Here is a 144,179-nt window from a genome sequence, read left to right as displayed (position 1 = left end):
ATACATAACAATTAAGTCATAAATTGAGATTATATCTCTAAATTAGAAGCAGAAATCTATGGGCAAATCCTACAGGGCTTAACAATGACACATAGGACTCCATTAACCAGATGTCGATATAATAACTGACGCTCTAATTCAGTCTGTAGGGAGCATTAATTCACATGAGCTGTGTTACAAAGCACATTAATCCAGCACTTTGCCCATTTGAAGATGCCAGTGTGACATATCAGAAGGAAGCACATACTGTGACTGCAGTGACCTGAATATATGACGACACGATGATGATGATGATGCCGAGCGGCACGAAAGTGTCACAGTCCATATTGCTTCAATAATATTCAGAACCAGTGGTTATTTTTCTAACTTTGTCAGTAGTTGTGCGAGTAAAAAAAGAGAGGGGGGAAAAAAAATCATAATTGAAAACTTTTGACTGGAAGTGTGCCTTCAAATCATCTTGACATCCAACAGCAGAGTCAATACGCAGTCAATACCGAGGCTGGAGACGTTTCATCAATACAGACAGCTCGTCTGCTGATAGCTTCTCTAACTATCATAACAGGATAATTCAATGCATTCATATGCTGCCGCGTGATTGATATTATATAACCAAAGGTCCGTGAATGTAGAAGTTAAACATATTCCCACTGACATTAATGGGAAAAAAAAAAAAAACTATTTATGTACACACACACTACTGGGAGTCGAATGTGTGCTGCCAACTCAGTGTACACTAGTACGAGTCTCAGACTCAATATTTGGTTGAAAGGTCTGAAAACTTTGCAAGTTGTTTTCAAGACCTCAACAACAACCACAGTAAAGAAAAAACATTTTTAAAACTGCATTAGGACACCATACAATACACGGGGAACCAATAGACTATGATCTGCTTTTATAGACTGACCCGGGTCAATGGAAGGTAAACCGCTTCTTAACGCCTACATGCTTGTAATGGAACTTTTAGCTGTGAATTTATCGGTAAACATTTGCCAGTTTAGCGATCCAGTTACACAAGAATGTAATAGCACTCATAGTTGTGTCCCTATCCAGCTAAAAATGATCAACTTACAAACCCAAGCGACATGACGATGACGCACTGAAACACTGCAATGCAAACAAAAGCAAAAAGCACATTCCTCAGACTATTACACCAAATTCTGACCATCTCATCCCACCATTTCATTAGAGATCCAGACTCACTCTCTGATTTCTTCCCTCTATATATTTAAATCGATCATTAATTCATATGTATCAACCCATTGTCCAATTTAAGACTTTATTATTTTGTATTATTACTACATTATTGTGGCTAAAAACTCTCTCCCTAAAGATTTTAAAGATTTCCCACTAAAACTTTGAGTTATATTGTATAATGTCTCCACTTGAATAATCTTAGTTTTTGTTGTGTTACTATGTTTATAAACCATTTTCTGGTCATTTTCCTCTGAATTCCAGGAAACATCTTTGCCCAGAGCCTCACTGCTCTCTGGATATATTTTTGGACCTTCTCTGTAAACCCCTGAGATGCTTGTGCTTGAAAATCCCAGTAGATTTGCAGTCTCCATCCTGTCTGCCACCGCGAGACACATCCTCCACAATACACCAAAATAATCTTTCTTACTTATGCTGACACTCGGTTTGAACCTCCTGATAAGCCGGCTGGATATTTTTGTGTTTTGTGAGCAGTTGAACTTGTTTATATAGTAAAACAAATGTGACATTCACTTTCTATTCTGCTCTTGTTGAAAAAGAGTCACTTTGCTAACTTTGAGTGCCAACTAAACTAAACAAAATGGGCTTGCCCTGGTTTCTTAGATTTTTGAAGGTACCATTGATATTTTTAGCTTTTGGCCCCTTTTGCACATTTTTACATGAAAAATAAAAACTCTCATTGCATTTAGGGGGTCTATTTACACGACAACGGCGCTCGGAGCCGATGAAAACACAACTTTTTGAAAATGGCTTTCAGAGTGGCCTTTTTTGAAAATGCTCCGACTCTGTCTCCATGGAAACAGGGGAAAACACAACTTATTGAATACGCTCCGTCTCCGCACAGACGGGGGGGAAACGTAACTTTTTTGAAGCGCTGTAATGTCATGACTCCCAGTCCATATTCTCCCGGGACTTCTAATTTCAGAATAGTTTTTAGTTGAGGTGTACAGACTGTTCAACCCTTCATGACGGTGGCTGCTGCTTTTCAAAAATTTAACAATCAGGGTGACGTTTGGTGGAGGGATATACAGTATTCTCCACATGATCTACGTTTTCCCACAGGAAGGCATACATTTAATCTGTTCTGCAGAAATAAAAGCCACTTCACCAAGAGTAATGTTACTTAAGTAATGTTAAATGTATTTCAAAATCTCAGTGCGGTTGAGCTCTCTCCTTTGTTTATGTGATTATCTCAAAACCCACAATTTGCATCATGTAAAAGTAGAATTTTGTTCATTTTGCAATTTCTTACTGTGGGGTATCATTTCATTTTAAGCAACTAATTAGTACGGAAAGATGCTTTTTTACCTTGCGGACATTTTTTAACTGCACCTGCAGTCTTCCCCAGAGCGTCATCTGACCTGAGATGACATCATGCAAAGTAGTACATTTTTTCGCTTTTTCTCGAGGTCCTGCATTTTCAAAATAAGACATCATTGTCAAATTCAGATCTGGAGGCAATGAATGATATTTGACAGATGCTAGTTTGTGGCTTTCACTTAAAATGAGTTCTGCACCTGAACTACAGTTGTATTTGTTTTACATCAGGGTTTACGCAAAACTGTTGTACGGATCTACAGCATTTGTCAAGTTTTTTTACAGGCTCATGCGCCACTTAACCAAAATGGCAGCCCTCGTAGTGGTATGACTCGTGGCCCATATTCTAGTTTTATAATCCATATCATTAGTTTTATAATTTGTCGGGTTCTCTTGATTTTGTTCACGTTTATAGCATATTGTTCTCTGCACACACGTCTGTGTGGTTTCATTACAAAAATCAGGCGACAGCGCCCTCCGGTGGCCCGGCATACTAACTACATCGTCAGTGTGTCCGCTGTTGCAGTGTTAACACAACACCTTTTTCTTTACGGATTAGGTGTTGTCACATGAAACGTTGTCCTGCAAACAGGACCTACAGTTAAGGGTTATTATGGCACTATTTTGCTGCTCCAGCACACTCGAGATGAAATTAGGCTGTATGCAGAGCTCCGATTGAAATGTTTGACGCCTCCATTTTACAAAATTTAAATTCACAAAATAAAGATGTAAAGCTTCAACTCATTATATTTAAGTCTGCTTATTGCATTTCTTTTAAATGGCTCCTTCAGGTTTACAACACTATTTTACACAGCCTGCTGCACCAGCGTTTTCGATGGCTGCTGTGATACCGCCGATATTGTGTACTGCCTGTTTTTTCTTTCTTTGTTTTACCTCGTCCGTTCTTCCTGTCCTTGCTTCTCTCTGTTCCCCTTCTCTTCCCGATTGTAGCACTCTCCCGCAGCTCCCCGCTGACAGCTGGATTACCATGTATCAATGCAGTGCCAGAAACTGGCTGCCAGACAAAATCATGTTTTGTCTCATCCTTGGCTACTGCAGTGTGATGAGGGCCAACAGTGTATGACATTGGGAACAGGAGAGAGAAAGCCAGGTGTGACCGCAGACAAAGGTGACTGGAGGTTTACATTTCCATATGCATGCTAATATACAGCCGTATGTGCATATCAACATCATATATCCGTGCTCGTCTGCGTGAAATTTCACAATGCACTGAAGGGAAATCAACAGTCACAAGTGACTGGGGATAGACAGTCAAAGCAAAGCGTGACTCAGTGTGAATACCGCATCAATTATGTATGTGCGGATGTACATATTCAGCATATCGCTGTCTGCGTGTCCGTGGAGATGTCTGTATGTGGCTGTGTGTGATGTCTGCTTGAAGGTTATAAACGCTTATTGTCCCAGAGACCATCGTGGAAATTGCAGCGCAATGAGAAAAGATTCTCACTGCCTTGCAGGTTGAATATTGGATTTTCCAAAAAGTCAATAAAGGGCTTGATCATTAAAGTGAATAAATATTCTCTCTCCTCAAAGCTATTTCAAGATTTGCAGTTTTCTATCACTACTGTGGCTCTTTCATTATTTACTGTATTGTGCTGACACACACCCTGACTGCATGTAGTATCTTATATCAAACTGAAAAGAATCTGCAACAGAGAGAAAGTTGCCAATAATACAGAGACAGCTCTATTAAAATGGATTGCCTTTTCCCTCCCGTTCTCACTCTTACTCTGCGCTCCCCAAAAGGTAATGTATACAATCTCTGTCAGTCTCTGCTATGGATTGACTTTTTTGTACAATATCAGTTTTCCCAGAGGGACGGCAGAGCTTGTTTTTGAGGCCTTCGCTAGATTTAGAGGGAGCGATCTGCTGAAGAAGTAAAAACAGAATCACAGGTAGACTGTACTGTGCTGCGGTCATTATGTGTGAACCGTATAGTTGATTCAATCTGTGACTGTTTACAGCTGCAATATTTTGCATCAGGTACACAATCATGTGGAATTATAAATTTAAGCAGTACAGTTCACTGTGAGGAGGACTTTTATGTGAGGAAACAATTTGACAGTGTAACTTCATTGTCGATTCATCATTTGTTCAAATTTTAAAGCTTTTAACAACTTAATGTCTCCAAAAATCTGTTTAGCAGAAAAAGGGGGGGGGGGGGGGGGGGAGCATTTGCTTTCTCTTTCTTTTTAATCCTTGACTCTTTGGGTAAAAACTGCATGAATAAATAATTTCCTAATAAATTGCTGCATATAATTTGTTGTCCAGGGCACTCTGATGATCCTCTGGATGAGCAGGAGGCAAAAAACTTAATTTTTATTCAGTAGTACATAATCATTAAAAAGCGAAGCCGTTGCAGGTTATTTACTTTAATAATTGTTGACTTATTAGTCTGGAATCCTCTGCGCTTTTCAATGAGACGGGAGGGTGCAGTCTTGTGAGTGGCTGCATACGTTTGTATGTAGACAAAGTGAGCTGGGTGCTGACAACGGAATGCACATGCACCTCAAAAACAATGACAACATGCCGATGTAAGACGTGAATGGCTTTAGCTTAGCATGTCAGCATTCAAAGATGTTTAATTTGCTGTAAAAAAAAAACAAAAAAAAAACAATAATGACACTCTTCTCAAGGTGGTTGTCATTGTTTGGTGTGATCAAACAAAATATCCCAGCAGATCGAAGTCGGCAAGTAAGTTATTAGACATAAACATACCCAGGGTGCAAACTGTGATGAAAGCAGAGTCTTATTATACCTTCTCACTTCAAAGTAACAACCTCAAGCTGTCACCCTCAACAAATGCCACTTATTACTGCTGGATCAATGAGTTGCAAATAATTTCTTTTATTTGGAAGACATCTGATGCGTGCATGCATGTGTGACTTTAGAGCAGGGGTGTCAAACGTAAGACCCGCAAGAGGCTTTAATCCAACCTGCCAAACCACCAAGCAAATAGCATTAAACAAATGTCTTAAGAGTAGCAGACACAACACAACGCTGAGACCCGAGCTGAGATAACAGAGATGCTGCCATGAAAGCCTCATTGCAAAAAAAAAAAAAAAAAAGAAACTAGCATTTGCCTCAAAGCCATGCTGTCAGGATGAGTTAAAAACACGCATAATGCAACAGCTTTTCGGTGAAATTGTTTGGACATTCCACCAGAAGGTTTCGTTAAAACTGGTTTTATGTTGAGATTGTAGTCCTTTCTGGTAGTAATTGTTAGTTTTTTTTGGAAAATATAGACATTTTCTAATCATGGAAATCTGCACTACAGCAAAAGAAAAAAGGTAAAATTTTAAAGTTGTTATGGCACTATTTTGCTGGTCCGGCCCACTCAAGATGAAATTGGGACATTTGTGGCCCCTGAATGTGTTTGACACCCCGGGTTTACACTGAATATCATGAGTTTCACTCTGGGTGCAGGAGGAGACGACTGTGCACTCCTGAAATTTGAAAATTGGTCTTGCTGCTGAAGTGGCTTTAATCAGTATACAAATGAGAGAAATGTTATTATTCCCTTTTTATAAAAATGATTCAGCAGAAATGCAAAAAAAAAATAAAAAAAGAAGAATATAATGGCTGCTTTAACCTCTCGGAACATATATGGCTGTCAAAAGACTTGCATTGAAAACGACAGGGATCATCAAAGGCTTTAGGATTCTTTCTCTCGGGATCCCGAGTGTCTGTTTAAAATTTCACACCAATCCATTTCCCCGTTTTCAGCCTGGAACAAAGTGACAGAGCAGCAGACGGATATTGCCCCCTTTGAGGGCGACGACACAAAAAAAAAGAAAAAAGAGAAAGAAATTGCTGAAGCCTTACTGATGAAATTACAACTTTTGTTTATCTTTTTCTCTTAATTCTAAAAAAAAAAACTTTCCAGGCTGGGTCCTTAATGGTCGTCAGTTTAGAGATTCATGCGAGGACAGATAATAATTGTATAAAATCCTTCATCTTAGGAAAAAAAAACAGCCTGTTCCCTGTGGTTGAGGAAGGATTTTAAGCACATCATCTTCCCACTGATGACTAATGGTGTCATGAGAGAGCTGCCCAACTGTTCATCTCCCCATCCGCTGCGTCTCTGTGATGTCTCCTCCTCTATTTGCTCACACATTGTATCTAGTTATTTACCGAGCTGCAATCCCTTTAAACCCAGACAGACAGGAGAGGGGCTGATTTGTATTCATCTGGACTTCCAGACAACGTGACGGCGTGGAAGGGAAGGAAGAGTGAGTGGGTAAGAATGGGCGGCTGTATGTGCGTTTGGGATAAATATCTCTGAGTCCATGTCCATGTCTAGGTGAGTGCATCCTCGTGGATATTTGTATGTGTGTGGGGAAGCTCACTTGTCCTCCCCGCATCCAGCACTGTCCCGGCCAAGTCAATTAGTTTATTTATGAGGGAGGCGAGCTGCAGCAGGAAGCAAATGAAGACTTGCTATTGTTACTTATCCTAACAGAGCACGATAGAGGAGAGATTAACTACGTGGGTTCAACAGCCCAGCTCATGTGGATTGATGACTCCAGAGCAGGCGGGAGACAGGCTCGACAATTCTTGATACTAACGGGCGACTCGCGGGGAGCAAAGCGCCTCCCACAAGTGACCTCTTCACGGAATCCACTGCGAGTCATTTCAATAGGTTTATGCCAATATTGGAGGAACTGTGGGGGAGAGACTGGCCTTTTAACGCACAGTGCTCAAGCACAAAAGTCATGTTTCACTCAGCCACTGAATGTAGAGTCATTCTGGTGTAAGTTCATATCTCACATACAGCCCAGGAAATAAGTAAGAGTCACCGTTAAGATGAAGGTAGAATTGTCTGGAAATTTGAGATATAGCCGATTATGCAAACATGGATAGAATAGCGAGGCTGGTTATTGAATAAGAAAATTCTAAATACTCTGCATGATGCACATAAGTGTGTGCTTTTCTTTATAGGGGACTCAAGAAGTATAAAGACCAATAACATAATAATGGCCACAATAACTGTCAATAATTTAATCAAATATTATACTCAAAAAATGAATATGACAAGTTATTTTTTCAAATGTATATTAAGTAAATACATATTATTTATATAGTACTTTTCACAAATACACATTGCAAAGTGCTTCACCATAAGAGATAATTCTACTTTTTACAATTATGTAATAACTTTATATAACTTGACGTAGCATGATAAATAAAGGATCAAAGATCTTGATATAGTTATTGAATTATGGCAGAAGCCTGCAGCTCAGGAGCCACATGAGTCTCCTTGGCCCTTTTGTAGTGGTACCCTGAAGCTTTCAGTAAATTACACCTAAATAAACATTTGATCTTATTTCTATTGTATTCACACACCAGAGCCTTTTTCGAAATTACTTATCTCTTGGATAAAAATATGCTTTACAAAAATTGGAGAAAAAAAATATGCTAAAATTACTAAAAAGCTTAAAAATGGGAGAAAAAACAAACAAAACTGCTTAGAACATAGATAAAATTGTCTAACTTGATAAAATGTCCTTCCTTCCTGTGACCATTACGTGGCTCTTTTGGTCATTAAGGTGTCAGACCCCTGCATTTTGGGTTTTATTACACTAAAAAAGGCCAAAACCATTCTGTTATTGGTAGAAAATATGTTATTGGTCACTGGCCAGTTCCAAAAAAATCAACTGGCAGGTGATAAAGCTCCCTCAGGCTTTATGACCACAGCCACAGAGGATCCACCAACAAGTAAACAGTAAACACACAAATAAACAGAGCAAAAAGTCATTAGCACAAACAGCTGGTAACAGCTATCAGGATTGACGGAATAAATCCACCTCCATCAAAAATAATCAAAAGAGAAATGTGTGCGGAGTAAACAGAAAGGCTTGTGACTCAAAGCACGTTACTCCATCTTTTAAGCTTCTTGTTATTTTCTGTTATGGCATGTGCGAGTACCCTCGCCAATGAAAATGGCACTTTGGCATTTCTTAATATTTACTACTGTGCTGATGTAAGAAAAAAGGATGAACGGCAAAGGTGTACAGGAGTGTCTGCACTCTTATTAAATACAACCGAGACCGAGGTATGAACAGTGAAGAAATGTGAGGAAGCTCGGTCAAGTGTAGGAACGATAATTGTGGCGGCGAAACTTTGTACATTCTTTGCCATCTTTAAGAGCGCATTTTCTCTACAAACCTTAGCTGAAATCAAAACCTCAGACTAACATACATCACAACTCCACATACTATATAAAGAAACACAGAATATTACGTTTTTTATTCTGCATGGAACATTACTGAGTTATAGCAATTATCAGTTAGGTGGACAAGAGGATGCAATTAATTAATTCAACTGCTACGTCCGGCTTATAGGTGTAGTTTGTGTAGTTTAAGGTTTAGATATTGCGGATCCTTGGTCTTAAACCAGAATTAAACCATGACAAATTTCAAATTGTTCAAATAGCTGATTAAATCCCTTTCTCACCTTGTTTTTGGTGGTTTTATTTGACACATTGTGCTGTAATATCTTTGTGCTTAGTTGATTTCTTTTAAGGGCATGACTGTATTTCCGTTACTATAGTTCTCTCGTGATTTTCAACAAATTATCAGCGAACTGCATTCCTTGACCTAAATTGGTCCTACGGATTTCATCGGCGAATAATTAGCGTCGTTATTATAAAGTCCTAGTTTCTGACATCCATGTAAAATCCAAAGTGCATGCGCTCAAGCCTCCACCACATTGATCAGACATCTTCACCGAGTCTGACAGCCCTCCTGTCATTAGTTTAAGCCACACTGACTTTTAAAGTGCTTCAGAAGAGCGATACTGCATTGCAAATTACCGAACACTATTTTTCTTTATCATTCAGCCTCTTCATCCCTCATCTACTCTGTCATGTCCCCCGTTGTGGGATGCTATTTGCTTGCTGAATCGAGAGAAGCAAAAAAAAAAAAAAAGACAAAAATTTGCAAGCAGCAGAGCATTTTACTCCCAAGTTGCTCATCTCATCCACCAAATCTTGTCGCAATTATATGCCAGTGGAACCCCCCCCCCCCCAAATCCAGAATCAAGCACATCCATTCTCATTTTATGACCGACTCTGCTGCTGTTGAGTTTGGGGTTTAATTTAGACAGAATTTATATGAAAACCTACCTTTGGGAACCGAGTGAGGGATGTGTTGTAGTAGCCTTGATTTGATTTTCCAATTGCTGTGCTTACTGTGCTATTGTTTTATGCTGCTGCATACTAATCACTTCATTTTTGGGGGGTTTTGTTTGTGCGGATAAATAAAAACCAGGTAGAGGCCGTCGCTCTAAAGCCCGTTGAGGCATGCTTTTCGAAAAGGGCATATTTTCAAGCGGAATGAAATTTGGTGCCCATGTAGATGAATATGCGTGTTAACTTCGGGAGCAAGAACGAATCTATCAAATAAAACATACATATTTAAACACCTATTCAAGCTCTGACAGTGAAAATGTCCTGCTGGGGTGAAAAATAAATCATTCTTTTTGAAAAATACCACAGACACGCTGTGATTATCTCGTCATGAAGCCCATAGCTTTAAAAAGATTTTTAAAAAGGGCGAAACTCTTCAAATTGGCACCATTAAAACTACTGTGAATGATGTACAATAAAATAGTTACTGTTTCTATTCAAACATATGTTTTTTTAATATATAAATAGCTGAGTCAACATTTAATTGATTTACATCACGAAAATACAACATTAAAAGTATATTATTTATCGATTTTTTTTTTTAAATTACCGTTTACAATTTTCAAATCACTTTGAGAATATGGTCATATTTGACGTAAACATGGTGAGTGCACAAGCGAAAGCTCGTGAAGTGACGGCGGCACGTCAGGCTAAAGAGAAAGATGAATCAGTTAAGAGGGAAGAAAAGAAAAGCTGATGAGCTGAATGCATCTTTTGGTGGTGAAGAGCAGGTGAATAAACGTCTGGTGGTTCTGTGCAGCTTCAGCTTGGTGTTTCAAACACCATGAGATGGTGAGTAAACCCAAATAGTTTATCCTCCTGGGAAACACTGATTTAGAGGACGCTACCCTGGAGATCACATATGCCTTCTGGAAGGAGATGCAAACTACTTCAACCTCAATTAAACAAATTCAAAATCAGGATCAAGCCAAGAATAAAATAAAAACACCCTATTATCAGACATCTATCTCTAATCCCTTGTATGCATGTTATTTTAAGCACTTGCACCACCAGAGTTCGACAATGATCATAAATACTTATTCTACTTATTGTTTGACCCTGAGATGTGATACTTCGCCACTTTTAAAAAAAATATGCATGCCATGTCTTTCAGTTCACATTTAGCTGAGTTCAGTCTGTGACGCAGACCACCGTGTTTGACACTAATTGCCATGAATAAATAATCTAAATTGCCTCCATAATTTGTGAGGTACAGCCACTGCTGCAGCTCCGAAGCCTAAATAAACACAACTCAGAATAAGGAACCGCACATTGTAAGTAAAACACTGGCCAGTGTAAAGCAACGTATTTTATTAGAGTCTAGACAGCCTTAGATAGCAGGCCTATGTAGAATTCATTGTTTGGCGGTACTTATTTCCTAATCTAAAAGTAGAATACACCAAATATTATGTTGGATCAACGTGGCTATTTGGTACACAGAGGCAGTTTGCCTGGTGCAGGCTATTGCATGTTATTATCTTTACATTATAGGAATATGATGCTTAATAAATGACGTTGTTTCGACTATAATGGTGACAGTCCTCCCATAATCTTTGCTCTTTTTGTCATATATGTTTTAAAATAGGTAACCGCAGTTTTTTGTTGCTTTTTTTTTCTGTGGTAAACAACTTTTCAGTGCTTTGAATGACCTGCATTTTTTTGTTGTTGTTTTTTTTTTTTCACTCCCTCAGAGGCTACTGAATTTCTAACCTTGACATAGACTAATACTCGGTATATTGGACAGTTTGTCTATCGTGCCCCCAAACGGCACTTCCTCCCTACGATGGATGGGCACCGAACCAGACTCAACACTGATAGGAGCAGCTGTAGCCTGAGTGAAGTATTCCCCTCTTCTTTTTCTTTTTTTTTTTGAGTAGTCACCGGCACTGTATTGAACTTAATGCTGTTAAATAATTATGCACCCTGGTGAGCAGACTCGATAGCAACTGCCACGGTTTGCATTCAGATCGTTTGCCAACCAATTACTCATTTTGCAAGGGCTTTAAGCAGAGGAGCACTGGGTGAAATGATCAATCAATTTTGTCCTTGCTAAGCACTGAGATCCAGCTTGCTAAACTAACAATGCACTGGATACTTTTAAAAACAAGCTCGGAAAAGGCCTTTTGTTCAGACATCTTAGTTCTCTCAACGCAGCGGTAAATGTTCCGCCGTTGAGCTGCGGGAATAGCGAGTGGCGTCATTCGGCACTCGCTATATCCATAATAGACCATCTGTATTCAGGCTGTACACACATGCACGAACACGGGCATGCACACACACACACACACACAATGCTCGGCTCTGAAGAGTGACACAAACTCTTCAATATTCTGAGCCACTGTCAGAGGCCTGACTAAAACACCTTTGCCACAAATTACTTCATAGTGAAGATAGACTTTGAGAGTATAGTTATCCACCCACTCCCTGCTGTAATGGCTTCTGATGCTTGATACATAGGAGCAAGGTAATGACATGCAAAATGTGGAGGCAAAGGTAATGGATAAAAATCTATTTTCTTGTTTTATACTTGCCAATTTGGAGTTGCAGGAGTGAGCTCGTTCAGCTGGAACCGTCCGTGGTTGGTGGAACTGACAGTAATAAGAACATCAATAAGAAAGCCAAGATCTGCCCCCTCAGCCCTCTTGTCCTGCCTCCCTGATGGATTGACTTCCCAAAGACACTCACGTGTGCACCATTTTATGGCTATTATATAGCTTCTTTTTTTTTTTTTTTTTTTCCCGGCTCAATACTACTGAATGGTGCTTCAACGAAAGAAGAAATGAAAACGGCATGCTGGCTTTGTGAACCGAGACGGGTTTTCCGATGTCTGACTGTGATCACAACAGAAATGTAGAGGCTCTTAATGGCAAAATTTGAGTGATCCCTCAAGAAATATTGTTTTGACATTTCTCTTATTAAAGAAGAGAAAAAAGTGGCTTATTTCCTTTCTTGCCATGAGTCGAATGAGAAAAAATTGCTTGCAAGGGTTTTAGAAATTACAAAGCTACAGGCAACAGTTGCTTAACTTAGCTTGGCATTGAGAGTGGAAATGAGGTGGGGAGGAGAAATTCTGCCTGGTTCTGTCCACAGGTGAAACTAAATCTACAGTAAAGCACTGAAGGTCACCGGGTAATGACATAATGAGTTAATTAGATATCTGTAAATGCTGAAAATGATTCCTTTGATTCCAAAAGAATCCTTTGTGAGAGACACCATGCGGCACATTATGTTGATGACAGGCTGGCACATGGAGCACATTCGGGGCTATAAGCAGAAATGTTTCAATTCTATGCGGTCACACACTGGCCATAAATGTCTGATCACAGTTGAGGGTGTAAAATAGGCTGCCTGTCACGTTTCACACATTCGTAGCAGCTTTACCTACCTGACAGGAGTAGTCAGCATGAGGACAAAGGTACGGACTGACTGTGCAGATGCACAACCTGAACTATGCAAATATCATGAGAATGTGACATTTCAGTCTCAAATTGGATGCCAACAGAGCCATAAAGGCAATAAAGTCATCGCTATAATGAAATCTGGAGGAGAGGATTTTTTATTTTTTTTGGAGGCCATATGTTCAACTATGTGCGAAACTCATGCACACAGGCCCACTGCGGACGCATCTGAGTGAAATTAATACAGAATCTAAACCCAGAGAAGCCTCCAGTGGGTTCCGGCTGAGTCGGTGTCATTCGGAGAGGCGAACGCAATCAGGCAGACTGTAAAAAGTGACATTTCACTTAAGCTCGCCACTGTGCAGCCATGATAATGCATGCGTGCACATCAGATGGCACCTGTCACAGCATTCGTCGGGAAGAAATACCACAGGTTCAGCTGCGCTCCAATGACTGGATCAGTTCGCACACCAGCGAGGTGTCCACTACTGCGGCTTTACCCGGGGTTTCACCAGGTTTGCAGAGCCACGGCGAAACCCTCCAGATGCTCCCCTTCTGACAGATTGTGAAATGATTACATGGAGGTCTGATTATCAAACGTTAAAAATACTCCATATGATTAGTCTTCCTGCCTTCCAGTAAAAAGACTTCAAAAAGAGATCGTACTATGGGTTCCTCCTTCCTCCCATGTCAGCCTTATAAGAGTCAGTTTTGAACTGCTCAATTTCCCCGCAACACTTGGTTGGATACAGCAATAATACAAAATGGATCCAAGGGTGAGCAAATGCTTCATTATCTGGAATGAGTATGAGTTTGAGTTTTGCTTTGCAGATCAGTAAGCTGATTAAGTACTCTTTGTTCTCTGAACTGAAGTTAGCACACAATATATTTACTGTGATTGAAGCTCCTTGTCTACAGGTGACATCCAGCGTCAGTTATCATCTCTGGTCTGCTATGCAAATGAGAAACTTATCTTTCAGTTGTCCCCAGTTTAATAATGATCCCAATTAGGCATTCAGGTCGGGTAGGTGATTGAGCTGTTGTTATCTACATTGAGTAAACAAGGTTTCTTTCTTCTCATCCCTTGGCTTCATTAGCAAGCATAACACATGGCTGCATCCTGGCGCCTACAAAGACATAAATCTATAGCTGGGAGTGGACTACTGCACACACACACAGATATAGTCATGCACAAACACAGGCTGCTGTTTAAGAGAAGACGTTAAAGCAGCAATTTTCCAGCGGAGATGGTTGATTTACATCTGCAACAAGCGTCTTTATCTACCTCCGTCTACTTTAACTAAAGTAAATTCTAATTTAAAGGATTTCTTCAGTGTGACTTGTTGCAGTCAGGACAATGCTGTGAAACCCTTTTTTCTTTTCTTTTCTTTTTTTTGTGGGAATGGAAAACAACAGGATGCATGTTTGCTTGGAAAGTTGCTTGTGGTATACAAGGTCACTTAGCTGTGCTATCTGATTTCCCTCCCACTGGCTACTTCACAAAAGAGAACGGTCATGTGGCTCACAATGAAAGAACAGTGCGTGTGCAGAGCAAAGCCGCACAAGTGAGTGCTTATAGATCTCGCATGCAAGGAGAAAATAAATGCACAGGGCCGTTGCCGATGGCGATTACAAAGACAGTCAAAAAGTGAACAAACATTAAAAGTAACATGAAGATTCTTAGTATAATTAATTAGTCACCATGACAATAAAAATCCTTTTCAAAAACATGAGCAAACAGGATTTGTCAGGATACCTACCCCCTCCTCATACCTCTATCCATTCATCTTTTTCACCTGGAGGATGGAGCTCATCGTCGGGGAAGGGAAGGTACAAGCAGGGCATGAAGAATTCCACACGGAAACTTCCCTGAGACTTTAACCAGGGGTTTTCACAGAGTGCTTCTCCCTATACCACTGTGCAGCCCCCGCTGATTTCCCGCTCTCTCTATTTCTATAAACTTGGGGTGTTGTTCACGCCTCATTAAGGCCAGCAGTGAGTTTCCATTCTAATCCATTACTTTGTAAAGCTCTGCGATACACAGTGGTGATGATGTTCTCATAACCTCATTTAGGATTTCATTGCTGCCAAAATGAGCTTTGGTGTAATTCACAAGTAACAATGACATTTGAACCAGTGTCGATACTATTCCGTGATGCGTTTCTCCGGGTGAACGCAACAGGAACGCTTCAACAAAGGCCATTCAGCGGCACCGCTGTTAATTCTGCATAAAAACAGCACCATAAGACAATGCTCATACAGCACGCTGCTCATCTAGAGCTGCAGAATGTGACTCGTAAAAAGCAGCACGAACGCCCAGAAAGCAGCAGATATAATACATCCAATCACTCGCTGGCGCAGACGACATGAAGTCCATTTCGAGGCTGGACGGACCTCCTGGCTCCCTTCTGGTAGAGCTTGCAGGGGAGATAGTCAAAACATTTATTAACACTGATAAACCTCATACCTGTACATTCCTGTTCCCTTTACCTCTTAATAAGCTCAGTTCATCTGAATTCCATTTGGACACAATCAGCCATGGCGATTTCTCTCTTTCCCTCCCTGCACCCTCTCTCGCTCTCAAGGCTAAATTACGCCTCGTACATCATCATTTCCTCGAGCTTTAGCAGATGCTCAGAGCAGAATGAGGTTGTGAAGGGTGCATCGAATTAATCTAAATAATTGCTCTTAGCTTGTTTGAGCGAGCTCTCGCGCTGATCAGCGCAATGGAGTTGCGACCTCCCCTAAGATGAGGCTGGCCGGCGGGCTCACGTTTAGCACGTGTCAAGAGAGTAGTTAAGTCGTTATAGCCGAGGTGAGAAGAGATGTGATGGCAGCGTATCCCTGACCCCGGCACTCATAAATCATAAACTCTGTGTTGTCACCCTAATCATGATAACACCTCCAGAGCCAGGGCTGGTGAATTATTCATATTTCACTAATAGATGTATTTAAAGATATACTAAGTTACATTACATGTACATAATGTGTGCACTTACTCTATTAGAAGCAATGGCTCCTGGGATGTGTATAAACAAGCGTTAGCAGACATTAGACTCTACTTTTCCTCTGAAACTAGAGAGAAAACAAAGGCTGTTGTCAGGGGAGAACAACATGATGCTAAACATACACATGTTATGGTGTATACACATGTGTTTACTGATTACAAATGCCAAATAGCTTTCAAAAACTAATTTATCATAAATTTCTGAATCAAAGAGAGTATCCACTGTTATTTCTGAGTTTTACTGAGTGGTTATTTCCCTGCATGATGTCATGAAGGGAAAATCTCTGAATCGCCTGTATGATAAAAAGTGGAGCAAATAAATGAGGTAGATGACAGACTTTCTTTATTCCTGGGGCCGCATACACGGGCTACGGGGACACATATTGCTGTTAGAAAACCATTACAAAGTGGATTTTGCATAATATGGGTCATTTGAAAGTAACCTGTGGTTCAACATCCACACACAATTAAACTTGACTGTTTAATACAACGGCCCAGTGTTGCTGGACGTCTGTGTGAATTGGACCAAATGACACCAAAGTGTGAGCCATATGCATCGGGGGGGGGGGGGGGGGGGGGGGCTCTGCTTCCAGAGCTCATTTCCCCGCACTCCCACACTGTTTCCTGCTAAATTACCAACTACTGCATGGACTGCAGTTTCCTTCCTCAGTTTGTACTTGAGGTACGCAGTGTGAGCCGAGTGGGCAATCTGTCATTCATTATGTCATAATGCATATGGAAGTCTTGGAAAAAGCTGCACACAGGCTCACTAAACAGCAAGTGCACTTTAGTATCTTTCCACAAGGCAACAAGATTAATTGGTCACTAGGCAAGACTCAAACCTGTAACACAGGGGCTTCTAACTCATTTTAGATCAGGGGCAACAGTGTGATTCCAACAGAGTCAAAAGACAGCTTAATAACCTATAAACAAGTCCAGCTTCTGTTAGAATTCTTTACCTTCAAGTGATTTTAAAATCTGGAGAATACATCAGAGTAGCTTATATATTATGTCAACTGCAGAAATTTCATATACCTTTTTTGCTTTCGTTTTAATCTAAGTTTGATAATACAGCTCCTACTGACCCTGTAATTCAGTCACAGCTACAATGATACACATGTGTTTTATATATAAAATGTTCAATCTCTGTAATAGTACATTTTATAGCTTTGCTGGCAAGAGGCATCATTAGACATACGCTCTATGTTTCTACCAACACTATATAAGTGAGAACAAATGTGTTTCCCTCGTTGATAATTGGCAAATTCATTCGAGAAAGTACGATGTCAAATAAAGCAGGTCTTCTATTAATTGCCACTCTGTGTCCCCTCCTGAGGGCACAGGAGACCCAAATCCAGTTTTGAGTGGGATCATGCTGCACTCACATGAAACCAAACGTAATCAAAGTGGCCTAATGACATAAATAAATCTTTTTCTAAAAGAGCTACATTGTGTTATTTTCTGTGGCCTCTGAACCTCATGGTAACTTGGGTATCAGAATAAATCCACGGTTAAGAGGAGTGTGATTGAAAGTGCACATAAAAAAAAGGCATTACGGGACTACTCTGCAGCAGAATTAAGGGGCAATAATACACAGTGTCTGCGTAAATCTATGGATTGGCCGTTTCATTGTCATAGTTAAATACAGCTCCGGTTCAAAACTGGCACATCATATATACCTTACAGCACTTATCGAGCACGCTGTGTATGTAACATTTTATGTTATCTACCTGGAACTATGAGCTAACCCCTTGAATTAATCATAGTTTTGATCTTATACAATGACTTTTTACCAGGTTGTGAGCCAGAACTCTTTACCTGGGCTGTATTTTAGTTTGGGAATCGGGTTTAATGCAGATTGTTTCAAGCTGGAAAACAAGACTCTCCCCTTTTTGTTTGGATCTATGTCAGAAATGAAACTCCAGCCTGAGTAGAGTTTTTTGTGTTGTTCTTTAGGTCTCCGAGCGGCTTTGATGAAGTGTATATGAAGCAGTGATTGATATGGAAAGGCTGAAGTGGAGGGAGAGGTGAGGACAAACTCGAATGATCAAAGTGATGTGGAGTGGGGAGAGGAAATGGGGCCCGACGCAGGATGCTTCCCTTTAACTAGCTTTTATAAACAAGACTTTGAATTTCCCTGAACCTTTTGTCATTGCCCCCCCCCACCTCCCTCCCCTTCTGTGCTCCTATATAGTATTCATGTAATAATGAAAAACACAATATGAGCCCATTTCATAATTTCTTTTCACCAGAGTGCATTTGTGTACACTGTACTCGGGCTGAATGCACTTTTCTAACAGACACAGGAGCATGCGTGCACACACAAGCAGGATGGAGAGGATGCATAGATTTGTCCTGGGTTTGTTCATTCTCATTGACATATGCACACACAACAGTATAGCAACAGCGGCTCTAAATGAGGCCACTGAATGGAACATACTCGATATTTTATTTTTTTTTACGACTACTGCCCTTTTTTCATGTAGGGTGCAGTGTATAGGTACAAATGGATGAAACTTTTTTCTTTCAGCAGGAGCACAGACGCACGCGGAGTGTTACCGTGATGTGTTATGACAGCCATGGCCCAGCATTTAAAGCACAAAGTAAGCTCTGTCCATTTGTTTGTGTTGGCATGTGCTTTGAGGGAGTGTGTGTACAAGGCGGGATGAATGCAGAGGAGTGTGTGCATTTCCCAGTCAGGTGGAATCAGACAGTGTCTTTCTTTAAATGACAGATGAGCTCCGAGACCATCTACATACATCATGTTTTGCTAGACTGATCAGGAGAAAGACTGGTGTGCGAGGCAGAGAAATCCCAACAGGATTTTGGACTTAATAATTTCATGAGAGGCTGAACACTGTGAGAATTACGCCAGACAGGCAGGAGAACCTGTTTATTTTCAGCAGTGCTTGGGTGGTATTTTTGTTCCCCGACTGCTTCTTCTGTTGAAATGCATCACTAGCTCAGACTCATGTGACAAGGCGGTTCATTTGTGGTCAAGGTAGTAAAAACAAAATTAAATGAGCAATACGTACAAAAAGTTGAATGTCATTTTCAAAAAAAAAAAAAAGGTATTTTTGCAATACAAAAAGCAAATTGAGAAATGTATGACTCATTTACATTATTTGAATTATGTATGGCCGCACGGTGTAGCAGTGGATAGTGCTCTTACCTCACAGTGAGAAGGTCATGAGCTCAAAGAGTGGCCGGGCCTTTCTGCGTGGAGTTTGCATGTTCTCCCCGTGTGTGCGCGTGCGAGTTTCCTCCGGGTAATCCAGTTCACTTCCACAGTCCCAAAACATGCATGGGAGGTAATTGGTGACCCTAAGACGGAAGATGGAAGAATGATGAGTTACTGGGCAACTTAGGCTTGATTGGTTTCTCAGAGATCATAACTTAGAAAACTGCATTGGGGAAAAAATAAACGTTGTGGATTTTCCACAAATCAAACATTCAGACAACAATGGCTCAGGGATGTTACCTGGCAACTTCTCTTTCCACTTAACAAAAATGTGTTCAGTCTAAGAAGAGAAAATGGCCCAAAACCTAGGTATTCAGTATTAACTTTGTAAAGCTTTTACCTTCAGAAAAAGAGGAAGGGAAGCAGATCCTGCAAGGGCATTGTTGTGATGAGCGCCATTATCTTCTCAGACTCGGCGGGATCGCAGCATCACCAGATAAACAATCCGAAATAGGACTGAGTGTGGTTAGCGCCACTTGAATCAGCACTGTCATTCCATGCAGCTTTAATATCCAAATGCTCAAGTTGAATGTGGTTACACGTTGTTCCAGTAAAGTGATTATTGGCCATTTTTCTCTGAGATTGTCTCTATGCTACTGTGTTTTCATTTTCTAGTTGAGAAGGGCTCAAAGTGTGTCCTTGTTCATGAATAAAACCCTAATTATATTTCTGGTGTCGGGTGAGCAGCTGGACATTTAATCATTTAGCCGAGTAATCACACAAATGCCTAACATGGATGTGTCTAATGAAGCTGTTCCTGTGATAGCTCTCTGTGTGTAAACATGAATATTCAAAAAGTAATGGACTTGCGATGCACATTTCACCACACTAGTAGACTCACTGGTGCTTGGCCTCCGCTGAGACCACCTTGGGATTCAATGTTCATGCACAGGGTGATATGGGGTAATCCCAACCTTTGGATTGTAAAATACTCTACCTTCATACACACAAGCAACGCCGCACCTGAGCTGTATATTAGTGATTGAAATGGCAGAAGACAACCATCAAATCATGCAGAGTTCTCGACGGGAATACCCATTATTTCCCTCTTTGCGTGAGCGGAAAACTAAGTAACTGTTTCTCCAGTATTGAATTAACCTGTTCGGAGTGTATTCACATCGAAAGGGAGTTATGTCAAAATGTTGTGACAATTATAAAATAAAACAGTTGTCTGAGACTGGGAATTTGATGTTATGAATCAGGGGTGAACCAAAAGGCAGGTCACAGAGAATCGAAATGGTCAGTACACAAAGAAACAGTAAGAAAAATGCTGGGTGTCTGGACATAAAGGTACAAAAACAATCTGGTAACAGGAACACAAGGGGAGAGTTTATATACGCGAGGGAAGGGGAGACACAGGTGAATCCCATTAAGGAGGAGTCAAAAAAAAAAAATAATAAGTCACAGTGAGGGAAGGCAGACAAGAACAGGGAGACAAGTTACTTGGAACAGACAGTCCTCACAGTTATTGACATTCATATTCAAAAAAGGTATAACTCTTCTTTTGAAACACAGAACAGAGACAAACATTTATCTCAGGTGCAATTTGAAGTCACACAAGATTCCAGTATTGGTATTACTGGATCAGAGGCTGCATTTACACAAGTCTTGATGGTCAGATCGGATTTGCTGCCGAAATCCAATTTTTTAACATGTATTTTTTTCAAGTGGCCCATCGCTTATTCTCGCTATTGCACTTGCCTACAATGTCTGAAACATTGCGCATGCATACTTGCAGCGTTTACTAAACATCAGGTCACTTCTGTTCCAACGGTAACTGTGAAGCCATGAATGGTGTTCACTATTTATGGGACCAAAATAAGATGGCTGCAAATTTGATGACGTTAGAGATGCAATGTAAATAAAATCCCATCAGTCTGTTTACACAGCGGCCGCATTGGTACATATCAGATAGATACATTTATTTCCACATGTGAATGAGGCCTGTATCCAATATCAAAATGCTCGCATCTTTATTCTGCTTACACTTCTTAAAGACATATCCCATCCGTGCTCCATGAGAGCAAAAAATGGGAATTGTCTCACGTCACACTGACCTTAGAGCAGGGGTGTCCAAACTCGGTCCTGGGGGGCCGGCGTCCTGCAGGGTTTAGCTCTCTCCCAGTTGCAGCACACCTGATAGCAATGAAGGGCTCGTTATTGGGCTTTATCACAACCTTGGTGATGACATCATCATTAGATTCAGGTATGCTGAAGCAGGGAGAGAGCTAAAACAATGATGTTTCTTGAAAACATCATTTTTTCCTGTTGCTGCCGTTAAAAGGTCTCTGTGCTATGTTGCTGTGAAGGTACTTCACCACTTCTGTTTTCATGCCTCGTGTTTTCATCAATGCAGAGATCACAGTGTGCGCACATGTAGTCATGTGTCATTCTTAGATAACATGTAGTAGTGTCAGAATGTGACCTGATATCATTTTATTTTCATGTTGTGTTATTGTCATGTAAATTGTAGGCTGATTCCAATAAAGGTGGAACGGTGCCACACGAACATCTGTATTTAGACCTCATTCTATTTCATTTCATTGCTAAATCAAATAATTAATTTCACCCTCAGAGGACCAAATCTGCTTTAAGCATTACAAATACATTGGCCCTCTCATATTGGCAGACCCTTATCTCGTTAATGCTTTGGTCGGACTTTCATCTGTTATCCATGGGAGTAATGTCCCAAACTAATGGTTCACAAAACCACGTCACATCTTTAAATCAAACCAAATAGTGACAATCACTAATCAATATTTTTCTCGCTATTGTGGCAAAAGATCGACACATTCGTGAGAAAAAGCCGTCGTCAGCGTACTCAGAACCACAAAGAGTGACAATTTCACAAGGAGAGATAATGACCAATCACAGTCCATCTGTAAGTCACCCTGATGAGGCTGCTCCTGGTGAGGGAGCGAAACCACAATCGCACACAAAGACGACATCCATACACATACAAGGCAAAGCCTGACAATATACAATGTTGAAATTCAACCGTCATCTATCATCTACACTGCTTTTTCAAGCTGAGGGTTAAAGAGGCTGGCGCGGATCCCGGCTGGCTGTATACAAAGGCAACATACAATCCATTACAGTAGAATAAAACTGAATAAAATGAATGAGTTATTAAAAAAAAAAACAGGATATTATTTGAAACTGTAAAAGAAATTGTGTTGCAAAATGAGAAATACCCAACTCAATTAAAAATAGGCAGTTTAAACTAATGGCTTTGTAGCATGTTTTTAAATAGATTTATGATCTGGGCAGCTCCTATTTGATATGGGAGGCCATTATAAAGCTGGGAGATATCAAGGATGTAGAGCAAAAAGTCCAAAGGAATACATTTGTCACTAACTTTCTACTGAGAAATATTGTCTGACAGTTTAATCTGTTCGTTGCAAATATATAAGTTACCCTCAAATATGGCGTAATGGGCATAATGAGCCTACATTTGAAACCTGACATACTCTCACACTAGTGTTTTATGTGCAGTGATGAAATATGGCATCACCCAGTTTCAGGCTTCTATAAATACTGCACTACACAATCAGCACAAGTACTTGTTCATGTATCGTGTAACTGTCAATAAATTCCTCTTGTTACATTGGTAGAAAGAGGACTACACATAAATATTGCCTGGTAGAAAAGTTAAAAATATCCAATCAGAACTTACTTGAAGAATCATTCTATAAGGCATGTACATAGAAATTATTGGGTGTTAAAACACTGACAAGAAACTGCATCTTGAGTATTTTGGTGGTGTTTTCTTGATAGGAAACGAAATAAATTCAGTTCATTCTGACTTCTGGTAGTTTACTGTCTGGCAGACTTGTGGCCGTCAACTGTTAAAACTTGAGAAATAACTTAAGATGGTCTCTAAACAGTTGTGTCGATTGATAGCTTGGACAAATCTATAGCACCTTCCAGTCTGAAGCAATCTGTATCAACAAAAGGTCACTGCAGGATTACAAAAATGTACAATTTCCAAAACTATATATTGCAAGAGCGTGTGGATAAGTACCTGAAGCCCACAGAAAACCTTTACAACTACCCCAAGGCCAGATATCCTCCTGGTCTTCAGGACCACCAAGAACATCATCTAAGTGGAAGTGAGTGGTGCAGGAGGCTCACATGAGGAAGCGCATGAGAGGAAGAATGTAAAGAAATGCTCATCAACTGCCAGAAGCAAAGCTGGAAGGAATGATGCATGCCCATCTAGGTTATCCAGATAGATGTTATGAGGTTATCACACCATAAAGCCCATAGCCAACTTGATGTAGCTGGGCAGAGCTGCCACGAACATCACACGGGCTACTTGTAGGATATCGGAGGCGAAAAGGCCCAAAGGCAAAGGCAAAGTCTACCTGAATACGTCTACTACACGTGGGAGACTGTGCTGATGAAACAAGCAAAAGAACATCTGATAACCACGAGCTACATAATGCATGAAGGAACATCTTCATAGCACCATTCTGCCTCTGCCTTTTCTGAAATTCACATTTACTCATCCTGTCTTCTCAAATGCTGGGTTTGAATCATCAACGTTTTTCCCAATGAAAAAAAAAACCAAAACACCGTCATAAAGGGAATCCAGCTTGGTTCCGATTGTGTGAATTGGAGATTCCTCAGCCGTCCTATCTCTAGCGGCATTGGCCATGTCCGCGGCTCTGAGAACCATTTGTTATGCAGGTTCATGAGATCAAGTGGGTGTTTGTCATTCCCAAGCACACTCCTTCACAGTGGTTGCTTTGCCTGTCTTGCTGCGATACCGCAGTGAGGAGAAAACAGCATGACACAGGGCCACGCTCGTCTGCCTCGCAGGACAGGAATGTACAGAAGCCACTTCTCATATGTTGCTCTGATTTGCTTCAATGTTACATTGATTTGCCAGCACGATGGTCAGGCAGACGCTTTTTGCTACAGCGACTCGAATCCGCTGTCAGTCTTGCGGCAGCTGCTCTTGCTCCATCGCAGATAAGAGAGATGCACATTGAAAAACCACACTTTTTCCTCTCTCGCACACCCAGACATCAACAGTCACAGCAGGCGTAGCAGGAGAGTGACCCAACAAATAGTGATGAGGTCATTACAGCCGACGCAGCCCGGGACGGAGCCTGGAGACCGTGGGCTGTGCGGCAGTAAAACAGAGAAGGGAGTACGGCGTGTTCCTCGGAAAGGCCACAGGTCAGGACGCAGCAGTCCCCAGGCTTGTCCTCAGCAGTGGATACAGAGGACAAGGAGTCGGTGACATCACACAAGGCCACTCGCAGTGACTCAGAGACACTAATTATGGTTTCAACCTCCTGCTCTCGCTCAGTTTGACTCCTCTCCACCTCGCCGCTGACATTTCCACCCGCGACATTTTGACAATCTCTCTCAAATCTCTCCTTCCAGCTCGCTTGAACTTTTTCTCTCACCCTTCACTGCCTGTGTGTCTCGCTTAATCTTGCACGCACACACATGCACACACACACACACTTTCTGCATGCAACAATTAGACACTGAAAACTACTCGGGAGCCAGAGAAAAGCAAAGACAAATACATTTCCATTCGTCCTATGCTAATTTTGCCAAGAAAATTGACAGGGACTGTCTTTGTTTTAGTCTTAACTTATGTAAAACAACAACAAACTGGGAGTCAGTCATAATTGACACGGAATTAATCCAAAATCCTGACATTTGTTTGGATTGGATTGTCTAGTTTGACACTGAGGTTCACAAAACTTAAAAGTTAAAACTTGCTTTATAATCACATCCTCGAAAATCATTCAATTTTACTTTCATTGTGCTGACATTTGGGGCTCCAGGAAAGAGTATTTAAGTGCAGATTCAAATTTTTCAACAAAAACCATCTGGCTGCACAGAGTTTTAGAAGTTGCAGGTCATCAGTTTTCCCATCTCAATGCACATTTGGCAGAGAAATCAACTCATGAAGGACTGCAAAAAGTGCAGAATATCAACAGAACAAAACATCAACAGATTTTCTTATTACTCTAAACTGAAATGCTAAGTATGCTCATGTGTACACTTATTGTTTACTCTGACATGCCGTGCAAATAAAAACTTCTGGCACAGTGTTTCCAAAGTGCAGGAAAACATTTCTATATGGGGTGATTACAGAGGCAAAATGACTTGTGCATGCATCTGGAGAATTGTAGGGGTCTATGCCGATTTGTGTATGCACATTGATAATGTGTGTCCGTGTGTTTCTAAAAATCCAGCCAACCTAAAGGACTGCGGTGTGGACGGACAAGTTAACAGGTCTCAGCATCTCGAGTATAACTGCCCCTGAATTTTCAAGAAACTGCGTTTAATTTAGAAAAAAAAAAAGCAAACTCAATTTTCTTTGAGGCTTAAAGGGAGTTTCTGGGGAAATCAATTCGATTTGAGTATTACTTTCAGTCTCAATTCACTGTAGTTGAATTTTAAATGAGAAATGTAAATTCAGATGGAGCAATCTCATTCCCCCTGATCAATTTCAGCCCTTCCAGAGTGAACTGAATATAAAGGTTTAAACAGGCTTAAAAAGCGTGAAAACAAATTGACTGGCTTTTGTTGCTTACATTACTTTTAATGCATATGTTGTTAAGGACGATGGCTATCTTTGAAACTGCATCTTTTTTTTTTTTTGGAATCTCCTGCAAGAGCAAAGACACAATTTTCGGCCCTCCTTCCTCACTCAAGAGTGAAGCTCCGTGCTCGAGTAAATCAAGGTCTTTCATGTGTGTCGGTATCCTGTTAAGACTTGATTCATTCCATGACCACTCCAAGAGGAGAGTTGGACCTGCAATACAGTGAATGGGAAGAGGCAATGTAACAAATAAACTTTGTCGATAAGGGGGTTTTTGTATGGAGGGGGAAGAAGTAATGGAGAGGGTCGGTTTTGCAGCTGCGGCGGTGGGCGGGTTGGGTTTCTCCTGTTTGTGCTCCCGGTTACCTCTCAGCTGGCTGATACGAGGGCGCCTTGGCGAAGCAGCCAGCCAGCAGCCAGCACACCTGAGGAGTAAACATGACAGATGCTGATAGACCCTGACAGAGACTGATAAGCACTCTGCCACAATCCCCCAGTGCGGTCCATGGTGGTGCAGAAACCTTATCGCGCCATGCACCGTGCCACGCCTGCACTTGCATCGCCACCGTGGTGGCCATCAAGCTGGCCATCAAGCTGGCCACCCTGATAGACGGGCTCCTCCGGGTTCTCCTTCCCAGAGCGCGGCGCACGGACCGCGCTAGCGCGGCCGGCCGGGGCTGGAAATTATACTTGACTCCTGCGATTATTCATCTCATCTTGGTAGCCGGCATATTTTATTAACATCCCGAGGCTTGATTGAGTACCACTCCAAATCCAAGTGTAATGATATAGAGCAGGCCATCATGGACAGAGAAAATGAATGATGAGACGCCAACGTTAAACTAGTTCTATGTAAATCAACTAATAAAAATTTCTCTTGGGGAATGAGAAATAATCCAATTAAACATGCTAGCTAGTTACTATAACGTATCCTATACAGAGAGAAATGCGATTAGCATTTTTTTTTTAAAAATTGCGTTTACATGGCAGTGTTTTGAAAATCATGTCCGTTTACACTGAAAACTGTGTCGTTAACTTGTTGGGCCAAGAGTTGGCACTGTCGTTTGTTATTGTAATGAAACCACACACACATGCACGCCGAGAACAATACGCTGTAAACATTAACACGCACATTCGCAGTTGGATTGCTGATCCGGGGGACTCTCAACTATAGAACTACCACATCCCAGAAGAGTATGGACTGAGAGTCATGACACTCTGGAGGAAACGTTGCTGTTATTGTCCATCTACTTACACATGTGCAGAAGAACTAATTACTATGGCAGTGGTGCACATGCACAGTAGAAGCATTTCAGAAAAGTTGCATTTCTTTTTAGTAGTTTAACAATTATTAATGTAACTTAATCACATATTTGTTGACTTCTGCAGTGTCACTATAAATGAGTGTTTGTGTCAGACAGTTTTGACAATGTACAGACTAGCAAGTAGAGTAGTAGTTTAATTGTAAGGAATAAAAGTCTCTGGTGTCCCTCAGGGCTCTGTCCGAGGCCCAATCTTCTTCATCATTTACCTCCTCCCCCTTTGCCATATTTTCCGGCAATATAATTTTCAATTTCACTGTTGTGCGGATGACACCCAGCTCTACCTTTGCCACAAATGCCTGAGTGTATTTTTTAATGCTACTAATATGTTTTCTCCATGTTTTTAACAGGCATATTATACATTGACCTTGGGCGTCTTAAAAGGCGCTAGTAAATAAATGCATTATTATTGTGCATAGACTGACCAACATGTTGCTAACAGCCTTTGACGATATTAAATAAACATAGATATGAGCATACTAATAGAAATGCGGTCGACTACATTTGACTTCAACTGCAGTAATTCCAGAACTTCCAAAGAAATAACCAGCGACCATTATAATGAGCAGATTTCTCGTTCCCTTTGCCGAATTAGGCACCACTGTAAGGCGGCATTTGTAGGAGTAGCACAGCAAAGACACAAGTTCAATTTATTAAGCCACATATTGAAGTACACTTGTTAACTTGAGAGACAGAACTTATTCAAAGTCTGTGTGATGCATTACTGCTTCCTTTGAAACACTGCAGAGAGCAGTGCATTGTTTGTTTTATGACTTGTTCATTACCAACAGATACTGTAAGCAAGGTAAAATGTTTTTATTTCAGGTGGGAAAAAGACCTTGTAAAGATACTGTACTATATATACTGAAAAATGATCTACCATTCAGTCCATACATTTGAAGAAAAAAAAGAATATGCTGCTCAGTAGGAATAAATTACAAAACGTAGGCATCCTGGTGTCCTAACATTCTTTTATTGAACTTCATCACCTTCTCATAACAAACCTCATTGCGATGGAACAAATATTATACTGATGATGTAATTCTAAAAACTCTAAATTCCGAGCTCTGTTTACAAATGTTGCAAATCATCATGTATTTTATTGCCCATCATAATAAATCATCTACATCTGAAACAACAGTGGTTGAAATGCAATTGTACAAAGGTTCTAAATCACTCGACATAAAAAGTTGCTCAAGTGAGGCCAACCAAGAGTAATAGTCAGCCTTGAGTGTTTTACAAGAACATAAAGGACTTCTTCGGATTGATTTTGCTCAGAGTTGCTCAGTGTTGATACAGAACTGCACTGAGTGACAGAAAGAGAAACAAGGCAGAGAGAAAAGGACCATTCACATGCAATCACAGGATTGGCAGCAGTCCATCAAAGAGAGGTCTCTTAGATTGGAAGATGCAGTATTTTTGTCCTTCTGTCTTACTTTCTTACTCTATGGTTTTTTTTGTGGTTTTTTGGGGGGTGGGGGGTTACATTCAGTACCAAAATTTTACCAAATATCTAAATTTGTCGGTCTGTAAACCTTTCTGTTCGGAGGCTACATATTCTCCCTCCAGCTTCCTCCCACAGTCCAAAAACGTGAGTTTCACAAGAATTGTTACATATCTACTGTATATTGCACATAGTTGTGAATGTGGGTGTGACATTCTCTATATTTGGGATATATATGGGAAAATCTCATCGAAGATGAATGAATGAATGACTGACTATGAGGCTGCATACTCAGCAGGGTTACTGTTCTGCAAATAGCTCCCATATTCTTCATCTTCAGTATTCTTTCAACTGTCAAGAACTAATGTGTTGCCTAATTGGTTTATCCTTTGCATTAAAAAAAATAAAAAATTGCAGAACTGTGATGTTTACTACTTTTTCCCTGTTACCAGAGGAGACAACGTGGAGAACGAGGAGGTCACTGTGGTGTTATTCATAAAAGCTCAAGTTTGGCCTTGGCAGGAATCCTCAGCACCTCCCCTCTTCTGGTGTCGCTCGCTGGTTCTCATTCAAATGCTTATAATTTCTATTGACCCGACTCCATTGATCCCTTTATCTGTTTATACACACACCCCTAATCAATTACAACCTGGCTCTAACTGATCCCTATCACTCTCAATTACTGGAATCAGAGTTTGGACCGCTGATAGCCGCTGGCTTCTAAATATGTGGACTCTGCATCGCGTTGACTGGTATCGAATACTCTGGTGGGTGGACAAGCTGGAATCGATATTTCCAGAGAAGGATCCCAGTAAAGTAGCGGCAGCATAGAGCCGGGGTGGGCAGGTCATTGTGCTGCAAGGGAGCCGACGACGTGTCTTCAGGAAGAGACATACACAAGCACAAAGCCGCAATGCACTAAGCGCTTGTGTGACTTGTTAATCCCGCACTTGTCAGTGCTATACGCGACAAAAGGCCTCGCTTTGACTGGGGATTTGTGGAAAGCACGTGCTGTATTTTACAGAATGTGGAATAATGCACGACCAAAGTTCACCTCACCTGCAATCTTATTATGGGCTTTTTCACAGGAAGATGTCAATAATATTAGATTGGCTGCATTGGAAAGGTAAGGAGTAAATGCTGGAAAGGGAATAGGTAGAGAGAGACTTTCGCTTCAAAATACATAATCGGCCATGAGTGCAGAAAGGATAAAAAAAAAAAAGGCTGATCACGCAGAGACAGTATGTGGTGGTCATCATCGCACAACCAACACTTGCTTGTTGATGAAAATACAGGTTAGAGTGGTGACGAACTGTGCCAGTCCAAAAGAAGAAGAAGAAATAAAAAAAGTTCAACCACAGGATGTAGGTGATCGCCCTCATAAAAGCACAATTCTTCCCTTGTGTCTGCATCTTGGAAAGTAGTCGTTTGTTTTGGGTTGTTTTTCCCCTTTCCTAAAAGCAGGTGGATGACAGTGAAAGTTACATGACTCAAGAGCTGCATTAGGCCTGTTTGTCAAAAAATATCCGCTCTGCACTGTCCTCCATTTCACTCAAGAGGAAAATGGCCCTCTCTGCAAAGATGTCATAAGGACTGTGTGTCATATCTAATGCCAGTCATTTTCTGACATGTTGGTCGGCCTGCAGAGATCTTGTGTGTAATAGCCAGAGGCATAATGGTTACGGTAGGAGTGGGGTTAATAAAAAAAATCAGCAAGAATGGCTGGAGCGGGGAGCGAGCAGGAAAAGTCAGCTCTCTCTGCCTCGTTCCCGAGCTGATGCTTTTTTTGTTTGTGTCCTCAACACTTTTTTTTTAACTCTGATCCTCACGGGCTGCATCATTTTTCTATTCATCTTGAAAAACAGCCGCGTCTGTCACATTGTCACTCAGTGACTCGCCCTGCGTCTGAATTACCTCCTTCAAATATTTCAAATGTGGCGAGAGGGGCAAAGAAAGAGGCGGTGGCGGTGGAGGTGGTGATGTGTTAGGATGAGAAAAAAAACTCCTATTACTCTGAACCCCCCACCCCCCCCCCCCCCCCCCCCCCCCCCCCCACCCCGCTGGTGGAGGTGTTGTCACGGAAACCGGCAGCCACTTTTAACAATCAAACATGCGTGACAGTTCATTTTCTCTCCTGGATTAGAAGTGCTGGCATTGACGTGTGAGCGGAGAGACAGCGAGGCCGAGGTGCGAGCAGAGTGTGACAACTGGATGGCAAAAGATGCAGACGTTTCACAACTGGAGGCAAACTGGGAAGAATTAGCAACTACTAATAGGATCAGTGGGTGGCAGCTGTTCTCTCATCATCCTCAACATCTGCTCGTCATATCACACAATTCAGGAATTCCCCCGGATTTGGACAAAGCACAACCTGAAGCCACGCGAACACATGTTTACACGTGGCAAACCGTGAACGTTGTAATCAAATAGTGTACCTTCCTTCTGTTACGGCATCGGGGCGCATGCTGGAGATGCCCTACTTCCTCAATATGCACTTCACAATAACGTTCATGCAAATCATGTTAAATATTCAACTCCACGCAATCTGTCTCAGAGATTCATGAATGTGGATAATGAAAAATGTTAGCACGGGTCATATTCAGGCCAGGTATTGTGAATCCAAAGGTTAACATCCAAATGAGTGCACGGGAGAGATTGACAGAGCTGGTTACGCGTGGGTGTTTCCACTTGGCATCAGGAGTGATGGTTATGTCTTGTGTCTTCGAATCGTGGAACGTGGAAACAACTTTTATTCGTATATGTGCACGACCATAATGGGGATTATAGCAGGAGACCATCCAGTAAAATAAAGTGTATGGTATGATTGCCCAGCCATGACCTGTGTGGGAAATAAATTACAATACTGACAGAACATCACATCCTCCTAGCCTGAGGAGAGCTGAGAGACGAGGTCCTCTGTGACACCGTTTCGCTGCAGACTGTTAAATGCCACTATTTGATCTTTTCCATTTATGAGTAATATTTTTTTTCCTGCTGCCCCAAAGCAGCGCGCTCAGCTAAGCTACGTAAGGCAAGTCGGTCAAACGCTGTAACCGCTGCTGACCTCCACCATTGCGGCAGGTTTCTTGCGAGCCTCCAGAGTGCAGTTTGAAGTTGTTTAACCTGTGTTTTCTTAAAGCTGCAACCAAACAGCTTCACTGAGGATTGGCGCTCCCACTCATTCATCTGCCTTCACCTTTCATTTAGTCTCCAAGCTGTGCTCAATGACACATTTACAGCTTCTCCTTGTTCCCACACGCTTGCACCCCACCACAAACAGCACATGCATGAACACATTGCGAGAAGTTAAGGATGAGTGCGACCCGGGCTTTCTTTAAACATCTCATGTTTACTCTTCGATTTTTCACTTTTTTTGTTTGTTAGGCGGAAGCTGATCCCCTGCTGCGCCTGCTCCACTCTGCCATCTCTTTTCTGCTCCTGCTGCACTCTCCACTTCAAATGGCATGGTGTATTCAATTGGATACCCTGCGTGCTGACAGTCTGATCAAGGTTTCTTCTAAACATTCTGCATCTCCTTGTCTTTTTTTTTATTTATTTATTTTTTTTCAACGCCAACCGTGACTGGAGAGCTCCTCCCCGGAGAGCAACACAGCACCTCCTGTCACCTCACCTCCCACTGCTCCTTTTCTCCCTGCTCGGCCATTCCCAGTTTTCAGCTGTGGTGCAACACTGCCCCCACAGGTTCACAAGCATTTCACAGGCATCTCCTTTTTTTCCTAAATGCAGGGGAGCAGACAGTGATTTATTGACTACATAATTCAACTTGTGTGGGGTTGGTGTCTTACATGATACGTGCACAATGTTGAATCTCATCAGTTTTGGGCATTGTCCGATACACGGAGAAGGAAACAATAGTTGGGCTGGCAGGACTATTTTCCCGAAGGTCAAATGCTACATGGGTCTTTTCATTTAATAATGAACTCATTTGTGTTTGCACAAGTGGAGGCTCCAAAGAACAGGAACTACCAGGACCTTCACGGTGGATCGGCCTTGCACAGATTTTTTGGGATGGATTCTGCTGCATGCTCTGTGCAATTCATTAGATTTAGGAGGGTGGCAAACAATGTACTGCATGCAGAATATCAACAAGCATTTTGTAGACATTCAGTTTTTTTCTTGTAAACAAGTCATTTTTCATTTATGGCTCTGCTATACATCTGCACGGTGACTTTGAAGTGGAATTGTAGATCATCTACCGAAATTTGCAGAGAGGTGAGATATTTCATATTCTGCAGTCATCCACAAGGCCGTGCCTATTAATATTCAGGGTGTCAATTTTATGTTTATACAATACAGCCTTGTGAGCTTCATGGGTCGATACACTGCTCTCTGGTCTGTTAACTCTAAAGGCGAGCGCGGAGGGAGCTAATTGGGATGCACAGCCCTTCTTGTTTCACGTTTTCTATAACTTGTATTACAACTGCATAATTAAGGTGTATCTAGTTATTTTTCCATAATTGACTATGTGTTTTTGTTTTTTTTTGTTTTCATATTTTCTTTGAAAATCCAGCCAGTTTTTTTCAGTACAGGCAATTTGGATTATGCCAACTATAAAGAACTAGGTTGGCTATTCTCAGGCTATATGAATAGAGGTAAAGATGCACAGCGGCATAGTGGTTAACCGTCTCACCTAATTGCAAGAATCAATAGATTCAGTCTTTCATTTCTATATGGAGTTTGCATGTTCTCACTGTGAATAACACATTCTAAAAACGTTCATTTGAAGGTCAATTACTCCAACTGGATAATAGAGATCGGCTCCGGCACGACACGAGGATGAGTTGGATGAAGCACTATCGAAGGACGAGCCCAGCTCCTGTCAAAGCATGAGAATTATGGTGATATCTAATAGCTGGGCGGCTCATTTCAGGAGCATTGTTGAGAGGCGAAGAATATCCATGGTAAATCCATGATTTTATCTCACACTCTTCACCAATCACATTTGACCATATAGACTGTATTTCCATACCTTTACTATAAATGTGCTTGGCACAGATTCCTCTAATAAGCCAGAGGTATTACTTTTCTCACATTCTACTTTATCCCTTTTTCTATCTGGAGCCAATCCCATCTGAATATGTGCGAAGATTCGGACAGGTCACCACTTCATCACAGGTCAAACCCAGACGAGACAGCTGCGCTGAGAATATACAGACATCAGCCAATCTCAAATGCATGTTTTTGGACTGTGGGATTAAACCGAAGTGCACACTTGAAGGTACAGGAAGAACATACAAACTCCACACAAGGTCTGAGAGCACAACCTAGACTTGAATCAGGGTCCGGCTCTAATGTCAGTTTTAACTACTATACATAGAGCATTCCTCCAGTTTAATATCAAATGTATATGTTATTGAGATATATGAAATGCTAGATGTATTCTTTGGAAAGGGGGTACATATAATAATGGCGTCTACAAATATTACATCAGTGACAAAACCTAAAGGTTTGAAGGGCGAGTGTGTCGGGGATTGTGCTATCTGAGGAACAGACACATCTCGGAGGTGCCTTACTTTCTTTCTGTATTTGGAGTTGTGAAGTATTGATTGCGATATATTGACAAACATTAGGATTTGTGCATGAACAATGCATTATATTGTTCTATCAGTGACCTTTTACAATCAAAATCAAACCAGGAAGTATTAATGTTCCAACCAAAATCCAAGTGTGACAATTTTGTTCAGTTGACTGTGACGACCAATACGTAACCACCGGTAGAATTTATCTCCTCCTTCACATGCAACAGGTTATTTAAGGCTGACAATAGTCAAAACCCTATTTTGTTGTGCTGATGCCTTTCAAGGCAGGCGTTGTATACATTTTACAGTCAGACATGCTGTCACATTTTTTACCACAATGAAAATGTCAAAAGACCCTACCCCGGGAATTTTCCCGGTTCAATTCACAGCTGGAAATAACTCAGTTATTCTGAGTGAGAATAATTCAAAAATTGTCAGGAATGTGAATACATCCATAAATGTTCCCGTTTCAAGAATTATGAAGGAAAATATTTTGTAATATTTTCAATTCAGGTTTGTTTTTTTTCCCCTTGCGTAATATCATCTTGTGAAAAATTCACAGGCAAGAGCCAGTGAGCCTTTTTAGCATTGCATGTATGAGCTGCCACAGCAGAAGCGCAAGTATTAGTAAAAACAATATTAATTGCTCTGTTCTGTGTGACAGCAAGGCATGACAGTGTGAAAGCAGGGGTGTAGTGAGGAGTACGGACAGACTCCTAATCAGCAAATCATTTCATCTCGGTATGAAAAGCAGAGCGGAAAGGTGAAAGCATCATTCCACGGGGTCAGTTCATTCTTTTATTCATTTGGTGTCATGTTTGAGGAGGAAGTGAATTGAAGGTGAGCAGAAAACACACCATCGGTGGTTTTTACCTCTGCACCTTAAGCTAATATCTTCACATAAATGTTCAAGTAAATCATTTGCATCGCAGGTTTTCAAAGTGTAGGAGGATAAACAAGGAAAGTCCATATATTCTTTCTTTCATCATGACGTCTTCTCAGAAGGTCCCGGAGGTTAGAGCGGTAGGCTGGAAAATTAGGGTTCAAATCTTTCTAATGTGGGGCATCCAGGATAAAACACGTCCTGTCAAGCCGCTGTTGTGAGCACAAAATGGAGAGAGCCCATGTACCGTGCATCGCTTTCTAAGCTTAAAAGGAAAAAAATATATATGCTGGGGAAAGCCATCCCCCTGACCCACAAAGTTATTTAGTAACTACACCTACTTGGAGTTTCCTTGTAACACCCAGTCATGGCGCACCCCACGCTTTGAATACTACTAATCTACCATTCCGAAACTCAACAACGCCAACGTACACTTAAAAATAAAATCTTCCATGGTCCACCAACTCTAAAATCTCTGAAACGTTAAAAATGAAGCCAGAATAATTCAACATAGAGGAAAATGTATATTAATTATAAAATAAATAACTAGACTTCAATACATTTCAAAAAAATCATTGCACAATTCATCACAGCTTGTCTGCTGATGTGATTTTCGCAAAGAGTCACAACAAAAGGCAGAAAAACAGAGATATACACCAAATGTGCAATAACCTATATGTGGAAACGCTATTAGAAAAAAATCTCATCATTGGCCTGTAATTTCATCTTATTCAGTCCGAATACATCAAGAAATAAAACACAAGCCAAATATATAAATGCTCCATTTTTCTCTCTGCTTCTATCCCCTTCAATGTATGTGATCAGAAATTCTCATTTAGATTTATAAACTACACTCCAATTTGAGGCGATCCAGACACAAGACAGCCACAGATAGCGTGTCATAGGTGTCATAGATAATAATGTCATAATGCCATAGATTGAGCAAACCGTAAACCAATCACATCCATCCTTTTATATAGTTTCTGCAAACAAATATTAACGTTTAAGAACAAACATAAACTATCTTATTATTTCATCTTCCATCAAAACTTGCATAGGTTTCCTTTTAATTCAATTTAACTTCATTTTAGCCCCAACGTGTATCTTTGAATACTGAAAACTTTACATGCCCTGATTGTAAATGACCTCCAGGAGGCCGTGGCCCACACACTGTAATGACAGTCTTCTCATTTGAAAGTAATACAAGGATAGCACTTCTTTCAGTGGCATGTCAGTTACGATCGCAAATGCTTTTACGTTGCTGGAGAGTCGGTTCCAACTGGCTGATGTTATCATTTCATATAACATTAGGCTGAAGATTAGATTGCCTCTGTTGTGTAACACTGACCACACGGTCAACCTCAAACTAAATAAAGTCCGCGCTGTGCGCAGCGTTGCAGCAATTCTCCGTTTCCATAATCTCCTTTGAAATCTGTAGAGAAATTAGTGTTTGCTAAAGTCATCTAAGCCTACGTTGAAGCTCTGCTATGAGAGATTGCTTATTCCATGGTGGCGGGAGAATTAGCCCCGGTTTGACTGGAGCAATCGAGTCAGCCAGGTGCTCCATACTGGACTGTAATAAAGCTCAGTGTTGTGCACAGCCCACTTCCCGGGGGGGAATGCACTGAACACTGGAAAATATCCTGGAAAAACACAGTACTTGGAAGATGTTTGTGTACATATGAAATCGGTAAACTGGACTGCTGAGGATTTCTCCACCTCTCTAAGAACTATTGTACAAAGAAATTCAGGGTATCGTGAAAGACACACCCAGTAATTATCAATACTTGAAACTGCTTACGCCATAGCTTCTCAGTCACTGCATAATTTCCCCTCTGCCTTCACTCTTGCTGCTGTTTCAATCCATCTTTGGTATTTGTTCTTTCTGTCTCTGCCTGCTGCACACTTTTGGAGGGGGTTTTTTTTGTTGGTTTTTTTTTTCCTTGTCATCCCTCAGTCAACACTGATCCCTCACAAATTGACGGAGAACATGAATGAGCCGCATGTTTGCCCACAGCCCTTTTAAAGGAGCCAGGAGTGCCTCCCGCTCTAACAATCGAAAGCAGGTGAAGCCCTGAGGAATGTTTCCATGCCAACAGTGCGCTGTAACATTTTCAATTCACTTATTTTTACCATAATCTAGAAGATGGATGGCAGACCTCCGCAATGTACCTGGCAGTCAGTCAGAGCAGCGCTGAGAGTTTCAGATCCCCGGCACAACTACTCCCTGGTGATTTGCAAGGACGGGTGTTCGATTCAGGCTTTCTTTCAATGTTCAGATGCAGCTGCGAACACAAGGTGCACCAGCAATGATGTATTTATAAGCGTGTGCAAGCTTGACATGCGCAAATGAGTGTCACAAACAATTGATTTCCCTTGCATGTACACAACTGCAAACACATTTGTCACTCTGGTATTATGCACGCTTTTCACCACTACACTATACAGCGGGGTCGTCGTGTCACGAACATTAATCTTCGAGCCACCTGTATTGTAACTCCATGTTAAAGCAGAAGATGATGGGAGTGAGTTGCTTCAATGCAGAGTGTCTCAAGAGAAGAAAAAAATCAACATGTGCTGATGTTTGTTGACAGAATTGAAGATGTGACAATGACTGTAGCAGCAAAGTAAACTTCCAAAACTCTGAAAGCACAAGATGTGTAACAGTGGCATTAAACCTCAGACCACATTTACATGACAATTTGTAAGAACACACCATTTGTAGGATATAAATATTCTAAGAGAGTTGATAATACAGCATGATTCCTTTTTTTTAATTAATCAGTTTTTTTGCTTTTCGCCACCATTTTCTAACCAATATAATTTAGGGCTGTGTATCATTGATCAGGTTCATACTGAGGAGTATTAACAATTTCCCAGAGAAAGTCCCAGGCTCTGTTTACATGACAAATGGTCCAAGTTAAAATGCATTGTATTTGCGTTTCGGAAGAGTTTTTCGTTTACGCGGCAACGTTTTCACACGGAAATGGCAGAAAGGCTGAAGACGATGTAGTTAGCATGCTGGGTGTAACATATGTGCACAGAGAACAATACATTATAAACATTAACAATGGCAGTACACAGACATTCATGAGGACAGAGGCGGAAGTCAGATTGCTATTTTTGTGATTCAACTATTATGGGCTGGGAGTCATGACACACTGGAAGCCCAAATGAAGCCTTTTTTTTTATGAGTTTCTGTGCCACTCTACGTTCTCTCGACATTTGAAAAGAAGCAGTTGATAACGTCATTACAAGACACTGGTAAATAATTCATTGGCCCATTAAGCCATGTGTTCATTTGAGTATGATTCTGTTTTAGTGGCTGTGTTGGTAGCAAAAGACTGTATAGTGGGAGAACGACTGTCTCTGCTTCAACACACAATGTAAAAGTGCACCTCAATGGCGTGCCGTGTATTCTTGTACCAGTGATGGCAATGACAAGCAGGTTTTACAGGAAATCGAGGTGCCACGCACATACTCACCAGATTATCTCCATCTGCGGAGATCAGCTCGTCTTCCCAGCCCAAGGTTGGCAGTGTGATTCCGTCGCCCTGTACATGTGTCACAGTGTCCTTGAGCACAACGCCAAGCCTCACATTACTTCTAATAGTGTGAAAACACTTTGCATGGCAGCCGTCACCATTGGCGTGTAAGCGGGTATTGCTTGCATGAGTGAATGTAACTCATGTAAAGAACAATGAGCAAGAAAATACAATATATATCTAAAGTTAGTTTTCAACCGATACCACAAAACCTCCGTCTACCCATCATCTACACTTGCTTTATTTAATGACACAGATAGATAGACAAACGCTCGATTTAAAGTTGCCATTTAAGCCAGGGGAGTCAAACAGCACAAGATCATCTTCAGTGGGACCAACCAGAATAATAGCGCTATATTAACCTTTACATTTACGCTTTTAAGTTTTTCTTTGTCGTAGCGCAGAGGATACGTGATGTGTATATCATCCCCAAAAAAACAATTACAACTGAAAATCACTACAATCTCAATCTTCGTATGCAAAATACAGTGAAATGTAAAAGAAAAAAAAAAATGGAATCCTAAATATATCCTGTTGTATTTTGCATGTTTTTACAAACTCACTCTGACAACATGGTTTTGGGGCTAATGCTAGTGTGCCAATGATATCAGGGTCTTAGTGTTGTGTATTATAGAAGTAATAATATACTTCCATTAAATTATTGCTTTAATAAGCAACAAAGGGGTGTCATTATACAGATTTAGTAAGCATTGGACACATTCGGTCTTTTGTTTTGGTTTGATGATACTAAAATACAGACAGCTTCATCAGCTACAAAGCACAAAGTAAGGCAACAGATCAAATGCACACACAAAACACCAACATTGAAAATCACTTGGATTCACAATGGATGATTGTGGACATGTCCTATCAGGCGGCTCTCTTGGGTTCGGTGCACTGAAGAGGCAGCATAACAAGAGAATTAATGCACAGCTCACAGAAAGAAAGGTAACTGGGCTCAACATCAAAGATAACACCTTCCACCCGCCTTCATCACAAAGTGATGCAACATGCAGAAGTGGTGTGCTCAGCTCCCTCCATCCACAGAAAGGCCTCTGTCAGCCTCACATTAAAGCACTGTTTGTAACACACACACTCTCCTTTATGCAAGAGTTAGTATGGGTTACATTTGATATAAAAATGCATCATAGCCCACTGATTTTATTTGGATTATTTTTTTATTTTTTATTTTGCCAAATCCCAAACCCCCCCATCAGATCATGAAACTTTCATCTTAATCCTGCGGAGCACAAAGAGATGTTATTTATGATGAACAGGACTTTTCCAAACACAATTTGTCTATTGCCTTGGATTTAAAAGATTAAAATCTCAAACCCCTGGCTGATTAATCATCAAAGTACATGGCATGAATCAACATCAATGTTTAACACTAGGCTCTGAAATAAAATTCCAATTTATACATCCAACTAAGACAGCAGATTTTTTTTTCATTGACATGCTTGAATCCTCATTTGCCCCTACATGCTTGTAACCTACGGAGGGTTAAATTAGACGCTTTTGCTTGATGAGGAAGTAAACGGCTGGTTTGATGACTGGAAGATTACTAAACTGCACAAATCCCACTTTTTAAGGGAGGTTATGCAACGCTCATCGTTCGCCTTGAATTATGAGCATGCAGTGTTGCTGCCATCTAGTGTCTTACAGTACTTTAATAACGCCAAGACATGGTCTATATATGGCAGTGAATCCCACCTGCCTGGCTGCAACTTCTGCTGAGCTTATTCAATATTTAAGCGTGTGGTAGCCAAAGTCACAAAGCAATTAATGCACACCACAGGGGACCTATCACATTTAGTTAACTCGGAGCAAAACCAGTAACCTCAGCATATTTCTGGCACTGGCGTGAGAGGGCGGTGGCATGTCGTCTCATGTGAAGGCACACTGGATTAAAAATTAATAAAATGCTTTGTTTTGCTGTGACATTCCGGTTCATGGGATAAGTGCACTGTTCAGCGTGTGCCTTTTAAAAAAATGGTTGAGAAACAATAAGGAGCGTGCACGCTCAACATATAGGTTGACCTATAAGCCCTCAGCACACAATGTTTTCATGTTGGACGCTCAATATCTGACTCTCATTTGGTTAACTTTATGCTTGTTAATATCAGTAAATTAACACACCCTCTGTAAGATCACAAATAAAACTGTTTCACATCACTCTTGAGGAGTTTGGGTGTGAAACAAAACATGCAAGAGGATGATGTAATACCAAGGGAAACTAATTTCAGTGCATCATTTGCCCCTTTTGTCAAGTGATTGTGCCTCAAGTGTTGCTGCCTGAGCCATTTGCAATCAACTCATTCGATTGTGAAAGTGTGATGCGAATTTTGAATGCCAAAAGATATATGGAAAACTTCCTTAAAGCAAAAAGTCACATTACTAATCACAGATGTAATTTGACAAATCTTTGAAAGGTTACACAAACCCATGTCTTGCAACGAAACCACTAACAGTAAACAATTACCTACTTATTGGTGAGAAGCATGAATTATTCCAACTTTTTCTGAATCATTTGCACTTATTTCGTAGTGTATATCCCATTTGAAATTAACATCACATGACCCTGAACTGGATAACCCTGTGGAAGGTGGATGAACAACTGGTTCAAAAAATATATTGAATGACCACACGTTTCATTTAGATTGGAACAAAAAACATTTATTTGCAGTGCTCAATTATCCCATCTTGGCCGGTCTTCTTGACCCCTTGGAGGACTGGGAGACATCTAATCCAGCTGTATAGAAACAAAGAGATACGAGTTAGGATGCAATAAAAACAATATAGTTGATGAATGAGGAGGCAAACTCATGTGTAAACACATCACGTTGTATTTTTGTAATAGTGCAAGAAGATTCATAACAATGAATAAAATGAGACTTGTTCTACACCCAATAACATTCTGTTCATCAGCACAGTTAACGAGAAAATATAACCACAGATTAATTTATTTACCTTGACGAAGCCGATGTCTTTAGCGTACTGCCTGAAGCACTGGCGGCACATGTTGAGCCCATATTTACGGATCAAACCGTGTCGGTTCGAGCACACCCGGCTGGAAATGAGAAGAAAGAAAACACCTTTAAAAGTGAGAAAAGCCACATTTCCCTAACAGTGACGGAAACTAAAGTCTCAACGTGTTAGCATCCCCGCTAACGACAAGTCTACAACCTTTACAATTCAAATCGCCACGTTGTATCATGATGCCATCTTTAAAAGTCTTAATTGGGGTTGTGTGCATTCAAGGTTTTTATTCATCGCATTAATCATACTGTTTCGTGAACTGAATATGCCGCTAATGCTACTACAGTGAGCCTCTTCCTCCGCCGCCATGTTGGCTCGAGCTCTTCGTCCATGCGGTGCACATTTTGTTTCATATTCCACAGGACAAAAGACCGCAAACTCCACAAATCCAATCCGCTTCAGCACAATAAACTTCAATCGGTTAAATAACGGCGACACTGACCAGGATCTGGATCCCTGTCCGAATTTCCTGGGGTGACTCCAATAGAGCTGCTGATGGCCCATCTTGTCTCTTTTCGCTCGAGCGTCGGAAAGGAAGAAAGAGGAGCGCGCCTGCGCACATGACGTTCCCCGCGCTGCTTCCGGTGCGGCTGTTTCTGTGCAGCGCCTCTCAGCGGCTGTAAGGAGAGCAACATAACACAGAAAGTATATATTTTAATAGAGACCCGCCATGTAGAATCATCCGAGACTGGCAGTACTGTCACATTACTTATCAAATAAAGAAATACTTGCATTAAACAGTGTAGTTTTCCTAGATACGTCTGTAGCTTTTCAGTCCGGTGGGTACCTCCGAGTTTTGTGGATAATATCAGGAGGAACTTCTTACTTTGTTTTGTACTAACTCATCTAACATTCCACCTTCGACAGGTCAAAGCCATCCACAATTTGTGAAATACAAATGTACGTCTCTGTGGGTGTGCACATGTGCATGCATGTGTGTGTGGGAGAGAGAGCTTCTTTACACATATATATCAACATTTTATTAATTGATATCAGTTTTGCAAAGTATCAAATGAATAAAATAACATTATTCAAGCTAAACAACCACAATCTGCAGAAAACGTTTTCATTACAGACACATGACAGGAATATCGCGATTGGATAATGAAAGGTTGTTCTTTGCTAACAGGGCTTGATCATTTTGAGTATATTCCATATATACATTTCTGCAGTTTATTCTCTACGGGGATAAATTGCAGCATTTGGTATATTTTGCTCGTACCAGCTTCCAAGAACTGTATTCCTACTTTATTGCCTTGATTCAACAAGATGCTGAAACTGTTCCTCAGAGCTTTGGGTCCATATTGACATGCCAGCCTCACACATTTGCTGACATTACAGATGATTTGAGCTTTGTTGCCTGGTGTGTAAGTGGCTATGATAACGTGTTACACTTTGGTCATAGAGGGATGGACATGGTCAGCAACGATACTCTAGTAGTGTTTGGGCCAGAATCGGTATCGCCTGCAGCATTTATATAATGTTCTGTTGATTCTGCCAAGAAAATGTTCTCCACACCAGCTGCAGCCTGAACTCTTGATGTACGCGGGATGATTTGATTTTGTTTATGACTATTTCTGAAACCTACCATCTGAACGTTTCCCAATTTTCTGTGATCCCATGTGAACTGTAGCCCCAGTTTGTTGTTCTTAGCTGACCAGTGATGCCCGTTCTGGTCTTCTACTGCTGTGGCTCATCAGCTTCAAGGTCCAAAGTGTTGTGCGGTCAGACATGCTCTTCTGCATACCTTGGCTGTAACAAGTGGTTATTTATCTAAATTACTAGTCCCTTTCTTGGACCAGCGACTAATGTCTTCTGACCTCTGGCATCGACTTTGGCTCAATTTTCCAGCCCAGAAAGTGATGAATTTATGAATGACACAACAATGTTGTTTGTTTTTGTTTTTTTTTTACTTGATTGTGTGATTTAAAATCTGATGACTCGGGACATGAACTGTAGGAAATCACAGACAAGGATGCAAAGACTTTATCAAAAACAAATTTTTCAGCTGTTAAGAATCTGCACAAATAACAGTTTCTATCATTCTAGTACATTTCTGTCAATTATACCTGATCATTAAGCAATCATAACATAAAGCAAAGTTCCCCCCAATAAGATAAGATAAGATAAGATAAGATAAGATTAGATATCCCTTTATTTATCTCGCATGTGGAGAAATTTGCAGTGGTACAGCAGGATAGTACAGAGAAAGAAGCACACATAGCAGGAACTAAAAAAAAAGCAGATAAAAATACAATATAATAGAAAAATATGCACACTGTGCCTATAAGTGTGGACATGTACAGAATATGGGGGTGGATGTATTTTACATAGTAAATACGTTCTTATAGATTATTATAGTTATAGCACCACTTCTTGCCCAGTTGGAGTGGAGTGATATTGTCCGGTTGTGGTGTGCAGTGGTCTACTGGGAGCAGGCTTGGTTGAAGAGTTTGACTGCAGCAGGGAGGAAGGACCGGCGGTATCTCTCCTTCAGACACCGCGGGTGGCGAAGCCTGTCACTGAAGGAGCTGCCCAGTGATGTGACGGTACCATGTAGGGGGTGGGAGACGGTCTCCATCAGGGATGAAAGCTTCTTCAACATCCTCCTGTCTCCCACCACCTCCACAGGGTCCAGGGGGCAATGATTAGTAATTCTCAGAAGTGATAGATATAGTTCACTATTTCTCAAAGAGACCAGTAAGGGTGAAATTCAGCTCAAAGGTTAACTTTTTATACATATTTGTGATATACATATCAAAGCTTGTTCAGTACTTAAAGACAAACACATGCAATGATTTTGTGACGGTGTGAAGTGAACTTGTGTGCAGGACTATGAGCCGCAGCAGGAATGGTGCTTAAAGACAGTGTTTTCCAGAGACAGATGGAGACAGAACAGTTTCTCAAAGAGAGTAAAATTTAAGGTAAACTTTCCATGAATATGTGTGATACATATCAAAGCTTATAGATCCTTTTAGTACTTTGAAGACATTTGCAGCAGTGGAGACAGTACACAAAGAGTGTAAAATCGAGTTTCAAACTAAACTTCCCATGCATATTTGTGATATACATTTCAAAGCTGGTGTTTTTCCAGCTCTAGCATGAGGAAGTGAGGAGAAAGTGTGCAGAAACATGAAGTGCAGCGGCAGAATAACACTCAGAGACAGTGTTAGGCAGCGGGGTTAGAGAAAGCATGGGCTCCAGCGGCAGAACATCACCTAAAGCCAGAGTTTTGTGGCTCTTACGCGAAGAGAAAGTGTTCAGAAACGTGATCTACAGCAGCAGAGTGACGACCACGGGATCTGTGCTGCCCCCCGCTGGACCGGTGCATTGTGGGACAGCGGCAGACAGTGGTTCCGTATTTAGGCTCTTTTTTTTTTTTTTTTTTTTTCTCTCTCTCCCCATCCTTTCCTAAGCCTTTACTGTTCCGTCTCCATGCAGCTCGCCGGGAGGTGTGGACGGGAATGGTACGCCACCGTACCGAGGCTTCTCCGGGTTTAGGTAACTCCCTGTCAACGCTTTGTTGGTGTGTCGCTGGTTGTTGAGGCTTTTCTCTCCGGGCTGCAACTTGCTAGCCGAAGCTAACTTAGCATTGTCATGGACGCTCGCTGTCATAAAAAAAAAAAAGAGCAAAGCTCGACGTGGATGTTGCTGCTGCTGCTGCTGCTGGGTTTTCCTCCTTTCTTTTTTCCTTTTTCTTAGAGGATGGAGAGCATTTTGTGTCAGTTTGGTAGGAATTATTGCAGCGATATGTGGTGAATTGAAACACGACGCGAGACGTGGTTGGCTCGACGTGACAGCGGCCAAGTCGAGGAAAAAAAACAAAATGAGCTTTCAGGAGTAATTTGACATATTTACACCAACATGTTGGATCAAATCAATAATCTATAATCCTAACACTTGTACGGAAGCATGTCAGTCTGGAAAACCTACAGATTACATCGGTACGGAGCGTATAGGTTGCACGGTTTTATTTTTTTTTTAACGCTTTACTCTATAAGAATTCATTTCCACTTCGTTATTTACATTGCAGCTGCATTGAACGCAATCACTTCGGATTTGAATAAGCTTGTTAGATGCCTTTTCCGAGTCGGTATTCGTGACAATGAGGATGTGCATTTAGATAGCCTGCAGGCACAGAGGTAGGAAAAAACATGTAGATTAGAAGGAGAAAGCCCAGGAGGCCAATCATATAACAAACAGATCAAGCAGATTAGATCTGAGCTTAATCAATATTGATAGTGTAGAGTTAAAGAAGACAATATAAAGGCGTTGAGAGGAAGTTTGCATCCAGGATGAAATCACATGTTGTGTAAACTAGCCCACTGAAATGAAATAATTTGTTCAAGCAAATAGACATTATTTGATGCCACTGTGTTGTGCAACTGATTTCTTCTTTTCTCACAGTATTTTGCATCACAATGTTTTGAAATTGGCTTTATGTTGAGATTTTAGTCATTTTAAGGAGTAATTGTTTGATTATGCAAAAATATAGAAATTTATCACGTAAACTTTGCACTTCAACAAAGAAAACATTTAAAGGTTTTAACCACACTAATTTACCGGTCTGTCCAAATCCAGATTAAATTGGGCTGTATATGTCTCCTGAACTAAAATGTGCTTGACGCCCCTGCTTTAGGTTTTCTATTTATCAGACGCTGTGTTCACAAAACATCTTGACACTGAAGCCAGTTTGTAAGTTTAAGAGAGAAAAAAACAAATAAACATTAATACAGCATAAGGATTGTGTTTACATACTTCCAGGAGTTCTCACAAAACCTTTTGGCACCGAAAATGTCCTCTCATCTGTGTAAAAATAAGAGGTTGAGCTAAAAAAAACAAAAAACTCCCGAATCATTAAGAACCACTCATAGTTAGTGAGATTGTGTTAGTATTGAGTGGCTGCTTCATGCTGCAGGCTGTACTGAAAGCCCAGGCAGATGCCTTACTGATCGCACTATGATTGATAGGAGACTCACTGTTTGTTGTAATCCATTAGAGGACACGCTCTCAAATATGTATGAATTGCAAAGTTGAACTCTGATCATGTGTTGATGGACAACGCTTCACTTTAAGACCCTAAGGTCAGTGTGAGGTTGCACTTTTACCTCACTATACAATCAAATCATTTCTCAAATCTGGTATTATTTATAAGATAAAAATAAGATTCCTTACTAAAACAAAGTGGTTTAAATTATTTTACAATAAATACTAAAGACAACAAGACCAACTTAAATAGATAGCTGGACTACTTTTTTTTTTTTTCTTCTATATTCTAGTATTTACTTCATGCTAGTGAATATGTGGCCACTTGCCTGACAAATGAGTTACACATGGTGGCGTTGTAATGTGAACTGCAAGAAAAAAGTATTCCCATAATGAAATTCTAGAATTGCAAACGGCTCTGAAGTGTGTTTTTGAAAAGGAAATGTTCCTCTGTGACAGGGTAAGCAGCAGTTTGAACAGTATACTGAACTGGTGAGGTGGTTTGAATGTAAACATAGCACCTAATGTATTAAAAAAAAAAAATAGCAAATACTTATTCCAAAAACGATAGTCATTGCATTAGTTGTTATTTATGAAGCTGCTGTTTTCTTCCTCTTTGGGCTTGTGTAAACAACAGCTTGATTACTTTCTAGTTCTCTTTATATTTTAATTACTATATATAAAATGTGTGTTTCCTCTGACATTGTTTACATGCATATATTTATGATGCTCGGTTTTAACTACCGCAGTGAATCTAACCTTTGTGTCCTGGTTTATCTTCCGTTCAGATGCTCCATGTGCACTGCTGCCCCGCTGCCTCCCGCAACCGCCATGCCTTATGGAATATTCATTTGCCATCAATGACATTCCAGCAGAATCCATGTTTACAACAAGAGATAAGTTTGCCAACAATTAGCCTCCAAACAGCTTCTTTTTAATCAGGCCTGCTTCCTCTGCGAAGCAAAAGCACATCGTTCCCACAGCTTTTTGTCCCTGCACAATCAACTTCTGACCTTCTATCATGAGACTCCGGATTTACAAGAGGAAGGTGGTGATACTGACTCTGGTGGTTGTCATCTGTGGCCTGGCGTTCTGGAGCAGTGGAAGGCAGAAGAAAAATGACAGTGCTTCGCCCCCCAAGGAAGCGGAGGCGGTGAGGAGGAGCAGTAGTGCGAGCAGCAGCAGCAGCAGCAGCAGCAGCAGCAGTAGCATCAACAATCATATCCAGGTGCCAGCCACACCTGCAGCCAGCCGGGCGCCCGCTCCCCCACCCGTCGCGAAAGCAAATGATACGCTCCAGGAAAAAGCAAAGGACAAAGCCAAAATATCCAAGCCAGAGGTCGATAACACAACTTTAGTTTACCGCGGCATCGTCTTCCAGCTGAACTTTGACCAGACGATAAGAAACGAAGAGAAGTTCAAGACGGTTCGGCAGAAGGACGACCTGGTTGTGGTCGTTCAGGTTCATAACCGACCCGACTACCTTAAGCTCTTAGTGGATAGTTTACGGAAGGCCCGAGGTGTGGACGGCATACTGCTGATATTCAGCCATGATTACTGGTCCCCCGAGATTAACAAAGTGGTGGCCTCTGTTGACTTCTGTCAAGTACTCCAGATTTTTTTCCCCTTCAGCATCCAGCTGTATCCCCAGGAGTTCCCTGGACATGACCCCAGAGATTGCCCCCGAGACATTCCCAAAAAGGACGCCTTAAAGCTGGGATGCATCAACGCAGAGTACCCCGACTCATTCGGTCACTACCGCGAGGCCAAGTTCTCCCAGACCAAACACCACTGGTGGTGGAAACTCCACTTTGTATGGGACAGAGTCAAAGTGCTAAACGACCACAAGGGTCTGGTTCTGCTGATCGAGGAGGACCACTACATGTCTCCAGACTTTATCCACCTCTTAAGGCTGATGACGGCTCTGAAAAGAGAGCAGTGCTCCGACTGTGACATCCTCTCTCTGGGGAGCTACAGCCACATCGGCTACTCGAGCAAGGCGAACAAGGTGGAGGTAAAAGCCTGGAAGTCCACCGAGCACAACATGGGGATGGCCCTGGGTAGGGAGACATATCAGAAACTCATCCAGTGCACCGACACGTTCTGCACTTACGACGACTACAACTGGGACTGGTCCCTGCAGCACCTGACCGTGTCCTGCCTGCCCTCTTACTGGAAAGTCATGGTGAGCGAGGCACCGCGGATTTTCCACGCCGGAGACTGCGGCATGCACCACAAGAAGGCTTCGTGCATGCCCGTCAGCCAGAAAACCAAGATCGAAAACATCCTCCAGAGCAGCGGCAACCAGCTGTTCCCGAAAAACCTCCTGATAACAAAGAGACTGCCCGCCAACGGGGCCGGGGGTGTGGCCCCGCACGTGAAGAACGGGGGCTGGGGCGATATCAGGGACCATGAACTCTGCAAGAGTTATGTCCGATTACAGTGACCTTACTTGATACTATTATATATTATTGTCTTTTTTGCATCCTATATAAAGAAAAAAAAACGAAATCTTTATGGACTATTCTTCATATTGCCTGTTTTATTGGACTGTTTTCTTGGATTGTTCCAAATAAAGACGAATGTTGGATTTTTGGCTTCTTTAACACAAATGTCTTTACATTGAATAAGTGACTCCTTACAAGCCTGCATTGTTTTGTACCAATAATATACTAAACAACATATTGTATTTTCTATAACAAGGTTTTCCGGTGATAAAATGCCTAAAGTTACTAAAAATGTGGGACATCTTGAAAGAGGTGGTGAATTGTGTAGTGGCTCGTCAGGGCAATCTTGAATTTGGTGAATCTGTGGATTTAGTAATCCCCTTGTGCACGCATAATTAATTTGAAGATATTTATATCTCCCAAATTTGCCGAGATCAAAGGAGATCCGCCGAGACACCTTGTTCCATTTATATAATTTCCCACTTAGCTTCAACAGGTTTCCAGAGCACACCGGGAGATTGTCATTTCCAATGCGCAGCATGAATTTAACCGCAGTGATTCAGACACCATGGGGGAAGGATGCCCGAACTACAGCGTTTTTGCATCTGGTCATGTTTGGAGTGATGCACTGCAACTAAATAAAACAGATTTTTTTTTTTTTTTTTTTTGATGCAATGCATCACTGCCCAGCTGATGACTTGGATGGGGATATGAAAGTTTAAGCTACTGTATCAGTGCAAAGGCATTCACATAAATAAACATGACGCACCTGGAGAGATCCCAAGGCACTGATGCTCCTTTCTTGTTTCTGTTGTTGTATTGAAGTTACATTTACATTTTAAGTGCTTAGACCACAGCTCAGTATCGATGCTTTCCGCCGAGGCCTGAGCTCAGTGCTTCTCTGCATTGATCCCCCCTCCTCACCCCTCCAGCAATGTTTAACAATCAGTTCTGCACTTTGCTGAAAATCTAGAATAACTTATTGCTGACTAGTCTCTCCATAGATCCTCATATTAAATGCATCTTGCGCTCGAGTTCACTGGCGGCCATTCTCCACATGCAAATCCTGTTTACAAACGTGGCATGAATTAAATATGAAATGTCTAATGCATGGCACATAGCCTCGGCATTGACAAATGTTGAAGACTGAAGAAAGCGGCATGCGATGAGGCCTCACAATGGCTCCTCTACTGACTCGCTGCCAACAGGCCGCTCGTTCTCTGCCGGGTGAGAGGCCCCGGTTAATTTTCCATGTGTGAACTTTTAATTCCTAATGCGCTGTGAAGACACGCAGATTCTGCTGCTGCTGTACCGAGGCCATGTGACTGGCACATTGTGCAGCTGCTCCCCCGGAGGAGGCTCAGTAATTGGGCCTGCACCTCAAGGGAAACCTGGCTGAGAATAGATGCGAGAGTAGAGGAATGGGGCACTTTGCTCCTGATTTTCTTTAGTGACAAATATTTAACTGATTCAGAAGCTGCATTGCTGTGCCCCCCCCCCCCCCCCCCCCCCCCCCCAATTGCAGGTAGCCACGGTGCTAATCGCTTCTGCACAATTCATCCCTCAGAAACCAGAAAGTGTGTTGATTTCAAGTATAGGTATTCACAGAAACGCAGTCTTGACAGGATGTATGTCATGAACTGTGAACATTTTTATTCATAATTTTGATTAAAAATGGTAGGACATCATTTTAACCTTCTAAACAGCTCCATCTAGATTTGAATAAAACTCTCGGTCCGGCAGAAATGCATAACCATTGAGCATTTAGCGGTAAAACGGCAATTTCCCATCTACAGTTGGTGGGAGCCAGCAACAGCGGTGAAGTATATTGGCCTTAAATATTTAAAGGGGCCAGAAACATGAGTGCAAATTACTGCTAATGTTCCTCTTGGCAAGTCTGGGAATATTAATATATTTGGGTTTCACACAGTTGCCAAAAAAAAAATCTGATTTGCAGGTTTGCAGAGGTGAGTGGTTTATTAGCGCATCTCAAAGAGTGAGTTCTTCATTCTGTCGCTGGAAATCGAATCATTTCTGCAGCTCGGTGCACTGGTTTGACCCCGTCTCTGAAAGACACAAGGTTGGTTTTGAGTGTCATTATACAAACATTGAGTCCAATGTCACCACAGACATTTAAATGATTAAAACAGAAGGTTTTCGTCTAAACTAGGGGTGTCTAACATAAGACCCGTGGGCCAAAACCGGACCACAAGAGGCTCCACTGTGGCCAAACCACCAAGAAAATGTATGCATTTCTAGGAGAACATTGATTTTTAAATTTTTTTTTAACAGATTTGCTATGAGTGTTGAACACAACATAACAATGAAACCTGAGCTGAGGGGATGTTGCCATCAAATATAACTAATTAGCATTAGCCTCAAACCCGTGCTGTCAGGGTGAGTGAGTAAAAACATGCATAATTCAACTATTAGAGAAGTTTTTTGGGGGAGCATTTCACTGTATTTTGCATCAGAAGGTTTCATTAAAATTGGTTTCATGTTAAGATTGTAGTCATTTTCCATAGTAGTTGTTAGGTTTTTGTGAAAATAGAGACATTTTCTTAACACATACTCTCACCCACAAAGAAATATAATTAATTTAAAGATTGTTATGGCACTAATTTACTGGTCAAGATGAAACTGGGCTGTTTGAAACAGTTGCACACTGTTATTCAAGCCTACGGGCAACTTTGACTCATCTATTAATTTGAAACATGTTTTTGTACTGTGGAAGGAAACACAAGTCTCCACAGAAAAAAAACATGGATTCAATCCAGGATTGTTCCAGCTGTGAGGGGAGAGTGCAAACCACTGCACGAATGTGAAATCCATTCCAAGCATATTTAATATTCTGACTCCACAATGTCTCTCCAGCTCACTCGAATGAGAATGCTATGAGAACAAAGGCAATTTCGACAATATCATAGACGTAACTAGTCGCGCACATCTTTATTTTGCAAACAGAGTCGTATCCATTCGTTGCCGCAGCCCTTCAGCTTCAACTGTCGACTTTTAGCAACACAAAAGATGCGTCTCATTCTTCACGCTCACTGCAATGGGAGTCTATATTAATCATTCATGGCCACTGCACACGTTGCTAGGTAAACATAACTCTTGGTCAATATACGAAGGCAAGCAAGAGAAGGGAATTCTATCACTGTGAGAAGAAGATCAAAGCCGGGCCTTTACAGGAGGGCGCCCTCTCGATATTGAATATCTATCAAGTGGGACCCATTTCCCTGAGGATGCAAGATGAATGCAGCTGTTTTTCCAATCTCCTACCCCGAGCCACACAGTTTTGATTGCTATTCAAACAGCCAGCGAGATTAGAGGCAGACGAGGTTTTGCGCGGAATGAATAAACACGGTCAAGAGCCAGAAACTGTACGCAGGTGCATATTTAAAACGCGGGCGTGATGCTTTTTCGAGACAGGCACCTAATCTGACCGATACCTGCTCAGCAGCTCGAGAGCGATCAGAGAGTCAGTCAGATCTGACACTTTTGACAGGATGATCGAGCCAATCCATCCTATTGATGGCATCCCCGACACCCCTCCCTCCTCCTCCTCCTCCCCCTCCTCCTCTTCGCCCCTCTGCACACTGATGCCACAGGCTGCTTGGTTTAATGCCCATGAGTGCTTGTGCTTCTTCTAAAAGTGGCACATTAATTATGGAGGACCGGTTTTATTCCACTCCCGAAATATAAAATATATATGAATTCGTAGGGTGAAGTGATTAGGAGACATTTGTAAAACGTGGGGACCAAGAGGGAGATATAGACACCGGGGTGTGCCTATATAGACTGAGGTTTCCAGTCTGATCAAGTAATGGCTGTTATCAAACGCCTAATGGTTGCTAAAGAGCCCAAAGCCCCAATTTGTTTGAGTAATACTGCTACCTGCTGGTCAGACGTAACAATAACAGGCCACCTGAGGAGAATACTCCACCTTTCATGTCATGGGGCTGCACCATGCTACCTCACTTTGATTGTTGTGTGGAGTTTGCATGTTTTCCTGTGCATGTATTGCAAGTTGATATTTCCAAAGCGCAAAAGGTACAGTTTGCATTTTTTGTTAACGATGCCTGCAAATTCAATTTACAGTGAAATATTATACATTTTTGGTATTTTGTAGCCTTCATGCATGCGTCACTGTGTGACTCTGATGCTGCTGCGTCACTGACCTCTCAGCAACAGTGAATACATGTATTGGAGAAGTCCCAGTAAATATTTTCTTTGCTGTTTATACTTTACGCAGTCATTCTGTGGGCTGGATTGGACTCCTTTTTATTGGCTCATGAGTCTTATGTTTGAATAGTTTGATACTATTCAAAGCAATGACCTCCTCCCCATTCAGTAATACAGTAATGAGTCAATATAGTGTCTCCACCAGGGGTGTCAAACATATTTTAGTTCAGAGGCCGCATACAGCCTGATTTTATTTTCAGTGGGCCAGACGGGTAGAATAGTGTCATAATAACATTTAGATTTATGTTCCAAAGCTTTTCTTTCGTTCTGCGGGGTAGAGTATACGTGATGAAAATTGTATTTGTCTTAAAAGGTCAGATTTCATTTTTGTGCATAAATCTTTATAATCTGTCCCGCTAGTAAATAATAATAAAACAGAAAATGCCCCCACTTTATTGGAAAGGTACTGTTTACACAACACGCTCATCTCTATTTCTCTTCTTTTATCTAAACGACACTTCAACATGTCATCGCAAGAACAAACTCATTAATAACAGTAACGAAGGCTTTGTGGCTGCACGGTTCACACTGACTCACCAGAGTGAAGTGCACAGGCACTCCAACAAGACCTTGAATTTTATAACGCATACCTTCTTATTATTTACGGTGATAAAAAAAAAAAAGCAGGGGGGGGATGAATCATAGCCTTCATGGACTCAGGTACTACTTGACTTTTCCTGCATCAAAAAAAAAAAAAAAAAGTGAACCTTGTTTTGTTCCTGGCACATATTCAGATAGCACAGCACAAGCAGTCAGCTGCTGAGTGAAAACACCTGTAAAGAACTTAGAGAACGCTTTCAGCAAAACCGTCCAAGTGGTGACTCAGATTTAACATATTTTCTGCCTTATACAACTGGATTTGCTGCAGTGGCGCAAGACTGAATCTTACTTCCCCCTGAATCACTGAGGCTCGAGTCAGGAAGGCCATCCGAAAACAAGCCAAACAAGTTATGGCAAACTGTTGTATTTCAGGTCCGCCAACGTACAATTTCACTGAATTATACATAAAAATACATAACTCTCTGGACGATTTGAAATGTTTCAGTATGAAAACTACTGAAAACAATAGCGTTCAGATTAGAAAACACTTTTTCCTGTATTTCATTTCTTTATCGCATTGAGAGCCACACAGTGGTAAAGTGGCTGGTCGGTTCGCTCCAGAGCTCCACGCCTTTAAATCCAGGAGTTTGCATGTTGTAAAACGTATGTAAACTTTCTCGAGGCACTTTGGTTTCCTCTCACACGCCAAAACATGATACCTTTAAAGTGAATTTGAAAATGTCCAAAGTGAGTGTGAGGTTTATTTTCCCCTCGATAGACCGGTGACCCCTTAAGTTGGGTGAAAGAGTGAAAGATGGATGGATAGTGGTGACTATTACCCAGGCTGGCAAATCGAACCCCAATGGAAATGAATGGTGAATGTACAGTAAAGACAAATAGACCACGCAGTCTGTCAAAGCTGTTTTTAATAGGCGTCACATGGAGGAAAAGGCTCCCACCGGTAAAATCCTCAGTCCTATGTTGGGTGCTTGGAGAAAAAACAAAACAAACAAAAAAAAAAAAACAACACCCTCAACTCGAGCACCTACACCGCCATCAAGTGCTGACATTTGTCAGTTGGTTTTTCAACACAGTGTCAAACGTTTTGTTCACAAGTTCAGCATCTGTTTAGCAGTTATTAACCACAAGAAGTGGAGTCACAGATTTTCAGCCCTGTCAGCAGAACATGGTTGTCAGTCTTTGTTAAAAGTGAATTCACAAGCATGTTGGTTGGAGAGGATGGGACTAATGCGTATGGGTGCCGGGGGAAGAAAGAAAGAAAGGGGGGGTGGGGGGGTAACAATGCCAGCGTTAGTCTTCCTGTGGTTTACCTGAGCTCGGAATGATGGCTGAATTAGAGCACTGCGTCTGCGCCGACCTGCCAACGTCGTAAAAGAAATCTGCGGCGACAGGCGAGCTAGCATTCAGCACTACCTGTTAGACAAGAGGATTTCATAGACTTTTCCTATACCAAACGTTTCATTAATAAAAATACACCTGAATTCTCTTTATGTACAACAACAACAAAACAAAAGAGGAAACAGTTTTACCTGCATATTTATGATTCATTTTTAATATTAGGTATAGATTTCTGTATTAGAAATATCAGTATTTTCTGAAATGAGGATCTTTGAACTAATGTTATAATAATTTCACCCATAAATCATTGAAGTACAATATTTACATATATTACAGAGCCCATTTAATCAGAAACAATATTAAAATAAATGTTCAATAGATACAAAGGTTTTGTTTAATTCTATTTATAGATATATATATATATATATATATCAACCTTGTCAAGGAGTCCTTACACGCTCCAAAAAATGTAAAGCCATTCTCCTCTAACAAACTATTAAGTGCAAACAATTTTATTTTCCATATATAAAAAAAACTGATTGCTGCATCCAGCGTTGAGACAAAGAGCGAAAACAAGCCGGTCCCCCAAGTGCTTCCAGAGCTGTCAACAAAATGTTTAGGATGTGTTCCTGTGATGGACTGAAAAATGTGTGGAGGGGTTGGGGGGGGGGGGGGGGGGGGGGGGGGTATAACCAAAGCAAATTTGTGCAAAATAAACTGTCTTAAGTGTGAAACTTCAAAACGTTTTGTAAATCGGGTGGGGTGGTGGTGGGGGTCTTTCTTGGGGTCGTGAAAACTTCGGCTGCACCCAGGAGGTGGGAGGAAAAAAAACAAAACACTTTTGGGGATATGCCACTTTTCCAAAACAATCCCTCATCTTATTCCCTTTATCTGTGAATGCATTATGAAAAGAAAAAACTGGTGTTGAATTAATCCCCACAGACACGAAAGGTTAGGCTGAGGCATCATCACAAAGCTTACACCGTGTCTAGTCTTTGAAGATCTACAGGCACAATAGATTGGGTATTAGTCATTTTCAGACTAGACACGACTTGATATGACCAGAGACGCAACAGTGAGCCAGTCCAACTCTCTCATTAACCTCCTGGAGGAGTTAAAGCTCCTATGAACAGTAGCACCCATTTAACCCCCCCCCCCCCCCGCCAGAAGAAAAGAAAGAAAATAAAAGAAAGTAAGCGGGAGGACAAGTCTCACCCTGGCTTGGCCATCGTCACTTATCTCAACATAAAAGCAACAAAAACATCAGGGAGCTTGTCGTCGTGACAATGAACTGGGACATTGGAGGTCGTGTGGTGTGTGACAGTGTGTGAAGAAGCGCTGCAGGGCCTTGGCCTTGGTCATCCCCGTCTCTGTGGCATGGAGCTGTCATTAGCAGCACCAGCACTAGGGCTATACTACTGTTCCACTGGGGGAGTTGGCTGGGTTGTTTTGAGATGATAGCAATCCCTGTGGAGAAACAGATAACACACATTGATAACAAACAATAGTGTTACTTGAATGTAAAGCAAGAGGCAGAATAGTGAGGCCGTGAGGTTTACTGTCAGATAAATCCTAATGACCATCGAAATGATGCGGGGGTTGAGTATAAATCTGGAAATAACCAGAACCTCTGGCTGCAGTCGTCACCACTAACAGCTTGTGAACAACAGTGAGTTTAGAGGTGTCACATGACAGTATCCTCAAGAGGCCTGTCACTCACCACTTTCCCAGGCCTAGCCCATGTGCAAACGAAACCCTCCTGACAGGCTGTTACCAGACAGTCCTCAAGGAAGATTAACACAGTGAGTCTTTCGTGAGCGATCTTCTTGCACACCAGGGGTTCGAGGAGCGGCACCTCCTCCATGCGCGGGCACAGCATGGTGCCCAGAGTCTTAGCGGCGTCGGCCTTTGCTGTCCGCGAGGAGCTGAGCTGGTTGAGCTTGTCGCTGCTCTTGCTGCTGATGTGGCCCATGCTGTGGTTTCTCTTGTGGTCCTTCTCGTGGCGCTCCTTGCGCGAGTCGTGCAGCGACAGCGTGGCAAATTTGCTGACGCTGGTGGCAATGAACGTGCTGTCCATGATGCTGTTGCCCTTGGTGCTGGAGGTGGTTGTGGAGGTGGTGGTGGAGGTGCTGCTGTTGCTGCCTGTGTGACTATTAGGGGTGCTGCCCGCTGCTGGGTTGGAAGCGTGAGGCAAGCTATTTGAGCGAGGCAGGGTGTTGGGGAGGGAGTTTGCCGTGTTCCCACTGGTGCTACTATTGCTCACATTGTCTTTGCCGTTGGTGCCACTAGAGTTGGTGGTGGTGGTGGTGGTGTTGGTGGATACAGTAGTAGTAGTAGTAGTAGTAGTAGTAGTAGTAGTCGTAGCAGTAGTTTGTCCAGTGGCTGGAGGACTCGTGGCATTCATAACATTAGTGTGAGTCCTAGTACGTGACAAAGGAAGGTGTGGGAAAAGAATGTCCTCTGTAAGGTCCCACAGACACAGCTGGGTATCCTGTCCCACCGAGCCAAATCTGTAGGTCACACTAACAGGTCTACTGTCCGTAGAGTTTCTCTTAGAGAGCCGTGAATGAGAGCTGTTTGCTCTGTCCACGCCTGCGCCAAAGTGAATCTGCTCATGGAAGTCCTCGTCGCTGCCACTGAACTCAGCGGGGGGCTCACCGTCCTCCACGCTGGTGGTGCAGTGGTCGAATGCCACAACGCTCACCCACGACTTGTGACCGTGTCCCCGTGCAATGACTCTGCAGTCCAAAAACGACCACACGGTCACCAGGTCGTCCTCCCCTCCTGCCACAATGTATCGTCCATCAGGGCTCCAGCACACGCACAGTAAACCACCAAAGTAGCTCTTCATCGTCCCGTGGAGTTCCGCGGCGTCGAAGCCGAATACCCGCAGGAAGCCGTCCTGGCTCGCACAAGCCAGAAACTTGCCATCCGGAGAGAAAGCAAACTCATTAAGGGCCCCCTCGCCCACTGTCCAGCGCAGTAATGGGTTCCGGGCCGACTTGCTCTTGCAGGTATGCACCGCATAGTTTTCTCCCTGTTTGAGGAGCTGGTAGTGAGGCGCTGTTGTTCCACAGGTGTTCTCCACGTTGTACAAATACATACTGCCGCTGGAGTGAGCCACCAGGAACAGGCTCTCCGAACCAGGAACCCATCGCACACACGTGACTCTCGATTTGTCTATAAGTCTCTGGGGTTTGTGGTCGGGGGGGGGGGAAGAAGAGAAATGGTCAGTGACTTTATTGCTTTGTACAAGAGATGAAATTAAACAAGTACAAGTATCGTCCTTTTAACCGCTGTCAGGTTAACACTAACTTACCTCCTCATTGAAGAGTTTGCTGGTTTCCTTCTTTATCGGATCTATAAGTTGCACCTGGCCTGCTGAGAAGCCCACCAGCAGGGAGACGCTCTCTGCCGTCGCTGTGAGAGGGTTGAAGTCATGACAAGTAGGCTGCGTTCCTTTGTATATCCTCTTGTCGATGGGCTTACTAAGATCTGCAGCCTGGAACAATCAACACATATAAATGTCATCATCTTGAAAAGGCACAATCTTTTCTGCTAGTTGTAAAAACTGTGTTACTGACACCATTTTGCAGACATGATGTGGAAAGTGTTCATCCAAAAATAGAGAGGATCAACAATAAAGCCTGACCAGTGTGAGTCTGACATTTGTGACAGCTTTATGTTTTATACTGCAAGTCTCTTGTGGTCTATTTTGGTTGCAATGAAGGAGCCAGAGAAAAGGCTTAGAGGCTGTGACTACAAAGCTATCAGTATTTTCAGAGAAGCAGCTCAAAATAAGGATGAGGACGCTGACATATCAAGTCCCACAGTGATGCCTAGCTTGCTCAGTATAAAACCCATCCGAGTATCATATCCACAAGCAAAAGCAGCTGTGATAAATTTACACTGATCTGTGGACAACAACAGACTTCTGTTATCAAGTCGTTGATATTCCCTGTCCATAGAAATCATCTGCTCAGTCCAAAGACCACAAATATAGAACAGTGTTTACCTGATATGCTGGCTATGTCAAAATGTGTATTGTGTAATGTTTATTTATTAACGATTACTTCTTGAAAACTGGTCAAATTGAAGAAGCCTTCAACCTCAGTCAAGACCTATATTTGTCACGTGCATAATTACACTCGGTATAATGTGCAGTGAAGTGTTTAGACACCAGTTATTTAGATAACTGAGAGGAGGACTACTTGGAAGAATAAATAACTTCTCTTATTAAGCACTGCGACAAATACCAGCCTCTCTTTTGACCCTGATCACAGTTGATTAAAACTTCCAGACAAATCAACGTCAGTGAGCCAACTTGGAACACAGTAAATACAGATGTAAGTAACAATAAGTCATAGTAACATCAATACTAGCTTTACGCTGTAATTTCTAGTAACAGTATGGGATAGATATGCCTATGGTACTCACTAAACTGATCATGAAGAAGAAAGACTTTTGGGTCTTATGATTGACATCAAGCAGGGGGATTCAATACAGACAACAAGCCTAACGTCTAGGGCACCACTGACCCAACATGCTTAACTAGAACTTAATCAGTGTGTTTTTTGAAAAAAACATATTCAGCCTGCAGTGTGCGTGTGTTAGAATGGATGAAGAAAATAGCTGCTTACTTGTTGGTTTCTGTGTGACTATTTCAAACACCTTCAGACATCTGAATATGTGTTTAGGTGCAGCTCAGCCATGTCACAATGTTGTCTCTGGTGTCACTGGGTTAAGGTCTCTCAAACATTGGCAAATACCATGCATACCAATCCTCTTCCTTAACTTGCTGGACTGCTCTACACAGTAATTAACAAGCTTCAAAGCGTTATTGCTTACATACATCGGCTCAGTCCATATAAACTCTGGGAATAAAAGACAGACAGTAATTTCTAACTCCTCTCCTGTTTTTACCTATTTTTTGAAAGTTTGCAGTGGGGGAAAAAAACATTTTTGAAGGAGGCTGGTGAGCCACACTGTGATTGTATTTTCATTCATAGACTTAAATACTGGGATTTAGTAGAAAGTGGAACAGAAATCCAACTAAAATGATTAAACTATGAGCGTGATACCAGCTGAACAAACACAAACGTTCCATTCAAAGGTTGCTACTGGAGCCACCAGGATGTGACAGCAGCACCAAGCCAGCATGTGGAGAGGAAAAACTCAAGTGGGAGATTCCTCTTTTACTGAGTCCGGATGGGTTGTGGGATTTGATTCTTGTGGTCAGCACAATGGAGCAGTGGTTAGTGCTCTCGACTCAAAGTGAGAATGTCATGGGTTGAAATACTGGCCGGGCCTTTCTGTATGGAGTTTGCTTGTTCTCTCCGTGTGTGTTTCCTTGGGATAATTAGTTTCCTCCCACGGTCCAAAAACATGCATGTGAGGTGTGAGTGTGTGTGGTTGTCTCTTGTTCTGTATTTCTGGGATTGGCTGCAGCGTCCCTGCACAGAATAAGGTGGTATATATGGATGGACTTAGAAAGAACCACATCATCATTCTTTGGCCTGATCAACAAGACCCAACGTGGCTTTCTGCAGTGACATCACCAGTGTATGCAACTAAACAGCGGCTCAGGCTGCATCACATCCAAACCCTGACAGCACACCATCACTTCCACTCCAACAGCGAACACTGCAACAGCACAACTACTGCTGGCTGTGCTGCCCACTCTCGTTGTAAAGGTTTGGCTGGGCCATAAACAAACACAATGTGACACGGCGTGACGTGACAAGACCTTTCTCAGCTCATCTCCAGATCTCATGTCACAGCTTGTCACCGACTGGAGTCGCGCAGATTCAACAACAACAACTGTGGCGACGTTAGCTCGGAATGCTAATTAGTCCCCTAACTTAGCTTGGTCTGCTACATGGCCTTGTCTTCACAGTCTACGCACTTTAACTGCAGAAGCTGGGAGAGTTGACAGCCGAGACGCGACACGTTTAAAGCCGCCAAACCACCCGGGCTGCTCGGGGGCGGCAGTGTCCTCGGTGTTTACCTTTCTCACGCCTTTGTAGATGTAAAAGTAGAGCTCCCGGCCCACATTGAAACAGATCCTGTCGCCGTTGCCGGACTGGTCATTCACGTTCACGAAGGAGACCTTGACGGGATTGGAGCCCTGCGAGTTGAAAGGCACCCTATTCGGGCGGCTGTATTCGGAGTGGGTGAGGAGTTTGTAGACGCCTTCTCGGGTGGTGAATTGAGTTTTAATTTCGTTCATCTCCTTCCCTCCTCCCTCCGCCGCCATCTTGAAAATTGGCGTTCATCCTTGTCCCGGCCCCGGATGTTACTGTGTGCGCATGCGTGCAGAAGATTCCTGCAGACCGGAGTTCAAAGGTAAACAGTGTTCACGGCGTGCTTAGTAAAAAGATACATTTATTATTTTGTGAGCAGTGACTGTTTCTAAAATAACACTGTCGGCACGACATAATCGCATGCAGGATCTTACATTCACTTCACTAGTTACACCTAAAATAGCCTCCAACATATGGCCCGCGGGCCAGAAGTGGCCGACCAAAGAGTCCAATCCAGCCTCAAAATGAAATTTATCAGCTGTGAAAAATTATGACATCAACTGCAATGTGCTTATTTGACCACCAGGGGGACGCTTTAGTGTATTTGATGTGAGCCCGGTCAGGTCATTATGATTACTACACAAATGCAGAAAAGTCTGTACATTAATGAAGATTTCTAGAGTTTGACAATTTATTGGGACCATAATATGAGATACTAGCATATTTTTGAGTTCCAGCGACAGGTGACTAAATGTTTTATGTCATTGAAGATTCAACAATAAAGATTTAAAGCACATGTGTGAACTGACTGAATACTGGCATAATATTGTAGGAATTGCAGTTCTTGTAATATTTTTCAGGTTTGTCACATTTTGTAAAAGGGTAGTTTGATAAACATTGACTCAATACTTTGTTGCACAAAAGCATATATTTTGAGATCTGGTTATTTCATAGTTAATAATGACATAATTTACTGGTCAGGCCAAATTGAGATTAATATGCACAGTATGTGTATTCGAAGTAAGGCAAGGCAGATTTTAATTAGATAGCACCATTCAGACACAGGGCAATACACAGTGTTTGACAGAGAATTAACATAAATACTTTAAAGCACAGCAATTAAGAATCTTAATCTGTTTATGAAAAACGTTAAATCAAGGGGATCAACAACAGCATAAAAGGAGAATAAATTATATCAAAACCTAATAAACATCATCTATTATTTATTGGAACACCTTAGCTACAAATACTGTTTTATAGCCTGATTTGAACAAGTGAGTGTGACAGCGTTCCTCAGGTGTTTGTGAAGTTTGTTCCAGATCTAAGTCCACAATTACACCCAGATGTATGGCTTGATTTGGTGTGATTGAAGGTGATCAGTATATGCAGTTGTGAAATATGTGTACAGCAATGACGATTTCTAGTTTGTGTGGTTTACATTTATGAATTTTCCTTCTCTGTTTCAGAAAATATCATCTTACAATGATTGCGACAGCGCCTCGTGCTTGAAGGTACGTGGATGGCTCTAGTGTCTACTTCAGACTTAAAAACATTTCGGTTACATAACACCTCTGTGGCGCGTCCAATGCACTGCCATCCTCTGGTCACATCCGGTTACTACCACTCTCTGTCTGCAAAAATAAATGTTTTTCTCCTATTGTAATTGAGTATATTTATGAAGGTGATTAAATTAAATGTGTCGGGTATTTTTTTTCTTTCTTCTTCAATTTATGATGTGTTTATTATTAAGATGTGTCAGTATGAGTATTCCTTGGAAGTTGTTGGCTTTGTCACGGCTTCGATTGTTATTATTGGCTTGTTTTGTAATATGACATAAACAGATATATTATTTACAAATATCAATATTAATATTAATATTGAAAATTTCTAATATTTGTTACAAAATAGGTAGAAAAACATTTTAACAATTAAAAACAGTGCAAAAAGAGAACATATGTCCACCTGAATTATGTCCCAAAAAAGACTTAAAGAAGATCACTGTCAGTTATTTCGTAATTTTTAGTCTTTTTTCATACTGAAGAAGATCTTGAAATAATTTCAAGGCACTGAAAAGTGAAATATATATGCATGCTTATAACAGTAACCATGTGTAAAGTATCTTTTTACTTATCCACCTTTAAATCTAGTTCCATTATTATAAGTACAGAATCTGGATTGAAAAATATTTAAATACGTAGTGTTGTTTGTTTTGTCCAATTTCAGATAAAAGATGACTGTATAACAATGGAGTCTAATTTTATAAACTGCCTTGCTATTGTACGGTGCCCCAGAGGGTACAGGACAAAAAAAGGAGGCGGTTAAAGGGTGTAGTTTATACTCCAGACCATTTTATCATTCTTAATTGTGCTTGAAAACTCCATTCACTCTGGAAAAAAAAAAAGAAAAAAGGATTGCAACTCAGTTACTGTAAAGGTACGACCTAAACTCCAACATACACAGTGAATCAAAGGCATAAAGCACTTTCACATGTACCCTACACTATACATGGATTGAAATGACGTGTTCAGCTTCTTTGAAGTGTGAAATCTTAAGATTCACCCAATCTTGCAGAATCAAAAAAGCCTGCGATGGACTTGCAGTCCATAGGAAGCCTGGTGGAACGTGTGTAGGTTCAACAGGACACTGCTACAGCAGCTGATAGTAATGGCAGCCCACAGCTGTGATGCCTACCGATGGGGGGAGGTTGGGGCCTAACAGACAGCCGAGCTATCAGGAAAGTTCTCCTTGTGAGTGACAAGCACACGTTGTTACTCCACAGCCCTACAAGGGCACATAAACTTTAGGGCTGTGGTGTCTCATTCGCCACCCCCTTCCCAGTCTTTCCTTAACAACCCACCCCCCTTTCTAAAATCTTCTGGAAGCTTCTGAATGGGAGCTTCGAGAAAACACCCTTGAGTATAAAAAGAAACCGGTGTGTCGCGGGATCTGCATAGAGTCAAACAACACTCACTTCAACACACCCGAGAGAGACTTACTGCCCACAGGAGCATCAGTGAGGCCTACTTTTGGAGCCTAGTGAAGACCAGCCCAGTGATTCAGTCGACGTCTATCCAAATAAGTCACAGAAGCCTGACATTTCATTCAAGGTAAGAGTGAACCAGCTTTCATCGATGCATTGCAATTCCAATAACGAACTAAAAGAACATTTACACTGCACTGGGAATTTTAACAGAATGCTCCAAAAATCCAGAATTTCAGCAAAAGAATTAAGTCAAGATGAAAAACCTTAGTCAATTAATATGTTGAGTCTAAGCTTCGGGATCATTTTTTGGTGAATGCCATCAGTATCTTGACATGATGATGTGCAGGAGCACATGGCACGCAGGGTGACCCTGAGTGTAGGCGGTTGAATGGGAAGACATGCTGGCGCACAGAGAAGATGCAAATCATTTACATTTAAGAATAATAGAGTTTAAAGCCAAGTTGTAAAGCCAATGCTTTTGGATGAATTAAGGTTTATGTACTGTTTTTAATTCCCTAAACTGATTCATACAGGTATCAGAATGCTGTTTTGTGTTAAATACTGGACACTCATGAAAACCGATAAAATCTTTTCTGAAAAGCAAACGAGAGGTCGCTTTTATTTGATCCCCAATTTGAAAAAAAATGTTATCTCTGCTAATGAAAAGGATTTAAAGGACACGTGTTGAAGTCGCTGGGGGTTGGGAAAACTTTAGAACTCCTCCCAGTTTTTCAAAAGCCAAGTCTTTGATTGACAGAAAGAACATGTGTTCGTCCACCATTAGTGAGCCCGGCTCCTCTCTGCAGTTGTCGTAAGCAACTGAGAAAGTGTTTTTTTTTGTTTTTTTTTAAATATAACAACGAAGCTCAATCAGTATAATTTACTAAAATAAAGCCAATATAATTTTCAGATTGAATGTCATAACAAAGCAGCTTTTTAAAACAACATGAAATGTGCTCTCTTTTAGATGCCTGAGAAAGCTGGCCATGTCATGGAGGAGGAAGTGGAGACTTTCGCCTTCCAAGCAGAGATTGCTCAGCTTATGTCACTTATTATCAACACTTTCTACTCAAATAAAGAAATCTTCCTTAGGGAGCTCATCTCCAACTCATCGGATGTAAGTAAACTCAACACCTGTGTTACCGTTTAAAAAACGCTGATTAATATTGTGCGAACAGTATTTTTTTAATGGATTTATGCTCATTGGGCAGGCTTTGGATAAAATCAGATACGAGAGCTTGACAGATCCCAGCAGACTTGAGTCCTGCAAAGACCTGAAGATTGAAGTCCTACCAGACCTGCATGCCCGCACCTTGACCTTAATCGACACGGGCATCGGCATGACCAAAGCTGACCTGATCAACAACTTGGGTACGATTGCCAAGTCCGGCACCAAAGCTTTCATGGAGGCCCTGCAGGCTGGAGCGGATATCTCCATGATTGGTCAGTTTGGTGTGGGTTTCTACTCCGCCTACCTGGTGGCGGAGAAGGTGACGGTCATCACCAAGCACAATGATGACGAGCAGTACCTATGGGAATCTGCAGCCGGCGGATCGTTCACAGTCAAACCTGACCCAGGTGTGTTTTATTCCTCTCATTGATGCGTCACTCTTATCATGAACTTGTGAATTAAATACGATTTTAATTTGTTGGGTAACATCTCATCACTGATTGTATTGCTTCTTTTAGGAGAGTCCATTGGCAGAGGCACTAAAGTTATCCTTCACCTCAAAGAAGATCAGACAGAATACTGTGAAGAAAAGCGTATAAAGGAAGTTGTTAAGAAGCACTCACAGTTTATTGGCTACCCCATTACACTGTTTGTAAGTAATTTTTTTCCTTAATCAAAACACAATAGCACGATAACCACACATCAACCATTACAAACGGCTACAGCAATGCTGGTAATCAAAATTTATGAGTCTTTTTTTTATATTTTCAAGGTGGAGAAAACAAGAGAAAAAGAAGTGGACCTCGAGGAGGGAGAAAAAGAAGAAGAAGCTGAGAAAGATGCTGCTGAGAACAAGGACAAACCTAAAATTGAGGACGTGGGCTCCGATGAGGATGAAGACTCCAAGGATGGCAAGAACAAGAGGAAGAAGAAGGTTAAGGAAAAATACATTGATGCTCAGGAGCTTAACAAGACGAAGCCTATCTGGACCCGCAACCCAGATGACATCACCAATGAGGAGTATGGAGAGTTTTACAAGAGTCTTACCAACGACTGGGAGGACCATCTGGCAGTCAAGGTAAGCAATGCTCACCCATGATACTCATTCCACATTTGGCACCCAAGATGCTCTTGATTCTCAGTCATTCCTGTCGAACAACTTAATGAATGTATGCCTGTTTTGTGTCTGCAGCATTTCTCAGTGGAGGGACAGCTGGAGTTCCGTGCCTTGCTCTTTGTGCCAAGAAGAGCAGCATTTGACCTTTTCGAAAACAAGAAGAAAAGAAACAATATCAAGCTTTATGTCCGCAGAGTCTTCATCATGGACAACTGTGAGGAGCTGATTCCAGAGTATCTCAGTAAGTAACCCCCCTCCGACTGAGCTTCCAAACACAAAATACACCTTGTCTGGCTTTGGAGGGCTGAGCAGTCGTTTCCTTCTTTAATCAGACTTCATCAAGGGTGTGGTGGACTCCGAGGATCTGCCCCTCAACATCTCCCGAGAGATGCTGCAGCAGAGCAAGATCCTGAAGGTCATCCGTAAGAATCTGGTCAAGAAGTGCCTGGAGCTCTTCACAGAGCTTTCGGAGGACAAGGACAACTACAAGAAGTACTATGAGCAGTTCTCCAAGAACATCAAGGTAGTCTTATCCATCTCAGTTTTCACAAAAAGTTCAAATGGAAAATTTGGCAGTTCTAATTTTGTTTGATTCCCGTAACACACAGTAACACTTTGTTCCGTGTCTTAGCTTGGAATCCACGAGGACTCCCAGAACAGGAAGAAGCTATCTGATATGCTGCGCTATTACACCTCAGCCTCTGGAGATGAGATGATTTCTCTGAAAGACTATGTCTCTCGTATGAAGGACAACCAGAAGCACATCTACTACATCACTGGTAAGATATCCAACTACATTTTACATTCTGCTTCAGACTGATTCGAAACACAAATGATTAAATTGATTAAAATGAACTTTCACAGGCGAAACCAAGGACCAGGTTGCGAACTCTGCCTTTGTGGAGCGCCTTCGCAAAGCCGGACTTGAGGTCATTTACATGATCGAGCCGATTGATGAGTACTGCGTCCAGCAGTTGAAGGAGTATGATGGCAAAAACTTAGTGTCAGTGACCAAGGAAGGCCTGGAGCTGCCGGAGGATGAAGATGAGAAGAAGAAGCAAGAGGAGCTTAAGAATAAGTTCGAGAATCTTTGCAAAATCATGAAGGACATCCTTGACAAGAAAGTTGAAAAAGTATGCTTTTACCTTTTAGAAATGACTCAACTGATATATTATTTGGTGTACAAGACTATTAAGGTTAAATCAACTATGTTCAAGTATTAAATTAATAGCGAATTTCCCTCTTGGCAGGTTGTCGTGTCCAACCGCTTGGTTTCGTCCCCCTGCTGCATTGTCACCAGCACTTACGGCTGGACGGCCAACATGGAGAGAATCATGAAGTCTCAAGCCCTGAGAGACAACTCCACCATGGGCTACATGACAGCTAAGAAGCACCTTGAGATCAACCCAATGCATCCAATCGTTGAGACCTTGAGAGAGAAGGCAGAGGCTGATAAGAACGATAAGGCTGTGAAAGACCTGGTCATCCTCCTGTTTGAGACCGCCCTGCTGTCTTCAGGATTCACTCTGGAGGACCCACAGACACATGCCAACCGCATCTACAGGATGATCAAGCTTGGTCTTGGTATATTTCATTCTCTCTACCTTTGACTGCATATGCTAAATTGTTTATTTGAATGAATGAATGAATTCATGCCGTTTCCTTCTCAGGAATTGATGATGACGATTCTGCAGTTGAGGACCTCATTCAGCCGGCTGATGAAGACATGCCCGTTTTGGAAGGAGACGATGACACGTCAAGGATGGAGGAAGTCGACTAAGATACTTGAGCGTTCTTACTTTATTTTATTTTTTATTTTTGTAAGTTATATTGCTTCCTCAAGGATATCATCTCAACACAATTCATTTCGATTAAACACAACTAGTTAGTAAAAGTTACTCGGAATAGACAGGCTCACAGTTTGGCTCATTAAGCAATGTATCAGCTGCTTGCATAAGACTACTGACAATCATCATGAATAATATAAAGTCATTTCGGATTTGACTTATGTCTCTGTTTGTAACTACAGAATTTTTTATGAAGGGCATGCACATTTGTAATAAAAACACAATGAGAAATTAAACCTGCAGTCTTTGTCGTGTTAATTACATGCTGAAATGTATGACTAATTCACCCAAAAATGTAATAAAATTTGAGATTCATTCAAAAATATGTAAACACGGGCACTTTAGTGCTTTTTTTCCAACACTTTTGGTCACTGTTCTGGAATTTTCAGTCATTACAGCATAGTTCATTCGAGTTTCTCTTCCCGCATGATGCCGGCGCGTAATCCCGCCTCTTTTGCCAAAAAAGGGAAGAAAGGCGTGGTCTGGTCTTATGACTGACAGTGCAGTCAGCCTATCAGGGGGCGGCATCGAGCCGTAGAGGGGGAGGGTTTTCCAGAAGGTTCTGGAAGCTCAGGTCGGGATTTCTCGAATACTCAGAAAGGGTACAAAACTGCACGACCAGCCTTCCTCCCGAGTAAACGACACTGGTGGAAACGACCTCAACACATCTCACTCCGGAGTTTTTAACACGCCGAGGAGCCAAGGTAAATTAATTATATGTTTGCGACACTATAATGAAGATGTCAAATGCTTTTTTATTTTTTATTACACATTCGTGTACCATGTTAGCTCAGTTGTCACACAGCTCAGCCATTTTTCATTCAAGCTAAAGTGACGATGTTTTTTTTTATTTTTTTTAAATTTCTGCATGCATGTGTTACTGAGAACTAATATTGTACAGCATGTACATAATTGAGAACTGGTGAGACATTTATTCCCTCAAAACTTTTAACGTTACTCATCTGAACATTAGAAAACCTCACCCAGCCACATTGCATGATGCTTACCTGCAGCACTTGTCAGGATTATATTTATTGTTGAGCAGGCACACAACTTAATGAAGCCTAATCAGATTTCCTGAGCAGTTAAGATATTTATTCGGGTTTTTAAGCCACCACTCTCTCATGTCACTCAAGGATGCAGCACATAAAAAGTAATTTCTTGAATGATAATTCACAGGAAAATTGTCTGTGGAGGCTGAGAGGAGGAGCTCTCCATTCCTATAGAAACTGCCAGATAGTTCTGTTTTGCCTCCTGGTACCTTCTAGAAACTTGTATTTCATCCGGCAAACCGGCAGGTGGAGTCCTTCCTGGTCATGTCAATGTGGAATTCAAGCCACGTGCCTATTTCGGGATGAATCAATATCCAGATGAATCAAGTCTGTATAATTTACAACTGTAGTTGAATGTGGTGTAGCATCACAGAATGCTTGAATTTAACCGTGTCTGTCGGTTTCTTATGAAGAGTTAAACTGTGAAGAAGGACATGGGGGTTTAATCTCATCTGCCAAAGTTGGATTATTGAGCTGAACAGTCTGTCACCCCACCTGCTTCAACAAGCAAGGCGTGCCTGCATATAAAACAGACCCCCAACTATTTTACTACTTCACTCATTTTAAATATGAATATACTGACCAATAGTTTGCAATAGATGATCACCAATGTTAGGGATGGAGTCTAATATAAACCACATGATAATTACAAAGTCATAGGTACTGATTTGATTTTGTAGTTGTCGTTGAGACGACTGGTTTGTGATGAGGGGAAATTACGCTGATGTGAAGGTGCAACTTGACACAAAACCAGAGTGAGATTAACATTGCTGGTGTAGCTTGTTATTATCCCGCAGCTGATCCACTGACTCATATGCGTGATGACGAAAGCAAATCGGTAAACAAGCCTTATCTTCACTTATGAAGATAATAAATAAACCAATCATGCTATCAAAACATGGCGTTTTATTCTCATTGCAGCCTTTGTAACTGTAACTTAAATAAGTTGGAAGGTACATATTATGGTGCTTAATGCGTGTTAATACTTGTTTCAAAGTGCAGTCTTCATGCGTTTCCTTTTCAAAGATGTCACACGACCAACCAATGGAGGAGGAGACCGAGACCTTTGCATTCCAGGCTGAGATTGCCCAGCTGATGTCCCTCATCATCAATACTTTCTATTCCAACAAAGAGATCTTCCTCAGGGAGCTTATCTCCAACTCTTCAGATGTAAGTTTGTTTTATAATGTGTCTTATTTAAACACTTGATGAAAATAAAAATGAATACAAATGCAGTTAATCTTGATTTTTATTCCTGTAAGGCACTGGACAAAATTCGCTATGAAAGCCTCACCAATCCAGACAAGCTGGAGTCTGGCAAGGACCTTAACATTGAAATTATTCCCAACAAAGAGGAACGCACCATCACCCTGACTGACACGGGTATCGGCATGACCAAAGCAGATCTGATTAACAACCTCGGAACCATCGCCAAGTCCGGCACCAAAGCTTTCATGGAGGCTCTGCAGGCTGGAGCTGACATTTCCATGATTGGCCAGTTTGGTGTGGGTTTCTACTCTGCCTTCTTGGTGGCTGAGAAGGTTACAGTTATTACCAAGCATAACGATGACGAGCAGTACGCCTGGGAATCCTCCGCTGGAGGCTCATTCACAGTCAGAGTGGACAGTTGTAAGTACTGTGAAAGTATGAAAGTGCTATATGTAGTTTGGTGGTTGTATTTAGTCTTTACATGTTTTTTTTTTTTTTGTTGTTGTTTTTTTTCCACGACAGCTGAACCAATGGGGCGTGGAACTAAGGTGATCTTGCACCTGAAAGAAGACCAGGCAGAGTACCTTGAAGAGCGAAGAATTAAAGAAATTGTGAAGAAGCACTCTCAGTTCATTGGCTACCCCATCACACTCTTCGTAAGTACATGTTTCAATTAATACATAAATTGCGGGTTGTTTTGGCTTTAGAGCTCCTCCAGTGACAGAAATATTGAAATACCACAGATAGTATTTAGGCCAATTCTCACATTTGAATTTGTACTTTACCCTTTTTCCTGCTTCAGTTGGAGAAAGAGAGGGACAAGGAGGTTAGTGACGACGAGGCTGAAGAAGAGGAGAAGGAGAAAGACAAGGACGAAGAGGAGGAAAAGGACGAGGACAAACCTGAGATCGAGGATGTGGGCTCCGATGAGGAACATGACCATGACAAATCCTCCGACAAAAAGAAGAAGAAGAAGAAGATCAAGGAGAAGTACATTGATCAGGAAGAGCTGAACAAGACCAAACCCCTGTGGACCCGCAACCCTGATGACATCACCAACGAAGAGTATGGCGAGTTCTACAAGAGCCTTACTAATGACTGGGAGGATCATCTGGCAGTCAAGGTTAGTCTCTTGATATATTTTCAGTGTTGAGCACAAGTTTTTTTTTCTTTTGTGTGTGTGTGAAGTCGAATCTAATCACTTATTTGGTCTGTTTCCTCGCAGCATTTTTCAGTAGAGGGCCAACTGGAATTCCGCGCTCTGCTCTTTGTGCCTCGTCGGGCTCCATTTGACCTTTTCGAGAACAAGAAGAAGAAGAACAACATTAAGCTCTACGTACGCAGGGTCTTCATCATGGACAACTGTGATGAACTCATTCCTGAATATCTCAGTGAGTAATAATGAAGTGTGACTGTGACACATTAGATTAAGAAGAAAAGACATAATTGGTTCATAACTAAAGCAACACTATTGTGTATTTTCTGTAAAATAGACGTTTGTGACTAAATTCACACTTTTCACTTATCAGATTTTATCAAGGGTGTGGTGGACTCCGAGGATCTGCCCCTCAACATTTCCCGAGAGATGCTGCAGCAGAGCAAGATCCTGAAGGTCATTCGTAAGAATCTGGTCAAGAAGTGCCTGGAGCTCTTCACAGAGCTGGCAGAGGACAAGGACAACTACAAGAAGTACTATGAGCAGTTCTCCAAGAACATCAAGGTCAGCGCTCACAACCTTGCACTTTGCCGGCTGCAAGCCTTCCTGATCTTATCTCACTGACGGCGATCTCTTGTTAGACTAGTGAAAGCTTAATTGTGAATAAAACAGCCCAAAATAAGTGCAGACCTAGTGAATAGCAAGCTTCATGTTGCTCAGGCACCGTCTGCCTCACCCTCTAACCATACTGTCTCAATGAAAAGCAGCTGTAAACCTTGTAAGTTCTCTGGATACTCGGTAGTGTTTTTATTTGTTGGTTGTACTAAATGACGCTTATTTTGCAGCTCGGCATCCATGAGGACTCCCAGAACAGGAAAAGGTTGTCTGAGCTGCTGCGTTATTACACCTCAGCCTCTGGAGATGAGATGGTATCCCTTAAGGACTATGTGACACGCATGAAAGACTCGCAGAAACATATCTACTACATCACTGGTGAGGATCTCCTCTGTCCTGAAACTGTCAAAAGTCCATTGAAAAGTGATACAAGTCAAATAATCCATGTGCTGCTGGCTGATGTCTCAATTTCAGGTGAAACTAAAGATCAGGTGGCCAACTCTGCCTTTGTGGAGCGCCTCCGCAAAGCCGGACTGGAGGTCATTTACATGATCGAGCCAATTGATGAGTACTGCGTCCAGCAGCTGAAGGAGTTTGAGGGCAAGAACCTCGTCTCCGTGACCAAAGAAGGCCTGGAGCTGCCGGAGGATGACGACGAAAAGAAGAAGCAGGAAGAGAAGAAGGCTCAGTTTGAAAACCTCTGCAAGATCATGAAGGACATCTTGGAGAAGAAGGTGGAGAAGGTGAGCTGACTGTAGCATTGCAACAGGTGATGGGGTGTCATTGTTGTGTACAGCCGACTTGTCCTGACACCAATATGTTTTTTTTCCTCTGCAGGTCACCGTTTCCAACCGTCTAGTCTCTTCGCCTTGTTGCATCGTCACCAGCACTTACGGCTGGACAGCCAACATGGAGCGGATCATGAAGGCCCAGGCTCTGAGAGACAACTCCACTATGGGATATATGGCAGCTAAAAAACACCTGGAGGTCAATCCGGACCACCCCATTGTCGAGACTCTGAGGCAGAAGGCGGAGGCCGACAAGAACGACAAATCGGTGAAGGATCTGGTCATCCTACTGTTTGAGACCGCTCTGCTGTCTTCAGGATTCACCCTGGACGACCCTCAGACCCACTCCAATCGCATCTACAGGATGATCAAACTGGGTCTTGGTAAGGATCTGTATTCACTGACGATACCGAGCTGCTTTTGCTGGCGGGGAAAAAACCCATTTGGCTGACAAAATCACTCATGTTACCAAATTGCTTTCTTGTAGGTATCGACGAGGACGATATGATATCAGATGACGTCCCCTCCGCTCCCACAGAGGACATGCCCCCTCTTGAAGGAGGCGACGACGACACATCCAGGATGGAAGAAGTGGATTAAATCAACTTCTATTTTCCTTCTATGTTCAGAAAGTAATGTGCACAGGTTTTAAGTTAAATGTTGGTAAATGAGCCAGGAATGTCCTTCCATCCTAAACGCGTTCAAGTTATTTCCATTTGCTTTGACCACTGGCAGTTCGGATCCATTCCCATTGGAAGTTTTATTTTTCAAGATGTCACTTTTTGTACTTTGAGTTGTATTAATGCGTTTGTTTTTGTATTTATTGACATTCCGAAGTTCTGTGTGTACCTACTTTAACTGTAACTATGATACAAATGTTGATACTGTTATTTGAAACGGTGGGACTGAAAATAAAAGGTTATACCAGGTTAATAAAGCATGTTTTCTTTGGTGAAAGGATTGAGAATGAAATTGCATAGAAGTGTGGCAAGGATGAATGGATGATGCCCCTCAGACCGGATCACAAAGGTAAAAGTACATCGTGGATACTTTTTAAACTTCATCCCAAAGTGCTGCAACTGATTTGAGAATTCTTCCAGTCCTCTCACACACACACAGGGTAGGTTAGCAGAATAAAATCAAAAGGATAAACATGGTGAGAAGAGGGGCATAATGTCCCTCTATGAATGTAATATAAAAGTTGAAACATGTTTCACTGTAAATGCTGGGAAGAAACTTTTGTGTGGTCTGCTCCAGAGGTCCTTGCGTGATTGTACACACTGAAATAATGTGGGTTTTATTGTTAAGGGAAACTACAGTCTTATGAAAACGAATGAAGGAAAGCTCCAGCAGATGGCGGTGGTATGAAACGCACAGCTTACATCAACACATCAACTTAATCCATCTTAACAGCTTCAGTTTGTTCAGGCTGACTGGATGGAGTCGATCCCAGCTTACTGTGGGTGAAGGAAGGGAACATGCTGGAAATGTCATCAGTTCATCACATAGAACATAAACTTCTGTATGTATTACATAGTAACTTGTTAATAACCAAACCTTGTCGCAGACTGTATATCACTGCAATATATTACCAATAAACCTTTATATTGCACAGGCTAAAATATATGTTCTTTAACTTTATAACCCTGAGATGTTTCTGTATGGTATTGCTTTAAAGTCGGTGTGAAGACACATTATTACATGCCGTTTATACAATTAAGTGTAGTAAAAATGACTGAAATCACATATTTCACCATTTCTGGATTCAAGTAATCTCTAAATGAGCTATGGTCCACATGTAAAATTGCCTATAAATACTGTCCTGAAATGCAATGTGTTATTTAAACACACAGAAATAGATCTCATCCCTTGCAGTAGGTTTCTGTTGGTTTCTTACTTTATCTAATATGTTTTAAGATAAATGCTTCAATTGACACTGACTGGAATATGTGATGCTTTGCTAAAGCAATAGAGCCACACACTACAAATCGTATTTAGGTATTTAGTAATTAATCTACTCATTTTATTACTGCATGTTTGCAGCATATGGAAATGGATCACCTATTGTTGAGGCCTAGAGTCTCATGTTCAATTTAATGTGCAATATTTTTAGATTATAAAGTGCATTGACCCCTTGATGCATAACATGGGCCAAAAATAAATAATTTAATGCAATGAATACAAACTATTTTAAAGATTAGGCCCAATTGAAACTAAATTAGGCTGTATGTGGTCTCTTGATAAAAATTAGTTTGACACTCCTGACCTGCAGAATGCAGTGAGCACACTTGCAAAGCAAACACTCAGAATTAGTCAGGTGACCGTGGTGAGACAAGTTAGTTTTACCTTACTGATGAGGTGTTGTTGCAATACAATTCCAAAATTACATTGCAATATACGTCAATACTTATTATAATTTTTTCATCACCCTTGCTTGTATAATTGTTTTTGAAATATTTTCAAACAAAGATGATATGTTATTCATTCACAATAACAGTATTATTTCCTCTCAGTTTGTATTTTGTTGCAGTTGTAATTGCACAATGGTGACAAGCAGGGGGCGCTCGCTATATAAGTCTGAGCCACTCTGGGTCAGTTGACTGATGGCAGCCAATCACAGGGCGCGCAGGCGGCGGTGGCCCGCCCTGCAGTGTGGTGCCCTGAGAGTTGTCAAGGTTTTGGTTGTGGAGTATCCGAAAGAGGAGAAAGGGCGGTTACGCGTGTACAATGCCGAATAAAACAAAAAAAGAAAAGGTGAGTCTGAGAATTATCCAGCGCGTTCGATTCCTAATGTTGAAAGTTCACATGCGGGACGTGTATTATCAGTTACACCTACCAGTGCAGTGCCCAGTAATCATTCCCCCAGCTAGCCGCTATCCCGACGGCGTGTTGGCGCTCGGACCTCGTTCCTCTCCCTGGTTTAACTGCAACACAGTCACAACACATTAACGTTTATATGTATTTACTCGGTACACGTTGTGTGTGCGATCCACGTGCACGTTCTGAGGTCTCCTCCCGACTGAAACCCGTTGGCTGTGAAATAACGGGAGCTAGCTAACAGCAGAGGAGTGTGAGACTGGGCGGGCAGGCAGCCTATATTTAGCCCGGGTCTGTACGTTCACCCGTCTGACTGCTTTTCTCGTGTTGTTATCACGTCAAATGGTTTTTAAAAAAATGTAAAACTGTCTTTCTCCCGCAGGAGTCTCCGAAGTCTGGCAAAGTGGGGAAGAGTGGAGGGCAGGATAATTCAGAGCATGAGGTGAGATCAAGCAGGACACTTAAATAAACACACTGCCAACCTGGTGATGGAGATGTTGCTTTATTGAACTACATTATCAGTGAATTAACCTGCAATGATGATGTAAGACATGTTTCATTACTAGACTTGTCACTGATCCAATGTGCCATTTGGTTAAAGTAAATCGATTTTCATTTGGCAACTTTTAGCCAAATCTTCAATACACATTACATAATTTTAGAATGAGCAGTACAAGAAATCATGTAGGTACTCAGAAACTAATTCAGTCAACAGGAAGCATCCTGCAAAGGAAGCAGCCAAAACATGCATGCTCTCAGTGGCTATGTTTCCTTAAAGGCCTTGTTGATATAAGTTTTTTTTCTTTCTGTAACATAATAGATATGTTTTAATCCTTTGGGGACAGCTTTCTCTGTAGTTTATGTTTCAAATTGCCGCGCTGTATCCACAAACTAATGCTAAATGTGAGTCACTGTCGTAGTTACTGACTCTGGAATTTGTGTTGACATGTCTGTGGTAGCACATCTGCCTCCCAAGGAAATAATGACCCGAGTCTGAACTGAGTGACAGACAGTTATATGCTTTGGATCTCACGTTATCGTGACTGGAAAGGTTTGTTGACACAAAATGGATTTCACCAGGATCAGAGCTGCCTTTCGTGTGACCGTTGCTGCTGTTCGTAGGTGATTTTATTGCAGTTTAACTCATTTGCTTCTTATCAGTTATTTTATCACCCTTTATCAGGGTGTTTCTAAATAGCAGGTTTTCATTTGCAACACTACATTTGTGCGAGGAACTGGTTAGATTCACTTTTAACACTGCTTCCAGTTTTGAATACTGTGTTGCATGCATGCAAAAAAGGTGATAAAGGGTTAGGGTCTTGTCAGTTTTTAAAAAAAATAAATAAAAAAGAGATAGTGCTAATCAGAAATCAATTTCTTTAAATAAATGGCTCTGATTTTCTGATTTGTCTGTGTATATATATATATATATATATATATATATACACACACACACCCATGGCCCTGTTAATGAACTTCCTGTATCTGCCAGCATCTGTTGTGAATCATTACATCACAGTATTGAACCGAATGGCCATACACTGTGCTTTTGATATTATATAAGGACATTTATTGTGACCAGGCACCTCGTATTGTTGAAACCATTCCTATATCACGTGAAAAAAAAAAAAAAGTTGACGAATTCTAAATGCAGCAGAATCAAAACATCACTGAGCCTTAAGGAAAGGTAAAACTATGGCTGGTTAGATCCTTGATGCACTCATCATTATTATGACATTGCATGGCAGCTGACCGTCAGACCTTTTCTTTAATATATTCTCATAGTTCAGATGAAGTTTAAAACTAAATTTTATTTAAATGCCACAATGCTTTCCTAGACATTGTGCTTAATTTAATTTGATAGCTCTTATGTTAATTAATTCTAAAATGGATGATTCCCTCCTGTTGAAATCATTTTTCTAAGCTGCTGGTTTCAGCCTCTTTTTTTATAATCCTGCATGTCGTTGTGTGTCAGCAGCCATGCAGCTGCTTTATTGCAGCAACCTTGTGTCAACTTGAAATTGCCAGGCTACAAGTTGTTGTTGTCATAACCTCTCCCATCCTTTTTTATAATACCAACCAGAGGTTATTAAGACTAAATGATATGTTTTAGTAGGTTTTATTTCTTGTGTTGGCAATAAACAAACTCTAGGTATGAAATCAGAGAATCATAGGTTACCAAATGTTCTGCTTTTGGCTAAAGCGTTTCCACTAATTCATTACGAAAGCTGACTTTTCTTTTCCACTTCACTCGGCAGCTTTCTGGTGCCACCTCGTAAGCTTGTGTTCTGTACTGCAGCGCAGACTTTAGCCGGGTCTTAAATGAATTTGATAAATCCCCTGTGACTCAGACTAACACGGCTCCATGGCCGCTTCTGGTGAAGTGAGCTCTGTGCCATCAGGTGTGTGTTGATGAATGGATCCTAGCAGGCAGGTGAACTCAGCTGTGAGAGACTCGCCACATTTGGGAAATGCCACACCAGGATTTAGATTAAACCCTCCAAGACTTTCGGTTTGTCGGATGCACAGCTGGTCCACTTGATCAGTGGCGTGCGAGGCCGTGATGGTTTGTTGTTGTTTTTCTTCTCCTCCGTGTGAACTTGATGAGTGTCCTGATGCATGTACTTTTGCAAACAGTATTTTGTACATTGGGTAAACTGTACTGCTTTACGGTAGTTGCATAATACATCAGTCCATCTTGTTTAGCGTCTAGTAACATACTGTATATAATTAAATGTAGCAGTCTAGCACGTGGAAGTCAAACTGCTTGGCCAGTGGCTACATGCACAAGACGTTTATGAGATTCTTGAAGTGATGCTTGCCCTCTAATTCGCACTCTGCACCTCAGTTTAACATGTGCTTGTTTTAGCTCGGTACAATTAATGATGTATTTTCTTTTTTTTTTCTCTTGTTTCAGCAGAACTCAAACAGGAAAGCAAGCAATAGCGTTCCTCCGACGACTCAGCTGCTAAAGGGGAAGCAGCCAGGTTCCCAAACACCTGTCAAAAAGGACAAGAGACAGAGTTCCTCTCGCTTCAGTCTGAGCAACAACAGGGAGCTGCAGAAACTGCCTGCTTTTAAAGGTATTTACCTATACGACAACCCTAAATCTGTTCACCTAATCACATAATGAACTAACTACCCAGAGCTCTAGATTTGAGTCGCTCGCCTGTAAGTAAGAGTCCATACAATCCTCTGTTGATATGTATTGTGATACATTTTGGTTGAGCAAAATATTGAATTATAGCGTTTGAAAGCCTGAATTTAAATGTAATTTAGGGTATTTTGTTTTTCTTTAGGTGTTGAGGAAAAAAAAAAATAGACATGCAGTGTTTGCTTGATGTAAAGACGGAAAAAATCCTGTAATTTGGACATAAATGCAGGCCTCGCACATGCATACTTCTCTGCACATACTTGGTTATTTAAAAACTCGTGTCCTGCTGAAATGTCGTCAAATATCTTCTTGCCACATCACCCTCGTTTTATACCGAGCTGAGCATGACATTATGCAATGCCAGGAAACAAACAGGATGTACACGGCATGGATTTTGCACTGGATTTAACCCAAGTGTCTATATTTAGTAGTAATCCAGAGATAAAGCTTTAATTCCATGGTCCTTGTCTTGCCAGTGACCAGATAAGAAATGTCTCGCTCCAATACTAGTATTCGTTTTCCTGTTTTTTTTTTTTTTTAAACTTCAGACCTTTAAATCCTATTTACCTTTAATGCCAGATGGAAGTGCAAGACATTGCTGTTCGTCCTCCTGGGTATTTTGTCTGTACATGTTTCTGTATCTGCAGGCATGAATACACAACACACTTCTCCCTCTTCATTTATTTTCTTGTTTCACTTTAACAATACTTCATGTTATGACTGCATGGGAAAAAATGAACATATTTTGACAAGGTAGGCTGAAATGTACAAAGAAAAACAGTTTTTTTTATTTTTTTTAAGCTCACGGTGGCAGCATCATATTCAGTAGTAATAACCAATTCAAAAACAAAAATGGCAAATCAAAAGATGGGAATAAAAACAGACCATGACAGAATTCTTGTTTGTGGGAGTTTTGTGGAAGCACCTGCAGCGTCCCCCAGTCAGTGATTCATGGTAATCATCGGATATATGCCTCGCAGCTTAGGAGCAAATAGGGAGAGATATACGTCTCCTCCCAAGGACAGATATTTTTTTATGTTGTGAAATTATTTCCAGTTAATGCTACAGCAGTGACAAGTTTATGAGCCTTGTTGTGGGGACTCGCAATTTCATTGATTCACGAGTGGAATACCTGCGATCCCAGCATCTTCATATGGTAAAAAGCATCTTTATGTGCTTAGATTTTCTAATACATCTTGGATCCGTAATATGCATGAGCTCGACTCGTCCAGTTTTCTACTGTATGAAAAGCGAAAAAACCACTGAAAATAGTTCATTCTGTGACTCAACAAAAATATACCTCCTCTGAGAACATTTCCCTCTCCATTCAGTGTTTTCACAAGATAACAATAAAATGCAAAAACCTAAAACAATACCTGGGTCTTTATCTTTGTTCGGCATTACCCTTGTACTGTGTGGAGAAGCCCATAAGCATAACCTAATTTCAGATAAAGCCGGCTCACTTCCCACACCCCGAAGAGAGCGTTGATAACATTCTGCCAAACATTATCCCACAGTGACCTGGGAGATGTTATCACTCCGTCCTGTCCAAACGGGCTCCTCGCTTGGCTTGTTTTCATTCCAGGCATGTTCACCACCTCCTGATGGAAACACATGTCCGTGAGTCCATCCTGCAGGGCCTCAAAGTCGAGGCGAGCCTCAAACACTCCTAATAGACCTTGACCATGAGCTCATGTGGGCTTCTCACGACTGCAGAGCACATTTTAACTGCCCCGGCTTTTACATTCTGTGACACCGTAGTGGAATTGCTCACGTGTTGTCACCTGTGATGTGCTTTTTTTTTTAAATTTCAAATACACACAGATCAGGACATTTTAGTGTGCTGTAAATATTTGCAAAAGCTTTGACTTTGCATGTTCTACTTTGTTTGTTATGTATGAACTGTTGAATAACGTGCCAGAAAGCACAGGACAATTGCTTATTCTGCATAGCACCTTATTTTTTTTTCCCCACATGGTTTGTCGCCACCTGCTGGTGAGATAGTCAGTGAGATGTTTTAGGAAATGTTGATTTGCTTAAAAAAAAAAAGTTTTTAGGAGAGAAATATTTACATTGTTGCCACAACAAGTTTGTTTTCAAGCTGGCATTTTATCAAGCGATCTATTTTGATTTCATAACCACAGAACCATAAGACATTTCACTTAGCAAACTCTTAATATTCAACTAAACATGTTTTAAATACCTTTAACACATCAAATTGTTAAGAGGCTTCTGCACAGTTTGATGATGTTCCGTGTATTTAAAAATGGAGGTTGGTACAGGACCAATGAGACGGTCAAAGCACCGAGGACTGGGGTTTTCCTGTGATTGTGCTCTGGAAAACGTCTTATATCTAGATGGACCTGAGGCACAACTGTAAATAAATCTTTAGCGTTTATCTGAAGTTGCCAGCGCATTTCAACATAGTGTTTGTCATATTCTTTTGGGAAAATGTAACCATTTAGATAATATTTTGCTTCAAAATCCATGATATAAGTTAATAAAAACATTTTTGTAAATGAATATAATATAGATAGAGAGCTACAGGCAACATCTGAGCTTCAAGAATGATGGGAAATACCAGACAGCAAATTAACTAAAATTATTGTCATTTTGAGCACCTTGTTTTTATCAACTTGCCAATAATCAAATTATAATCGAATGCTAAGCAGTAAAACATGTAGGGTTTTTTTTCCCATTCAGCAGCAGTGAGCACCAACCAGTGGTGTCGTAAGGTTTATTGTACAGTGGCTCCAACTCTCAGCTCACGGATGATCTGCTGCTGACGTCTCTGTGCGACATACCACAAGGCACCTTCATAGTTTGTGTAGAGTCCAGCATCGAGTTCTTTTGGTGGCCCATGATGAACTGACATATTATCTGATGGTGCCGTTGTAAAGTTTTACAAGTGTTAAAACGGTGTGTATTCATGTCAAAGATAGAGATTTAGCTTCAGCTGTAGTTTTCAGGAAATCATTTCCAGTCATACAGGGTACTGAGTTGTAACTGAGCATCTATATTACAAGGTTATATAGTCGGGAGGGGAATGTCATTGCAATCAAAATGTTATCATGCCAGAGGTTTGATGGAACACATGAAATGACTTTCCTTCCCACATGACTTGTGAAACCAAGAACCTCTGTGGTGAAAAAGTAACTAAACTGTAGTATTGATGAGATGTCCTCCTTTGTGTCATCAGGTGTTGGAGAAGGAATCCCCCCCCCCCCCCCCCCCCAACGTTAACTTTTTAAAACACGCAAAACATAACTCACTCGCTGTGACTGCTGTTAAAGCCGAAGCTACTTTGTAATGATTTTAGTATAAAGTTTGCAATCCAAACTGTTTCAACAAAAGGCACGTGGAATAAGAGCAGCCATGTGAAGAGACCTAATTTTTGTAATGGCATTGAATCAAATAATGTTCTCGAACTTTCACCAACAAGCTACTTTGTACAACCCTACAATGAATTATTTTGTAGGTTTTTTTTTTTTTTTTTGTCCTGTGGGTATGCATGCAGTGTTTTTTGTAAGCAGTAATGTTCAATGTATTGTACAATAACTCTTCTTACAGTCCATAATAGAATAAATGCTCGTTACCCACAATCGGTAATGTCAAATTAAAGCAAACTGTTTCTGTTAAAACATTATTATGGACTCAATATAAAACTCCTAAAAGTTAATATATTTAGTACCAACTATCTTATAGGCATGCCGCCACAAAGTAACTCTCAGCCTACTGGTTTTTCTTCATATCCTCACTCTCAGTATGGACATAATGTCCTATTAAACATGACATTTCTAATTTGAACAAATGACTTGAATGTGGAAAGAGCTGTGTTTTTCATATCACTGAAACCTGCTTTAGGGGAAAATAATGTTAAGCCACTGTTGTGAGATCACCCCCACCCCCCACCCCACCCCGTCCTCAGCTGTGTTGATTGGTCTTTTTCTCCAAATAGATGTGAGCCTGAAGCGCTTGCACAGGACCACAGCGTTGGAGATCAGCAGACCTGTAAATGAACCACTCAGCTGTGTGTTCCAGGCGCTCCTGCTGCTGTCGGTGATGCGTTTTGCGAAGGTTCTGCTCGTTGTCCTCTCCACGTCCCGCGTTCTCTCTCTTACTGCTGCCACCAAAAGCTGCCGCCATGATGAATGCATGTGCAAAACGTGTGGGTGTGTTTGGTGGTGTCTTGTTGTGGTCAGAACAACAGATCGTCAGATGGAGGTTTGCCCCATGACTCGGGAACAGAATGACAAGAAAGGAGCCTTTATGTGCCCAGACTCGGCTCTGCTGCCACTATACTCCGCTACTGTATGTATTAAGATCCACCAGACTCGATTTAACAGTGCTTCTTTGTGGCTTGGTCTTTGTGCTGAGGGTTAAATTCATACTGATTTCATGCAGTGTCTTTTATTTAAAGGTTTTCAAGGCCTCTAAAGAATTGCCTGCAATTTAATCTGTAGGTCTTTATTAAAAAAAATACATAAAAAAAAAAAAAAAACTGAGAATATGATGCCGAATGAGATGTCTCGGCCTGACAAAGCCCAACAGATACTCAAACCTGCAAAGCAGGAGTACAGACGAGCTGTCCCACTGTCTTTGCTGTTTAAAGGAAATCCAACAGATCATGTGTTTCTGCTCAGTACACCAACTCACTGAAGACACAGTGGGGCTTTGACCGAAGAGTACACACTGCTTCACTGTGAAACTCTGGTTCTTTTCTATCATCTTTAATGATAAAAAAAAAAGATTTTTCAGTCGTGCACAGATGCTTATACTGACATTGGTTGGTGCCTTGTTTTGTTAATGATTGATGTGTGTGTGTGTGTGTGTGTGTGTGTGTGTTTTGTTTTTCGATGAACTTTCTTCATCGCTGTAGCTTTGCCCTTTTCCTGCAAAGCAGCGTCTTGTCCTCAGTGGTGAGCGCTGAGACAGATTGTGGCTAACTGCACATACACATCCTGTGTTGCTCGTGTTGAGACTTCCTGCCTTCCTGTTTCTCTGCTGCATACACCTGAGCGCTCAGGCTGTGCTCCTGGAGAGCCATCTGTCACACGATAACAGACGTGCGTGCGAACAAAGATGGCACATTTGCAGAAATGGCCACTGGCTATGTCTGGCCGCTGTTTCATGTAAAACAGAACTCGGCACGTTTATACTTGTTTTCTATGTGGCTACATTTGTTGTACTTTTTTTTGTTTTTGTTTTTTTTTACATGCAATTTATTAGAGTGTAGTTTGTTGTGTTTTGGACTGTAAATGAAACTCTTGGTATGACATTCAGTGTGACTGAAAACGTGTTGTTCCCGGTGTTAATCTCACATCTATATGTATTGGTAAGACGCAAAGCTGAATTGAGGTCTGGTGTGTGCTTTAAACTCTTGACAGATGTAGCCGCTCGTGCTCTCACAGTGGCCCCCCCACCTCCTGCCCACTAGCCAATCCCTTCCCTCATGTTTATTTATCCTGACAGTCCGCCCATGTGATTGCAGCCAGCCAATGGCGCGGCTGCTGTGGGGGATGACGACACTAACTAGCTGGTTCCCTCCAGCAGCAGGGGAGCTTCATTTTCTGCTCTGAGTGTTCGTGTTAAAATGGAGGCTGGCTCCTCGCCTTAGCCTGGGCTGCCCTCTTTTCCCCCGTCTCCTGCCTCCGCTCACTGATGTTGGCATGTGCTAGAGCAGCCAGTGGGATGGTTCTGGATGCACCCAGCTCCAATGGGCCTTTCCAGCCTGTGGCCCTCATGCATTTTAGAGGTGAGAAATGGGAAATCTGCCTCTCCTGCTGCTCTGTATATATGTTTCAAGGAAAGGTAGGCTTTAATATTGTTGTCACTTAGCAGCTGCAAATGAGGGGATTTTTTTTTTGTCTGATTTAGATGACTCTTTTGCTAGTTTGTACACAATATTGTGGTTATTTGTCGTCTGAATGTTGTTGCCGTGAGTGTTTGGAGAAGAGGAAGCGTGTGATTGTGTATGTTTGTCAACGAGGAAGGGTTTTGCCAAGACATTGCATAGCTTAGCTTCAGTCGAGGAGGGAGGGAGGGAGAGAGTGAGTGAGTGAGGGAGGAAGAGTGCTAGTTTTGAGTCTCCCCTCCCCCACAGAGACTCCTGATGTCATAGGAAGTGAGGTCAAAGCTTGTTGGTTTGTTGTGTGGCTGTACTATGTGTTGTGTATGGATGTCACAGTGGAAATACTCTGTGCATGTGTTGCATTGAGCATGTAAATCAAGAGAACAGCTGTAAATGTTTCTTAATGGCATAGATTCAAGGCCGTTTGTCTTACAGCCGTTTTGACATTCACCAGGAAACGATGAACATGTAGAACACAATAGTTGGTTTTGGCCAGAAGTTTGTTTCTTGTTGTGCTTTATGAGGTTGTTTAACTGGCCCCTCATGACATTTTGACGCACAGTGATAATTGTAGAGGAGTGGAGGCACAAAGTCACCTGCTTTTAATGAGATGGATGCCTGCGTTGCCTCGGGAGGTGTGCACACTGTTTGCCAGTAGTGGCACTTCTAATGATCAGTTTGTGGCACAATGTTGGAGTCGCCATTTATTCTTGGTGGCAATCTGTGGGGCTTCCTGTGTGCGAGCTGGAGCCCTCAGATGAGGAAAGGTTATTTGCCCATCCATGCAGAGATGCCCATGTGGGAAGTCTGCAGCTGCACAGCACGTCTCTTAATATTTTAGGCTTGTTCAGAAACCCTAGTGCTGTTGTGTAATAAGAGCTGGTAGACCTCTTGGCACTCAGGGGCTGATGGGACGAGCTGGACCTGTGTTCCAACTCGTTGGACAATCAGAACAAGCCTGGTAGACATGCGTACGTGTTCTTCACCTGAATTAAAGCGGCACAGCTCACTTTTCCCTTTTTTATGGCGCTTACGCAACTTAAACTTAAAGCCTCTTATTCAGTTTTATTTCCGATTGCAACAGGTAAAGAATCACTCTCTTTGTTAATGCTAAAGCTGTCGGTCCATTAGAATATTTTTAGCCAGCCACTCAATTATTTGTACTTTTCTTTCATAGTAAAACATTCTGTAATTTTCCATCGGTTTTCTATACCACTTTATCCAGTTCAAGGTCACAGGGAGTCGATCACCAGCTTACAAGGCTATGGGAGAGTTACACACACTTTTTCAATCATCAATGTACCTCACACAATCGAGAAAACCCACACTGAAAACATTTAAACTGGCCCAGATTTGAACACGCGATCATTTCACTGTGAGATGAAAACATTCACTACTACACCATCACTTTTGGGATTTTCAAAATTTTAATTTAGTAGAGTCAAAGCATTCCTCAGATGGATATCTCTTAAAGTGAAGAGTGAATAGGTCCAACAAAGTGACAAGTGCTTGATAAAGTTCACTTTATTTGAGAAGTTCTGTGTAACACTGCGCTGATGTGTCGCTGCCATCGAATGTTCTGGTTGGAGGTAGTAATTCAAATTCAAAAAAATACTTTGAGAGATATTCAAATGCCAATTTACACAAGATGAAAACTACTTTCGACTTGTCCACTGCACTGTCAGGATTATTATTATTTTTTTTTTTTACGTCATTAGGAAAGCAGATCTTTTTCCGCTCTGCACATTGCAGTGGGATGTGAGTGACTCTGTGGGTGTAGGTGCCTCGGAGGGACAAAAAGAGTACTTTTCTTCTGTGGATATGGTAGAATAAAATGTGGCACATTTATATCTTAATGGACAAACCATGTCAGTAACTTGAATCCCAAATTGTCACGTGTACCACCTGTTTTTCGACGCTCCTTTGACGCCTCGCCATTAATGAGTTAACTCTGACAGTTAAAGCGGAACTAAATACGTTCTGAAAGTACTGTGCGTGCAAAGAGAGCAGCCCGAACAGCAAATTGTTTTTTTTTTTTCCCCCCCTTAAACCATTAAATGCCACAACGTCGCATTAGAAAAGTGCAGCTTGTTGGAAAGAGCGAGCGAGAATAGAAATATATGTCTCTTTGCTCGGCATAAACATAGCACAGGAACATAAAGCCGATCATTGTTCCAGTTCCTCGTGGATGTGATCAGCAGAGGTGAAGCAAATTGCTTGTTGTTTGACCTTTTTAAATGAAGCCCTTCAGCTCCTGTTTGTGGATAAAAGTTTGGATGCAGTGTTGCGTTATGGAAAATCCACTACAGTGTCTCTAAATATATACTTGGAGATGTTCTGTATCTGAGTGCACAAACAAGTTATAAAAGCCGACATGAACTTGAGAGAAATCCTTCTGTGGTGTCTCGTTCGGCACTTTAAGGTATCTGAATTATAAAGACTGATTATAAAGCAAAAATATGTTTGGTGCAACAAATCAATACATAAGACCATATTGAATATAACAGTAAGTGGAGGGTGTCTGCTGCTGTGACTAATGTGGGTGTGAAGTAGAAGCCTGTTCAATGTCAGCAAGTTGCGCTCAATCCCTTAAATATGACTTGCAGTACTTTGTAAGTGATGAGTAGTAACAATGTGAGTGAGAAATGTCTGATAGCAGGTGCCAGTGTTTCCTACGTTCTGCACAGCAACTATTCAAAACAGTGTAACAGTAAAGTACAAGTTGTTTTAGTCATGCAAACCGATTTCCCTACATATTTGTTTGCCCAAATGAGTGTCTCGCACACTTGGTTTCAGGTGTACAAATGTCTGAATACATGAATAGACACAAACATTGCTTCAACTAGAGAGACTCCGGCCAAGTTTATGATATTATGAAGAGTAATTTTAAATATCTTGAAGGATCCTTGATAAGAACTCTTTTAATTATTTCACCATACCGTTTATTTTTGCTGCTTGGAAAAAAATAAGCAGTGTTTTTGTGAACATTTGTCTCAATGTTGGTCGTAGTTACTTACTCTTACGTGGTTCTTACCCTCAATTCCCATTACCTACTTTTTTTTGTCCGCAGTAAGTGAAAAACACAAACCATGTTTTCCTCAGTCAGATAGAAGTGTGCCATTTAACCTCAAAGTAGTGTCAGTACATCTCTGTCGGAATGAAGTCTTACTTCGTCGTGCATATACACCTACACCTCCAAAATTTAGAACACTATTGAAAACGCATTTCCTTCCGATTACATCCACCTTCGTTACATAAACTAAACCGTTTCAAGCATTTTATATTTTCCAAACTCAATCTATTATTTACCACCTATTGTTAAAAAGAAGGGAGATTTAGAAAAATAAATAAAAGATAAAATTTATCATTTGGAAACTTTCATATTAGTGTTGTGATTTCTTGGGAAATATTTTACGAATTGTTAAGAATTGTTGCCACAAACCTCTCTTCGTACTTGGCTAAATTCAGATGTCCTTTCCAAATGATCACACACACATTTGTTGTTGCATTAAGAGCTCTGCATTCATACCCTTTTGAAGAAAGCGTTGCCTGATTATTATTTTTTTTTGTCTTTGGCCTTAGTTAGTGTCATTCATGCTTTACAAGGTCAGTTTGACACACACGTCTCCAGGCTGCAGCCGATGATGGGATCAGTGTGAAAGCACCGGCAGCAGCCTGCACGCATCACTGATTAACATGGTCACCCCCTGGTCCAAAGTCCCCTCTCTGCCCGCCGTCACCATGGTGACGTACAGTGCACATTGTCGCCTGTTAACAGTGGGGGAAACAAGAGTGACATACAAATCACGGGCAGTGACAAACGGATCAATATTGCCTCATCGGATTGCATTTTGTTGTTAAAGCTTACCGTTGCACCGAATGCAGCTAAATTGCTAAGTTTTGCAGGAAAATCAGTTTGTCTGAAACTCGTCTTCTTTTAAGGGACAAAGACTGTGATATTGCTGGTTACTCAGTCCAGTTAGTATATCAATGAGTCCTATTGTGTCTTCCCTAAAAAAAACCCTGCAAGTTAATGACTTTGCACACACAGTTTTGCTTCTTGAGCAATAATGAGAGCTGCACATTCTAACAGTTTTAAAAATCACTGCACAGGTTATTGTAGCTTTGCTATAGTCCTAAATCTCCTAAAGCCTGACATGGCTCGACACCTTGTGTGCTTTGCAGAGGTTTTGATGTGTGCTTTGGGAAAGCCCTGTTGGACATCTGGGAGCAGACTTGAAACGCTTCCAAAAGAGCGAACAAATCACCGCGGTGCTCTTCTGTTTGTATTATCTCTCAGTGTATCTGAAAGGCAGTTAATTCTTTCGGCATTACCTGGAACCTGCTTTTCAAAGTGCAATATTAATAGAATCATTCACCTTTTCTTTTCTTTTTTACAATAAAAGCAGCTGATGAGTTGAATCCATTTTGTGCATGCTAACAAAAATCTTTATTTGATGTGGCTGGTGTGTATTGTGGTGAGAAGGAGCATGTGCTAGAACAGGACTGTGGTTGGCAGAGTGCAGAAGCTACACAAATGTATTTGGATCACAAGTCACAAGATCATAAGGGTGATACAAAGACAGGTGTGGTTGCTTTTTTGTCATGTTGATCTTGAGCCTCTGCATGTACAGTATGCATGTATGTATGCATGTATGGGGTATGTGTTGCTTTGCGGGTCATATTTTAAATCCCACTGTTTCCTCTTTTAGCCCTGACCATGTACAGTGTGATTGTGAGACTGATCGTGGGTGAATGTGACTGATGTCGTTATAATTTATTCATTCATTTATTTATTTATATCAGTGCTGGATCTCTTTCGAAATGCTTAGTTGTTTACACGACAACGAATACGAGTGTATCCGCAAAACTGTCTTCACTGCCGGGATCCACTGTGTCTGCACTTCTTCTCATGCACTGGTAAACAAACGTGATGGACCCGTAGTGGTATGACTCACGGTCCATATTCTTTCTCGTCCATATCAGTAGTTTTATAGTTGAGACTCACCCCTGATAGCACCTGATATGTCATCAGTCCATACGGATGTCGGGTTCTCTCCATTTTCTTCAAGCTACAGTGCTCCAAAATGAAGCTGCAGCGCCCTCCCGTGGCCTGGCATAATAACTACATCGTTGTCGGTGTGTCCGCTGCTGCAGTGTAAACGCACTCCTTTTTTTTAACGGATAAGGTGTTGTCACGTCAAACGTTGTTTAAACGGGGCCTGAGAAGGTTTTATTTTTACCCAAAACGAACAGCCACAGAGTACGAAATCTATAACCCCCCCCCTTTCCTCTGCCTCTGTTTCAGACGTGCCCCCCGCGGAGCAGGAGAAGCTGTTTATCCAGAAGCTGCGTCAGTGCTGCGTCCTTTTCGATTTCGTCTCTGACCCGCTGAGCGACCTAAAATGGAAGGAGGTGAAACGGGCCGCGCTGAGCGAGATGGTGGAGTACATCACCCACAACAGGAACGTCATCACCGAACCCATCTACCCAGAGGTGGTTCACATGGTGAGTGTCCATGAAGGATAACTCGTGGGAAAACGCTTCCAAGAATTTATCTTGAGCTCACAGATGTTTCGTATGATAAAAAGATCATAACTAATTAACACATTTTGTAATTTGAGAAGTCAACATTATCAGCTACTCTCTTATTTAGTTTCTTTAATAATCACACCATAAAGTTTGCAGAGTCTTTAGGGTGTCTAGCACATTTTAGTTCAGGGGACACACGCAGCCCAATTTCATCTTGAGTGAGCCGAACCGGTAAAATAGTGCCATAATAACCTTTTAAATTTAAACTTCAAATGGTTTATTTGTTGTGACGCAGAGTGTACCTGATGAAAATGAATTTTAATGGAACCTTCTGGTGCAAAATACAGTTAAATGTCTCTGAAAACATCTCCAATATCTGTTGCATTTTTCACGTTTTTCCAAACAGCATTGCTCTGAGACTAGTTTGCTAGCTTTCGTGGCAGCGTCACCGATATCTCATCTCAGGCCTCAGTGTTGTGTCTGCTACTCTTAAGAAGTAAAAAATTCAATTAAAAAAAAAAAAGTTTTCTTTAAAATATCCGCTATTTGCTCGGTGGTTTGGCGGTCCAGATTGAAGCCTCTTGCGGGCCGGTTTTGACACATGGGCCTTATGTTTGACACCCCTGCCTTAGGGAAAGCAAAGAACAGGTTGTTTCTTTTTTGTTCTTGGTTTTCACACCCCGTCGATCGACTTTGGCGTCAGACACAGCTTAAACAATGTTAAAAAAAAAAAGGAGCGTTCTGCTTTTGCGTCCTTTGTATCTTTCTGTCCGGCGAGGTGACAAATATGAGAGAGTAGCGTTTCAGCTCCTGTCTTCCAGGGTCACCACGGCGGATCATGTGATCTGCACACGCACAATGACTCCTCAGATGCACCCTGGGCAGCCGTTGTTAAAGGCCTCGCTCATATTTTAAATTGAGGAGTCCAAACTATCTTCAATCACAGAAAATTATATAAGTGGAATGTCACTTAATAGATGTGAACTGAAACACTCGCCCGCTATCCTACATTGATTTTAGTTTTGGTATTTTTCTTTGATCGGTTTTGTTTTTGTTGAGAAGCGTCATGGTTGTTGTAAAGTAATAGATCAGTGCAAACAACATGACTTAAAATGATGAATGTTGAAGACGTTTACAGTCAAGTTGTCCTTTAATATTATTCAGTGGTCTTGAAGTAACTCATTTCAAAAAGCTTGTTTGAGCTCCACCTAGTGTTCCTATTCATGATATTTTTTCATAGTGCAAGTAGTGGAAATCGAGAAGAATTTTTCAGTTCTTGTGGTTATTTGTAAAAAAATATGTTTTTAATCAAATATAGAAGTGTTGCCTAATTTAAAGAAGCATAATGCTTCAATCATTTATGATAAATGTCATCAAACATGTTATTACATTATCATTGTACTGCTAACGTTAATTACGCGTCTAATCTTTCTGCTGTCTGTCTGGCTCTGGGAGATTTAGCAGCGTGATTCATTCTTTCGCTGTGAAATTATTACTTAGTACTTGTCGAGTTGTCACGACTCTTTCCTTCAACACTTTATTTTATTGACTCTAAGTTGCTGAAAGCTTTACCCTGCTTGTTCTATGCAACCTTGAAGACCTGAAAGAGTCATCTGACTCAGGAGACTGAACCAAAGGGTTATTCATTATTATTATTAATTTTCCAATGTGATGCTCTATTTGATGAGAAGCATTTTTTTTTTTTCTTCTATTGCTTGGAGGTTTATTCTAGCCATGGGAAGAGAACTTCTCGTGGTTTCTATTGCCAGAAATATTTCCTGCTCATGGATCCCTTTCAGTTTGTTTCTCCTGCAGGCAGAAGAAAGTCACATGACCTCAGTTTGAACTTGAACCCAACCTGACTCCTTAAAACCTTCACTTTTAAATTTTATTTTATTTTTTTAGAGTGATCTATTCCTATCAGCCTCTGTTCATCAGCAAGAAGTTCATCTAAAGATTGCGAGCATTGGTTGTTTTGGACCCCGAGCATGTTCATTTGTCCGTACTGTTATTGATTTCCTACTGTACATCTACTGGAAATCAGTTCTCGTGCCAGATCTGCTTCCCCAAGCCAAATTACAAAGCCTTTGAAGATAATCAAAGCCCCGCCGGCCTCGGTGTCACATGCTAGAGCTGCAGATGATCAAGGTGCAAATTTCTCCCTCTCCTGCTCGCCGAGGCCGTATTTGATCAGTGCAGCAGAAAATGCAACGGAGCTACTAAATCAGCATTAAAATATCCTCTTCCTCCTGGCGCCCTGAAAGGCAAGGAGCCTTTGAAGTCCACTGATAGTTTTCATCATCAAAGTATGGCAACTGACACGACAAACTCCTTCATGGCAATGAAGAGTGTATTCTTATGTTAACACTGCTTCGGTTCTGCACACTGGGAAAATACTGTGAACAGACCTTTGGCTCACACCACAACAGTTCTTCCATTAGTCCGGCGCTCTCTTGGGGGGGCGGAGGAGTGTATGATTTCTCCTTAAAATATAAACACGTGAGTGTGTTTTGACCTCTGCTTGACGGCGCTCTCCAGGGACTCTCCAAATGTACTGTCTTGAAAATGGGCATAGACTCGGAGGGAAAATGGATGGATACTGCCTTCTTTACTTCAGGGAGATTTGTTGCCAGGTTTTTTTTTTTTTTTTTTTTTCTTTCTCATGCATTCATTGAAGAAAATATGGAAACGCCCATCTCTTTTCATTCATTCTCTCACAGAGAAAGCTCTGAATGTTTTAAAGGCAAAAGTGTATTTGTGAGGACTCATGTACAGTAACGTCAGATGTGTCAAAACCAATTCGTTTATCACGGGCATCTATATAGAAAGTGCAAAACCAAATGCACTTCAAGCGTCTATTGTTTGCAGTGTTGGTTTAAAAATAGCACATCCACCCATTCATGTCTTTTATATCCTTTTTTTTTTTTTTTCCCTGAGCAAAGTTCGCGAGGCACCAGAGACTGCACACACCCTGGAAAAGCCCAAATTCCAAACAAGCGCAGCCACCTGTTGCTCCAGTGTGCTCATTCACTTTCTGTATTTTGTTGGATCAGACATTCTGCGTTGAGCAACGCCAGCAGACCGCCAGCCAAGGTCTGAAGCCGTCTTGGTCTGACTGTACGTTCCTTCCATCTCCTCCTCAGTTCGCGGTGAATATGTTTCGGACGTTGCCGCCATCCTCCAATCCGACTGGTGCGGAGTTTGACCCGGAGGAAGACGAGCCCACGCTAGAGGCTGCATGGCCTCATCTACAGGTACGCAGACGCTCTGAAAAGTATTTATTTATTTATTTTTAAAGCATAGCTTCATTCAAAAACGATGCTCTTTTTTCTTTCTTTTCTTTTTCCACAGCTCGTCTATGAATTCTTCCTGCGGTTCTTAGAGTCGCCCGACTTCCAACCAAACATAGCCAAAAAGTATATTGACCAGAAGTTTGTAATGCAGGTGAGCTCACAGGATTCGGCTTGTCTGCATGGTGCTAAATGCCCCACGTCGCGTATTTCTGCCTTCAGTAACTCCGTCTTTTGTCCTCAGCTCCTAGACCTGTTTGATAGCGAAGACCCCAGGGAAAGAGACTTTTTAAAGACCACTCTGCATCGCATTTACGGCAAGTTTTTGGGCCTGCGAGCGTACATTAGGAAACAGATTAATAACATATTTTATAGGTAAGTGCATATTCCCAACACTTTCACTCGTGTCGCTGGCTTAAACAGCCTGGTGCTTTGTATAAACCTGTGTTGTGGGTTATTTTTCAGGTTCATATATGAAACTGAGCATCATAATGGAATAGCTGAGTTGCTGGAAATACTAGGCAGGTAAGATCCAACCTGCCGGTGTTTCTGGTTCTTGACTTGGGTTTCGCCGCTGCTTCTGAACGCTTCATTCTACTGTAGATTGGACGAAAACATCTGTTCTGTTCTTCCAGTATAATCAATGGATTTGCGTTGCCATTGAAAGAGGAGCACAAGATATTCCTGCTGAAAGTCCTGCTGCCTTTACACAAAGTCAAGTCTCTTAGTGTTTATCACCCACAGGTAGCGACTCTCTCAGTTGTGTGCGAACAGTAATCAGTGGTTATGATATTGGAGTTTGGTCACAAGTGAAAACGCGCTGTGTCTTTGTTTCTCAGCTGGCCTACTGCGTGGTACAGTTCTTGGAGAAGGACAGCACCCTGACGGAGCCGGTGAGTCGGATTATAACCAACCATCTTTTGTTTGGGTTGGATTCAATCATCCTTTGTGCTCAAAATAATAAAGGTGAGATGATTCCCCAAATCAAGGTGCGGTATTTAAACGCAGCAATTTGCAGGGTTCTTTTAAACAATATTACATTTGATTTGTCATCATAGTCTTTAATCAATTGGAATTACATGACAGGTCCTAAAGACGGCAGACAGCAAGTGAATTATGAGTCACATTTGCTGGAGGACAGTCAATTTTAGCGGTTTGATAACGGTAAAAGTGTAACAGGAAACTGTCAATCAAGTTTCCCTTGAGACATTTAATCTTAAATTTGATGTGGGTTGCATGACAGATTATCTTTCTCATGCAGCCTGTTTTAACACTGCGCGTCTGTTTGTGCAGACGGTGATGGCGTTATTAAAGTATTGGCCGAAGACCCACAGTCCCAAAGAGGTCATGTTCCTCAACGAACTGGAAGAGATACTTGATGTCATCGAGCCGTCGGAGTTCGTCAAAGTCATGGAGCCACTCTTCAGACAGCTGGCCAAGTGTGTGTCCAGCCCACACTTCCAGGTCTGCACCTCCGTGTAATACTCACAATATTGTGTTTCTGTGTTTTGCGTTGTTGTCCGTTGCACATATGTAACAGTGTTCCAAACTGTTGCCAGGTGGCGGAGCGAGCGCTGTACTACTGGAACAACGAGTACATCATGAGCCTGATCAGTGACAACGCTGCCAAGATCCTGCCCATCATGTTTCCAGCGCTTTACCGCAACTCCAAGACCCATTGGAACAAGTGAGTCCTCCAGCTGAGCCTCCTGCGGGGGGGGGGGGGGTTACTTAACTCATGTGACTCCTGGTAATATGTCTGTGTAGGACAATCCACGGGTTGATCTACAACGCTCTGAAACTTTTCATGGAGATGAACCAGAAGCTGTTTGATGACTGCACTCAACAGTTCAGGGCCGAGAAAAGCAAGTAAGGCATCAAAATGAGACGCGAGGGCTGTTCTTTTTTTTTTTCTTTTTTTTTTTCTTTTTTTTTTTTTCTCCACCGCATCTACACTTGATTTGAACAAGCTGATATAAATGTCAAACGAAACATCAGTCGGGTGTGATTATGAAAGGAAAGAGCCGCTAAGCAGATCAAGTAAATTAGGTAACTCCACCAACTCAGGTTTCGGATTCTGTACATTTTGAGTAAAAGTTTCCATTCAAAAACAAACCAAAAAAAAGCCTCTCATGCCTTTTTTTTTTTTTCTGATATTTTTGTGTCAGAGAGAAAGCCAAATGGAAAGAGAGAGAAGAAGCTTGGCTGAAGATTGAGAATCTAGCAAAGTCCAACCCACAGGTGAGCAAATAAAACATGTGAGCTTCCCGCTGCTCTCCATTTCTAGGATCTCCTGTGATCAACAAGTGCTTTGGTCCGCTTTCTGGTATAGTGAGAATCTGGAGGAACTGGTGGAATCTACATTTCTGTGCACAGATTTGCGAAAAGGGAGGGAATTGATTGGGAAAAGGGTCCGAATGAAGGCAAAGCCAGTCTTTCAATTTGTTCGATGTCTCTGCTTGTTCCTCCTGTAGTTTCTGACGTATGTTGACGCGATAGAATCAGACAGTCCAATGGACATGGAGACAGACGGGCCAATGCTAGACGATGTCAACATGCTAAAGAAAGCAGTAGAAGAAGAAGCCACACAGGTCAGTTTTCAGTTGAAGACGCTGCGCCTGGCAGGGTGACGATGTTCAAGAGGACTGTGCAACAGCGACACAGATTAAAAATATGTCATGGCTCAGGGTTGTGACCCAAAAAAAATAATAAAAAATGGAGATTTCTTTGACAAAATATATTTATTTTCACTCGAATTGAAATAAACTGAAGCCGGATTGGTGCAAAATACCAAACCAAAGGAAAACCTGCTTCCAGTTCTGGACTAGAGACCCACAAGTTCCCAGGAGGTGGGATTATTACGCGTGTAATAATAAACTGCAGAGAAATCAGAGATGGGAGTGCACCGCTACTCATTTAATATAATCAGCTATGGTTTATAAAGCCTCGCTGAATTTTTACAACCGGTTAAAACTACTTGTCGTTTTAACATTTCTCTCACTTATTTGGTGCTATAGAGCTACGACAGCAGATTCTTATAGAGGCGCACTGTTTGGCCTCGAACATTCGTTTTAACATTGTTACTTTTTATGTTGCTAAAATGAGTCTCCTCTCTGTTCCTTCACCGTGGAGGAATGGAGTTCTTTATTTGTGAGCTGTAGTGTGCCGATTGATCACGTTGTACCCAAAGTAGCTGTGCTCTCTTCACTGGCTCAAAATTTAGGTGTTGACATTCCCCAAAAGTACAGAAATGAACATTTCATCCAGTACGACGACAGATCAGACACTGTAGAGAAAATATTCCAAACCAGAACAGTTTGAATTCCATGTTTGGATCAGATTGAACTGTCGACAATAAAGAGGAATTTAAGAATAAAATTGAAATGCTAGAGAAAATCTTTAGTTTTCATTCTTGTTTTTTTTGATTGATTTATACGTGTGTTTTCTTCAGAGAACCTGAATCAGCATGTTGTTGTCACTGATCTTTGTGCCGTCCAGATCCAGAGAGATCAGCGCCGTGAACGTCCACTGATGCGGAGGAAGTCCGAGCTCCCCAAAGACATCTCCACTGTCACAGCCTTGGAGCTGCACCGAAGAGCCGAGGAAATGATCACGCACGACGGCCACTAAGAGACTCTCCCAGATCCACCGTAAACCAGCAGCGTCCACAGAGGAGCAACAGCCCCCCCCACCCACCCACCCACCCCTTCACCCCACCCCCACCCTCCGCACAACAACACAAAGTCTGGTATCTCAGTCCAGCTCAGCACAAGTCGCACCTGAACAGCCGCCGCACCACCCGACACGGAACAAATGTGTGAAGTCAAACATCCAATCCCAGATTGGCGTTCCAGGACAAGTGGTGCTCAGTCCTTCCTGAACCCCCCCACCTCTCCTCCTCCTCCCCCCGGTTGTTGTGCAGCAGAGACGTCTGTGGTGCTGGACAGTCCTGCATGGCCAAGAAATGCACCATTTCCTGAACTTCAGCCAAGATGCTCTTGTGTTGATATCTCCTTCTCCCTTTTTCCTCTCTACTTGTGTTTGTGGGGGTGTTTTGCTGCCCCCTTCTGGTCATTTTTCTCAGGTGTTCTGTTTTGGTGTGTAAGCTGTCTTTTTTTTTCTTTCTCTTTTTTTCCTTCTTGCCTCTTTTTTATAGATGTCAGGTGCTTGTTCAACTGATACGAGCCCACAACTGTAAACCTCCACAGAGCACGTTTTTGTTGAATTAAAAAAACAAACAAACAAAAAACTGAAAAGAAAAGAAGCACCGGTTGGTGAGAGAACGTCAGTTTCAATGTATTTAAAATGAGCTATTTTTCCTCATAACATTGAAACTGGACAGCTGTTTCTATTTTCCCTACATAGTATATTAGGCGCTCACTTCAAAGTGAGGAGGAGAAGAAAAAAAAAAAAAGCACTTCCTGTCTGTATAACTGATCTACTGCTTGCTATTATTTCACTTCCCCGTAACTGTGAAGATTTCTTGTGTTTATCAGGACAGGGTCGCCCATTTATCTGGATTGAAAAGCATAACATTACAGCTCTGTCACACAGGGCCGGTCTGACTGAGGTCCAGGCTGCAGCGTTTAGTTCTAACATGTCTCTGTTCCCATGTAGAAGCCTAGTTTGGTGCCGACGCTTATTTATTTAGTCCCTTTAAAAAAAAAAAAAAAGATGGCACAGGTCATGTTGGGTGTCAGGATAGTTTCCTCCATGTCCAGATCTAGTTTATTGGTCTCTCTGGGACGAGCCAAGCCTGGTTTTTCCTGCAGCCGGTTACACGATAAAGGGATTGTGGGATTTATTTTTAGTTGCCCCTTCACATCCAGCCACTGTAGGCGTGTGTTTGACACGGCCATTAACATTCAGTACAAGTCGGTCATTCATGTGGGGCTCATGAGAGGCCGGAGAGACGCAGTCGCCCACCCGGGATTCCCACGAGGCGTCCAGCAGGGAGAATCTGTGCCGATTGATTTTCTTTCTACCCTTCTCAAGCTCGTCCCTTTTTATTTAAGAAACCTCGTGTAGATTGCTTGGTAGAGGAGGGATGTTTGGTTAGACCAGGTCAAACATAAGCCTTTCTTTTCACAGTGCCTTTTGTAGTCTGAGGAGGGTTTGTTTCTCAACTGAGAATCGAGTAGCACCAATGGAAATGGATGATTATTAAAAGAATAAATACATTTAAAAAAAAAAAAATTAATAAAAATCTTATTTTCCTGAAGAAATAGAACAAGATGTGTTTTGAGTCTGCGCTCGGACTCCGGCGCATGTCTTGTCGAAGCTACAAGCTAGAGAGCGGAGGCAGCGTGGACGCCCCAAACCACTTCAGCAAAGAAGCACTTCCTGATAAAACTTGAAAGAAAATAGAAACGCAACGTGAAAAAAAAGTAAAGAATTGAAATCCGTGATGCTGTCTTGTCTTGGGTGTGTGGGGTCGCCTCTCCACGGTGCCTGTCGTTAAGAGCTCGCCTCAGCAACCCCCCCCCCCCCCCCCCCCCAACTCCTCCTCGTAGGCTTCGGCGTCTTTCACCTGCTCCTGGATGCTTGCAAGCTGTTTTGGTTTTCGTTGTGGTTTGATTCCTCCCTCGCCTGCAGAACTTCTTGTCAGTGTTTCAACTGAATGTGCAAATTGTAAATAATACTGCAGTCGCATCGTTTCCCCTCTCTCCGCGTTCGTCTCGGAAGAACAACAGTCACCGAAGGCCCTTGGCTGTCGTGGTGAGCCCCGCCCCCGTCAGTGACCTTTAAACCCTCTCACTGCTCGGCTGTCCGCGCCCCACCTGTGGCTGCAGTTCTTCTGGAAAAGGCTTTAATAATGGCTTCTTTGGAGCTCTCTTCATTTCGCATAAGCTTTTTTTCTTTATCTTTCTTTCTTTCTTTTTTTTTTTTTCCCTTTGGAAAGAGTCGTTATTACAAGTGTCCTTTAGTATAAGTCTCATACTAAATGGCTTCACCTAATATTGTACATATAATGTACTTTTATGTTATAACTATTATTAAATGGTAGATTTCATATTTTGTACAAAATATCCCGTGTACAGAATACAGAGGTTATTAGCAGCTGCAGACCGTTGGTATCTGGCACAGAGTTCAACACATGGAACTATTTACATTTAGAAAACCGTATAGAGTTTGGATAGTTTTTTATCTTTGTATTCTGACATTTTGTCTTTTTCTTTTGTTTTGTTTGTTTGTTTTTGGGTTTTATTTTAAATTTTTTCCACCTCCAGACATGTGTTGATCCCACATACATGAGCTTTTCGTGTGTGCTTTTATCCAGATCTCCAGTGGTGTACATCTATCTATATAAAGCAAATAAAGAGAACATGTGAGTTTTATATTTTCATCCTAAGAAAAACGGATCTGTGAGTCTTTATTGTTCACGCTCTCTCTATTATTGAATGGGCCCGTTATGGTGTTCATACGTGAGTGGCAATAGTTAAACACCGTTTTCCTTTTTTTTTTTTTTTTTTGATCAAACCAAAGAGCAGAATGAAAGTGTGTTCATGCCAAATGTAAGACTATTAGCGACCTCATTTGTTTTTTAGATCGATATTTCTGTGCTTTGCTGCCACCTGCTGGACAAAGACAGGAACTCGTAAATACTTGACCTATATCGATGATTGATCATTACCTAAAATTGTCCTAATTATACGCAACAATTTCTCGGTTTTATGCACTTTAAAGTATTATTCAGGCTGTGTTTTTAGTCTTTACCTTTGCCCCTAAGTATCTCTACTTGATATTGATTTTTATTCGTTCCATTTCAACTCAAGTTCCAGTACTTTCCTCTCTTTTCCTTGAATTTAGAACAAAGTAAAAGATGTATGATCTGTGTCATTGCTAATGATTAAGCTGATGTATCCAATATATTGTGCTGTTTATGTGCACATGACACCACCACTAAACAATGTTCACAGTGCCTCAAAAAGGCTCTTCAGCACTTTCCACTTTAGGTCATGAGGTCATTTTCTTTTACAGTAGTATCTGCACTTCATGAGTAAGTAATGGTACGTTTGACACTTTAATATTTTCTTACATGAAGCTCATGCAATTATAATCTGAAGTAATTCGCTGTGGCCTGAACTGACGCGACGTTCTGACTGGAAACATAAGCAGCCTTGTTTTCTTACAGTATCCTTTGGAGGACGCTGCTCGCTTTTCTCCAGGAGATGTTGCTAGGTGCTGCCATCGGCCACTCACAATTGGCCGAACACTTTAAATCGGCTTCTCTGAGGTCACTTAAGTTCCCCCATTCATTGAAGGAAACCGTAAGTTTGGCAGCCACCTGCCCTCTTGTGTCTAGCCCCCCTGCTGAGATCGGCACTGAACCCAAATGAACCGGCAGGCATTTGGAAAACAAATCAACTTGCATATTTCCAGCCACCCCCCCACACACACACCATTTTAAATCACAAATGTTGGACAGCAGCGAGGACAAGCCATGATGACACAGCAAGAGGCAGCTTGAGCTATCGATTTGGACTTTGATCACACAAATGCTATATTTTTTGCACATTCTATTTTAAAGGCGGGCATGCTCTTCTGTTCTGATCCGATCGGTACAACGTGTACTGCAGTAGGCCTGGTCTTTAAATGCAGGATGCAAATTCTGTCTTACAAAAAATCCCACTTCGCCTCATTATCGACACATTGCACCCCAAATCCTCCGATGGGAGCTGCTCCTCTGAGCCAGATGCGTCACTGAAAATCTCAATACGTCAGTGTGTTTAAGTGGGTGGTTAAAAGACTAAATGTCCCTCTCTCCTCTCTGATGAGGTCACACGAGTTTGTTTTCTTCCCTGCAGTCAGAGCGATGTACCCATACATCCTGACTTGAAATATGGCATATTTCACTCTCTCGCTCTCTCTCTGTCTCTCTCTCTGTCTCTGTCTCTCTCTCTCTCTCTCTCTCTCTCTCTCTCTCTCTCTCTCTCTCTCTCTCTCTCCCCTTTCTGACAACACTTTCTTGCCTCTCGGTGTTGAAGAAATCTCGCGGTGCGACCCCTTTCTCCCTCCCCGGGCCTTGCAACCACAAAGCATCTCGTCACGACGAGGGATGACGGCACCAATCGCCATGGAAACAGTGCTCAAAAGTTGGGCGCATCGACCCCCATTGTGGCTGCATCCAATCAGATTTTGAGAAAAGCTCTTAGGGTCGCATTACTTCAGTGTGATGCTGGTACATCTGTGTAGACATGATAGTGTGTGTGTGTGTGTGTGTTGGGTGTGTGAGGAACAGGAGCCAGAAAGTGACTCATTGCAGAGCACGGGGGGTGAGGGCGTGAGGCAGGGTAGGTGGTGGTTGGGAAGGGGGGGGGGGGGGGGGGGGGGGGGGAGGTCGGGGGGGGTCCTGGATCCACCTCTTCATCTCTCCTCTGTTACACCGACACTCCTGAAAAGTGAGGCGTCGCCACTGGAAGGACCCCCCTGAGGACGGAGGGTTTGGGAGCAGACCAGTCCTGCTTCCTTTGATGCTTGACGCTGGGAGTTAAAGTCCCCAGCATCAAAGCTGGAGAGAGCCTGGGATCAGGTCCAGCAGCATGGGCAAAACCATCCTGCTTTGTACACACACACACACACACACACACACACACACACACACACACACACACACACACACACACACACACACACACACACACACACACACACACACACACACACACACACACACACACACACACACACACACACACACACACATTGATCTGGCTTCAACAAAACCTCACAGACAAAACCTTCATTTCTTCTGTCGATAAAGACGCTATGTCACTGCAGCTCGACGTTTAAAGCCACGACCCAACCACAATTCAACAATATCGACATTCCAAGCTTGACTGAGATCACATCTCGAACATTTTTCACACGTTTTTACTTCTTTATTATTACCGATGGAAACAATCCGATGACTCGCTGACAGTACAAATACTTTCCCGCCTCATCCGGCTCCCGTCACGGGATTCTGATGAGGCCAGATGTTCTGTGGTGTTGATGGGATTACTTCTGAAAAGGGTACAAGTGTCGTGCTTATTTATATTATCTTGACCACAACTGAATTTATTGTCTTTGCGTTACAATAGCTGGTAACGTCTACAATCCCTCACATTTCTTCCAAACTCATAATGAGTTGATATCTTGAACTAAATTAGATCTTCATTGCCAATGCCAAACATTTTCTTTGTTGTTCACTCCCGTTGTTTGATCGACGAGAAGAAAAAGACTCTGTAGCAGTTAATTCATTTAACAATGAATGTGGACGCATTTAAAAGGAAACACTTCTTAACTTATTGTTATTTCTTATCGCTGTGTGACATACTGAGACAAGCATGGCTTGAAAAGAATTCTTAGAAAATTACGACACTTAATCTTCCTAAATCACCTTTTATTTCCACTTAATGCACCAGTCTGAGACACTTAATGCATGAAAATATGACAAGAATGATGACACTATATCACTAATTCAAGTATTCACAGTTGTTATAATCAGTAATGTAAAGCATAGGATGTGCCCACCTGATTGGATAAGCTTTTTATGTATACCATTCAGAGATCTATCCATTTGAAAGATAGAAATCATGAGTATAAAATGTCAGGATGAATATTTAAATGTGAATTAATGCTGAATCGTTGCAAGACGACCGTTGAAGATATGCAAATCACCGTGTATGTTTTTCCCCGACATTAAAGTATGTCACTGATTGTCCTATAAAGGGTTAAAAGTATGCTGACGGTGTTTAGCTATTGATAACGCACTCATATCAGGGCTTGCAGTTCTATCAGCAGGTGCATGCGTTAATCCCACAGAAGAATCAGTAACGTCAGATCACGTTCACATGACTTGGCCGTAGAAACAGTTTATATCTGATTTAAAAAAAAATAAATGGAGCAAGATTATCAGATGTCTGACCTTACTTATGCCTGGATGCAGACATTTAAGATCAAAAGCTGTAGATTGTTCATGCTCCACGTGCATGAGTGTGCACGTGCATGTGCATTCAGGCAATAAAACTGTGGTAACCTCTTCAGCTGTAATCCCGCTGCCTGTCAGTGTGGGCAGAGTTATACCAGGATGGTCTTCTGTTGTGGGTGTCTGGAGTACACACACACACACACACACACACACACACGAAACCTTTCTAATCTTGCGTCATCTGGGGCATCTGGGGGCAACCCTATTGTCTGCTGAAGCTGTCCACACACACACACACACACACACACACACACACACACACACACACACACACACACACACACACACACACACACACACACACACACACACACACACACACACACACACACACACACACACGCACACACACACACACACACGAAGGCTTTGTCTGTATGAGAGGATGCAGGCAGACTTCTCACTATATGAGGAGCAGATGAGGTGGAACAGCGTGGAGACGGCAACCTCACCTGACTGTCTGAAACCTTGTTCAAGCACATTTGAGAGATGGGGGGGGGGGTCAAAAAACACAGCAAACACAGGGGATTCAGGAGAAGGACACACACACACACACACACACACACACACACACACACACACACACACACACACACACACACACACACACACACACACACACACACACACACACACACACACACACACACACACACACACACACACGCGGAGTAATGGGGGCCACTTCTTGAAGAGAGATGAGTTTTCTCTCAGCATGGATGCCTTTGTGCGCTGTGGGTGTTTCGCTTTCACTCTTTAGATAACAAGGGGCATCGAGTTCTTTGTTTCAGTGCGCACTGTTTCATAAATCACAGCAAGTGCACTTGCAAAGATTTGCACAGAATATGTTGTCCACCCAATCTGACCTCGGACAGGTCCACTCAGGCTATGTAAACATGCACATATAGCCCGCGGTGGAAGGCAATTTCAAAGTCACAGATTCCTCCTCATACATATCAACAACTGATGTTATTGTATTGAATATATTCTGTACCTTCAGTGTGTTTCTTTCTATGAAATTCAAACAGCTATATGTGCCCTATAGGAGAGCGTATATATTGAATCCGTTCTGCTGGAATTGAAAGCCCTTTATGGGCTTGTCGCACGGCGAGGTCAAGGTGATTTAGGGGAGCTCAGTCACTAAAGTGTCTCACACAAGCACAGAGAAATCTGTCTATTGATTTGGTCATATGTGGCCGGGGAAGGAGAATCTGCTGGATGTCGACCCTCAGGAAGAAGGATGTGCGTGGATGTCTTGGTGCGCCACGTTCCAGATTTCTTACATCTCACATTATTCATAAGCCATGGCTGTTTGTTACAGCCTTGCCTGCACATGCTGTATCGACTTGGAAAACAGTGATAAAAACGTGCTCCCTCAAGGCACGACTCTTGTGAGCGGGGGCCGCGCCAGTAAAGGGGGGCCGTGGCGTAATTGTTCCTTCTGGTGCTCGTGGCCGAGATTCCAGGGTGTATTTGCATCCGGTTCTATGGAAAGAACAACAAATACATACATTTTACAGACTTTGTCCTTTGCACCACGTTGGACAAACATGGAAACGTTGCAGGACTCCTGATACTTATGTTCGCCACCGTGTGTGCAAAAGCAAGGGGTTGCACTACAAGTGGCACTGTTTGCATAGTGGCATCCTGTCTGTGTGTGTACCTGGAGGATTACAAAGTAATGTCCACAAAGCGGCAGATTAGGCACGTTCATCCCTTTTTTAACAGCGCAACAAAACTCCTTGACAGCTCTGGACTTGGCACAGGCCTCAAAAGGGCTTAAAGTAAGTGACAATTAGGGAATTTATAAAAGCAAATGTTAAAACCAGATGACATTTAAGAAAACATGAACAGTGGACTGATGTGTCATGTATTCTGTGGAGTTGTTGCAACTCCAAAAGGCAAATCAGAGGAAAGAGAAAGTCGCACACCAGTGGGAGACATTTAATGTGGCCTTGAATGTCCAGGAGAGCAGCAGCAGCTGATAATGTTTGCATCCTTCTTCTTCTTCACCTGGTTTACACCGACTGAGGTCACGGTGAGCTGGAGCATTCACAGTTGTTCAGACGGCGAAGTCATCTTATTAAACAAATGCGAGTCCCTCACAGAAGGTCCCCGGCCCGGATTTCACCCGTGACCTTCCTGAGAGAGCTCGCCACTAAAGCAACCCTGACAACCCTCCCGTCCATTCATCTTCCACGGCTGCTTCATCCCACTTAGTTTTTCTGTTGTCTTTTCTGATCTTCTTCCTGTACACACCTTAGCTATACTGCACAACACTGCCGCCACAGGTCATTGTTGGTACTACTCTCTGTGCCACATATCAACAGGTTTCTTGGAGATAAATGTAATGATGCACGTAGCAAATGCATACGGCACACATCTGCCTCTGTGTATTTAGCGTTAAGCATTTTAGGGCCTTTAGAATACGCACACATGCAAACTACATCCCGAAACCCTCAAAGCTCAATGAGTATTTACTTGTAAGTCAAGAGTGCGAAACACTACGCATCAACTCCACCATGTCAGCTGATGTCCTTCTGAAGCAGACAGGAACACACACAAAGTAAACAATGGATAAAACTCAAAGGGCTTATTACCATACAAGGGGAGTTTCGGCCTCGGGTTTTGTTTGTCAGGACTCTTCTGCCTCGATCTCCATTTACTCCACACTCCGTGCACATGCCCCCTTCTCGATAGGACACATTTCCTGTGAGCGGTGGAAAGAATGGAATCGCTGGTATGGGGTCTGTTTGTATGTGCGCATGCTTCCGATCTCCCCTGAAACTATAATCTGTGTCAACTGACACGAGAGTGCGCTGAATAACAAGGCGAGATAATCAGATTTCACAGGTAGCTCGCAAATATTAAATACAGTGATGCAAAAAAAAAAAAAACAGCGGCGTAGCTGGGGTGACTAAATCTGCTTGGGTGGTCTGGTCCACATTTAGACATCAGGGGATTCAGTTGCGTACAGATATGGAGTGAGAAGCTGGACATTCACTTGAAGACAAACAATGATCGGTATTTTGTAAACAGACAGTGGGCATGTTCACACTCGCAGTAACAGTGCAACCATTGATCGGATGAAACCTCTCCCTCTGACGCTGTCAGTTCCACTTTAGTCTTTCCACATGCCGGTTCTGCCGAATCAATTTGCCACTACACGATGTCACGATTAAGTTGGATGTCACCAACACAAATGGCCAAAACCTTTAGTATTGCCTGCATTAATTCCACCAAAACGTGGTGGCTAGGAGACGTGTCGATGCGGCCGTGAGTCAACTATTTCACGCAAAACTCATGGCGTTTTAAAATGATCCTTACATATTTTCTCAAAATGACACCCACACACACACACACACACACACACACACACACACAAACACACACACACACACAAACACACACATGTTCAGTTCAGCGGTTATTCCACTAGGTTGGTTCATATGTCCCCCGTAACGTCATTTAGATAACATTTTGTGAATAAAAAAATGGTTAGCGGCAAGGTTTTTTTGTTTTGTTTTGTTTTTAAACTGTCAGTGGATTTTCTGATTTATACACTGATAAAACGATAACAAAAAAAAGCCCCTCTGTAAAAACATTGAATATTAGGATAGGATTTTAGAAGATTTTTCATGCTGCTTAAAAGACGCACTGTTCACCACATCAGGGACTGTTCGACTTTCCGCCGATCACATGACTGTAGCCAGTGTAACCACGGTCGCGATGACCTACTAGAGTTCAATCTGAGCATGAAAAAAACCTTCAAAGGTCATTTAAATTAGCGTCATGTAAGAGTTTGGTCATGCCACCATGGGTAGTGAATTCCGTTAACATCCGCCCACACTGAGGCTGTGGTCAGGAAATGAAAAAACACCAAAAATGTGAGATCTATTTTGTCTATTAGTCCCTTTGTTTTGAACGGTTGTATAGTTACCCAGAGCATGTTGTGATGGGTAAATGACATCGCTTATCATTGTTGTGTTCAAAATACACAATGTCTTCAATGACTTCATGGCTGCTGTGCTGGAGACAGTTAAAATAAGAATAAAAAACATTCCATGAGTCTCTGTTTCTGCAGCAGCTTGGATGATAGAGGCCGAATGTGGAGTAAACAACATGACAGGGTGGGTAAAGCCTCCCGTGGAGCATCCTTTATATATCCAAGACGGCGCATAGTTATTTCAGATTCTTGTTCCGATTGAGCACCTTTGGGATGGGCTAACAAGTTAGATTCACATCAACAGCAACTACGTGAAGCTATCATGTTTGGAGCGACCTTCGTCTCCGCCTTCCTGTCTCTGACACACCCAGGAACCCGCTAACCTCTCCTCACCATTCACACAAATCTCTAATCCACCACCAGGCTCCACTCCGTCAGTGCTGATCGCTTTAATGAAGCTCAGCTTGTATTCACAGACAACAGGTGTGTGTGTGTGTGGGGGGGGGGGGTCATTACTAATAGGACCCTCATGGACTTCAGTTATTGTTCTTAAGAGAACATCCTACTGACTCACAATCACTCCCCTTCACCACCTGTGATAAATACAGAAGGCAGATGAGCAGTGAATCCATTTTTATTCGCCTCCGAGGAGCATCGACTACTTGAAAGGAAGTAGGTGGTATCCCCGCCGCTGAGCGGATCCACGCGTCAGAGGCGCAGACATGTGCGTCATGCTGGGGCCGCGCTGTACCATGCAGCTGCCAGGCTCCGAGGTGGAACCGGGGTGGGAGCGTGAGGCCAGATAAAGGGTGAGCCTGGCACCTCGCGGCATTCATCTGACGAGCTGAAGACGACGACGATGATGATGCTGCTACCGTAAGCTGTCTTGGCTCGTTTCCCGGTTAGGGCGCAAATAGGAAACGACCCTAAGACCCCCCCACCCCCCACCCCCCACCCCCCGCCCCCGAGACGGTCTGCACTGTGACCGAGGCTTTGTTATTGAGAGCAGCACCCGGTGACATCTGCAACCACCAGATCTCCAGATAAATTGATCTCGTAGCAACCGCAGTCCCATGGCAACCGGGATACAGATGCCACACTGAGGTGATGTGCGGAGTGACCGGCTGCCCAAAAAAAAAAAAAAGAAAAAAGAAAAAAAAAAGAAAAGAAAAACCTTAACTGAATGATTCATCGAGTTTCCATCCCTGAATTATTGTCTGCTTCACCGGCCTCCTACAATTTCCTGTGTGTTCTCGTCTCTCAAATTACTTTTTGCCATTTCTCCAGAACTGCCTCCTCGTACTCCCATTGACGTGCCGTTTGCTTTAAAGATGAGTTGCTCAGCATTACCTCAGGATTCATTTGCTTCTTTAGTACGTCTTTAGATGCCAATCATATAAAGCGACTTTGAATATCACAGATCGCTTCAGTTTAAAGGGCAAAGTTTGTCCGTGGGCGGGCGCTTCAGGGATGTCGTGACGAATGAAAATACACCAAAACATCAGTGTAAATGAATTGAAGTGTGGCTCAGCTCTTACATAAGTATTGGGAATAAAATCAGTCAATCAGGGATGTTTAAAGATCTCTGAGGTTTCACCCATGCAGGTCATCAGTATTAACTGATGGCAGTAGTTATATAAGGATTATTTTTTTCTCAATGATATTTAATATTCCTCTTTTAAGTCCATCATATCTAACCACTCCTTTCACTGAGTAGATTACTATGCTGGTAACATCTGTGCAGATTAAGGCTCTCAATGAAGTATTTTGGTGTAGTTTGCGAACCATCAGATAAACAGTGTGATTGCTCTGACAATAAAAAAAAAATATAGATTTCGGTTGCGAAATAGTATGATTATGATTATACGGCCGATTTGATCCGTCAGTTTATTTTGCCGCCGACTCATACGTGTGACTTATGGGTTGGGCTTTTCCTTGTAATTGTACATTTGCACCGACAGCTTACTTCGCCAAGTCTCTTTCGCAGAAGAGATCGTCACCTAATTATGACCGTTGGCATGTTGCATAACCTGTTTTTGTGTTTTCGTTTATGCCCTCAGTGTTTTGTATGTGCGTGTCACGACGCCTCAGCCAGGTTGTCAGAAACTGTTTCACAATTGATCTACTGAGCTGAATGATGTTTTGATAATATTGGTAATGACAACAACAACAATCAGATTTACAGGTGATCAAGCTGACTTTATTTTTATTTATTTATTTTTTTTGAACACAGACAGCAATACTTTCATCAGTTTTCTATCCTTGTTATCCCGCTGATCCCAGCTGACTGTGAGCAAAGGCAAGGTACCACCACACACACTCGCCTTACACATGTTTACCTCACCGATGGGCAATTTGAGTCACAGACTCCACTCAAATGGATGGTGTATAACTGTAGGAGGGAATAGAGTACCTGAGGATACCCACAAAACATATCGTCAATTCGAGGCACTTTCACAATAAAAGGAAAACATGCAAGCCTTTCGATGTGCTATCTCTGAGGGGCTTTCCAGTAGACAACCACGCAGCCCTGAATAGTGTTCATGTTACTGTTAATTACACTGACCTAGTGTATATGAATGTAAAATTAATTGCCTGAATGTGGCCACCCCCCTGCTGACTCCTGCCAGCTCGTTTGCTTCCTGCAGTCTTATTGATATTGCTTATCCTGTGTGCATATCTTATTAAACAGAGTTGTATTCCATTGGCCTTACGTCTAGTCTATACTGTTTTATTTATTTATTTTTATTAATATAGATGTTTTCAGAAGTAATATTATCTGTGTAATTCTTTGTCGTATATAAGACTGCAGACTATTTTCTCTCTCATATCTCTGATTCACAAGGTTCAGATGTGATTCTAATAAAATTCAGGTGTGCCGCCCCCTCCCGATTTTATACACTACATGACATTTACTTGGACTATTGGCGGACCGCTAAATTCCTGCTGGAAGAAAAGATATGAGACCATATGAAGGGCCCAAAGTGCCCACGGGGTCACTAAGGTCAAACCTGAAATTGTGCAGTGAGTCTCATGCTTACAAACCTTGTTTTCTTCATCATATGACTTCAAGAGCTCGCAGCGAAACGGAAGGTCATGTGATTAGGGGAAATGAAAAGATTTTATTTCAACACGGCATTTCATGTCCTGCCAAATCGGCATATTTGCATTAAAAAAAAGAAGTCTAACAATCACTTCAGTATAGAACGTGTACAAGCAGGTGGAGCGCCTCACTTATTTGTTTTCTTGACAAGTTCCTGGTGATTATAAAAGCAGAGCTGTATTTTTTATTTTTTTTTTTTGCCAAGCCCTTCGTAGTCTCTAATACACTACAACATGCAGTGGGCGGAGTCAACGTTCTAAAAAGAGCACAAACTTGACCCACAGTGCCACCTATAGAAATCAATACCTGAGGGTAATGGTAAGTCTACACACCTGGTGTAGAATAAATGAAGAGATGGCCACATATTTAGAAAAGAAAATCTTCATTTGAATGATTTAAAGTCGCATGACTTTGTATTACTGGCCACTTGGTGGCAGCACGACAAGTTGTAAACAACCAGCCTGTGAGAATGGAGCCGCATGAGCCTGAAGCTGTTGTTTCTGTGTCTTGACAAGCTCAGTGCTACCTTTAACACGACACACATAATGTGAGTTGATTTATTATTTAGCTTTAGATTGACATAATGTGACACAATGTTGTGAAACAGGACTCGGAGTTCCATTTAGCTGTAGTTGGAGAGCTTAGCAAATGATCGCCTGCAGGAACTTATCTCTGGGATTTTCTAGAAATTCCTCCTTTAGAGTTTCAGGACACACACTTCTTGGAATTTCTTACTGCGCTTCCAAAAAAGATTTGGGAACTGAGACTGTGTTATGTGTTGTTATTCAATGGCTAATAACTTTATTTATCTGGGAAAAAACCTCAGAGAGATTAAACAGTCTTTTGTTTGCTGGCCAAGACTGCGCATTAATGCTCTCCTCTCGATCCAATCAGATTTCAGAACACCCGATGTGTAAACAAGGGTATTTTTGCAACTTTTTCTCCAGTTCTCAGGGGGGGGACATGTTAACTCTAAAAACCGCTACTGCAAACTGAAAATGTCACCAGCTTCATGCGTGCAGTAATTATTACCGACTCTGTTTCTGTTACAACTCGAATCGTCTCTTTTCTGTAGAGGATTATTGATCTGTCTGAAATGTTATGCACTTTAGACTTACTGGTGTCATCCCTATAATTTCTATTCTATTCTATTCTATTCTATATTATTTGACCAGAACTGGACAAAAGGGTTCTGCAGTGATAGTTGCAGCAATCCCGCAGAAACATTGCAAACAAGGAACAAGAGAAGCCTGACGACGACCAAGGGCTGAAAGAAGAGCGAGAAAAAGTGGTGTAAAGGGAATCAACAGTGGTCTCTGTGGTGCTGTGAACACTCGGCGCTGAGGCCACCCAACTGAGAGAGCGGCTCCAGCAGATTCCAGGAACAACGTCTGAGATCTCCAAAGATACAGGGAAGGACCTTCAAGTTCCAGGGCCTTTGGGAGAAGACTTGAGCCCGGAGCAGGAGGAGGCTGCTCACAAAGGGGGAGGATTCGTATTCATGTATGTACAATGTTTAAATGATTAATAGAGTGGCATGCTCTACCAATCTGTCATCATTTGCATGTGAAGTGGAGTGGTGTAAAAAAAAAAAAAAACATCTAAAAGTAAAAAAAATTAATGAATGCAAAAGAAGTGTTGCATGCAGACATTATTACAGCTGTCCCTCATAAGAGAAGTTAATTCATTCAAAATGTATTGAGGGATCCAGAGTGTTTGCCGGTTAGACACCGTCAGTCAAGGGTTGATTGGAGGTAAATGAGAACGCGAGGAACTGAACAGGGCCAAGAGAAACTTATCAAATGGAGGAAGTTGTAAACACAGGAGGTGACAAGTTCATATAGCCGGTGGCAAGTTGAACATTCTCACACGTAGGGTGGCACAAACCACAAACTGGAAGGAGCACAATTCACGTCAGTCACATTTTATGACTCGTGAGCCGACCTGGCACGAGACGGCGACACTTCTTCCGCCTCAAGAAAGCAGTGGAGAAGTGTCTTTGGCCCGACGTGTACTGTATGTAACGCAGACGAACTACATCAACACTTCATCACAACGGGGCAAGTGGTCGAACAAAGCGCCTGCGACTGTCGCGGCGAAGCGGGAGTTTCGATCACGCCGCCATGCATGCGGGAGTTAAAAGGCTCTGCGCACAACGTGCACTTAAAACACACAAAGGACATTAATGGCTCAGTGTTTTTCGCACGCTCGCGATAGATAGGCATGCTTTGAGAGCACTTAAATCGGGGGCCCTTGTCTGATTGTCCCAGCATCACTTTGTCCCGATGGAAATAAAATCCCCTGGAAGATTGTGTTGTCTGACGCAAAACCGTGCCGGGATCTGATAAAAAGAAAAAAAAAACTCCACGGTGTGTCATCAGTGTTGAAACCTGCGGTCTGACGCAGCCCACATAACAAACTGCTTTTCTCATTTGGTCACTTTGCTGGGACGAAACTAAATCTATTCTCAAGATACGCTTGTCAAGATGGTTGTGTCATCCTGCACTACGCTGTTTTTAATACACAGTAACGAGACGGAGCCGGACGGGCGGACATTCATGAGGCGACGTTTCGACAATAAAACACTCTTGTGGGATTTCACGAGAAGAGAGAAAAATAAGTTCTGGACGCTCAGTCCTGTATGGAGGGATCTGTCCACAACATAGGAGCTTGTTAGTGATAGCCTTTCTGTTTTCCTCCATATCTTTACAGTTATCAGTCAATCCCAGGGCACCACTGAAATATAATATACAGAGGAGGGAGAGAAAAAAAGTCTCTACGGTCAGAGATTGTTGATTGACTGACCTTCTTTTTCTCACTTTATTGCTGTTTTCACTGTGAGGGCTTTAGCCTACATAACAGGAGGAGTGGGGGGATGGGGGGGGGGGGGGGGGGGGGACCTTTTTTCCTTTCAGCACAGAAACCATGACAGCCAGGTCGCATGTCAGTTCCCCTGCTCTCAGTTCACACCTCACAGCACGCCATGCTCATGCCTAAGGACACACATAGCTGTACACCCCACATGCATGTTGTGGTGTACAGTATATAATGAGAATCAAGTGAAACACGAAAGAACCTGAATACATTAGAAACCCCACAGCAGGGCCACATGGGATCCGCAGCACTCACGCTGCGCTCTAATCCTAATTATATGTGGCAGTGTGTAAGGCCTACATATAAGAGAGCAGGAATTAAATCTGTGCATATAAAAATGATGGCACTACTTAATATTAAGGAAACATTTGATCACTTGGGTTTTTTTTTTTCTGTGTTTACACAGGAATGTTTACACATTTACACAGCGACTGTGCACTCATATGAGTGAGACATGTGAGTCTAGTCTTGGATAAAACCTTCACATCCATCACAAAGGAAATTCAGAAATGACAATGATTCATATTCTCACAGAGCAGAATTTGTGAGGCAGTTTCTGTGAAGCAGTGAGTCCTGCGCTCAGTTTGCTCATCACACCAGTTTCATCTCATTAGCATTTCAGGTACACAATGTGAAAAACCTCTTTTCACCCGTATCAATAGAATTAGCTGTTGTTTGCTCTTTCAGTCCCACTTTTTTTTTTAAGGAGCAAGTGCTCAGAACCAAGAACAGATTTTTCTTTTCTTTTTTTTTTTTTCAAAAGAAACAATAACATAAAGCTGCTAGAAAAACACGACCCATCCCGTTAAATGACATGAGAATAATCAGATCATAATGCGAAAAATAATAAAAGCAAGAACTTTTCAGATGTGTGTTTTTTCTTTGTTTTTTTGTTTTGTTTTGTTCAGTCAACATTACATCATCAGTGTGTGATCTGATGTTTATTGAAAACATTTGTTCAGTTACATCTTTTCAACGTTACATCATTTGGCAATCGATCGAGGAGGAGGAAGGCGTCCTGCTCATAAGGACCCGCTGCCGGTGTCGGAAACATCAGTGTCGGTTCTCTGGATGCGCCTTTTAAAAACCGAACTTCACGGAGACACCGGAGTGAGATATCAGCCTGATCGCGCGTGCACACACACACACACACGCACGCACACACACACGCACGCACGCACGCACGCACACACACGTAAACACACGGACGCACGCACGCTCGCTCGTACTGTAGAAAAATAGCCTTGGGTGATCACCAGTTGAACCCATTTCGCGACTGATTTAAGACTTTCCCACACTAAAAGGTACAGAAAATCGCTAAGAGCAACCAATTAAGGTCAAGACAAGCACGGCGTGACAGCCCACAGGCTTCAACATGACTTCAGGTTATATGTCCAAAAAAAAACAAAAAAAAAGAAAGTCCTCTTTACGCAAGAAAAAACAAAAACAAAAAACCATGTGCAGTGTGTGAACATTTTCATAGCAGCATCGGAATATTTTGCACTGTGGGTTAGACGTTTTAAGCAGAATGGGCAGAGCAGCAGGCAGTTCAGCATCTACTACACATGGAGCACCGCTGTTTGTGAATTCACCAGATCGCTCCTGTATTGCTCCAGCCAGTTCCTGAGCTCGGAAATCCGGTATCCCTCTGGACCCCTGCCCCCTTGGTACACCACTCTCTCATCCCTGACGATGTAAAGTCTCTCAAAGTAAGCTCCGTACGCGGCGTTGGACGAATTGTCCATAGTATCCACCACCACGTTGCTGCCGGGCATCTCTGCGAGCATCAGCTGAGCCGCTCTCAGTCTGTCATCCAAGCAGCGGTGCTTGGGGATCTGGTACGGCGCGTCCGAGCTCACCCAGCCGTCCGATGGATGCGCCTCCTCGATATATACAACTAAGAAGTCCGCAATGTCCGCGTACTGACTCACGACGCGCTGAAACGCCGCCAGACGCGTCATGAATGGCGGTCAGGAGCAGCTGCCAAAGTTAAGAATGAGCGGTCTCTTCCCTTTCATACAGTCCAGGATCCGAGCCGGCCTCCGCTCCTGGACCAGCACCACCTCGGTGTTGGGCGCAGCGTGCCCAATGTGCGCAGATTTGAGAAAGTCTAATTTCTGACCATACCACACGGCCCGCAGGGACTCCAAGGTGAACATCTTATTGGAGTCGGAGACGCACACCGGCGGGTCCTCCGGACCGTCCTGCCCCTCTCCCATTTTCAGCAACACTTTTTTCCTGATACACAAGAAATCCAGGAGCCACAGCATGACGGCGGCCAGCAGGAATCGGGGCAGCAGCATCAGGCACAGGGCTGCATGCTTCAGCGCCCTCGCCATTTGGACACCGCCGGAGTCGTCCATCATCTCTTCCCCTGCCGATAGGACTGAGCCGGCAAAAGGAGACAACTAATGTTTAGTCACCTTTACCCATTGGAGAAAACTATCTGACGCACGCAGGCGCTCTTTTTATAGGTACACCAGCATTTGAATAATGGAAAAAAAAAAAAAAAAAAACACGCACCGCCCACTCACATGGTGGGGATTACCTCCCGTCAACTCTGGGCTTCAAAGATCCAGCGAGAGACAGAAAAGAACAGAAAGAACCCAGAGGTGGGGAGGGAGGGAGGCAGAGAGGTGGTGGTGGTGGTGGTGGTGGTGGTGGATGGGGGGGGGGGGGGGGGGGGAATGCACGAAACGACCCCGATCCCGGCGTCTTCCATGCGCACGTGCCTATTAAACCATGACAGTCCGCGATCGTTGCGTCCTCCGTCATCCGGGGAGACACTCGCGGTAGTTTCGGCTGCTTCGCTCGGCTGCTGAAGAAGAAGCCGGCAAAAACATTTGACTTCCACTTCTGCCTGTGTGTGTGTGTGTGTGTGTGTGTGTGTGTGTGTGTGTGTGTGTGTGTGTGTGTGTGTGTGTGTGTGTGTGTGTGTGTGTGTGTGTGTGTGTGTGTGTGTGTGAGACTTGAAGCGCGCAGCGGCGCGAGCGGCCACTAGACGGAGCTGGTTTCCTACGCACGCGGCGGCCCAGCCCGGATGACTCATTCAGCGATCAGCCGGGGCCTCAGAACACCTTGTGAGGAGCAGGAGGCAGCGCAAACTTGCCGCCGCCAGTCTGACACACACACACACACACACACACACACGCACACACACACACACACACACACACACGGTACGAAAACAAAAACCTTCTAATAACACAATTATCATGAGGAAATGATCCAAACCTTGATGAGATTCAATCCTATTCCCTCTCTTCTTCTACAACAAAAATCAATGCAAAGGATTTGATTATTTAAGGAAACTTTCACACGGTTTAGAACCAAATATCTCGCGGTAACACGGTTATTCAACACGCGAGAATCTCCCGTGAACCTTGACCGCCACAAATCAGGCCGCTTCACCTTGAAACTTTCCACCTCGTCACAGCCGCTGACAGGATGGCATCCATGTGACCGCTTGGCTCTGGTTCTGTGATGCCATAACAATATGCATGTGTCCGACTATCTCTTCAGCCCCCCAACTTAGTCCCGTCTCTGTTTTAATGTCCGTGTAAATCATGCTTCTCCCTGTTCCCCCCCCTTTCCTCTCCACGTGGACATTGTCCATCTTGTTTGCCATCCACCTCCTATTAAAGAACACACTTTTTCCTGACGTATGATCTTAATTGTAAAAGGTATCACAGATTTGGAATTTGCATGCTTCATGAAGTGAGGGAAGAAGCTTGTGAAGGAAGACGGAGAGGTATGAAGGTCCAGGCCACTTTGAGAAGTGTGATCAAAAACCCCCCCAAACTGTGCCAACAAAGTAAAAGTAATGTCCTGCTTCAGAAAAGTCGTGGGAGCTTTAATTAAAAAAAAGAGGATATTTCAGTTCAGTCCTGTTTTTCAGCTGGAAAGTGAAGGGCCGTGTTGTATTTTCACATTCTCCTTTGTTCTATGGCATCTCATTGTGAGGAAAATCAAATACTTTATTACTAACTATAATTAGATAAGTGCTTCAAGCTGAAGCTCGAATAATGGGCCCTGCTCACCAAATGTCCGGCGCATTGTTTACTTATCTTGAATATTTCAAAACACATTCAAATTCCCTGGAAAATCCTTTTTCTTTTTTTTTTTGACAAAAGAATATTTATCACTGCAGACTGCTTAAAAATGTGTTTCTTTTTTTTTTTTAATTCTATTTTCTGTAATACCTTCACGATACCTCACGATAGGAGTGGGATGAGACGAACTGCTAATGTGTTGTCAAGTTTCGGGAGAGACTGGAGAAACCGCTGAAGAGGGAGAGATCATGGGGGAGGGGACGTGTTCCATTTGCTGCTCATTACTCATTTTGAAAGGTCGATCAGTGACTGCTGGTTGCGAGCGCAGCTGCAGGTGCTTTACCTGCCCGTGGACGCCCGTGAGAGGATACACACTGGCCCCCCGCCCCTTCTTTTCTCCTGCCCGCTGCTGTGTTTAATCTGGGCGCGTTATGAACGTGTCCAGCTGTAGCACTGTTTGGACCGTCAGACGGATGACATCTGACAGGTATGCAGCGCAGGGGCGCCTCCAACCGCATCAATCTTCGGTGCAGTACGGATTTGTGCCTCGGCAGCTGCAAATGAATGAGCGTGCGCCGACTCCCACTGTAGCCACAGCCAGCGGCGGTCTTCTACATAATACATGATACTGTATCTTAATCAAGTCAGCGTGAATGCAAATGTTCCTCCAATGTACCTCAGAAAACAGTCCAGAAAGATAAAAACAAAAACAAAAAACTGGAAGTGTAGTGTCAAAGGAACACGTTGAGTAGAGAGAACTGTGTGAATTCTTTCTGCTTCTGGCTTTTTATTTTCAGTTGGGGATGCCAGAGCAGTCCATCTGTCTTTCCATACTTCCTGTCTCCTGTTTCCTCTTTGGTCCCACCAATCACCTGCATGTCGTCCCTCACTGCATCACAGCATCCATTAACCCCTTCACTGACCTTGTCCTCGTGCCCGGCAGCCTCCTTTCCCCGACGTCGCAATCATCCCTCCGACACACATGAAAAAGCCATCGAAACCTCTGACCTTCCCACCAAACATGTACTTATTCTTAACTGTGTGCTCTTAAGTGAATATTCCTCAGTTCATCCTCCTGTCTTTTGTTCTGTGGCAACATCTATTGTCCTGTAGATCTTCAACTTTTCTAACGTCCTCACCACATTCCATGTATCCTGACTCCGTCTGCCAGTGCAGCTTAGATGAATGATTAGACAAAAAAATAAAATAAAAAAAATAATAATACACCCACATGTTAGTCACTAAACTTTAAACACGGGTGGCTCCAGGCCGGCTGGTTCAGTTTTAAAAAAAAAAAAATATTTGTAAAAAAATCAGTCGAGCCTGAAATTCAGTTTCAGGCTTGACTTCAGTTTTCTCCAACATCGGATGTGAACGATTTAATATAGATCTTCTAATGTTTTTATAATCACTTCTCCTCGGGAGCAAAACCTGGACAAAGCTGCCCCATTTTCTAGAATTGTGTGTTTTTAACAGGTTTCCTTTTTGTGACCGCCGGTTGAGCTTTCTCTATCGGCACGGTCAGTTCCCCTGGAATGCCCGCCAGGTTGCCTCTGCCACTTATTTAATTATTTGATGTGGCCTTTTCTGCTTGTGTGCAGTTTTATTAGTCACACCAGGCTCGCGCTTGATACTTTTGACTCAGCCACTTCAAACTGAGGTCTGCATTTGGTTTGGACCACAGCGCAACAGGGAGCAGTGTGGGCTTCTGTGTCGGTACAAACAGCTTCGTCTCTGGCTCGCACACCTCAGCGACACATTTGAAGGCTTTCTTGATTCAAACTTCACATTTAAAAACCGGGTTGAATTTGACAGTATCGGAAAGGCAAAATGTCTCTTTCTTCTGTTATAATATAAATTCAAGATAGAGCTAGATTTGTTCTTGCTTCGTATTGATAAAAACAGCTTTTTAGTATAAAGCATGTGCTAAATTCATCTTCTCAAGGGCTGTTTTTTTTTTTTTTTTTTTAATACGGACAATACGATCTGAACTGGTCATCTGGCACACCGGACATGTGTCTGATGGGCTGGCAGTTCTTTTCGCGATGCCTTTTTTTTTTTTTTTAAATCTAGGCTGAGTGGCCTCACACACAAGTAAATCAGCCCACACTTCATCATATATTCTGTTATTGGTCCACTATGATGCATGAAACTTTTTTCTTGTGGTTTGATTGGCTCATTATTCATGATTGACGCTGGACTGGCCGAATAACTGTCCAGCCTCAGGCCATCTTCCCCTCTTATGAATGCAGATGCAATTAAAAAAGCAAAACTGAGTTGCACATAAATAGCTCGAGGCCCTAATTCTCCTCTATCAATGAGCGCCGTGTTCAGAGGACCGAGTGAGTTACATGCAGTAATACACACACACACACACACACACACACACACACACACACACACACACACACACACACACACACACACACACACACACACACACACACACACACACACACACACACACACACACACACACACACACACACACACACACACACACACACACACACCGTGTCATCCAAATATTGGGAGAAACACTCAGCTAAAAGCTGCAGACAAACATTTGCAAAGGAAACACAATTCAGAACTGAAGCAGCTTTTTGAACATGGGGTGAAAAGCACCGTATGCCTATTTTGATGCTTGTGCAAACTTCACTCCTCTATGAAGTGCTTTTACGAACACGTGTGAAAGCAGAGAGTTCAGATTAGTCAGTAATGATCACAGTTCCAAACTGAGCAGCTCATTTATTCAGAGAGAGAGCACAGAGGTCATGTAAAACAGATATATATATCTAATTAGAATGAATAACGGCAGTTTTTCAATCTGACACATAGGAAAGGTAAACATGGGCCTTTAATAATAATTTGTAAATAAATTGGACTACTATGCCATGCGAATGTTGTTTGCTGTGTTGCCAATGAATTCACATCGATTTCTGTAGATATATAAATAGCAGTAAACAAGAAAATGTTTAAATAGAACCATATTGTTTCTTTTATGGTGATTTAATGGATTAGTATGACGATCTTCAAGGTGGGTGATGTCCGAAAAATGGGACTTTATTTTGTTGCAATACATCTAATCACACTGACATAAAAAAAATGCATAGATTATAAAAGGTGTGTTGGAGGGATTATGAAGAGATATGTTGTATTTTGAGAGCGATTGGGTCAAAGGTCAAAAAAGGTAAATCGATTCATGTAAAATCAACGCCAATATTCAGTTTTCAATTCCCTGTCCTCTGATAGGCCACATGATGCAGTGATGTCATCACCCCCCAATAAAATATTGTCAGCCTTGCTTGAATGTCTCACTTTACCTCAAGCGACACTAAATGCAGAGGATTAAGATAAAACTTTATAAAAAATTTTTTTGTAATTTTGTTGTCTTGGTCAACAGCATTTTCTGTCCTTGACAAAAAGTTAACATCAGCATGAATTAATCCTGAAAATGTTTAAAGTTTCTTTTTGTTTACTTCCGTTTTTTTTTTATTTTTACTTCCTTACCGGAGCAGCTGCACGTGCAAGCGTCTCTGGCAGCATAATATGAGTGGAATGATATTAACGCAGAAAGTTTCACTTTAAAAAATTGGCTGTTGACTGACCAGGATCCACAAAACTACTAAAGCTGGAGGAAATACTTGCAGGTAAAAATATTAATTTCTCCTCTTTCTTTCTTTCCCTTGCGCTTCTGTATACTGTGTGCGCGTGCGCGAGTTTGTGCTCGGGTGTGCGTGCTGTCTCTTGCTCTCTCTCTCTCAATTGGTGTTACTGTCTCTCCTGTGTGTGTGTGTGTGTGTGTGTGTATGTGTATATTACAGTATATTATTGCCACCTAGTTCATGTAATAAGTTCACAACTTCGTAGAAATATTAAAATTCTAAAAGTGGTGGACCTGCACTCTCACAAAACCCAGACGACCAGACCAGATAATTTATTCATGTTTTTATTATTTTGAGTCGACATTAATTCCATGGTTTTCCCTCAATAAATATCCATTACAAGCTTCATTCTTGAGTAGAAAAACAGTGCGATTAATCGCAATTTAATTACAGAAAATTGTGCAATTAATTTTTTTTATTTTTTTTTAATCGAATGACAGCACTAGAATATATAGAAAACGTTATTTTTTATGTCTGTTTATTGTTTTTCTTGGAGTATGCCATCATAATATGTCCCGCCTTCAGCCGTGCCACTATCATCATCTTAAAACAAAACTTATTTTCTTGTAATTAAAAAAAAAAGAAAAAAAAAAGTTATAGCTGTGCTGTTTGAAGGTAACTGATTACCGCCCACAAACCAATCTCTCCTCTTTCATAATCCCGAGTCCTTGTGCTCCATCTGACACAGTGAACCAGCAGATCATCCTCTCCACTCCTGCAGCCTCTCTCGACAGATCTCTCCTACATGGAGAGAATCACTGTCTGACTCACGCAGCTAGATAATAACGGGAGTTACGCAAGGATTCATGCTGGGCCTTTTTCTTTTTCCTCCACACAAAGACACATGCTGCAGTTATACACTTGCTCGGCTGCTCCGGCTGCTCTCCTGATGATGCCGGTCCTTTCATGTCTCTTGAAGCTTTCGCTCTCTCGTACCAGGATGTTGCCCAGGTGTTCACCCAGGTGCTTGTCATCTCCTGTCTGGACCACCGCGACATCACGCTTCTCCTTCCTACATCGCGCAATCATTGCACTCTGGTGCCGTAAGCGCTATAAAAACTAAACCAACTGCTCTCTTTTCGCCTCCAAGATATTTGGACCCTTCATCTCTCAGTGGACCTCGAGGTCAATTATTTTAGTTAAGCCTGTTTTCCATTCTGGCCCCCCGTTGAGGTTTAAGGAGCTCCCCACATGAAAACAGTCCAACCTATTTACGACTAATATTCATCTCTTTGCAGGAGACTTGAAGAACCAGAACTCTAGTTATACATCAGGGGTCTCAAACACAAGGCACGTTGGACAAAAGTGGCCGGCTGGAGGCTCCAATCCGGCCAAACCATCAAGCAATTGATAAATATTTCAAAGAAAACATTGATTTATTAGCAAAAAAAATAAAAAAATCAAACATAGAGCTTTTTCTGACTCTTTCAAACCACAACTTCCTCTCGCAAGAGTACATTTTCACCGGAGGGGATGTTAGGCGTGTGCTGATTCTCTACAGGAACTGTCAATCATCGCACAGCGATAGCATAGCATTCCTCTTTGCTCACACACAAAAAAAAACAAAAAGACGACTGTAGAGTCGTCTACAACCGCAGAGCAACGCATACCGGAGATATAAAATGCGATACAGAGATCATTTGTAATATGATTTTATAATATAATATGATAATATTGTCATGCTTTTTACGCGCCTTGAACTAATGCACTCCCGTATCCGGTGTGAACTTCAGAATGCTATAAGGCCATGGGACAACGAGTGAATATGCAAATATTTCACCTGCAGTCACTGCACACTGATGTCCGACACCTGGAACGGTTTCTCTGGAGGTCTCCTGTGGTGTTTAGTGTTTAGCAGACAACCCGGTGCGAAGTGGCCGTAACAAACCAGATGGGCATCAACCAGATGTGTGACGTTTCGGCTTCTTTTTTTTTCTTTTTTTTTCATAAACATCTGCGACTGTGAGCAGATTCAGTAAACAAAGTAGTATAAAAGGATTATGGGTGAAGCTGATGTGTCACGCGAAGAGAAAATTATAAGGTCAAGTAAACCTATCTATCTATCTATCTATCTATCTATCTATCTATCTATCTATCTATCTATCTATCTATCTATCTATCTATCTATCTATCTATCTATCTATCTATCTATCTATCTATCTATCTATCTATCTATCTATCTATCTATCTATCTATCTATCTATCTATCTCATTGCTGCATCATGTCAGTGTCTTCAGTTGAAAAAACAAGTTTCCCTTTCATATCTGAGGTGTATTTCTGTTTTTTCACACCATGTAAAGTCAATGTAATGACACTAACTTCCATTCATCTCCTATTCATCGTTTCTTTCTCAACACGACCCTGGACTTTCATAGTGAAGTAGCTGTGATGAGTCATGACACTTGTTACAAAATGCACAATGATTTAGCTGCTCTTGAGCTGAGTGTTGGTTATTTGACAAGGACCATCCGTCTTCTATGCCGCTTCAGGGGTCTGTGGGGGGCCGGGAGGTTAGAGGACCGGGCTTGTGGTAGCAGAATCAAATCTCATTGACGGCAGGTTCACACCACGAGTCCCGGAGCGAAGCCCTGGACCCTCGCCAGGTCCCCAGGCGCCACACTGCCCACTGCTCCAAGCTTGTTCCAATAAGAATAGGAACGGCGAAAATACAAGAAAATTATTCAAAGGTCAGTGTCCACCAAGGACAGGTTTTGCAGTCCGTCAGAATCACAAAACTTCATAATGCCAGAGGGAAATATGTAAAAGTGTTCAAATTAAAGCAAGTTGTGATTGTTTATTTAAATAAATAAATAAAAAAAAGATTAATTATCACAGAGAGACAGAAAGAGACTGCATCCAGTCGTACCCAGACATGCAAAAAAGCCCATGCAGACTCAAAGCCTCAGTCTCGAACTGGAGATATTGCCATGAGGAGACAGTGCTAATCACTACACACCACTATGCACTCCACGAAATGGGATTTATTACAAAAATCTGTTTTCTTTCTTTTTAAATTCTCAGCAGGACGTTGCATCTGTTGCAACAGCAATTTCATCTGAAGTGTTATGTCACACTGTGGCTGGAGTGCCTTCAAAGAAGTTTGCTTTTCTCCAAATGTCACCAAACAGGTCCAAGGAATGTCTGGTTTTGGTGTGTAAAAAGAAAGAAGCACTTAAATAGTTAGAGCTCTGTAATCAGGAGTTTCTGTGAATTTGGTTCCCCCGCACACTCAATTAAACTGCCGCCGTAATCTGGATCAGTCCGTTGGCGTATTTCGGTTGTTTACACCCAGGATGAAGGGAGAAAGGAGCATGTGCACTGGCGCTGAGATGACCGCTGGCCAGCATGTCTTTGTTGGGCCGTAACTGATTTTCCTCGAACAATCAGGGCTTCTGCACTCAGCTCCGGTTTGGCCTCATGCGGCCCGGCGCTCCAAGAGGTCATTACAGACATACCAAGTCTCCTAATCTCATTAACTCAAGCAGAGATTGTCGACACACTGTCTGACTCGGGTCTCATCTCGGGCCGCGTCCCCGTCTCTGCCACACAAACACCCCGAGCACCGGACAGACGGAGAGAACGCCGTGAATCTGACATGGACGTCTCTTCGCTTTCACCTGCCGGAGCTTGCTTGTGCTTTTCCTTTCACCACCACACAGATGAATTTAGTTCATCTGCATTGTGTGAGCCGTGCAAAAGGGTTTTTTTGGTTTGAAGGCTTTCTCACAGTCAGTACAAGATCATTTATTTCACCGTGATATAAATAGTCTGCATATAGTTTCACAAAAAGAATGCTGAACTGGAGCAGATTAAATACTATTTTTGTATCGCACCAGGAATTTTTAAACACGGCTACCACACATTCTATATGATTTTGGTATTTTAAGTGGTTTTTTTCGTATGAAGTCATAAAAGGTGCCTTTGCATTGTTAAAAAAAAAAAAAAAAAAAAGTTGAAACCTCCCAGTGTGCAACCGCAATCCCACCGCTACTGCTACTTTTCACATTCTCAACCGCCGGCTTCACAAGCATGGCTTAATGAAACGCTGGCGGCTTCAGCCTCGACAACCCCCCCCCCCCCACCCCCCCACCCCCACCCTTTTTTTTTTTTTTTTTTTGGGGTTGAAGTTTTTTTTTTTTTTTTTTCTGAAATAAACTGCTGGAACCCTACTTTCATTAAACACAGCTTGGAACTTGGCAAGGCAGCATGGGTCAAACAAGGACATCCCAGAATAGGAAAAGCAGCCCGGACAGCGCCTGCAGCATAAGCACTAAGAGTGGCAGGGATCCAAGCAAAACCACTATTAGTACACTGACCACTGGGGAGTCATTGAGTGCACACGTCTTCGGTAGGAGACTCACACGTGCACCCATTGTTGCAACGCTAACTTTTACAGCAACCGCACGATCGGAATGACACGTAGATCACGTGACGTGTGGTGTTGTATATAATTCTAGGTGTAGTGAGGTCGCAATAAAAAAACGCCTTTGACTATTCATGGTCAAAACCCCGTCCCTTATGTTCGTCAAGCATTTGAGTAGGTTTGTAGTTACTAAGCAACCATCATGTAGTCCCTCTCAGGCTAATCCGTCTAGGCCACCGTGGCTGCGTGGAGCCGTCGACGCACACTGATACATCACCTTGGATCACCAGCGTCCTTTGTCCAAAGTCTCCCGCACGTCTTTGGGAAGGGTATCTTTTTTCGTTTTCTCTTTTAATCGCGCCGCACAGTCGGGTCATTGAGCGCTGAAAAACAACTGGTCTGTTGTGTTCGGGGGGGAGAAGTCAACTGTGAGATGGTCTGTTTTTACACAACACGTCTCCCTGCGGTTTATCTGCGCCGCCTCCTTTGACTTTTTGAGCCAGAAATGGCACCCAAAAATTACCAGATAAAGATGGAACAAAGCATTTTCGGGTCGGGTCGGACATGGTGCCATTGTGAAAATGAAAGGCAGCTTTCAAATGTCAAAGCGGAGATTTATTAACTAGATGAGATGTCCAGGAGGGCTACCAATGTGATTTTGATTTAGACAGGAATTTTACTCATATTTTGCTCATTTCCACTGCATCCCCCAAGACAGTCTTTAGTGTACTTCAAAGGTTGCTTGTCATTAGTGCATGATAACAAAGGATTTCTTGGGGTAAGTCTTACTGGAACTGAGCACTTATTTAACCTTCTTGGAAAGTTAGAAATATTAACAAGAACAGAGCTGTCAGACACATGTTTCGCTGGACAGACCTCTCGTTTCGACGGAGGCGAACCCAATTCTGTGCAGGAGTTTGATACAGTAAGTCAACGCGTCGCATGGCTGCACCGCAGACGAGTACTGTATGACGCCGTTCCAGATAGTTATGGATAAAGTGAATATTGGCTTTACGAATGACTTATTAGTGTTGAGTGTATTGTGAGAGAGCTCCGAGTCAGCAGGTCTTCCGGTATGCACAAACAAAAGGGAGCTGAACTGGCTCAACAGCTGGACCATGTGGTCTTTTGGACAGGATCATATCAGCGTAACTTTAGCAGCTTCACATTGCAGTCCGTCAGGACATTGCTGAAGCATTTTTCACATTGTACTCGGAATTGTTGAGCGAGTTTTCACTCTGACAGCATGGCTTTGAAGCTCATTTATTGGTCCCTTATTAGTCCCCAAAGGAGAAATGTCTTTACCGAACTGACCCACCGGTAGGCGGCCACACAGTGCAGCGCCCTCGGGGGAGCTGATGGGAGCTGATAGGCTTACTCACGGGTCCACAGGGCATGTTTTTTTTTTTTTTTTAATGCTACATTCCCAAGCAGCGAGGTCGCTATCCTTCATGGCAGCATCACTGATAATTCAGCTCAGGCTTTAGTGTGGTGTTGTGTCTGCTACTATAAGCAAAAAGAACGGTCTATATCGCACGCACGCACACATAACATTGCTATCCTCCAATATAAAACAATGTACAAACAAAAATGCGAAATTACACACATTTGACCATTTGTAGTAAAATTAAAAACAAATTATTACATTTTCTTAAGTGGAATACCCACATTTTGTAATAACTGTTGCAATATGTAACAGTTAATACAAAATGTGTTCCAAGAATTTTATTACAAAATGTGGCAGATTTTTGCAAAATGCAGCATTATTACATAATGAGTTAAAAAAAAAAAAAATCGATCCCATTATTACATATTTCACCATGCGGCGCTGCAAGGTGTTTCTATCAGCACACGGTTCATTGCTGAGCTGTCACGTCGCCACAGCCGAGGCAGAATTTGACATGTAACGATGGCAATTCACCAGAACAGTTTAACTGGTTTCAGACACCAGTTTCACCCTGCGTTTTGTCATTCTAATTTATTTCATTATGTAATTATCTTACAAAAGGTAATCTAATTCTTCCCTTTCATTTCTAATAAGAGGTTACCCTTTTCCCATTTTTTTTTTTTTTAACGTGTATTTTCCACTTCCTTGTCCGTCCTTGTTCCGTCTTGTTATAATTTTGTCAGCGCTCTTATGAATCCCTGAATTGTGCCAACCTCATGAAAAGTGCTATAAAAAAATAAAGCTTCGATGGATTGAGCAACTGTATTTGGTGGCCTCGGCGAGCAAAGCACACATAGTGTCCAAGCCGTCCAAAGCTAAGAAAAGCTGCCCATTAACACTCCCAAAGCTCGCTAATTCACTCATTCATTTTATGTCATGAGTATCAAGTATCGACCTACGCCAGACTATGTCACGAAGTCCCCTCATCCTGTGAAATTGTTGTTTTTATAAGGATTTACGCTGCAGATAATCCAGATTTTATTTTTTATTTTTTTGCCTGGTGGGCACTGGTGATACCTCTGAGCTGAGCTGGGCTTGTTGTTTCTTCCTGTTTCCAGTCTTTGAGGTAATCAGAGGCTCCATATGAGTGTGAAAGTAGTGTTACCTAACATTTGGCAAGAAAGTGAATGCAATGGTTTGCCAATAAGTTAAACTCGTGTTAGAACTATGTGACGACAACATGAGAATCGCTACTGGACATAATTAAAATAGGAAAAGCACATACTTTCTGTATTGTTTTCCGTTTGTATGTGCTTTGCCTATTAAAAAAATGTAACTTACAGTTTATATATTACTTAAACACTCCAGAGGCTCTCTGGAAAGAGGCATTATTTAACTTGTGCATAAAACTCGGACACGGCCATGTATCCCAGAGATTTACAGCTTTAGGGGCCTCAGTTACCTAAACGTGAAATATTTAGAGCAGGAAACTATAATTCCGTGAGAGGGAAAGAATGGCAAGCCTGTGCACGCCGTGTAATGGGAATGTTAGAAAAAATGTGCACTAAAATCTATCAAAGTTTGTGGGAAGCATAGCCATAGGGGAAAAAACCCCCCCCAACATTTTACATGCTGTGGTCACGTGGCACATTTGACTTTATTTTAGAGTGAAATTAAATTGTATTTTGGTTGGAGTTATTTAGCCTTAGAGGTTTTATTTGTCTCCAGCCCTTTAACAAATGGATGGATTATAGTCTTTCCCCAAAAGTACCTTTAATTCAAAAGACTTAGACCACTTTTGATTACTTCAAAACACAGCTTGTACTTCATGCTGTTTTCATTCAATCGCTGTTTTCAAATCTTTGAGCAAACCTGCGAGCATTTTGTGCCAATGTGCGGTCTTATCTGTCTGATCACTCACAAAGATAAAGTGAAAGATCACACCCACTAACCAGGAAGCGCCCAGAAAAGCTGGCGTGTTTGAAGAAGTCGAGCTGCGCAAAAGTTTTGCATAATTTAAAGATTATTTCCCTGCTCTGCTATTAGCTCTGTTTACCTCACGTGACCTGGAAACCTGTTTACATGATGGATTACAAACACCCTCAGAGCTGAGCTGAGCTGCTAAATGGTCTGAAGGAGTGTCTCTGTTTCAAACAATATCTTTCATTCACAGTTGACTCATGTCCTTCCAGGAAACACGTGCATACGGCGTCACGGTCCAACACAACTCCATTCGCTGATGTTGTGAACATGAATGATATCATATATTTGTTCCGTCAAAGGGAATTTAAAAAAGCGACACGCTCATTCGCGCCTCTAACGCGTGCAAGCACGCCGACACACGGGAAGAACATGCAAACTGCACACATAAACTCCAGAAACAATCCAGATGTAATCTCGCCGGACAAAAGCAGCGTCGGGAAAACAGGAGAAAGAGATTATTTATAGGAGATTGTGCACGGTCTCCTGCAAACAGAACACGGCGTGCTCGGAGAGCGAGGGCGAGAGTCATCAGGCCCAAGAGATGAGCAACGTTCAAGTGTTTGTCCAGAAAAAAGAGCCGTAAGTGTTGAGTCACAGTGACCAAAGCACGCCAGTTTCCCTGCAGTCCCTCCTACATGCAAACAATTCACGACCGCTTCGTTTGTCTCACACATTTTGGCAACGGGGCTAAACTTAAAGAGCTGCACACAAACACACACACACACACACACAGTGCACAATTTGAAATCCCCGAAAGAGATCCCAAAGTCCAATTGTCTCTTGAAATTTAATGAGGGATGCTTTTTAGATTGAATAAACCCAACGACATAAGTAAAAAATGATAATATTAAAAAATGAAATAGTTACTTGCAATGTACATAAAACAAGAGAGCTCTTGTGTGAGGGCCTTCAGGCTGGGAATAATTAAAGTATTTACAAACGGACCAAAGCACTGTCGGGTTTCGGTATTACTCGGAAATGTTTGTTTGCAAACAGCAAAATAACAAAAAAATTACTGAAATCATCTCGAGCAGACATCGGAAACGGGCGGCCTCCGTCCGTCTTGCCTGTGAGCTATTTTCCCCAAAATAAATGGGAATTATCACATGAATTCAATAAACTACCAACAGCACCCACTAGTGGTTGGTTCTTTTTGTAGTGAAACCACACGCACATGCATGCGGAGAAGAATACGCTGTAATTATTAAAAATGGCGAGCACACGAATATTCGGAATGGACAAGCGAGGAAATTGGAAGTTTACTGGTGACTATCAGCAATAAAAATACCAAGTCCCAGGTGAATATGGACGGGGAGTCACAACACGCTGGAAGAAACATTTTTGTTATCGTCCATTTACTCACGCACGTGCAGAAGAACTATTTACTGTGGCCGTGATGTGCAAGCGCGGTAATAGCATTTCAGAAAAGTTGCCGTTTACCCTCGTTTCCATGGAGTCGGAGTGTTTTTGAAAACTTCCACCTTCGAAACAGTTTTCAAAAAGTTGCTCCAAACACTAAAAACACAACGAAAGTTTTGCGTCTCAACTTGTAAGAAATCGTTGTAAACGGAACCTCAAACCAGAGATTTTTCTCGCTGTGAGGTGAGAGCTGTAGTCAACCAGAAAGTGCAGCCCTGGAAACTGAACAAGAGATTACGTGTGGAGTAATGCAAAAGAAAAATAAAAAATCTGCGTCAGAGGGAGGCTAAAACTTTTATACGTCCACGCATGTATAAATGTAGGAATGACATTCTCCACACTGGGAACGTAAAGAGGAAAGGAACAACTACCCTCACATGCTTAATATAATCATTTTTTTTAAGAGTTTTGCTGTGAAGGGAAAAAAACCCCCATAAATCACAAAAGGACCTTTTGGAAGCCACTTTGACTGTTTTATGATAAACTCACAGACTCTGAATCTGGATTTATTGAAACTGTAGCTCTGGGATTACACATGTCTGGAAAGATTCTTGGTGTTATAAATGTGTCAGTCGCACGTATGGTTTGGAGAGTGATGAGCAAAAATGTAAACATGTAATAAATCGTTTTAAAAATATTTGCTTAAATCTACACATGGAAAAACCTAATTATATATGTATATTTATTTCTTAAAAAAAAGAAATTTCATGGTACAAAAGAAATCAAATAGTCTTCAAATCTTGTCCCTGTCCACATGACCACACCGTTTCATGTAACCTCGCCTTGAGACTGGCTTCCAGAGGCTCGGCTCATATCAGAGGGTATTGATTGCTGTGGTCGCCGCTTCGGGTTCAGGCTGCAACCACACTTCCCCCTCCGCGTACGAAGACCCACACCCCCGTCCGGTCTTCAGTCGTCCAGTCAACAAGCTGTTAACTGTCTAATCTTGTCTGCGTTGAGTCTGCCAGACATCTTCCTGTCAGAGTTTCAGTTTCTCTGAGCCTTTTGATGACTCTATAGGACAGACCTCCATTTGTAATTTGATTTAATGTTTAAATGTTTCAATGATCAGTCTCTCTTCCGTAGTTTTTTTGGCCTTAATCCCACAGTTTTTAATAATAACACACGACCTCCAGCAATACAGTACTGTTCGAGCTTTCATGCAGACGGGTTTGGACGTAATCCAGAAGATTTGGAACACCTGAAGGAATTAGTAGCACAAACTTTCAAGACTTGACTAACCTCATGTTGCTGCAGAACAGCTTTAAGTCGTTAACACATTTCTTGTTCCTTAAAAAGTTCTGAAATGTACATTCTTATTTCAGCTTTGAGTAACTTTATCTTCTATCTTCACCACTTACCTTTGCACCGTTTCAAGCTATCCATTGGACTTCAACAAATTGCATTGCTTTAACATGATTGTGCAAAAAACCCAAGAAAAACAAAAACAAAACAAAGTTTGACTTTTACCCCCCCCCCCCCCCCCCCCCCCCCCCCCCCCCCCCGAAAAATCTGGACTTCTTTTTTTCGCCTCTGCTGTCTCGTGTTAGGTTGTTATAGCTCAGGGTCCTGTGCACATCTGGTTCTCACCTGCTGTTGTTTTCACAGCTTATTGACTCCATTGACACTACCATGTGTTTAAAGTCTGCGATTCGTCTCAGTATCACCGAAAACAGTCGACTTGGTTTTTTTTTTTTTCCTTTTGGATTTTGGACCGTTTCTTTTCCATCGATGGTTTACCTGCACAAAAAAATCCTGATATTGTGTGATTTATTTTCACAGAAAATCTGTAAAACTCCAAAGACCACATGAATTTGTGTTTAATGGAACGGGCAGGGATGTTTTGTTTCGCGGGAGAAGTTACCGACCCAAACCATTTTAAGTAAATGTGCTTTGACTAAAACAGCAAAAACTACAGATTACCCGTTTTACCTGTATTTCTCTTTCATTACAAGAATCAATATTAGTTATTGGTCACGTGCACAGTTATACTGTATAATCCGTTTTCTGAAAAATAAAGATTTGTATATAGTTGCATGTTTATAAAGAGGGGATAACAAATGGTTAAATATAGATTAAGATTAAAAAATATATTATCTAAGGATAATTCTTTGTAGTTATTGCAGCAGGATTTAGATTTGTTGTCATGACTATTTTTTTTTCTGTATTTCTGAATTATATTTTCATGTCTCATCACTGCTTTTAGCCTCCCTGTTCTTCTTTTTATTCATCTGATGTGAGAGCACTCTGATCACTTAGCAGTGTGTTACTCATCTATTAATCCATCCATCCATCCATCCATCCATGCGTCCGGCTGAAAATAGATGCAGCAGGATTCCCCCTTTTACGAAAAGCAGCTTCGGGGAGACGAGATGGCATGCATAACATGCGGCATGTATGAAAGAGACAGTCACAACTAATTGGCAGACGTGCCAATTAATTCATGCCGATACCTCGCTGGATACATTAATTATGAGCAAACGACTGCCACTGAGCTGATGTAACCTCTCAGGTTGTGTATGCCGTTTCACTTTTCCCAGCTCGTATGGCAATCACTGAAAATGTTTTCTCCTGATTCACTGAGATGCCGAACAAATTGTGCCAAATTGCATGCTTGATTGCTACGTGTGCAAAGACAGTACTATGGCTTTCTCTGCATTTCGCAGGCGATGAACTAAGAATACCGTATAAAAGAAAAACATGACATAATAGATGATCTGTCACAAAGTTAAAGCTGCAGGGGGGGGGGACAAATGAAAGGGCTTGGGCAGCCAACTTAGGAAATCAGTCTCTTCGTAACAACATCAGTATCTCTAAAGGCTGCGTCTCCTTTTCCGAGGAGTCAACAAACAACACAAACATTTTCATACATTCTGAATCACATTGTGAATTATGCATCGTTCGAACAGACCACAGACCCAATATTTAATCCTCACAAGGTCAAACTTGCTCAATCAATAGTGTTATTTGGTGCATTTGTCAGGTGGCGTCATTAGTAGCTCACCTTCCACACGACTGTGCAAGCAATATCAAGTATGAACCCGTTTTTATATAAAACTGTTATTAGATCAGGCTCGGGAAACCTGAGGAAAAGCCTTGCATGCAGGGAGAAGGTACAAACTTCTCACAGAAAGACATTTAATAGTGTGCAATTAGTGGCTGTTTTCAGTTACTCTTAAAACAAATAGTTCAACAGAGATTCTTGTTCTGCCATTTCAGTTTGAGGATGTGTTGATTTGACATTGGGAGTCCAACAAAATGCAGGCACTCCGTTGAATGGTCATCCTGCAAAGGCTTGTAAAATCAGCTATTTGAATGAAATGCTGATTCAGCTGCTTCGAATAACAATCCATTGAAACACACTCATTTAAACAGTGATTAGTATAAATTCATGTCTTTGAAGACATCTGTGTTGAAGTCACGCCTCACTTAAGAGCTCCGATTTCTGTCATTTGTTTCGGAGTGATCTCTGTTTCATCTTTCCTGCCTCGCTCCTTCGGCTGAATTCCCTCTCTGGACTGAGACGAATTAGATTTCACTGCGCTTCATTGTTTCTGAGGGCATTTTCTTGAACGCTTCCCAGGATTTCCTATCCCTATGAAATTAGAATTGATTACTGCGTTGCAAAAAAAAAAAAAAGAAAGAAGCACAGCATCTTTCTTTCAGCAGTTTGCGGTGCTTTGTGAGATGTGCTTCAAGGAACACGCTGTGCCAACATCACTACACAGCGCGCTCACGTCAGCGGGGGAATTAGCATGCGCCGAGCGACGTAGATCGTCGTCATGTTCTCTGTTTTGATTTCAGTTTCTTTCATCAGAAAATCTTTGGGCTGAACTTTAGCCTGCAGTTCCTATGATGAGCCTGTGTTTGTGATCCTCTCGGGGCATCCCTGACAGCCCGCTGCACCTTCAGATGTTCAGAGCCGTTATGGAGTGAGAGGAGGACGGCTGCATGCTAAGCAGCTCCGGTTACCAGTTACCACAACGCCCAGCCAGGGGGTGTTTATACCGATGTTGCTATGGAGATAGGCCTCGCCGCGCTCCGTTATGTAATAAAGTTTAAAATTCATCTTTCTGAGGATGAAAGAGAAAAGAGAGAGCGAGAGAGAGAGAGAGAGAGAGAGAGAGAGAGAGAGAACAAAAGTGTTTCTGTAGCCTTCAGAGTTATGTATATTCACAATAACTAATTAGATTTTATGTGAATAATCATCATAGATTGGTGTGTAATCCAGTTTGTAGTATGAGCTGCAGACAATGTGCTATTCTGGTAAAAATGAAAAATGATACGGTGAGGTAGTTTATGTTTATTATGAGGATTATATGCAATTGAGAACCATTATACTTTGAGAATGTCCTTTTCTCTCTGTATACACCTTGTACTCGAACTAAAAATGCTCGAATCTCCACCCATGTGAACCGTTGCTTGTTAATTTGCACCGTGTGTATCTTAGGCTAAGTTCACACTGCAGGTCTTGATGCTCAAGTCCGATTTCCGGCTGAGATCCGATGTATTTGCGAGACCGCTCTCGTAAAATTTTAAATATGTTCGGTGTCAGACTGCAGTGTGATATTGCGCCAAGTGCGCTGTTTACAGAAGCAGATATGAATCCTACACAGGTCAGTGCGTGTATATCCATTTTCAAATGGTTGACCTGACAAAATCTGGACAAAATGATGAGGGAAAGGAAAAGGAGATTAAGAAAAAAAAAAATAAAGATTTTGGCGGTGGCGCAGATTCGTGACTCAAGCTCACATCAATGACAAATTATTACAATGAACACAGATGTTTAACTTGGCTATTTAAACTCGTAAAAATGAAATAAACCTTTTTTTTTTTTTTTAAGGCATATTTAGTTCTTCATCTTGCTTTTTGCTGGTTTTGTTCATTCTTTCCTTGTATGAATTTTAAAAGTCCAAAATGTTTTTAACAAGTTAGTTTTGTTCAGTAGTTACACTGTTCGCCGCAGCTCATTGAATTATTCAATAAAACCTAAGCAACACAACATAAAGTGCAGAACGTACGGAAATAGATACAAATGTAACCAAGCGCCAAACAAGTTAAGTCCTCAAATTGCAAAAATAGTAGCAAGAGCCCATACACATGATAGAAAATCAAAAATAGATGTAATTATCTTGAATCGTGTGTTTTTTTTTTTTTTTTACTGTGCACGACGGTATGTGGCAATTTATAACAGACATCGCATTGGAACATTTTTCAAAACCTGCTTTTCTTGACTTCACTGCCAATTTGTTATAGCGCTGTCTTCTTGACACCATGTCAGATATCGCTCCAAGCGCTTCCATTATCACCGCATCCGTCTAACAGGCTTGGTAACTCTACGCTGGTGCGTTTCCGCTCTCAATACAACACACATTATCAGGTTTTGCTTAACAAGCTGCTCAGCATCAATTCGGTGAATTCAGCGATCGTAATACACAGTTTCATTTGTGTAAATAAAGGATTGATTTGTGTTTTTATTCGACTGCGCAATTGTGTGGCGAAGAGCTCAAATCAGGGCAGAGCAAAAGCAAAGAAAAGAAAAGCTCTCTTTATTCTCTATCCTTGTTTACCTTCCACCATTCTCTGGGTCAAAGCCTTGCCGCACAGCGGAGGCAAATGAGTTAAACAGGTGAGATCCTTTTTAGCGAACAGCAGGCTCTCGCTCCGATATGCAGGTGAACCGGCGGGAGGGAAGGAGCCCGGAGGTAAAGTCTGCACAAGTCCCCGGGGTCATATGAGGCCTCGTCGGATCAGCGACAGAGTACAAAGTACCAATCGCAAGCATGGACGGGATGAGTGACAGGCAACGGAAAAAAAAAAACCTTGGAGTCAATGCAGTTTGAATGAGGTTGCAAGAGGCGAGACGGCATGAGTCAGAAAGTAGTTTATTAGCTCGCCATGAGGCAGAAAGGAGAAGAGTTGTGACTTAAAACCGCAGATCTTATCAGGGGGAAAGTTCCAATCGTTGTGCCAGCGACAGTGACGTGGCTCATGCACCTCTAGAGCGTGCTCCGCACACACACGCACGTGCACACACACACACGCGTGGGCGGCAGGATGCGGCAGTGAAGGAGCGACGCTTGATCCGTGGTTATTTGTGAGCATTGATAAAACTGGACCCACATGACTTTAGTCAGTGTCCAGCCTAATTTATTTGGCCCCCGTGCATGCGTGCCATTGCATAACGCTGCTGTTATGTTAGCGCAGAGCAACGAGAGGAGATGGATGGAAATGGCATGAACTAAATGTTGCGAGGAAGGTGAGAGCCATATAAATTTGAAAAAAACAAAACAAAACCTAGCGCATGCAGTGACACCGCGTCAGCAACAACAAACGAGTGTAGTGGAAGAAGAACTAACCACATAGAATGAATGTCTTTTCAGTATATTCTTTGCTCTGTGTCGTCAACGTCTCCGTCACTTTTAAAATTCACTAGAAACGTTCAACAAATACTGTTTGACTGACTGAGCAAGTCTGAACCTGAGGTGTTGAAGAGGTGTTGTTGGCTGTATAATTACAGGGAAGACATTTGTAATCGGACTGAAAGCCAAAAAAGAATTCCATTAGTGCAGCTAATGAAATCCAAACCACAGGATACAGTCCTTTTTACTTGTATGACAAAAACAAATGTAAAACATACATAAAAACATAATCATAAAAGTCAGATGATTTGTATACAGGGATAGTAAACAACAACTTTAAAAGGTACCAGCAAGAAACGTTGAGTACATACTACTAAATGTATACTTTATATTCTTATGGACAAATTAAAAACTATTGATGGCTGTATAATAAATACCAGTCATAACAAAAACTACAAAAAGTACATCCTGTATATTCTTTTCTTTTCTTTTCTTTTCTTTTCTTTTCTAGCCCAGAACAAAACAGAAAGTCAGTGAGACAAAAGATCCACGCGCTTCCCTCGGTTTTCATGTAGAGCCACTAAGTGAACGCCGTTGGCGGAGCCTTTTCCAGAAGTTCCACCTTGGGAGCTGTTTCCAACAGTTGTGGTTTCAGTGGCTCCGAGCACCGCTGTGTAAATAGACACCCGAAGCACAATGAACGTTTTCAGTTCTCACTCCAAAAGCTTGTCCTTTAAGCGGGGCCTTAGATACAAGAAAATAACCCAAAAGCATCCGCCGCCACAAAAAGAGGGAAAATTCCCGAAATAAGACGTGAAAAACCACATTTGAGACTTTGTAAGACTGAATGAAGGATGAAGAAGGTTTAAACAAACAGAAAAAACTGTGGTTGATGGGCGAGCACCATTTAAAAAAAAAAAAAAAAATCCTCCTTGGGGATTTGATGATGGCCCCTCCACAGGTATTCGCTCAGTTGTGCAGATTTGGAGTCTTTGAAGGTTATTGCGTAAGGTTTGCATCACCTTGCGACATATCAATCTACTCGGTGACCCGCTGTGCCCACTGTCATCCTGCAAGACACCACTCCCATCGGGATAAGAAAACTGTTTTACCATGCAGGAAGCATTCCCGTGGAGAGGGAGAACAAAAACCCAAACCTTTTCCAGCAGTGCGGACAGACCATCCCATTGGAACCCCTCTATGTAGGTCAGGCGTTATCAGCTTGACCTTTAATTTGTCACTTATCTGGAGGCAATGTTTGTTTGGTGGTGATCTGACTCTGACCAGTCGAACAAGCTGTTTGCCAGGTCACTTCTTTCCACTCTTATTGAGTTTACATGGACAATTAAATAAAGTGATCAGACGGATGCGTGGCTTGAGATTATCAGTCAGGGGATCACCTTTTGCGCTGCAACATTCATGACATTTGCACAAGAGGCCACATCCTGCTTCACCGGGAAGCCTGTCTGGACTGAAGCCGGATTTGTCAGCTCCAGATCTGTTATCTTCCCATTGACTTGTTTAGATAAGTCTTTTAACATGTTTAAGAGCAGCGCTGCCGCTGGCATCGACCAAACTTCTGCATTTACATGGACTCTAATCGATCAATAACAGGGTTACATCATCTAATTTCAACGCTTCGGACCAATAGAATCAGATAGAAGTGTATACATGATGCTGTTTCACTCAGATCAGCATCTAATCAGATTAGTTATGCTCCATGTAATATGTTTTTTTACGAGGACATTAGCAAACACCGAGTGGCCCTTCTCGGTTTGCACAGTTAATATGTAACCGTACGCAGCCCAGGATGCGACGGGACCGTCCGTCAAGAAGACAAAAAGCAGGAAAGGAGCACACACAAAGCTGTGCAGCTGTAAAAACGAAAGCCAGAGCTGCAAATATCTATTGGTTATCAACTTATCAGCTTGATAACTAGTGTGTCACTGAATAGAATGTGAAAGTAGGCCAGTATAAATAGATATCCAGAGTGGGGTTACTGCTGGTTTCGAGTCTCAGATGCAAACTGTTCCATGCCGTAAAGTAAAGAATCTACGTGGCACAGTTGGGAAATGTGAACCATATTCTCTTCGGGATCAGCACACTGAATCCTTCTCGCGTGAGAGCCACCTGCCAGTAACTTTAAACTTTAAGGTTGGATCAATGCAAAAGTTTTACCAGTGCACAACTTGTAAACCTGCATACAAGTATGAGCTTCGTCGGAAATAGCCAGAACAATCTTGTCACCCTGCCTGTTCCCACTCTAAATATGTGTGTGCCACCAGGATTAGCAGCTGACCATCTTAGTCACATGAAAACAGATCAAAAGGCAACGTTTGCGGTCACGGATCTCTGAATAAGGCTTAAACCTCCACCTCGTTGCAGATGTCATGTGTGTTTTGAATGACCGGTTCACCAAACAGATAAATAAGAGGCATTCGCACAGGGAAAAGAGGGCCAGGAAGCTCTTTATTTGCATTTGTTAGTCATGTTATTAACAAGAATATTGTGTTATCGCTTCTAAAACAATCAATCCCTCTCTCTCACGGCATACAGTTGATATTTACAAACACACTTTTAACTTGAAGCCACATTGACACTTGTTCAATAAGGCAAAATGAACAAGGAAAATATCAAACGCAGGTAAAAAGATATGTCTATAGATACAGTCTCACATCGGACTACTTGCTGCTGCTGCTTTAAAGGAGAACTCTGGTTTATTTCAACCTGCTGCTTCTATTTGAAGTGTATATTTTGGGACTGTGGGTCATGCTAATTTTAGACTCCGCAGCTCCTTTGCAGTGATTCCCAGATAGGTGCTCTGGATAGACATGTCCAGGGTGTATATCGATGTCCTATTACATCACAGACTTTCACATGAATGGTTTGAAATGCTTGTTTTATGTGCGTGATGTCAGGGAAACACAGGCAGCAGCGACAATGCCCATGTTGGCCCCGGAGGCTTTATTTAGGACAACTCCCGATTTTAACGTGATTAAAAGAGCGGAGCTTCTCGTGGCTTTGGTTTGCATTCAAGTGATTTTCACAAAGCGATTTTTACGCCATCTTTAAATCGAAAATGTCGCACTCATGGACCTTTTTGTTTTTTCATAGTGTGACTGATCCTTTTCTTGACATACATTAATGCAGGAAAAAAATTACATGATGGTAAGACCTGACATTTAGGTGCATTTGTGTACAAATGAATATATTCTGATTTTGCAGACACCTGGTGGCCCACAACTAGCTCCTGTTAAAAAAACAAAAAAAACAGCACTCAGTTCAACAAAAAGTATCTGCTCATCGTGTAGGGTATCAGGTCGTAGAGTGAGAGCACGGACAGCGTCAGAAACCACACGGTTGCCTCCCGACACGGCACAGCGTTAACCACCGCCACCAGCTAAAGCTGTAAACAATAAATAGAAATATAGCTGAAAATTACGCGGCAATCAAAGCAACACTCGTGCTGCACCAAAACACGAGTCAGCATTTTACCAAAGAGGCACGTGGTCTCCATCATCTGAACCGCTAACGCAATCACACAATCGTTCATAATGACACGACATCACTTTAAAGAGGATGTCAGAATTAGAAAAAATACCCCCAAAAAAATCGGCCTGTGGAGGGTCCATGGATAAAGATTGTGTATTTCATGGTTTAAATTCTCTGTGAATCAACATGTATGTAGAAAACTTACAGAAAAAAAAACTAACATAGGCTAATGATGCTTTGCTTCTTGAAAACAATGTCTTAAGCAGAAAGTTACCTAATTGTACATTTTGAGTGCACTGGAAGTCTCACGTTCAGTAATAATAATAATAATAATAATAAATAGTTAGTTTAACTGACTTAAAACCAAACTTCCCTTTCAGAGAAAAAAGAAACTAAAGCTGACGGTTGAAATCTTGTCTGGAATTGATCAAGGCAGGCTTTTAGGCCTTTTCCTTTATTTCCTTTCCTCTTTTTTTTTTTTTTCAACAAAACCCGTTTTCCTGTTTCCATTTAAGACAGCTTCTCTTAGAGCAGATATTTGTGTTTCCGCAGGCTATTTCCAGAGCAAACAACTGAGGAAACAAGGTTTGCTTCAAGACTGATTCTTTCATTTTCACATATAGAAAACTGGAAAACCCATCTCTTGACAGCAGCTACGAGGAAAAGCATCTTCAGAGTCTTGTGAGTAGATTTCTGTTTCACGTCGATAAAACAAATACTTAGGGAAGAAAACGGGTAAATTAAGGTGAAAATGTGCTTTATAATTTCAAGATTATTGCAAATATATTGATGAATGTCAGGTTTGTATATATATATATATATATATATGTGTGTGTGTGCATTTTACATGAATGTCGTTTTCTGGCCTCATAAACTTCATACAATCCTCACGATAAGCTGGATGTAGTTGGGCATCCTCTGATCTGAAGGTGAGGGGGCTCTGGACCTGACGCTACAGCTCAACCCAGTCAGAGCAGCCTGCCACGGACTATTTCTTCTTGTTGTGTGATAAAATATGCCCTCGACGTGGAACGACCAAAGTATATTAAGATTAACTCTAACCCAGTGATGTCAAACAAAAGGGCCGGCGGCCAAAACTGGCCCCGCGACAGTCTCTGATCCGGCCGCCGAACCGCCAAGCAAATTGTTGAAATTTAAAACAGAAGACTGATTAAGAAGAAAAAAGTAAAATCTAATTTCTTAAGAGTAGCTGACAGTTTGTAAAAAAAAAAAAGAATGAAGACTTTTGGGACTTGTATTTTGTGTTTTTTTTATATCATCGAGGAATTGTGTGTACTAATTTAAAAATGACTTTATTTCCTGAATAAATTTTTTTTTTTTTTAAAAAGTAGTCACTCTTAAGTTAAAATAAAAAATAGGCACTGGTACATGGTTTATTTTACTAAAGAGTTTAAGTACAAAATCTCTTTGTTTTTAGTAACTCCTGCTTCAATAGCCTTTTTTTTTTCTTCTTTTCCCCTTTGGGTTTTGGGGGATTATGTGGAATGAGTAAACACCTTTATGACACATACATTTTCCAGGAATGGGTCACCCCCCCCCACCACACACACACACACACACAAAAAAAAAACACAACTCGCCATCTGTTCCCTCATGTTTCGCAGTCGTGTTGATAGATAAGAAGAAAACATTTTAATGTGATCTCCCTGTTTCTTATTCTCACAATTACAGTGTTTCTTTGTCTCACATTAGCATCAACCCGCGTCAGACAGAGTGCAGCAGGCGGATGTGAGGCAAGTGCAGGAATGAGGTAACGGCCAGTTCACCCGAGGTGAGCTGTTCCACGAAAGACATGATAGAACCCATATGTCCCACAGTGCCCCGGATTTCCCTTTTTGAACCGCTGCCAGATTGCCAGACGTTAGTGTGTCATGATACGCTGCCACAACTGGAATGTAAGTAAGCGGAGTGTGATAACAGAAATAACCGCCACCAAGAATATTGATTTTTATTCCGCTTTCAAGTGGAGTGTGTGTGTGTGTGTGTGTGTGTGTGTGTGTGTGTGTGTGTGTGTGTGTGTGTGCGTGTGTGCGTGAGCCTGCGCCGTGTTTGCCCATCCTGAACGTCAGCCTCGTGTTCCAGCGAACTCGGCCAGTACATTTTGTATTTGTTGACATGTGTTACGCAACGCCTGTCGACCAGTAATTCGGAGTCATCTGGAGTAGCGACCTCCGCTGTCTGCATACCGTAGTCTTTGATTGCCTCGATCCAGTCGGCCTTGGCATCACGTAACTCACTGTACCAAGGGTTGACTTGGACGAGCTGTCAGACACCGTGAGTCACGAGGTGTAACATTACCGTTAATGGAGGGGAAATCGGGCGTCGTCGGGGGGGGGGGGGGACGTGTTGCTTTCCCGCAGAAATGTCACCAGTTTGAAACGTTTTAAGGCTTTTTAGTGCCGCTTTTTCAAAAAAAATTCAATAAAAATTCCCCCCCCATAAAACTGTTAATCAGCTTTATAACTATTTGAGTATGCCCTCCTTAAAATCAAGTATTTAACTAAAACGTTGGCTGGAACATGTCCTCAGTAGCCTGGGGGGTATTTGTCAGCCAATACAGAAAAAATTTGTCTTTTTTTGTTTTACTTCTTCCAGCAAAAACACGCCACGTATATTTTCAACACTGCGTCGGTTCAGTTTGTTTGCATGGGGCAAGGCTTTATTTGCGTTGCCACTCCGGCTATGAATTCGGTTGCCTTGCAGATCCTCATAACGTAAGAGCTATCTCCGCTCCACCTCTCTTCACCTCACTCCACCTCCTCTTCATGTTTCCCAACACATTTCTTATCAGCATGCAGCTCCATAGCGCAGTGTTAACGAGCAGAGCAGGCAAAAGACGTGTCCACATTCTGCCGGCTTTCAAATGGTGAAGAAAAGGAGAGGGGGTGGGGGTGTGGGGGCATTAACGAGGGTACACTTATAAGTGCACTAACAGAGTCACAGGTCAAGAGCAGAGTCAGATGAAAGAGAAGAGTAAAACATCAGACGTGTGCTTTGTTAGATTAAAGGGTGAGCGCGTTGCCAGCAAGGAGCTCCTCGCTGCAGCCATCCTTATCGCCTCTTTCTTTGTTCACAAACAGGCAAACGCACATGTCCCAACAAGGTCCGGCCCCACCGGCAGTCACTTCTCCGTGACCCGCCAGCGTGGCGCTCGTCGTCGCCACTGAAGAGATTTGAAGTAACCTGCGGCATTCAAAGCAATTGTTCAAACAGTTTGGGAACTGCATTGAGTGGCTTGTCCGCTCCGGGAGTTAGATAAGAGGATTGATGTTGCTGGTCCCTTTTTGACACGGCCCGTCGAAGGCGGTAATGTAGCGATGTTATTTAAACCCCCGTAAGTAAGTAAGAGCACGGAACGAGGATGTTCTGCTTTCGAGCAGTAAATATAGTAACAGGGCTGAATCACAGTCTGTGTTACACCGTGCAGAAATAGACGGAAGTACCACTGCTGTGGTACATGTCATGGCCCGATTTCTAGAGAGCATGTCGTCTAAAGTCAGCCAGGGGAATGGCATCGCTCCGGCTTTTTCTATTTTTTCTTTTTTTTTTAACTTCACGAAGAAATGAATAAGCGGTTTAGTATTACAGGATCTCCATGGTAAAGGAAGGTATAGAGATTTCAAT

The 144,179-nt window shown here is 42.1% G+C and overlaps 7 protein-coding genes across 13 annotated transcripts; 4 read left to right on the top strand and 3 right to left on the bottom strand.

Annotated features, from left to right (window-relative positions):
- Positions 1-41,353: 41,353 nt before the first annotated feature.
- rps29 (ribosomal protein S29) lies at positions 41,354-42,273 on the bottom strand. Its single transcript, XM_080491299.1, has 3 exons — positions 42,175-42,273; positions 41,664-41,763; positions 41,354-41,445 (listed from the first exon to the last, which is right to left on the bottom strand). The coding sequence occupies exons 1-3, from the start codon at positions 42,234-42,236 to the stop codon at positions 41,437-41,439; spliced, it is 171 nt and encodes a 56-aa protein (XP_080347425.1). The 5' UTR covers positions 42,237-42,273; the 3' UTR covers positions 41,354-41,436.
- Positions 42,274-44,858: 2,585 nt separating this feature from the next.
- Positions 44,859-49,308, top strand: mgat2 (alpha-1,6-mannosyl-glycoprotein 2-beta-N-acetylglucosaminyltransferase). The gene is made up of 2 exons (XM_080490485.1): positions 44,859-45,233; positions 47,507-49,308. Exon 2 carries the CDS (start codon positions 47,740-47,742, stop codon positions 49,162-49,164), a length of 1,425 nt encoding a protein of 474 aa, XP_080346611.1. The 5' UTR covers positions 44,859-45,233; positions 47,507-47,739; the 3' UTR covers positions 49,165-49,308.
- A 5,556-nt stretch (positions 49,309-54,864) lies between these two features.
- Positions 54,865-61,568, bottom strand: wdr20b (WD repeat domain 20b). The gene is made up of 4 exons (XM_080490979.1): positions 61,317-61,568; positions 58,629-58,811; positions 57,030-58,499; positions 54,865-56,776 (listed from the first exon to the last, which is right to left on the bottom strand). The coding sequence occupies exons 1-4, from the start codon at positions 61,563-61,565 to the stop codon at positions 56,720-56,722; spliced, it is 1,959 nt and encodes a 652-aa protein (XP_080347105.1). The 5' UTR covers positions 61,566-61,568; the 3' UTR covers positions 54,865-56,719.
- Positions 61,569-64,275: 2,707 nt separating this feature from the next.
- On the top strand, positions 64,276-68,777 carry hsp90aa1.1 (heat shock protein 90, alpha (cytosolic), class A member 1, tandem duplicate 1). The gene is made up of 11 exons (XM_080490978.1): positions 64,276-64,439; positions 65,283-65,432; positions 65,527-65,893; positions 66,005-66,138; positions 66,259-66,564; positions 66,679-66,844; positions 66,936-67,126; positions 67,235-67,382; positions 67,468-67,736; positions 67,854-68,187; positions 68,274-68,777. The coding sequence occupies exons 2-11, from the start codon at positions 65,283-65,285 to the stop codon at positions 68,381-68,383; spliced, it is 2,175 nt and encodes a 724-aa protein (XP_080347104.1). The 5' UTR covers positions 64,276-64,439; the 3' UTR covers positions 68,384-68,777.
- Positions 68,778-68,996: 219 nt separating this feature from the next.
- On the top strand, positions 68,997-74,887 carry LOC308126491 (heat shock protein HSP 90-alpha). Its single transcript, XM_080490957.1, has 11 exons — positions 68,997-69,154; positions 70,529-70,672; positions 70,765-71,131; positions 71,234-71,367; positions 71,514-71,834; positions 71,937-72,102; positions 72,241-72,431; positions 72,713-72,860; positions 72,957-73,225; positions 73,320-73,653; positions 73,758-74,887. The coding sequence occupies exons 2-11, from the start codon at positions 70,529-70,531 to the stop codon at positions 73,868-73,870; spliced, it is 2,187 nt and encodes a 728-aa protein (XP_080347083.1). The 5' UTR covers positions 68,997-69,154; the 3' UTR covers positions 73,871-74,887.
- Positions 74,888-75,854: 967 nt separating this feature from the next.
- ppp2r5cb (protein phosphatase 2, regulatory subunit B', gamma b) lies at positions 75,855-99,097 on the top strand. 7 transcript variants are annotated; one of them, XM_080490959.1, is made up of 16 exons: positions 75,855-76,024; positions 76,470-76,529; positions 79,008-79,170; positions 90,401-90,600; positions 93,768-93,878; positions 93,976-94,068; positions 94,159-94,289; positions 94,380-94,439; positions 94,550-94,658; positions 94,754-94,807; positions 95,208-95,378; positions 95,474-95,601; positions 95,682-95,783; positions 96,083-96,155; positions 96,389-96,505; positions 97,413-99,097. In XM_080490959.1, the coding sequence occupies exons 1-16, from the start codon at positions 75,998-76,000 to the stop codon at positions 97,542-97,544; spliced, it is 1,731 nt and encodes a 576-aa protein (XP_080347085.1). In that variant the 5' UTR covers positions 75,855-75,997; the 3' UTR covers positions 97,545-99,097. The 7 variants fall into 7 exon arrangements, with proteins under 7 accessions (XP_080347085.1, XP_080347087.1, XP_080347084.1 ...); XM_080490958.1 differs by having other exon boundaries at positions 75,908-76,024; positions 79,005-79,170; XM_080490961.1 differs by lacking the exon at positions 96,389-96,505 and having other exon boundaries at positions 97,413-99,091.
- A 15,476-nt stretch (positions 99,098-114,573) lies between these two features.
- Positions 114,574-116,412, bottom strand: LOC308126689 (thyroxine 5-deiodinase-like). Its single transcript, XM_080491246.1, has one exon. The coding sequence runs from the start codon at positions 116,174-116,176 to the stop codon at positions 115,370-115,372; it is 807 nt and encodes a 268-aa protein (XP_080347372.1). The 5' UTR covers positions 116,177-116,412; the 3' UTR covers positions 114,574-115,369.
- Positions 116,413-144,179: the final 27,767 nt, after the last annotated feature.

Source organism: Lipophrys pholis (genome assembly GCF_963383615.2).
Source record: "Lipophrys pholis genome assembly, chromosome: 21".
In the NCBI taxonomy this organism is placed as follows: Eukaryota; Metazoa; Chordata; class Actinopteri; order Blenniiformes; family Blenniidae; genus Lipophrys; species Lipophrys pholis.
The sequence above is the reverse complement of the archived record's forward strand: the minus strand, read 5'-3'. Positions and strand labels throughout refer to the sequence as shown.

Bases quoted from the DNA above. Each gene is read 5' to 3' on its own strand.
- rps29 (XM_080491299.1), bottom strand. From the start codon at position 42,236: ATGGGCCATCAGCAGCTCTATTGGAGTCACCCCAGGAAATTCGGACAG. The intron at 41,764-42,174 runs GTCAGTGTCGCC...TCTCATTTCCAG, and splicing joins GGACAGGGATCCAGATCCTG to CCGGGTGTGCTCGAACCGAC.
- mgat2 (XM_080490485.1), top strand. From the start codon at position 47,740: ATGAGACTCCGGATTTACAAGAGGAAGGTGGTGATACTGACTCTGGTG.
- wdr20b (XM_080490979.1), bottom strand. From the start codon at position 61,565: ATGGCGGCGGAGGGAGGAGGGAAGGAGATGAACGAAATTAAAACTCAA. The intron at 58,812-61,316 runs GTAAACACCGAG...TGATTGTTCCAG, and splicing joins TCTACAAAGGCGTGAGAAAG to GCTGCAGATCTTAGTAAGCC. The intron at 56,777-57,029 runs GTGAGTGACAGG...GTTTCTCCACAG, and splicing joins GGGCTAGGCCTGGGAAAGTG to GGATTGCTATCATCTCAAAA.
- hsp90aa1.1 (XM_080490978.1), top strand. From the start codon at position 65,283: ATGCCTGAGAAAGCTGGCCATGTCATGGAGGAGGAAGTGGAGACTTTC. The intron at 65,433-65,526 runs GTAAGTAAACTC...CTCATTGGGCAG, and splicing joins TCATCTCCAACTCATCGGAT to GCTTTGGATAAAATCAGATA. The intron at 66,845-66,935 runs GTAAGTAACCCC...TTCTTTAATCAG, and splicing joins GCTGATTCCAGAGTATCTCA to ACTTCATCAAGGGTGTGGTG.
- LOC308126491 (XM_080490957.1), top strand. From the start codon at position 70,529: ATGTCACACGACCAACCAATGGAGGAGGAGACCGAGACCTTTGCATTC. The intron at 71,368-71,513 runs GTAAGTACATGT...TTCCTGCTTCAG, and splicing joins GCTACCCCATCACACTCTTC to TTGGAGAAAGAGAGGGACAA. The intron at 73,654-73,757 runs GTAAGGATCTGT...GCTTTCTTGTAG, and splicing joins GATGATCAAACTGGGTCTTG to GTATCGACGAGGACGATATG.
- ppp2r5cb (XM_080490958.1), top strand. From the start codon at position 75,998: ATGCCGAATAAAACAAAAAAAGAAAAG. The intron at 76,025-76,469 runs GTGAGTCTGAGA...TTTCTCCCGCAG, and splicing joins ATAAAACAAAAAAAGAAAAG to GAGTCTCCGAAGTCTGGCAA. The intron at 94,290-94,379 runs GTAAGTGCATAT...GTTATTTTTCAG, and splicing joins ATTAATAACATATTTTATAG to GTTCATATATGAAACTGAGC.